This window comes from Microcaecilia unicolor, chromosome 11, assembly GCF_901765095.1.
Source record: "Microcaecilia unicolor chromosome 11, aMicUni1.1, whole genome shotgun sequence".
In the NCBI taxonomy this organism is placed as follows: Eukaryota; Metazoa; Chordata; class Amphibia; order Gymnophiona; family Siphonopidae; genus Microcaecilia; species Microcaecilia unicolor.
Genome location: NC_044041.1, coordinates 73,444,999 through 73,589,177, shown reverse-complemented (window position 1 = coordinate 73,589,177; position 144,179 = coordinate 73,444,999). Strand labels below are relative to the sequence as shown.

At 44.7% G+C, this 144,179-nt stretch overlaps 1 protein-coding gene across 1 annotated transcript; it reads right to left on the bottom strand.

Annotated features, from left to right (window-relative positions):
* Positions 1-76,814: 76,814 nt before the first annotated feature.
* CCDC124 (coiled-coil domain containing 124) lies at positions 76,815-129,405 on the bottom strand. The gene is made up of 5 exons (XM_030217478.1): positions 126,068-129,405; positions 120,929-121,106; positions 80,917-81,091; positions 80,489-80,603; positions 76,815-77,948 (listed from the first exon to the last, which is right to left on the bottom strand). Exons 2-5 carry the CDS (start codon positions 121,085-121,087, stop codon positions 77,744-77,746), a joined length of 654 nt encoding a protein of 217 aa, XP_030073338.1. The 5' UTR covers positions 121,088-121,106; positions 126,068-129,405; the 3' UTR covers positions 76,815-77,743.
* Between the last annotated feature and the right edge of the window lie 14,774 nt (positions 129,406-144,179).

Below are 144,179 nucleotides of genomic sequence, written 5' to 3'. Positions count from 1 at the left end.
TGTGCGTGCACATTTTATTATGTATTTGTGGGGTTGGGGGTGGTGGGATGTTTCCAGATTCTTAGTTTCATTTTCTGTGGTTGTTGTTGTTGTTTGTTTGTTTGTTTTAATTCTCTTCGGTTTCATTTCATTTTGGTTTTTCTGCACATCAAATTCTGTTGATTTTTTTTTTAAACACAATTAGACAAGTCTGTTTCATTCCTGATTTTATTTTCCCTAATTACTCCTGCCTCACTGCCTTTATCTCAGGCTCCCTTCCCACCAACGATCCTTTCTGCCTATCCCTGCCTTTCTTTAATTTTCATGTTTGGGAGGTTGTTCCAAGTATCAACCACTGTTTCCTGTGAAGAAATGGGAAATCCTTAAAAGTGATTTTTAATAATGTGATGCTAAAGTCTATCAGGTGTTTTGATAATAAGGTCAGAGAAATCAGTGTTATGTCTCCAAGAAGAAAGGCTAGAAGGTTCAGAAGAAATCAGCTTCATGGTGGGGTGCTTTGGGGATAGTGCTGTCCGGTAAAGGGTCAGTTTTACTTGGATTAATTCCATCAAACTGATGTCATTAAATCTATACAGACACATTTTCTCATTTCTGTAAAAATATTCATGGAAGCTCAGAGAGATGAAAGATAACAAGCATATGCAGCAGCCTCTGCACTGTAGCTATGTTGCTTAACTCCCTAAGCCAGAGAATGGGTTCTCTCTCTTCCACCCTCCCCGCCCTTTTCAAGCTTGGGCTAATAGGAGCCATCCTTCATAGGAAGCATCGGCACAAAATGAACTGTCGGCTGTATTAGGACATTAGGATACCAATGCCATTCATCATCGGGAAGAAGAAGGCTGTGAGGTAAGAGAGAGAAGCAGGGGAAGCACAAGGAGGCATAAGAGAAAGGGGTATGAGAAGAGAAAGGGATAGCAGATTGGGGAATGACAGTGAGATAAGAAAGAGGAAAGGTTGGGGAACAGGAATGACGGTGAGATAAGGAAGAGGAAGGACTGAGGGAGGAGGGAATTACACCGAGATAAGGACAAGGGTTGGAGATGGTGAATGACAATGAGATAAGGAGAAGAGGAAGGATTGAGGGAGGCGGAATAACAGTGAGATAAGGAAGGGGAAGGGTTGGGGATGAAGTATGACAGTGCGATAGAAGAGAAGAGGAAGGGTTGGGGAGGAGGAATGACAGTAAGATAAGATAAAGAAGGATTGAGGGAGGAGGGATGACAGTGAGATAAGTAACAGAAAGGATTGAGGGAGGGGGAATGACACTGAGATAAGGACAAGGGTTGGAGATGGTGAATGACAATGAGATAAGGAGAAGAGGAAGGATTGAGGGAGGTGGAATAACAGTGAGATAAGGAAGGGGAAGGGTTGGGGATGAAGTATGACAGTGCAATAGAAGAGAAGAGGAAGGGTTGGGGAGGAGGAATGACAGTAAGATAAGATAAGGAAGGATTGAGGGAGGAGGGATGACAGTGAGATAAGTAAGAGAAAGGATTGAGGGAGGGGGAATGACACTGAGATAAGGACAAGGGTTGGAGATGGTGAATGACAATGAGATAAGGAGAAGAAGAAGGATTGAGGGAGGTGGAATAACAGTGAGATAAGGAAGAGGAAGGGTTGGGGGTGAGGAATGACAGATAAGGAGAAGAAGAAGGGTTGAGGGAGGAAGATATGACAAATAAGAAGAAGAGGAAGGGTTAGGGATGAGGAATGAAGGTGACAAGAGGAGAACAGGAAAGGTTGTGGATGAGGAATTACAGTGAGATAAAGAAAAGAGGAAGGATTGGGGGGGAATAGGGAATTACAGTGAAATACAGAAAAGGAAGGATTGAGGGAGGAGGAATGACACTGAGATAAGGACAAGGGTTGGAGATGGCGAATGACAATGAGATAAGGAGAATTGAGGGAGGCGGAATAACAGTGAAATAAGGAAGAGGAAGTGTTGGGGGATGAGGAATGACTGATAAGGAGAAGAGGAAGGGTTGGGGTGAGGAATGACAGTGACAACAGGAGAACAGGAAAGGTTGTGGATGAGGAATTACAGTGAGATAAGGAAGAGGAAAATTTGGGGGAGGAGGAATGACAGTGAGATAAAGAAAAGAGGAAGTATTAGGGGTGAGGAATTACAGTGAAATACAGAAAAGGAAGGATTGAGGGAGGAAGAATGACTGAGATAAGGAAGAGGAAGGATTAGGGATGATGAATGATAGTGAGGTAAGGAAAATTGAAAGGGTTGGAGATGAGGAATGACAGTGATGAGCAGAAGAGGAAGGGTTGGAGATGGGGAATTAAGAAGGAAAAGAAAGGTGTGGGGAAGGAGAAATGACAGATAAAGAAAAGACGAAGGATTGGGGGGGATGAGGAGAGATGAGAAGAGGAAGGGTTAGGGGAGGAGGAATGGCAGTGAGATAAGGAAGAGGAAGGATTGGGGGAGAATGAATGACAGTGGCCTAAGTAAATGAGGAAAGGTTGGGGATAAGGAATCACATTACCTGTAGCTTTTTCCCCCTGCACCACAGCTCCCAAGCTGCTGGTATCAAAATACAGAGGACGGGTCAAAGAGGAACATTCGACCTTTAAATATTAGCAACAGGGAATAAAAGCAGACAGGAAAAGATGAGCTTAGTGCTCCTTGCAAAAGCTTTTATAATAATCCCCCATACCCCAGTTTTCCTCCTCCTTATATCTAATCAACCCCAGGAGCTGTGACTCTTGTGTGTTCTGTCTGCCTGTCTTGTGATGATGCTTTACAAAACCATAGATAATATCTGGCTGTTATTTAGCTGGCAGCAGTCAGCGTTTCTTTAAATGCTGACTGCCGCGGTCAGAATTTTTCCCCAGATATTCAATGCCAGGCCATGTCCAGCCACCCACATTGACTATCCAGGGCTAATTTGGCATGTCCTAGCCATTGGAGCTTATGTGGGCCCCGACTGATATTCAGCTTGGACCTGCATAAGACACGAGTGGGTCCTGGCTGAATATCGGCTGGTACCAGCAAAATATATGGGCCCCCTTCCGATGCCCCCCTTCTCCCCTAGAGATAACAGAAGACCCCTCTCCCTTTGGGTCCCCCCACTCCCATCTCCCAGAAATGCAAGCCCCCACCCCCCAATGTTATCAGGCGTACCTGCCTGTTTGCCTGGTGAGCAGGAGTAATGTCTACTCGTTCCTGCTCATTGCAGCAGCCTCTCAAAAATTGCTGCTGCGACCTCTAAGAAGGGGAGATCACATGGGGGAGGTCTGGATGTTCCAGGGGAGTTGTCAGGGAGGGGGCGAGGACCTGAAAGTTAACTGGGCACCGACCGATATTCAGACCAGTACCCGATTGACTTTATCACATAAAGCTAGGGCAGCCTTTTTTCCAGGGCTTTTTTTTGAGGGGGTAGTTGGGGGAACTGAGTACCGGCACCTTTTCCATTGTCTGCTAAAATTGACCGATGGACCCCACGTTTTAATGAAAGAGCTGAGGCTCTACACACCAATTCTGCCTTGTCATAGATTCTGTGACTGGTTGGAGGGTCCTGGCTATTGTGGGGTGGGTCCCTCAGTGATCACCCCACCCCTGAAGAGTAGCCTAGTATTTGAGCACTGGCACCCTTTTTTTGCTAGAAAAAACACACTGCCTTTTTTCTGTCCTAAATTTATGTGGTTTCTCAGCCGGTTAGAAGACAGAAAATCTCTGCTAACCGACTGGATTATCACATTGCCCTAACTCCACCCTAACTCTGTCCCCAGACCGAGTTAGGGCATGGGCAGTTAGCGATGATATTCAGCTTCAATGTCCGGTTAAGTGCCACTGAATTTCCCCGATTATTAGCCCTGGAGAGGTGATTTCGATGGAAAGGAGCCTCTCCTGGCCGTTTAAATCACTCTGAATATTGGGCCCTCTGAGAACAAATCAGAGATCTCAAACTCAACCTCACCACAGAAAAATGTGTTTAGGAGACTTTTGTCCCAGGGAGAGAAGGAAGGCCATATAGTCAGAGAGAAAATGATGTGGTGATCTCAGCATACCCTGGACATGACCACCGACCGTAGAAACAGATTAACTTTGCAGAAATGCTTTCACAGTGCAAAATCCAAAACTGGAAATAAAAGCGCTGTTTTATTAATGTTACAAAAGGTTACATTATCTCATTTGTTCTCACATCTTCATTAATATCTGTGCAGAAGCCTGAGGAGGCAGAGCACCTCCCTGATTGAGGACAGGGAAGACAGTACTTCTACTCATCCAAACACCCATCAGGGCAGGCAGGCTGGCTTCATAACTAAGATGCCAGTACATACCTCATGACCAGAATGGCCAGGTCACTCTCAGTGACTGAGCCAGAGATCATGCTAGCTAAATTTAGATTCTGCAAGTAGAAAGGGGGGGGGGGGAAGGGGGTTGCTTGTCTTTTATTGTTATTCCAGGCATGGAAATACATTTCAGTCTCTCACGAGGAGGTCTGGCAGCCAGCTGATAAGTGCATGTGTGTTCATTATAAGAAATAAAGAAAAAAGCTACTTGGCTTCTTAAATTATGTGGGAGGGAAGGAAGGAAGGACCAGGGAGGCTTATCAGCCCAGCATGAATCTAAGGCAGGCAAGAAGGAAAAAGAGGCAGAATCAGTTAGAGCCGGAGAGGGGAAGGGAGGTTGAAAAACCAGATCCAGTGACAACAAAACCAGAGCCAGGGCCAGGGCGACTGGTGTATGCTGACCTTTACCACTGGAGACTTCTCTCTTTGCTCCCTTAATATTCAGTGCATTCATTCTTGCTAGACAGCACATCCTGTACAGGGCATGGCAACAAATGATGGACTCAGCTGCCACTGAACAGCGCAAACTCAACAAAAGCTGCAAACAGTGGAAAATAATACAACTATCTAAGAGGATTCCTCAATACCAGAATGACAAGGGATGCTGCAGGGCAGGAGTAAGATGCATCAACAGAGTTGTGTGTGAGGGATCTCAATACTGGAATAGCAGAAGGGGTAGCAGGACAGAATCTAGATGCATTGGCAGAGTTATATGTGTGGAGGCTCAGTACTGGAATAGCAGGGAATGATGCAGGGTATGAGTGAGGTGCACTGGCAGAGCTGTGTGTGAGAGTTCTCTGTAGGGGGTGGCATGGGGCAGAATTGAGATGCATTGGCAGAGCTGGAGAGGGAGCTGCAGGATAGGAATGAGGTGCATTGGCAGAGCTCAAGTGGGTGAAACTGGAATAACCTTTAAGAGAGAGGAAGGAAGAGGAGGGGGATTGAGCGGGGCAGGGAATGATTGTAAGTGCTGGTCTACCGGAGCACAAGGTGACAAGGGGCAGGGCCACCGAGGGGGTGGGGGGGGGGGGGCAAAATTCTCCAGGCCTGGCGCTGGCAAGCTACTTCATGCCTACTTCTGGGTCTGTCTCTCTGTCCTGCTCCTGCTGCTACTGTCCAGGACTTGGATGATTGCATTAACGATAATGCAGTCATTCGGGTCCCGACTCTGGGCACACAGGAGCAGGAGAGGACGAAGGTAAGGTGTGGGTGGGGCCAGTGGTCTGAGTGTGGGGGCATCAGTCTGAGTGTGGGAGGTAGCCCAAGTGGGGGGCAGGTAGTGGAGGGGTGGCGTGGCAGCAGCCCAGTTGGGGGGGGGCGGCAGCAGCCCAGGTAGGGGGCGCACAGTGTTCCGGTCCTGCCCCAATCCTAGCTGGGTTTCTCAGTGGCCCAGACAATGGGCACTGCTGGGAGCCCCAAGCCAGGTCTGGTACTGGGAAGGATGAGATAGCAAGAGAGTGTGCAGACTGGAAGAGGAAATCCCTCCACATCCTATGCTGATCTCCTTCTTGCCATCAACCTGTGGTAAGCGCCCATCTCAAAATATCCCCCAGCCTCTCCTGTCTTACTTTTGCTGCTCTTGACCCTTCCAAGCCACCACTACTACCTTTAAAAACAAAATGGCGAATGAGGTTGCATAAAGGCCCCTTACTTTCAGAAGCAGGGAAGGGACAGATATCTTCATTCTGATAGAGATGGGGGGGGGGGGGTCGTCATTTGCACTCCCACCCAGGGTGCCACTTGACTTGCACCAAAACCAGCCCTGAAAACAAGTTCCAGGAAGAATGGGAAGCCAATGCTGAAGCTGGGTCTGCTGGACAGGGACACTGCTCTGGATGGGAGTAGTGAGACATCCCCACTCTTCATTAGCCTTGCTAGGCTTGCCAGCTGCCCTGTATTTGGCTGGTTTGTCCATTTTTCTTTAAAGTAAGTTAGTAGCTAACAGAACCTTTCAATTGACCAATGTATGTGACAATTTTCTGCCATCTGGAGGTCTCCAAAGCAGCAGAGCCCTTCCCTTGTGCCAGAGTAATGGTATAAATGTTGTCAGGTGTCCCAAGGAAGAAGGGGCTCCACTTAAGCTGCTGCTGGATCATCTGAGGTACTCCCCCCTACACCCCCCCCCCCCCCCCCCCCACTGCCCCATTTTTCATGTCACAATTGTCATTTGGGAGACCATGATCTGAACTCCAGTCATGGCCCCAATAACTATTTTCTTCTGCTAAAAGAAGAGTTGGTGTGAGTCATAATAGTGTATGTTGTAAAGGTGTACAGGCTGGGGACTGAGTCCAGCGTGTAAGGGAAAAGGAATGGGATTTGATGTACTGGTTTTCTTTGCTCACAATCAAAGTGGTTTATGTAGTATATACAGGTACTTACTTTGTACCTGGAACAATGGAGGGTTAAATAACTTGACCAGAATCAGAAGGAGCTGCAGTGGGAATTGAGCCCAGTTCCCCAGGTTGCTGTACTAACCTCTGCATGGGAGCACACAAACCTGTGCTCAGTTCCAAGCCTGCACCCCTTTAGAAATGACTGCTACCGCCATTAGCACCACTAATGGGCCCAGGTCTGTCCTCTGTTTTATTACGAAAAGGTCCACAGGAAGGAGGCTTGATTTAATATGCTGACTTGATTTGCCCATGGATCACAATACAATACAATCTACATCTCAAAAACATCACTTACAAGCAAGTCAAATAACAAACAAAAAAACCAAACCCCATACATACATACATAAAATAAACAGCAAATACAATAAAACAGGTTTTCTTTGTTGTTTCTTTGTTCACATTCTTCCTGCAATGAAAGAAATGTGTTTCCTCCCTCAAGTCCATGGGCAAAAGACTCCACATTTTTAGGCCCATATTACTGAGGGGCAGATGCTCAAAACTCTGGCACTGTATTGAACAGCGCCAGAGAAATACTGCCGGATCAGCACAGAATAATAACTCCCTAATGCTCAACACTAATTAGATGCAAATATAGGCACACTCATAACGTTGAGCATTAGGGAGTTCAGCAGGACAGTGTCTGGCGCATGCGCTGAAGAGTTCTGCATTAAGACAGCTCTTCAGCACATCCCCAGAATGCCAGGCGGGAGGGGGAAGGAGGAAGAAGAGGTGCTGGTTCTGAGCATTGAGGCAAGGCAGCAGCAGGAACTGGGGGGGGGCATAAGACTCACCTTGCGATGCACCTCAGTGGAGAGGAGGAAAGGCAGCAATAGTGCAGAATTCAGCTATCTGGTAAAATGCAACTTTTCCCCCTAGGAAGCCCCCAAAGCCTAATGTTTCTTGCAGTCATGGGAACATTGCTGTTATTTGGGTTTGTGTCCCTCCCTCTCCTGTGCTGTCCATCTTCCGCTGGTCTGCTGAAGGAAAAGCTCTGCAGCCATTTTTTCTATCTATCTCCATAGCACCGTTCCCAGCCCTGGCTCCCTACCCGCATGGTCTCCTGTGGTACAGCTTTGAGATTTGCTTGATCAGCCCAGTGTTAAGTTTTTCGGGGATCTCACCACAGCTTGGCAGAACCCTAATGCCAGCTCTGAGCTGGCGTAGAGCTTGCAGCAGAAAAAGCTCATTGTTTGGGGCACAGTCCGCTGTGTAGCAAATAAGCTCATGAGCATGCATTTGCATTAGCGCCAGACCAGCGCCCATGTTTATCGATGCAGAATGTACAAAGGCCTGGAGTACGGGAAGGAACAGCGCAATGAGCATGTTTGCGCTGCTCCTTCCCGTACTCCGGGCCTTTGTACATTCTGCATCTGTAAACATGGGCGCTAGTCTGGCGCTAACAGCCTCTAGCGCCTGCGTTTACTTTTGAGCATTATCAATGGCAGATAATGTTGGCAAGCCCAAGAGTCCCTGTTGGGAGAAAAAAGGTGAATGACCTGGTGTACATTTCTTCAAGCAAATACTCTGGTAGTCCCATACAGATATATTTATAAACCAGCCATAACACTTCAGAACAAATCCTGTGCACAAACAGTACATAAGAACATAAGAATAGCCATCAATGGTCCATCTAGCCCAGTATCCTGCTCCCAGCAGTGGTCAATCCCAGGTCACAAATACCTGGCAGAAACCCAATTAGTAGCAGAATTCCATGCTACCAATCCCAGGGCAAATGGTGGCTTCCTCCATGTTCACAAGTTATAGAGCATAGAATAGAAGAGCTCCTGTCACGTTTCTTTACTGTGCTGCAGTATTTTCCACAAGGTGCAATTTTTAAAAACTTCTCTATGAAAGGCCCTGATAAAGGAGTTACAGTGGTGTAACTTACTTGTGGGTGGGAGTTCTACTTCTTCTACTTCTACTTATCATTTCTAAAGTGCTACTAGACGTACGCAGCAGCACTGTACACTTGAACATGAAGAGACAGTCCCTGCTCGACAGAGCTTACAATCTAATTGGTTGTATAATGTAGGAACTGAAGGAAGTTAGAGGAGGGATGCTGATTTTTGGAGGAGAGGGGACAGGTGGCTGGTTTTTCTGATTTTTAAATTTGGCATCTGAGGACTAGATTTGGGCAAGTTCCTGGAAGCAAAGTCTCTATAAAAATTATGAGCTGGGTTAAAGGGAACATTGCAGGGTGGTTCCCAGTTCTGAGACTGACAGTGGGAGGGCTCCTGGGAGCGCAAGGCCCTGTGCAGCTGCTCCTGTCACTCCTGCCTAAGACCCGCCCTGCCTTGGGTTGACCAGAAGGCTGCCGAATGCAAGCTCTAACAATTCCCAGTGAGCCTCAGTGGTTCACATTCACGCAACCAATCTTTAGTTTTCGATTTTGGTTTCGGCTTTGGCTTTTGCCGAAACCAGGTGATATGTTTTAGCCGAAAGTGTTTAGTGCGTTTCGGTGGCAGTTTTGGTTTCAGTCGAAACTGAAAACATCAGTTTTGGTCAGCCTCTAAATAAGAGGAGTTCCATTAACTAATAGGGAGTCAGAGCTTGTGGTCAGTCTCTGTTTCTGTATACCCTCAGGAGGGGGTGGGGAGTGGGAAGGAGGACTCTTAGCAGAGTTAATAAGAGAAAGGAGCTGGCATAAAGTTATTCCATAACAGGGGTGTATCTGGACTCTGGCGGTAGGGGGGGCAGAGCCAGAGGGAGGAGGCACATTTTAGCCCCCCCCCCCGGCGCCACCGATCCCCCCCCGCCATTTCCGGACCCCCCCTCACCACCAATGACACTCTCCACCCCCTCCCGCCGCCGCCAACCCTCCCCCGCTGCTGTCACTTACCTTTGCTGGCGGGGGACCCCAACCCCCCGCCAGCCGAGGTCCTCTCTTCCATGCAGGCTGCAAGTTGCAATGCTTCCTGTTCTTCTGAGTCTGACGTCCTGCACGTACAACGCGCAGGACGTCAGACTGAGTTCCAAATTCTGAGTCTGACGTCCTGCACGTACAGAAGTGGAGAAGAACAGGAAGCGTTGCAACTTGCATCCTGCACGGAAGAGAGGACTTCGGCTGGCGGGGGCTTGGGGTCCCCCGCCAGCAAAGATCGGCGACGGGTTGGTGGCGGGCGTGCGGGAGGGAGGGGGAGGTGGAGAGGGTCGATGGTAGGGGGGTCCAGGGCGAAATCTGCGGGGGCCCAAGCCCCTGTGGCCCCACGCAGATATGCCCCTGTTCCATAATAACAGTGACAGCAAGGGCCGGTCTTAGGCAGGAGCGACAGGGGTGGTCGCACAGGGCCTCATGCTCCCAGGGTCCCTGCGGCGGCCTTAGCATCTCCCTCTCACTCCCTGTTTCAGCTATCATGCCATCTCCTGTTCTCAATCTAACCGCCTCGGTCAGCTCTCTCCTACTCCCTTTCGGCTCCCTCCACCGCTGCTTTCTTCAATCTAGGCCGCTGGCATCATCAATGAGGTAAGCACACTGCCTTCAGCGGCCAGGAAGCTTTCTCTCTGTTGCAATTTCCTGTCCCACATAGGCGGGACACTGCAACAAAGGGAGAGCTTCCGGGGCCGCTGAAGGCAGTGTGCCTTCCTCACTGATACTACCAGCAGCCTGGAAAATTGAAGAAGGCAGCAGTGCTGCAAGCTGGAACTAAGGGAGCAGGTAGGAGAGAACTGAAGGCGGTTAGACTGAGATGGCCGCTGAAGCCCATGTGGTTGTCTCCCTTTCCCTCTCCTCCACACATCCCTCATCCCCTTACCCAAACAAAGCAAACAAATCTATGAGCTGCTCTATCCATGTTGTCATTCTTTCTTGTTGGTATCATTTTTATTGGATCTCATTTATATTTTCAAATATGCCAGCTTGTGTAGCATACAGATGTACACAGAGGAAATATTGGTTTTATCTAATTAGTTCTAAATCATAATCATTGTGTCATTTGGAGGGGCTGCTTATAGGGACTCACTCTATTCTGATGTTTTCACCTAGTAAAGGACAACAAAACAGACATTATGATTATCAGGTGCTTAATAATCAGACTTATTATTTATAAGTACAGTTAAAAAAAATCATTAATTAGGTCGAGACCTGGGAGCATTTAACATCTTTTTTTCCTGTGCCTACATCAAAAGAAAAAGATGGTATGTGAAAACTTGCGCCTTTTGCTTTGTGGAATGCAGTGGTATATTATAAAAATGCACTTGCCTTTTTTTTTATTACAACTATTTCACAAAGAAGGTATTGAATAATGAGGGAAGGATTTCCTTCCTGCAGAACTGTCCAGAGTCAGTCTAAATGTGTCAACATTGTCTAGTTCAGTATTGTGCTTATGTGAATTAGTTTTTCTGTACAAGTTTTGCTTGATTTGTCTTTATTTGAGATAAAAAAAATTTTAAACACATCTTGTAAAAAAAGGGGTGGGGCTAGGTGGGGGCAGGGGGCCCTACCCAACTGGTCTGCATAAGGTCCCACAACTGCTAAGACTGGCCCTGGTGACAGCTCACCACAAGTCGACTGAAAAGGCTGCTCCAATCATTGCTTTTACTTCTGACTTTCTTTGAGTATCTCCAAGCAGAACCTTACTTTAGGATGGATATCTGTTGGCTTTGTGGACCCTTTCGCTGATTGGAGTTGTCCCTCCTCCAGACTAAGGTCTCCATTTGAATGGCTCATATTTTGCTCAATGTACTATTTCTTTTATGATTTATAAGACATCACGTCTGCTTTCTCTTTGACTACTTAATCTTGGGTTACCATATTTGCCCTAAGAAAAAAAGAGGACACATGCCCATCCCCCTGTTGCACCCCTGTCGCATCTCACCCTGCCCCCTGTCACACCCCACCCTGCCCCCTGCCACTTTGACCCCCCCCCCCAAAGAAAGCCAGATTCCCTCTCCTATGCAGATCCCCGCCCCAATTTTCCAGCCTCCCTCCACCCACATGACTCCATTCACTACCCCTCCCCTCCCCTCCTTTATCTTAATGTGGTGCCCTGGTGGTCTAGTGACCTCTTCAGGGCAGGAAAGAGCCCCCTCTTTCCTGAACAGCATGGCTGCAGACTGTCTTTCTTCTGGTGCCGTTTCAAAATGGATGCCGAGAATTCAAGCAGTGACCTTGCAAGATTTCTGCAGAAGCCCAGGACCTCAGGAAACTTGAGGTCATTCCAAAGTTTAGGACCAATGTACCTGAAGGCAGTGTCACAAGAGATATTGAGACGGAGAAAGGAGAGGAGGGAGGGTAAGGAGATTGCTGTTGGTGGAACAGAGACAGCGTAGCGGGGTGTAGGGAATGAGCAGATTATTGAGATAGACAGGGGCAAGAGGAGTTTGAGACTTATAGACCAGGAATAGGATTTTATATTTGATACAATTGGCAAATAGGCAACCAGTGTTCTGCATGGAGGAGAGGCATGATGTCGTCAAAACAGAGTGTATTGTGAAGGAGCTTGACAGCCGTGGATTGGACAAGTTGCACACCCTTGAGGGATTGAAGGGGTAAGCCAGTGTATAAGGAGTTACAGTAGTCAAGATGTGTTATGACAAGAGCCAAAAAGGGGGTGCAGAAGGGAAGCCGGGAGAAAGGGACAAACAAAGTGGATGCAATGTAATGCAAAGAATGAAGAGTGAAGAAAGTATCTATTTGGGGTTTATAAGCGAGACTGAAAATATTTTATTGTGTCCTTAAAAGGAAATGCTAAATGTCTGAAATGTGCTGAGAAGAAGAATGGGGAAGTGCACAGACTGTTATGCTTGAGGACTTTGTGTTTACTGTTTGGAAACTGCAGTGAGAATATACCTGCCAAATATCAGGCTGTGTTTGATGTTTGAAAACTGCAGAAGAGAATATACTTGCGAAAGATAAACCTGTGTTTGTTGTTTGGAAACTACATAAGAGAATATATCTGCCAAAGATAAAGCTGTGTTTGTTGTCTGGAAACTGCAGAGAGAATATATCTGCCAAAAGTGAAGCTGTATTTTGTTTTAGAACTATAATAAAGCTCCTTGGCGTATTTCTAAGAACGGTTCCATGTTACTTGTATCTGGGAGAGGTTGAGCCCTAGTGAAAGAAAGCTAAGTCGTGGCAGATTCCCCTTGCTCATGACAATATATAAGAAGAACATTTTCAGTCAGATCCTGTTTAAAATGCATCTGGCACAGGCAAAGGCAGATAGCTGGGAAAGGGTCCGAAGTGTGAGGAGGAGAGGGGAGGGTGGTGGGAACAAGGCCTGGTTCACAGCTCTATCGGAGGAAGTTAGGATTCTACCAAAAGGAGGGTAAAGTTCAAAGTCGTGGGAGATTACAAGGCTGTGGGCACTTTCCACAGTTTCTCTTTGAAAAGCCCGTGGTCCACAGCCAACATTAAAATAACATCACAGCAGAACAACTCTAAACCAAGGACACCAAAGCTTGGTCATGCTGCTTCGTTTGCTAGGAGGAGGATGACGACCTGCTTTCTGCTCCACATGCACAGTAGAAATGGAGTGGATTGTACCCTCCCCAGGGAGACAATGTTCTCTCTAGCAGACATGCACTCTCTGATCTAGAGTTAATAATTTTTCCCCTTCATGCAGCTTACAGACTGTTCCATTGGTGCCTTAAGGAAGGAAGTTGGTCCATCTAGCTATGCTTAAATGTTTCACCCTTGTCATATAAAATGCAGGGAGTGCTGCCTTTTTCAACATGTGTTGGGGAGCCCACTTCCATATGCTGACACCTGTTCCTTCAGCTGGCCTCCAGCCACTCCATGGCAAATGTAAAATACACCCAGAAAGTCAGGCAGCAAACACTGAGGAAAATCCCTGGAGCCAGGCCATTAGCAACAACATTGTATTTCTAGGTGTGGGAAAGTGGAAGCATTATAACCAAGCATAGCTGTGAATAATTTACTTGAAACTCCACCAAATACTGTACAATGACTTAGGAAACAGGGGGTGTTGTAGATTTGTACTCGGTGGAACTTGAAAACAAGGATTACCTTTTTATCATGAACACAGAAAGAGAAGGAGGGGGTCTGGGCTTAAAGCAGTGAGCTGAGAAACCAGGACTGAAATCCTACTTCACCCACCAACATTCATGTGACATTCTTCTATGTCACCCTCCCAGTAAACAAGACTGATCAGTGTGGGTGGGTGGACATAGTAAACATAGTAGATGATGGCAGAAAAAGACCTGCACGGTCCATCCAGTCTGCCCAAGAAGATAAATTCATATGTGCTACTTTTTTATTTGTACTGTCCTCTTCAGTGCACAGACCGTATAAGTGGCCAGCCCTATCCCCGCCTCCCAACCACCAACCCCGCCTCCCAACCACCAGCTCTGGCACAGACCCTATAAGTCTGCCCAGCACTATCCCGCCTCCCACTACCAGTCCCGCCTCCCACCACCAGCTCTGGTACAGACCATATAAGTCTGCCCAGCACTATCCCTGCCTCCCACCACAGACGTATAAGTCTGCCCAGCACTATCCCCGCCGCCCAACCACCAAGCCCCGGCACAGACCGTATAAGTCTGCCCAGCACTAGTCCCGCCTCCTAACCACCAGCCCCAGCACAGACCGTATAAGTCTGCCCAGCACTAGCCCCGCCTCCCAACCACCAGCTCTGCCACCCATTCTAGCTAAGCTCCTGAGGATCCCTTCCTTCTGCACAGGATTCCTTTATGTTTATCCCACACATGGACAATCATAAAATACACAACAATTAATACAAACAGACCCCTCCCCCTTCCCATGCTTCCCTATGACAGAGACAAGACCCCAACAGCCTTTCTTAAAACCAACCATGCAGAACTGAACCAACCCATCACCTTGACCATCCTTCGCACAGCTACAATCAGCCCAAGCTGGGGAACAGCCAGATCTTTAATTTTACTAAAAAGTCTTATAGTTAATCTCCATCCTGATATCTACTATGAATTTCATAGTTCAGGATCCGCCACAGAACAGGCCTACCTTTCAACCTAGATTTATACATCATCCTTTGTCATGGGGCCTCCTTGACCTAATCTCAGTATCTGCACTGACTGATACCAGCGAATAGCACAGGTTATCACAACTCAAGGTTCTGAACACCATCATGAAAAACCTTAAACTGAACACAAGCCTTCATGAGGAACCAATGAAAGTCCTGTAATTAGGGTATCACATTCTGTCTCTTTGTGAAGCTATAGACCAACCTGGTCACTATGGAGTACTTTTACAAGGTGCGCTGAAAAATGGCTTACGGTAGTGTAGGTGCGGGTTTTGAGCACGTGCCGATCCATTTTTCAGCGCGCCAGTAAAAAAGGCCTTTTTAAAATTTTTGCCAAAATGGACGTGCGGCAAAATTGGCGCACATCCATTTTGGGTCTGAGACCTTACTGCCAGCCATTGACCTAGCAGTAAAGTCTCACATGGAAACCGGGTGGTAATGACCTACATGCGCCAAATACCACTTGGTGAGCATCCGATATGTGTGGCTGAAAATAAAAAAAATTTCGGGCGCACGCCAAAAATAAAATTAGCGCAAGAGCCATGCGGTAACTCCATTTTGGTATGCGTTGGGCACGTGTAGACGCTACGCGGCTTAGTAAAAGGGCCTCTATATTTTGAACCATCGGCAGGTACTGAACACACTTCCCTGGCAATCCAGCTACAGTCTGTTACAATAATCAATATTCAGTAAGACATATGTCTGTAGTCTGTACGACTAATCTAAAAGAGTGCTGGTCCAAGAAATCTTATGAAGTTTTGGGAAATTCTTCCACAACACCGCTGAGACTCGGGAATTTAAATCAAACAAGCTGTCCATATTCACAAATTCCTCATCCAGTTTACCTCCAAACTCCTCATATCCTCAGTGATGGTACAACCTTATGGCATCCACACCACCGGTCCTAGAGCTATTCAAGATAAATCAGCTTTATCTAACCGTTGTCTCTTTGAGGCAGAGACTATTAAACCTGAATAGTACTAATGTTGTAAGCTGCCTTGAGCATACTTTGAAAAAGTGAGCTGAAAATGATTAACACCATAAGAGTTCCAGGCAAGGACACCTTTATATTAAAGATAATGATCTGGTTCCATCATACACTCTAGTTCGGTTCCACACATTTACCAGAGTCAGGGGATGGAGCACCGGCTAATTCTTAACCAGTCTACTATAAGCTCTTAGGAACAGGGAGCTCTCTTCAAGTCTCTGCCCCCATTCTGTGGAGGAGTAGCCTAGTGGTTAGTACAGTAGACTTTGATCCTGGGGAACCAAGTTCAATTCCCACTCTGCAGCTCCTTGTGACTCTGGGCAAGTCCTTAACCCTCCATTGCCCCTAGTATAAAATAAGTTCCTGAATATATGGTAAACCTGCTTTGAATGTAGTTGCAAAAACCTCAGAAAGGCAGTATATCAAGTCCATTTCCTTTCCCTTTCCCATTCTAACTTCTATAGGTCTGCTCCACTCATCATTCATAACTCTGTCAGCTTTCTCTCTTGGACTGCCCAGCTGTCCGCCATCTGGAAGGGCATTTCCCAAACATGCCTCAAAATAACTAATTTTTCCTCTACCAAAGGTTTGCTCAGAATAAATATGTTTCAGTGGGGCTCCTATTTCCAAGTCTGAGCACAGGTCCCGGAACATACCACAAAATGACTTTTGACAGTTGAATACTCTAATGTTATATAAAAGATGTAGACATTCTAAGACTCCTGGCTTTATTCTCTCCCTCTCCAAATCAAGCAGTGGAAGGCTTCTCTAATAACTCTTGGACATCTCTGAACTACAGACCTACATGGGCAATGCCCAGACTGGTGGGGATAGAATACGGATGTCAACTATTTGCTCAAAGTTACCACCAATAGAAAACACATTTTTTCATATGTAGTAACATTTTATCACATGGTGGATCGGTTAGGAATCAGATTTCTTTTCTGATTGCAAACGGGGATGAATAAGTCAGAAAAATAGGTTCAGACTTACCTGGAGCTCAGTCTCCCTGACTTGCCATGTATGGGTAGAAATAATGAAGGTCAAGAGGATCTGGGATCTGCCTGTCTGCCCTTTTCTGCCCCTCGAGTACCAGAATCTGCCCAGTAGCACATACAGAAAGCTCCAGATCTGAGCACCCTCGCTGCCAGGCTGCTGTTGCTGCTACTTTCTAGTCTTGGACTGGTTTGTTCGCATGCCAGTTCTCTTCCTCCCCCACCTGTTATAAAGGGCAGACTGGCCCCTTTACCTCTCCCTAGCCCTTGGTACAATTCAGAGAGAAGTTTTGTTTCTTAGTGAATGACATTCACAGGCTGAAAAGTTGCAGGGTATCTCTCGACTTTTTCTTGTATTTAGGAAGCGGCTGGGGGAAAGGCTCTTATTCCAGGGTGGTGAGGAACTTATTTTGAAGAGAGTTGTGCTTTGCCTTCCTCTTCATTGTTTTATTAATAGTCTTTTCCCTTTTCCCTTCCTCTTCTTTTCTGAATGCAAGCATATATACAATGCTGAGTTTCTGCCCACAGTCTGTTGTTCTAGGGGTCCTTACACAAAGGCATGCTGAAATATGGCTTGCAGTAGTGTAGGCGTGGGTTTTGGGCGCACGCCAATCCATTTTAGCACGCCTGTAAAAAAGGCCTTTTTAACATTTTTGTCAAAAATGGACGTGCGGCAAAATGAAAATTGCCGCATGTCCATTTTGGGTCTGAGACCTTACCACCAGCCATTGGCCTAGCGGTAAAGACTCATGCGGTAACCGGGCGGTAATGACCTAGGTGCACCAAATGCCACGTGGCACAGTCCATTAACGCACACCCAAAAATATTTTTCAAAGGTGCGTATGGGACGCGCACCATAAATTAAATTACCGCAAGAGCCATGCGGTAGTCAGGCGGTAACTCCATTTTGGCGCAAGTTGGGCGCGCTTAGACGCTTACCCGGCTTAGTGAAAGAATCCCCTAGTGTGCTGTACTATGTATAACAGGGCAGGGTTGTGTACAGGGTTGTGTGTAACAAAAAGGTAGGGATCTACACCACAAGAACAAAACCAAAAAAGAGGATCCAATGCAGACAATGTAGAACGGAGGAGCATGACTGAGAAGCAGGTCCTGCTCCTTAGAGTGCTCCTTTGAGTGAGCCTGTGTGAGCATACTAGTGGCTATTTTTTTATTAAGATATTTTCTAGTTTTATATGGATTTTTTAATGATAATTATGGTACTTTTGGCTAGTATTGTGGCTGGTTTTATCGGGAGGAGACGAGGACTTCAACAGTTTAACATAGGATTGACATACCATTCCGAGTCTACATTGGGCAGCATTTATAAATTATAGGTATTTGATAGCTTGTTCTGACTAGTTCACGCACAATATCGAAGCACAAATAGGGTGACGTCCATTACATCGCAATAAAGGGAATATCAAATCTAGACAGAAGGTATTATCTACATGTTGTGCATTCAGATATAAACCACTCTATCTATTCCTTGTGCGTATATCAATGTAAGATCAATCGGTATAAATCGCATATAATAAGGGATTTTATTATGAACATCGATTAGGATGTTTTATGTTGACAGAGACCTGGCTGTTATCTGAAAAAGATCCTTTAATAGGAGATATCTGTCCACCAGGATATAAGATTATGGTTACATGTAGAGAAAATAAAAGGGGCAGTGGTACTGCTCTAATATAGAAGGATTTTATAAATGTAAAATTACTGGATTCTCATATCTCGTCGGATTTTGAAATTGTAGCCTATCAAGTGGAGGCGACTTTTTGGTCAACTCCTTCACTTGTATATTATTTTATGTTGTACCCAGAAAATGGACCAAAATTCAAGATGCTTTTCATAATTGTATTTTTCGGAACACTCTTCACTCTAATTCCAATTTATTGGTCAGTGATGTAAATTTACATTTGGATAAAGTGGATATATTACCTAAGGTCTCAGATTTCCTTTCTTATCTTAAGGCTTTAAGGGGCCCTTTTACAAAGGAACGTTAGGCACTACGTGTGTGAAGCACATGCCAAAACAAGATTACCGCCAGGCTACCTTGCCCCCCTGGTGGTAATTTCAGATTTGGCGCACGCCCATATCACCTGGATGATTTATTATTTCCTCCCACGCATGTCATTTCCGGCAGTAATTGGCACTTGGCGAGTGCTGATCAGTCACCGCTGATCAGTGTAGCACGTGAGCCCTTACCGCTAGATCAATGGATGGCATTAAGGGCTCAGGCCAGTTTAGGAATGCACTGGTTTCAGTTATACCGCAGACCCTTTTCCTGCCCCATTAAAAAAAAAGCCCTTTTTGCAGACACGGTAAAAAGTGGCCTGGCGAGCGCCCAATACACACACCTACACTACCACAGGCCACTTTTTACCGTGGCTTAGTAAAAGGACCCCTAAATTCAGTGGCGTTCCTAGCGTCGACGACACCCGGGGCGGATCGCCGATGCGCCCCCCGGGTGCAGCACCCCCCCCCCCCGGCGAAATGGACCCCCCCCCCCCGGGTGCACGCCACTAGGGGGGGTGCCACGGCATGCGCCTGTCGGCTGCGAGTTTGAATCGCTACGCTAAATTCTCTCGTTCGCTGTAGCTCCCTCCCTCTGCCCCGGAACAGGAAGTAACCTGTTCCGGGGCAGAGGGAGGGAGCTGCAGCGACGAGAGAATTTAGCGTAGCAATCGAACTTGCAGCCGACAGGCGCGTGCCGCGGCACCCCCCAGCGGCGTGCACCTGGGGCGGACCGCCCCCACCGCTCCCCCTTGGTACGCCACTGCCTAAATTATAAAGAGCCCCTTTTACTAACTGTGGCAACAGAGAGCCTGCACTGGCATTGGCACGAGTTTACATGCACGCCGAGGCCCCCTTTTACCACAGCTGGTAAAAGGGAAGTCTCACTTTCCTACAGAAAATGTCCAGGTGGTAAGTAAAGCCATTTACCACCACATGGCCATTTCAGTGGGGGGCAGCCCTTACCGCCACCCATTGAGGTGGTGGTAAGGGCACCTGCATTAACCCGGTGGTAACCTGGCAGCGTGCAGTACTGCCCAATTAAAGCTGGGTACACTCCGGCGCTACAAAAATAAATACATTTTTGTAGCGCCGGAAATGATGGTGCGCTAGGGGTGGGAAGTACCACCGGGCTGCTGTGGTAGTCCGGCGTACTTCCTGTATAGTGAAGTGTTTAAATCCACCTCTACACGTATAAAGGGCCATCAGTTACATTTAATTGCTTCATTTAGCCGTGATGTTGGAAATAGTATACATTTTTTAGAAGGCCATTGAATGAAAATTCCATGGTCAGATCATTTTCTTTATCAATTTTCTGTGAATTGAAAGCAGTAAATAAGGAAAGAGAAGTGAATAAGGTTATCTTTTGTTTCTAGAGGAACCATAGACTGTACTGCGTTTTGGTCTAGTTTGATGAAAATGAGGCTATTTCAGAATCTTCAGAGTTTGTTAAAGACTGGTTGTAGATTAGTCAAGTATTTTAGATGAGTTAGGCCTTTAAGAATTAAGGAAAAATGATCACACTCTTCAGATAGATGGTTTGATTCAGAATTATTGGCCTTAGAGCGAAAATGTAGATCATTGGAAAGAGGATGGTGTAAACGGCCAGCCTTGGCCAATAAAGAGAAATGGAAACTTGCCTATAAAGAATATAAGAGTACCTTAAAATTAAAGAGAAAAAAGTATTATTCAAATTAATAAATGGTGAGTCAACGGATACTAAGATGCTTTTAAAAATTCTTTCCAATCTTACTAACATAGATAAACTTACATCATCAGTTGACGGTAAACCATCAGCCATTCAATTAGCAACTTACTTTAGCTCTAAAATTGCTACCACTGAAGTCTTTTTAGTCAGACTAATTTTGAATGGGACCTTTTAGACTAAACTTTTAATTTTATCCCGGTAGATAAAATCTGGAAAGATTTTACTAATATTTCTTGGCCTTTATTGAATACTCTATTTAAGAAATATGCTGCCTGTTATTGCAATTTAGATTCTTGTCGGCCTTATGTTATGCAAACAGCATCTGGAAATTTTATGCATTATTGTTGAATTGCCTGCAAACCTCATAGAGAATGGAATTTTTCCTTCCTATATGGGAATATTATTAGAACCTCTATTATGAAGAATACAAAAGAATCGAGCAAATTAATAACAAATTATAGGCCTATTGCCTCTATTCCTCTGATGCGTAAACTTTGGATTCTCACGATATTCTACATTCATCTCAGTCAGGCTTTAGGTCGAATCTTAGCACCGAGACCATTATTGCATCGTTGTTTAGACAAAATTCATAAGATTTTGGCAGAGGGCAAGAAGGTATTGGTGCTACAGTTCAACCTATCTAGCGCATTTGATTTGGTAGACCACAATATGTTAGTGCAGCAGACTGATCCTGGGGAACTGGGTTCGATTCCCACTGCAGCTCCTTGTGACTCTGGGCAAGTCACTAACCCTCCATTGCCCCAGGTACGAATAAGTACCTGTATATTACTATGTAAACCGCTTTGAATGTAGTTACAAAAACCACAGAAAGGCGGTATATCAAGCCCCATTCCCTTTCCCTTTTACATATTCTGGACAGTATAGGAATAACTGGCAATGTTCATAAATGGTTCTCAGGTTTTTTAAGTAGAGGAGTGTGGTAGCCGTGTTAGTCCACTCTTAAGGTATCAATAGAAATCAAACAAAATAAAACATGGAAAAGAAAATAAGGTTTTTTAAAGATTGCTTGACCATTTATGCCAAGTAAAATTGGTGTAAATACTGGCGTCTAAGTTAGACACGGAGCAGGTATATTCTATAATCCCGCCAGTAGATTTTCAGAATGCATACGGCCCATCCATTCCACACCCATGGCCATGTCCCCTTTCTGGCAGAGCGCTTTACAATTTATGCACACACTTTACAGAATATGCTTAGCAAGTTGTGTAAATTTAATAATGCCAATTAGTGTCAATAATTACTTGTTAAGTGGCATTATCAGCACTGATTGGCTTAAGTAATTAAATTGCATGTGCAATATTTGCATGAACAATTTTGGTTGCACTATATAGAATCTAGGGGATAGTGTCACCTTCTGTGCTTTACAGAGGTAGTCCTCCATGCTCATATGTAAGACTGAGAGGCTCTATGAGGTATATTTGCAGAGCTGCCAAGGGGGCCCAATCTTGAAAGGGAGATGTTAGCCACACACCCAACTCCACTCTACTCTGCCCAGTCATGCCCCCAGCTGTACTTAGCAAGCCCTCAAACCCACCCATTCCACTTACCTGACAGAGCTCATCTGTGGCAACAAGAAGCCACCTTCCCCATTGGACAGCAAGAGATGCCTTAATAAAATGTTGTCCCCTGCTGCATGGGACCCATCTCATGATAAGAGCTGTGAGATTATGCAGTCCTAGGAGACTGGTCCTGCAAGATCAGGAAATGACATTTATTTTTTTTTTGTTACATTTGTCCCCACGCCTTTCCCACTCATGGCAGGCTCAATGTGGCTTACATGGGGCAATGGAGGGGTTAAGTGACTTGCCCAGAGTCACAAGGAGCTGCTGTGCCGGAATCGAACTCAGTTCCTCAGCACCAAAGTCCATCACCCTAACCACTAGGCCACTCCTCCACATCTTATTAGCACATCTCCTGCTGCCAACAAAGGGGGAGCTGTACAGCAGGAGTGTGGGTGATGGCCCTCTCCCTGAATGCGGGAGATTTGGCAGGTCTGTATTTGCATAACAATTCCCAGGAATACCTGAAAAATCCTTTCCAGAATATCTGGAAGACTATCTGGGTTGGCATCATCCGACAGTGTCACCCATTGTATAGCTGATTATCCTGCTGGCTCTGAAGTCTCTATAGTAACAGATAAAGACCAGCATGGCCCATCCAGTCTGCCAAAAAAAGCAATCAGGATTATACCTGCAACTTCATATGGGTTACCCTTCCCCTCCCCTTTGTCTTTAGGGTTGTAACTGATGCCTGGTGAAGTCTACCTCCCTGTATGCTTCTGGGGTTTTTTTTTTTTTCTTTAAACTGTCAGAGTTACCAAGTTACCCAGTTCCACGTTGGAGATTTTTGTCTAATCCTGGTTTTGAACTTGCATCCCCCCAAAGCAGTGTGATCCTGCCCATTGAAATCAGTGCTGCGGGTCCCATAATGCACCAGGATGAGGTGGTCAGAAATCTTGGACTGTCTCAAAATCTGCAGCCTGGAACTGGGTAATTTGGCATCTCTAATCTGTGAAAGTTATTTAAGTTTTATTGTGAGTGCCGTGCCATGTAGAGAATCTCTGTGTTTTAACCCACACCTTTCTAACATTTCATCACTGTTTGTGACCCCACCACGACCTGTGGAAGAGCATTCCAGGCATTCACCAGTCTCTCTGCGAGAAAACTATTTCCTGATACTGCTTTTTAAGTTTCCTTCCTTGCAACTTCATTTCATGTCCTCTAGTTCTATAGTTTCTTCATTTTGGGATAAGGTTATTTTGTTCTTTCAAGAATTTACTTCTGAATACTTTCCTGGTTTGTTTTCATCCCTTCCAATACCAGACTTTTAAGAGCAAGAGACCCATATCTTTTGAGTTTTCCATCGTTTTCTGGAACATACTACAAAAAAATTCTGGAAAACTCAATTTGTACAGACAGTCCAATTGTGGCAATCTTTACCTCAAGATTTAGAAGCTTCACTTCTTACCACTCTTTTCAGAAAATTCTAAGGGGTCCTTTTACTAAGGTGCACTAACAGATTAGTGAATGCTAATGATTAGCTCTAAATGATAAGACGCCCATAGGAATACAATGGGTGCCTTATCATTAGCATGCACTAAATCCATTAGTACACCTTAGTAAAAGGACCCCTAAAACCTTAAGGTTCCTTTAGGGGTCCTTTACCAAACTGCAATAAAAGGGCCCTGCGCTAGTGGTGGGTGCTGTTTTTTTCCGGGCATTACAGCCCTTTTACTGCAGCAGGGTAAAAAAAAAAGGCTGAGAATAGTCATAGCCATGAGGTAAGATTGACCTTACCGCGTGGCCATGCGAGGGGCAGCACTTACCGACACCTACTGGCAGTAACCGGGTAGCACGTAGCACTGCCTGATTACTGCGGGGAAATGGCGGGGCTGGAACTGTTGCTAGCGCCCGTGTTGAGCCGCTGGTAGCTCCAGATTAGCATGCGGTAAACCCGCGTTGGGTTTACCGCTGCTTTGAAAAGGACCCTTTACTTATTCAGAAATTTTCTGTCCTATATTTTTTTCTCATAGTATTTTTTGTTACCCGCTTTGAACCATCTACGTTGGGAGCTGGCAGAATACAAAAGCCATATTACATTACATTACAAATGTCTGTATCATATCTTCCCTGTCTGTCTCTCCTCCAGGGTATACATATTCAAGTCTTCATGATTTATGATCCTGTCTAGTGTCTATTCCTTGACATCAAAGGAACTACCTATCTCCAAATACTCCCGTTACCGAGGAGACCAAAACAGGCTACTTCCTCCTTCCCTGATGCTGGGCTTTTCTTATCTTTAATTAATTATCTACTGTGCTGGGCTAAAGGGTCTCTATTGAGGAGGGAAGAGTAGAGATTTGGGAGGCTCATGCAGGGGAAGCAGGATAGGGAGAGGTAGCTCAGCCTTTTCTGCCTCCCTAGTTTGCTGGAGAGGGACGTTCTGGAAGGAAAATCCTTTTAAAATCTATACCTCTTCCTTACTGGGATTCTGCTCCCTGGTCAGATCCAGGAACACTGTGAAGCAAATGCTCTGGACCCTGCTGAACCTAGGAGAAGCATTTTAGAAAACTCTTTCTGCCTCTGGAGGTTTTTAGTCTACTCTGTGCACATTAATCTGTCTCTGACTAATCCACTGGGATCTGTTTCACAGTAGGGTGAAGATATCACACAAGCACTATGCCAGTGATACTCAGAATAGCTGGGAAGTGCAGCATGAGGGGACATGAATCGTTGTAGAGACAATTTCCAGAGGGACAGCAAAAACGGTAGAGGCTGCTGGCATCATTCAGACTAACCAATTTATTGAGGTGTAGCATTCAGATGCCATTTTAGCCTCTGAAAAATCTGCTCTTATCTAATGAACAGACACGAGGAATTCTTGCAATTTACTTTATTTTGGATGTTCTGAGAAATAGTTAAAAGTATTGCAAACATGAAAGGACACCATAGCTAGGTTGATCTGCAATACACATAGGTTTGATAGATAACACCTTTGTTGAAAGAGTTACATTGGTTGCCAATAAGAGCATGTATTCTGTTTAAATTATGTACCTCGGTTTTCCAGATTTTGTGTGGTTTAGCCACAAGTTATATGCAATCTTTGACAGCTCGTCCTTTTATAAATCAAAGTTTGTGGTTGATGGATTCTTCATATTTATATTTTCCATCTGTACAGGGTGTGTCTTCTAAGAATCTAAAGGTCCCTTTTACAAAGCTGCAGTAAACAGGCCCTGCGGTAGCATCTGCGCGTGAAGTTGCTGCATGCTGAGGCTCCTTTTACCACAGTGGTTTTTTTTCAAAAACAGGAAATGGCTGTACGCTAAGTACAAACCAGGGGCGTAGCTACGGGTGGGCCTGGGTGGGCCCAGGCCCACCCAATTTCAGCCCAGGCCCGCCCACCCAGCGTACACACAACTGCAGCAGCAGCCTAGCTGTCTAGCGTGACGGCAGAGAGAGACAGCACCCAACATGCGGCGCTCTGGCAGCTGATCTCAGGCTCCGTCCGATTCCGTCCTCAGGCCCCGCCCACCACCCAATGCGCGCGCACACACACCGCATGCAGCAGAGCCTAGCGCCCTAGCATACATCGCGGGCACCTGCGCTCAGGGCAGGCTCAGAAGACATCATCAGCCCACGCCCACCTACCTTCGGGCTTAGAGAGAGGCAGTGCATCGATGGCGTCGTTGTTGGTCGCACTGCATTCGCGGTAGCGGTATGACCTATCCCGGACGTGGCTGTGTGCGGCGGCGTGCCTCAGCCTCGCTTTCACTCGGCTCCATTCGCTCGACATGACATGGCATCTGAGGGAGGGCAGGGTAAGGCTAAAGCTGCACATGGCCACATGCACGTACGAAGGGTTCAGCCTGGCCCTGCCCTCCCTGGCCTGGAAACGTGGAAACAGAAGAAAGGTCTGGTTGAAGACGAGCGCCTGTCTCCCGCCCCCAGGTAAACTTACTGCCAAGCAGCAGCTGCCAGCCCAACCCAGCCTAGCCCAGCAGCAGGTAATAAAATGCTTTTTGGGTTTTTTTTGCATCTTATTTTTAACATTATCATGGTAATTTGTTTTTAAAATTAAGCTAGCTGGGGCCTGGTGGGCACTATTAAAATTTATTGTTGTGGAATTTCTGGGTGGGGTAAGCACTTCACTGCCTAGGGCAAAAAATGTATATATTTAATTATTAAAATATACCTTTTTTTGCCCCGCAGTGAAGAGCCCATCCCCACCCAGAAGCCCACCTATATATATATATATATATATATATATATATATATATATATATATATATATATTGTGCCCGCCCATATTAGCTCTGGGCCCAGCCAAAATGTCAGGTCTGGCTACGCCACTGGTACAAACTTGCCACGTGGCTATTTCCTGGGGTGCCTTTGGAAAGGGCTCTCGCACTAAGCTGGTGGTAACTGGGCTGTGCTTCCCAATTATCTGCGGGTATGCCCCTGGCAACACCAATACAAAAATATTTCCAGGTTGCGCTGGAAATGGTTTGCGGTGGGGGGGGGGGTCCAGGGCCAAATCTATGGGGGCCCAGGCCCCCGTGGCCCCACATAGCTACGCCCCTGGTATGCACATAGTTATAGAATATGTGCACATAAATCTACGCACTGGGATTCTTTACACCACGTTTTTATTGGTGTATATGGATGTGCATAGTTTTAGGCGCTGAGATACCAACTAAGCATATTCTATATACCATGCCTAAATCTAGGTGCCGCTTATAGAATACGCTTAATTGTCCCTGAATAATGCAACGCAGATAAACTCTTTAAAAATTCAAACTGAAGGGCTGTTGAGAAAGCAAACTGACTTGGAAGGACAAATAGGAAAAATTTCTCAACATCAAGCCTTAACTTCAGGGGACCGAATATTAATCCATAGGAAACTAGAGAACCTTGAAAATCAATCAAGAAACCTGAATGTAAGATTGCTAAATTTTCTGAAGTCTAAATTTGTCACTCCCAAGGATATGTTTGCAAAATTCTTGAAAGAGGTATTTAAATACCCAGAGCAATCTTTACCCCCACTACAAAAAATTCATTACCTGGAAATAAAAACTTCCCCACAACAGGATATTTCTAAAGTTAATTCACCTGAGAAGCTGGATTTAACTAATCTATTGGAGCAATCAATGGATAATACAGAGACTAGAGCAACCTTGATAGTAACATTTGTTTTCTTACAAGATAAAGAATCTTTAATGAGACTTTACTTTAAAAACATTCATCCGGATTTTAAAGGAAGCAAGGTCTCTATATTCCCAGATATTGCAAGATGGACGCAACAGAGGCGAAAGAAATTCCTGGACATGAAACAGGAATCTCTTGCTACTGGGGCGGTTTTCCAGCTACGATTTCCGTGTAAATGCATGTTGATATTCAAGAAGGAAAAATATATATTCTTTGAACCTGAACAATTGCGGTCCTTCCTTGATAAGAAGAAGAACCAGGCTTTAATCCAAACGTTGAATCCCGAGAATATTTAGGAACCGCTGCTAGTACTCCTTTAACCTACTTATTGTTATGCTAACTTCCTTTGGCTTATAAACCATCTTGAATCTCCCATCCTTGTTAGTGGACTATAATTCCATTTCTCAAGGCTAATATTATTGTAATAATGATTTTTATGTGTTTCATTTGGATGTTTGAAATGGATGTATCAATTCAAAGAGATGTATCTTTGTTTAAATTTGAAATTAATAAAGAGATTTAAATAAAAAAAAAAAAAGAATACGCTTAATTGGCCCTGATTTCTGCACTTGATTTTTTTTAGGTGCCGTATACAGAATCTCCCCCATTGCCTTTTCATATTCTGGTAGCTCATGAACTATAAATCCCCAAAATATCTCTGGTACTTTTCTAGTTCAGCAGAAAACACTACCCCAGTGTTGCTGCTAGTCCTCCTAGAGTCACACCTTGCCAGTTAGGCTTTCAGGATTACCACAGTGAATATGCATGAGATATATTTGGACATCTTGAAAACTAGCTTGGTGAGGTGTGTTTCCAGGACAAAGTTGGGAAACACTGAATTACCCCACCTATCATGCCCCCTGGAGTAGGAATGGGGGGGGGGGGGGGACAGCACTCTCCTCAAAATGTTGCAGGTGCTAATGCTGAATTGGTCCATCTTTCCCCACTGCCAGTATGGGTTCCTTACCGTTACCCTTATCGCTCCCCCACCCCCACATACACATAGAGTAAGCAAGCAAACTACACCTATGGTAAAAAGTAAAGTTCAATCAAGTGAAACAAGAGAATAAAAATGGAAGGGAATAGTGTGAAGAACACACGAACAGAATGGAGAAGAAGAATGTGAAGAACACATGGAGAGAAATGGAGAGGAAGAGTGTGAAGAACACACAGAGAAATGGAGAAGAGTGTGAAGAACACATGAAGAAAAATGGAGAGGAAGAGTGTGAAGAACACATGAAGAGAGTGTGAAGAACCCACAGAGAAATGGAGAGAAAGAGTGTGAAGAACACATGGAGAGAAAGTGTGAAGAACACATGGAGAAAAATGGAGAGAAAAAGTGTGAAGAACACATGGAGAGAAAGAGTGTGAAGAACACATGGAGAGAAAGTGTGAAGAACACATGGAGAGAAATGGAGAGAAAGAGTGTGAAGAACACATGGAGAAAAATGGAGAGAAAGAGTGTGAAGAACACATGGAGAGAAATGGAGAGAAAGAGTGTGAAGAACCCACAGAGAAATGGAGAGAAAGAGTGTGAAGAACACATGGACAGAAATGGAGAGAAAGTGCGAAGAACACACAGAGAAATTGAGAAGAGTGTGAAGAACACACAAAGAGAAATGGAATTGCCCAGCTCTTCCACTGCAATGTCTATAGAAAATGGAAACACCTCATTCGGAAGAGCTCATGGTTTAAAGCCTAGTACAAGATGAACATGGCTGAGGAGCCCCCACTAAGACCCCAGGACTCTCAAAAATAGAAGATTAGGAGATGACACTAACATGAGAGTTAATTATACATTAAGAAAAACAGGCTCCAAACTATTTTCTGGGGGCTTTATGACAGCATGCATGATTGCTTTTGCTGGAAAACGAATCTGTACTAGTTGAGCCCTAGAGGACTAAATGTATGTGCTGGCAATGGCCAGGCTCCTCCTACATTTATTTATTTATTTGTTTGTTGCATTTGTATCTCACATTTTCCCACCTATTTGCAGGCTCAATGTGGCTTACATAGTACCATGATGGCGATCGCCAATTCCAGTATGAAAATACAGAGTGGTACATTCACAGCTAACCCCTTCATTTATCATTTATATCTGTCTGGGGGGCCACAGTGTAGCCACTGAGTGGCCAATGTGAAGCAAGATGGTGATCCCAGTTTCAAGTGTGGCATTTCTGCTAGAGCCACCATTTTCTTTCACTGTAGCCATTAACTCTCTCATTCTAAAATTTCCCATACAAATTTACACACCTTGGGCACGCCATTTGCACATGAAAATTATAGCCATGGTAGCAGTGCATACATAAGTTAATTGCATGATTAGATGCAAATTGGCACTAACAAACCAATAATTGACCAAATTTGCAGTTAATTGGCACTAATTAGTAGTTAAAGGTGTGTAACTGCCTTTAGGTGTTATTCTGTAATGTTAGTGCCTAAGCGCCCCATTTACCAAGCTGCGGCAAAAGGGGGCTGGCGCTGGCATTGGTGCGTGTTTTACATGCACGCCAAGGCCACCTTTTACTGCAGCTTATAAAAAGAAGTCCCGCCTTCCTGCAGGAAATGGCCGTTTGTGGCAAGTAAGCACTTGCCGGAGCAGCCATTTCGAAGGGATCCCTTACCGCCACCCATTGAGGTGGCGGTAAGGACTCCCGCGTTAACCCAGCGGTAACCGGGCTGCCCGATTACCACCGGGTACACTCTGGCGCTACAAAAAAATACATTTTTGTAGCACCAGAAATGACGGTGCGCTAGGGGTGGGAAGTACCACTAGGCTGCTGCAGTAGCCCGGCGGTACTTCCTGTATAGGGCTTACCACCGCTTAGTGAAAGAAGCCCTAAATTCTACAGTCTGTAACTGTGAGAGGTGCATGGACATGAGAGGAGCATGAACAAGGCAGGGCCATGCCAAGCACTTGTGCACTGAGATTTTAGGCGTGAACATTTACGCCTCCCAAAGAGCTAGCTTAAGTTGCTTATGCCCAATGCTCTGTGTGTAAATGCAACTTATGCTAGTATTTCTATAATTTGTGCTTATCTTTAAGTGCCCAACTTTAGGTGACCTGTAGAGAATTACCTCTAAGGAGTAGGAGTCAATTACTAATTGTGAGTGTGTGCTAAAGCTATTACTTTGTGGAAAGGAATCAAATGGGCCCTACTGCAGACTGCCAGTAATGATATTAGTGCAACAACCCCCTAAATTCACTACCCTGGGGTAATGGAATCCATCTCTCTTTCATCTCTCTCTCTATCTATGAGAGAGAGTGAGAGAGAAAATGAATTGCCACAGGGTAGCAAATATAGGGGTCATTTACAATATATGAGAGAGAGAGAGAGCGAGAGAAGCTGGTTGTCATTTTTCTGCTGTTTGCTCTGTCACAGGGCAGTAAATGTAATAGAAATGCCCCAAGTATGTCACCATCCCAGGGAGAGATTGGGAACTAATGCATTTTAATATCAGTTTTGACATAGCATTTAACATCGACACCAGGTATTTCCTACCCTGCAGGGAATACAGCTGTCTTATGGCTCTAAGCACCAGTACCAATTCTGCTGTACGTATCTGTAGGTGTATGTTTTGTACCTCCATGGGTAATTATGGTGTGCATGCCTGTATTCTACTCTAGATGTATCAATGCCTGTGTATATGCTTCTATATATGTATGTGGGTGGGTGTGTGTGTGTGTGTGTCTATCTCACTCCCCCATGTGCCTCTCTCTCTCTCTATCTATATGTGTGTGTGTGTCTATCTCTGTCTCTTTTTATATATGTGTTTGTATGTCTCTCTCTTTCTCTCTCTCTCTCTATATGTGTTTGTGTGTGTGTGTCTAGCTTACTCCCCCATGTGTTTCCCCCCTCTGTGTACATATCTGTGAAGGTGGGGGGGGGGGGGGGTCTAGGCTTTTCTCGGTATTCTACTTTGTCCTTGCTAGCTGATGGATTTGAATCTGCAGAGCAACAGCACAGAGCAGAATGTACACAAGCTGGGAGGTGTGAAACACAGGTATCATCAGAAAATTAGCTAAAATTATATTTAAAAAACAGATGTATGACATAATCTACCACCTAGTATGTCAACACACTACAACAATACAATGTGCCACACACTGCTATCATGGTGCAACACACTGCACCAATTTATGCACCACTCACTGAAAGCACAGTGCAAAAATGTACTGCATAAACACACTGTACCATCCACTATAAACACACTGAATAAATACACTGTACCATGTACTGTAAACCACTGCATAAACATACTGTATCTACTGTAAGCACATTGCATAAATACACTATGCCATTCACTGTAAGCACACTGCACAAGCATATTGCCACTTTCTGTAAGCACAGTGCATAAACACACTGTGGCACTAACTGTATGCACACTGCATAAATACATGGTGCCACTCATTGTAACGACACTGCACCAAAGCACTGGCCACTATTATGCCACTCACTGTAAGCATACTGCATCAAGTATAATACCAATATGCTGTGCTCTCTCCCCTGTGCTAACATGGTGTGCAACCTGGAGTTTCTTTCCATGGTTTCCATTCTTGCCTGTGCTCACAGCACTGTTGATTTGTCAGGAATGCTTAAGGTGCTTTCTCTTGTTTACTAATGAATAGTTAATGTTAGCATGATAAGGACATAACACCAAGAGTTGCCCTACTAGGTCAGACCAAGGGTCCATCTAACCCAGGTTCCAACAATGCCAGTCCAGGTCACAAGTACCCGAAAGAGTCCCAAAAAGTGGCAAGATTCCATGCTACTCAATCCCAAGAATAAGCAGTGGCTTTCCCCTGGTCTATTTTAATAATGGTTTATGGACTTTTCCTCCAGGAATGTGTCTAAATCTTTTTAAACCCTAATACATTAACTGTATGTATGTATTATGTATTTATTTATTTACAACATTTATAGCACATACTATCTGACCAATCTAGGCGAGTTGCTGTATCAACATACATAATAAAATCAAACAAAACAAAACAAACCATAAAAAGAAACCAATTAAAACAATATAAAATCAAAGCATTAGAATCTCCACATAAATTTCAATTCAAATCTGAGCCACATTTCAGAGCAGTGCTTTCTCTGGCAATAAGTTCCAGATCTTAACTATACTTGAGTGAAAAATATTTTGTCCTATTTGTTTTAAAAGAGCTACTATGTAACTTCATGGAGTGTCCCCTAGTCTTTGTGCAAAAGTGGCATTATGAGACTCAAAGGTAAAGGGAGGAATATGAGGAGCTGATAAAGATACGGTGGAATTGCTTAACAAATATTTCTGTTCTGTGTTCACAGCTGAAGGGCTGGGAGAAGGACCACAGAAGACAAACACAAATAGGAATGGAGGTGTGGTAGTCCCAGAATGAACAATTTTCAGGGACTACAGAACTGTTTTTGTGAGCAGCTGGCCAATCTAAAGATGGACAAAGTGATATTTTTTTATTTTATTTTTATTACATTTGTACCCCGCGCTTTCCCACTCATGGCAGGCTTAATGTGGCTTACATGATAGGACCTGACAGCATACATCCAAGGGTACTGAAGGAACTTAAGAGAGTTCTGGTGGCTCCATTGGTTGACCTTTTCAATGCTTTTCTAGTCAGATGTGGTCCTGGAGGACTGGAGAAAAGCAGATGTGGACCATCTCCACAAAAGCGGAAGTAAGGAAGAGGTAGGGAACTACAAGCCGGTGAGTCTGACTTCTATGGTACGTAAATGAATAGAAACACTTTTATAACAGAGAACAGGAAAGTTTTTGGAATCCAATAGATTACAGGACTCGAGACAACATGGTTTCACTAGAGGCAGGCCTTGTCAAACAAATCTGATCAATTTCTTTGACTGGGTGACTAGAGAGTTGGATCGAGGGAGAGTGCTAGATGTGATGTATTTAGATTTTAGCAAAGCCTTTGACAGGGCTCAGTGTATGCGACTAATAAATAAATGAATGCCCTCAGTATGGGCCCTAAACTGACTGACTGGGTTAGGAACTGGTTGAGTGGAAGGCGATACAGAATAGTGGTAAATGAAGCTCACTCTGAGGAAAGGGATGTAACCAGTGGTGTTCTTGAGCTGGTTCTTTTTAACATTTTTGTAAGCGATTTTGCTAAAGGACAGTCTGGTAAGGTTTGCCTCTTTGCAAACGCTACCAAAATCTGCAACAGGGTAGACATCCCTGATGGTGTGGATAACATGAAGAAAGAAGCTTGAAGAATGATCTGGAATGTGGCAGCTAAGATTTAATGCTAAAAAATGCAGGGTCATGCATTTGGGTTGCAAAAACCTAAGAGAATGGTACAGTTTAGGGGGAGAAGAACTTTTGCGCATGAAAGAGAAGCATGACTTGGGTGTGATTGTATGTAATGATCTTAAGGTGGCCAAACAGGTAGAAAAGGTGAGAGCAGAAGCTAGAAGGATACTTGGGTGCATAGGGAGAGGAATAGCCAGTAGGAAAAAGGAGGTGATGATGCCCCTGTATAAGACTCTGATGAGATCTCATTTAGAATATTGTGTACAATTCTGAAGACTGCACCTTCAAAAAAATTAAATAAAATGGCGTTGGTCCAGAGGGTGGCTACTATATTGGTCAGTGATCTTCATCATAAAGCGTATGGGGACAGGCTTAAAATCTCAGTATGTATGGGGAGGTCACGTTGTGCCATGGGAGTGAGCAGTCGCTGAAAAGCGAAGCTCCCAAGCCTCCTGATAATCAAACTCACTAAACTTACTTAAAAACGACTCGTTTCGCACCAAAGATCTAGCTGGAACAGTGGGGGAAAGGCGCAGTAGCGTAATCAGCGATTACCGGACATAAATCGCACAGAATGGCGTCCAGACTGCAGAAGAAGGACAAAGACAAAAATAAGAGCGTGGAAGCCAAGATGGCGGACGAACCGCAACAGCAGTGCTCCTTGGTGTGCTCTACATGGACAGCGGAGATAACAGCAGAGGTAACCGCCGCAGTAGAGGCTGCACTAGATAAAAAATTGCAAGCACTGTATGACAGAGCAGAAGAAGCCCACGAAAGAATCAAAGGGGACTGTGTTCTAACCAAGGATCCAGACTGTTACAAAATGTTATTGGGGAGGGGGGTAAGCTGGGATACCTCTCTCTTGTAAAAGTGTACACTCAGTTTGAAAGGATGCTAGCAGAGAGGACAAAAGAAGAATAAAGGTAAAAATAGTATCATGGAATGTAGGGGGGATACACTCTCCAATTAAACGTTCCAAGGTCTTACAAACGTTGAACAGACATAAAGCGCACATAGCCTTGTTCCAGGAAACACACTTAAACACATTGGAACATAGTAAACTATGTCGGTGGTGGGTTAATGAGGTGGTAGACAGCCCAGCATTAAACAAAAAAGCAGGTGTGGTCATACTGATCCGCAAAGGATTACAATATGTGTTAAACCGTAGGGTCATAGACTCACAAGGTCGTTATATAATTCAGCACATCACACTTCATAATAAGCCACTTCTACTGGTTAATGTATATGCTCCAAACCAATACGATAAAACATTTGTCCGGACTCTTGTTGGACAGGTGCAAAGTTTTGGTCAACTCCAAATAATCATGGGAGGAGACTTTAATATGGTCTATGACCAACTGATGGACAGCACAGGCCCCTCACGAGTTAAACCAGTGAATTATAGTAAAGGAGTGCCATGGATCTGCTCGAATTTGGATTTGGTGGATTCCTGGAGACTGTTACATCCAGGAGAAAGGGATTACACTCATCTATCTAGGGCCCATGGGACACAATCTCGAATAGACTACTTGTTGACATCACAGAATAATGCAACACTTCTAACACAAGCGGAGATAGGCCCCACACAAGTGTCCAATCACGCCATGATTTGGGTTACATTAGAATGGGGGGTCACTACAGATAAACCGTATCAATGGCGGTTCCCGAGAAAACTTTATTATGATGCCACATTCCACTCCTTTATAAAAGATAAATGGAAGGACTATGCCGAGTTAAATAGGGACAGCTTTCAAACGGATCCCATACTTTTTTGGGAAGCGGCCAAAGCGGTAATGAGAGGGCATATCATCTCTTATTCTGCCCACAAAAAGAAAGTAGGAGAAGCTGAACTGTTAAGACTGGAAACAAAGGTACGAAAACTGAGACACGTTTACGGGCAGACACGTTCAATTAGCCACAAGAATTTATACATAATGGCACAAGTAGAATTAAATCATCTGATACACACCCGTACACAGCAGTCCCAGATATACTATAAATATCAGATGTATAAACATGCTAATAAACAGGGGAGATTGGTGCAGCAAGTGGGAGGTAGGCGATGGGTGGCACAAATACAAGACATACAGGGAGTGAGTCATCACACGAATAAAGAGATTGCTAAGGTTTTTGAAACCTTTTATACTCAACTATATGCTCCACCAGAAGATGAGGGATTAGAGGCGATGACATACTTAGAGGGCCAACAACTTCCACAACTATCGAGATGACAACAAGAAGTTCTGGAAGCAGATATCACAGAAGAAGAAGTTAGTTGGAATATACGGGCTAGTTCCCTATATAAAATGCCGGGAGTAGATGGGTATACAGCGGAGTGATACAAAATTTTAGTGGAAGACATTGCGCAATGTCTAGCTAAGGTGTTCAACTCGCATATCCTTAGAGGAGAATTGCCAAGCTCGTTGAGAACAGCGCAGATAATTGTGCTACTGAAACCAGGGAAGGATCCCAGCCGAGCAGAATCTTATAGGCCCATCTCCCTGATTTCTTTTGAAGCTAAATTATTGGCCAAGATTCTGGCCAACCGACTAGCCAGGTTTCTACCACAATTGATATTAGACCCGCAGGTGGGATTTGTCCGAGAGCGTTCAGTGGCAAAGAATCTAAGAAAAATACTACTAGCCCTGGAACAATTCAAATATATGGGGACCCCATCGCTCCTTATCAGTTTTGATGCACATAAAGCATTTGATAGGGTGAGGTGGGACTTCATGTTTGGAGTACTGGAGGCGTATGGAATTGGAGGATTCTTTAAGGAGGCCATAAAAACTTTATATAAGAACCCAGTAGCAGAGGTGTCCGTGAACGGAGTGATTTCCCACCAGTTTCCAATTACCAGAGGTACTAGACAGGGATGCCCCCTTTCACCTCTCCTGTTTGTACTGGCGTTAGACCCACTAATCCGGGATATCACGAACTTAGGAGATATACAGGGAGTTTGCTTGGGAACTGAACATTTCAAAATCTCTGCTTTTGCGGACGATCTATTAGTTATCCTCCAGACCCCAAAAGACTCATTATCAGCTCTATTGGAAATATTTAAAGAATATGGGGATTTCTCAGGGTTCTGCTTAAATTTAGATAAGTCGGAGGCTCAGCCTTTGGGGATGTCTGAAGAGGAATGGACGCGTCTATGTTGCCCCTTTAAAAGAGTGGACAGTTCATTTAAATACCTTGGCATACAATTACCGGGAGACCCGGCACAATTATACTACTTAAATATGGCTCACTTATTTGAGCAGACGAAACAGATATTAGGAAGGTGGGCTAATTTACCAATTTCATTATCAGGGAGGGTTTCTCTGTTCAATATGATACTGTTCCCAAAGTGGCTCTATTGTTTTCAGATTTTACCACTGTATCTGACTAACAGAGATTGGAAAAAATTGATGGGCCTCCTGTCCAAATATTTTTGGAATAAACGGTGTCCACAGATCAGGTGGCAAAACCTGTTAGACCCGTGGAGTCGAGGGGGATTTGGGGTCTTAGATTTAAATCGTTATAATAAAGCTTGCTTGTTGCGGCACATAGGAGACTGGTTGTTGGGAACCTCACATTATAACCCGAGGGTGGTAGAGGAAGAATGGGTACACCCGTTGAAACTCCAGTATGTACTGCAGGCAAAATTAAAAGTACTACCAGTACACTTACGGAGGAATATAGTGATCAGACCCCTTAGATTGGCATGGCGAGCTCTGAGCCAGCTCTGGGTGTTTGATGAACACCACAGTAGACTTCTACCTATAGTAGGGAATGGAGAATTTCTTCCGGGTATAGAAAGTCCGCGATTTAAACGCTGGCAGCAAAAAGGGCTTATCCTACTGCAGGATGTTGTGGAGGCCGATGGGCATGTCAAAAAACTGGACTCTTTGGGTCTTGGCGATGTAATGTGGATGGATCAATTTGCATACCAACAGATATCCCATTACGTTGCCAGCCTCCCAAACCAATCTCTTACTATTGATAAATTTAGCATGATAAAAAAACTTGTTTGATATGCCGACCGAGGAACCCATATCCATCTCCCTAATACAGAAACGGCTTATGCATAGTAATACACAAAGAACATATACACACTTAAGGGAGAAATGGACAGAGGACTTACAAAAAGAAATCACTGCACAAAGGCTACTGAGCAGCATGCGACACATCCCACAAAAAATAAGCAATGCAGATCTTAGAGAATGTCAGGGCAGAGTGTTGCTTCGAGCATATACCTCCACATTTAGACTGTATAAGATGGGAGGAGTGGACTCGCCAAAGTGCGGTAAATGTGGAGGGCCACAATGTACATACTTTCATGCCATGTGGGACTGTCCTAGGATAAAACAATTTTGGTTAAAGATAGGACAGTTTATGGCACGCCTACTGAACCAACAAATCCTACTGCGACCAGAGAATGTGTTATTAGGAGTGGAGACACTGAGGGGTGCTGGTGCTGTCCATCGGGACCTGCTGCTATATAAAGCGTTTTTAGTAGGGAAAAAATGCATTTTAACTAATTGGGTCCAGCGGGAGGCTCCTACGTATTGGCAATGGCGTAATAGACTACATGCGTTATTGTTAATGGAACTAAGAGAAGTGCAAGGGAATTTCAAGGGACAAAAACAATTCTATTTAATCTGGAAAGCTTACATACAAATTCTGGCACCACGTGCGCGCAGTGCTGTTCTTAATCAGCTAGGAGGGTTATAATGAAATAGAGGGTGCATCTCACTACAAACCGGTAACAGTCAATCCCTATAATGAAAGGCTTGACCTTTTTGGGGGGGAGGGAAGGGAGAAGGGAAATATGGGGGGTAAGGGAAGGGAGAGAGGGAAAAAAGGGGAAGGAGGAAGAGCAATGGTCAAGATTATTAATAGGTATTTACAGAGACGTTTAGGATTTGTTAAACTTATGCGAGGCCAGTCTTAGGTTCTGTTCATTCCCATTTGTGAAGATGATATGTTAGCATTATGTTGACAAAATTAGTTCGGATTGTTAGTATATAAAGAGAAGAGATGTTATTCTTGCAATAGATGAAGGATTAATATGTAATCTGGAAGAGAGGGGAGAAAATGAATAAGTGACACAAATTCAAAATTGTACTGTTTCAGAGAATGTTTAATAAAAATTGTTTTAAACTAAAATCTCAGTATGTATTCTTTGGAAGAAAGGCGGGAGGGGGAGATATGATAGAGAGGTTTAAATACCTATGCAGCATAAATGCACAGGAGGTGAGTCTCTTTCAACTGAAAGGAATCTCTGGAATGAGGGGGCATAGGATGAAGGTAAAAGGGAATGGACTCGGAAGTAACCTGAGGAAATACTTCTTCACAGAAAGGGTGGTGAATTTGTGGACTGGTCTCCTGGTGGAGGTGGTGGAGACGAAAACTGTATCTGAATTTGAGAAATCTTGGGACAAGTACCTAGGATCTTCAAGGAAGTGAGATGGCATGGGTGGGCAGACTAGATAGGCCATGTTGTCTTTATCTGCCTTCATTTTTCTCAGTTTCCACATTTTGAAAGAGTAAACATTTGATTCACGTTTACCTATGCCACTCCATTCTGGAAGTTTGTGGCATGCCGCTAGCCGCTGAGTCCAGGACTCCCTGAGCATGCTCAGTTCTTGCGCAAACTGAGCATGTGCGAGAAGCCCTGACGTTGGCAGCAGGAGGCACACCACATACTTCTGCATTACAGAAGCAGGGCAAGGAGGAGGGGAGTGGCTTGGACACTGCATTTCTTTGACTGGCAGGGCTTCAGCATCCCCACTAGCCATTTTAAGGAGGTGCTGCAGGTTTGGAGGGGGTCTGAGCTCAAAGTGAGGGGGGGGAACCAGGTTCCCAAGGTCTCCCCCATGGCCACTCTACTGCCATGGATGATTTTAATGACAAGTTATAGAGTACTACTAATACTAGATCTACAATTCATTTTTTTAGTTCTCTCAGCACTCTGGGATGCATACTCTGAAGTTCAGGTTATTTGCCGCTCTTTGACTTGTCATTACATCTTCCAGGTTCACTGAGATTTCTTTCAATTCCTTCATATCATAAATACCATTTCTGGCACAGGTAGTTCCCCTACATCTTCCTCAGTAAAGACCGAAGCAAATAATTCAGTCTCTATAGCCTTTTATTTCTTGATGCTCCAACAGTCGCACTGACTCCCGCACAGGCTTTCTGCTTTTAATGTTCCTGAAGTTTCTTCTATGAGTTTTTAACTCTGCAGCAAGCTTTTTTCAAATTCTATTTGCATCTAACTTGCCAGGGCCTATGCTGTTTCCTGTTTTCTTCACTTGAAACCTTTTCCCAGCTTTTGAAATATGTTCTTTTGTCTCAAATTGTCACCTCACCTTTTAACCATGCCAGTAATCATTTGGCCTTCCTTCCACTTTTTTTGATATGCGGAATACAGCAGGTCTGAGCTTCCAAGATGGTATTTTTAGACAAGGTCCATGTCTGATGTAAACTTCTAACCTTTGCAGCTGCTCCTTTGAGCTTTTTTAACCATTTTTCTCATTTGCCCTTTCAAAAGTTAAAAATGTTAATGTAGTAAATTTCCATAGTGTCTTCACTCCAGTTATTAACTCAAATTTGATCATCTTATGATCACTATCGCCAAGTTGCCCCAACACCATTACCTCTGGCATTAAGTCCTGCATTACAGTAAGGACTAGATCTAAAATAGCTCCTCTTGTCAGTTCCTGAACCAGCTGCTCCATGAAGCATCATTTAATTCATCTAGATAACAGATCTACTGCAGAAACAGTTAAAGCAATAGCAGAGGCCAAAGGAGCCACAGTTGACTCAGACACAGGGCTCTGTATTTAAAACACTCAATTTCTGCTAAAAAATCATATAGTATATTCTAAATGGTTCATGGTTCAAAACCATCAAAGTGGAGAACACCTTAGGCCAAATATTCAAAAGGATGTTTTTATGTTTAGAGCAGCCACTAAGGGCTAGAATCAGAAGAACATAAGAATAGCTATACTGGGTCTAGCCCAGTATCCTGTTTCCAGCAGTGGCCAATCCAGATCACAAGTACCTGGCAGAAACCCAATTAGTTGAAACAATGAAAAGGAGTGTCCTACATGAGCAAAAGTAGTGGAAACCATGTCAAACTACTAAAAAAAATCTTAAACATCAACAGGAAAAACTCTCTAAAGTAAATTTAGCTTGGAGGCATCATACAGCAATTATATTGGCTATGCGATCTCCTATAACCCAAAACTATTCCAGATCTGCAGCACTTCATACGTACTAATCATCTGCCTCCAATGCTATAATGTCTTTTTAATTATTTTATTATAAACAATCTTTGAAGCAATTTACAAATTCAAAATCAACAACCCCAGAATTTAACTGACACCAAACTGGCACAGCGCTGAAGGTAAGCAAAGCTCCTAATGCCCACTACAAAAAGAATTGCAGCTGAAGCATCAGTCAGCGACCTGGTCTGAAATCAACCCAGAAGTAGGTTCTGTAGATGCTATGCCCCTTACAGAATAGCGCTTAGGGGGAAGATTGACATGTATGTACATATATGACGTCATTTAAGTGTATTGCCGTTGAGGCGCTCCACAGCTGACTTCGCTATTTTTGTGTTCTAAGGAAGTCCTAAAGCCATATTTTCCTTGTTTTTTTATCGAGTGACAACCTAAAAAGATTTGTTTGACCCCTGATGCAGGCCGTGTCGGGTCGTCATTTTATTACTAATAAAGTTTTTTGGATTTCCTCCTCAACTCGTTCTCACTTTTTGTGTACATTGCTTTTGATGTGCGTGAGGATTCTCCTCCCCGCTTTTTGCTTCCCATCAATGTCAGCATTCTGTAAATTTGCATGCATAATGCACACAAAAAATGTAAGTGTCCCATTATAGAACTGTCGCCATAGTCGTCAGTGGAGGGTGCTCTCCACACAAATTCAGCACCACTGCCTATCTGCAGTGGAGAACTTGTGGAGAGCGCCCTCCACTGGGACACTTAGCACTGCCTATCTAGATAGGCAGTGCTAAGTATGCATAATGTATATAGGGCACTTGTCACGATTGTGGTCGTGACCCCTCTCAGACTCACCTTATTTCCGGCGGTCAGCTTCTGAGTTGGCTTCTGTCTGTTCTTCCTGAGTTAGTTTTGTCTCTGTCTCTGTCTCTGTGTGCTGGCTGCTTCCAGCATGGCTCTGATTACTCCACTATACTGCACCTGTGTGTGTTAAGCCTTTCTGTGCTTCAGTATGCTTTCTGCCTGTGTCTTGGTTTGTGTTCCTCTCGCCCTCTGGTGGCCAGAACCGGTGGCTGCCATAGACTTTCCTGACTTTCTAGTCCGGTCCAGATATTCCAGCTCTCCAGCCTTGGTTTGAAGTTTGGCAGCTAGCCTCACCCGTAGCTGCCTCGTGATTCCTGCAGCTGAGAGCTTCAGCTGCTGATGGGTTTATTACCACCTGGAAACCTTCTGAGTTTGCCTTTGCATCGTCTAAGGTCCCTGGTTTGTTGGTGCTTTGTGGCACTTCTGCCTAGTCTGATTTCTTGTCTGAGTTTCTTGTCCGGTTCTAGTTAGTCTGTGTGTAGTATAGCTTAGGTTCTTGCTTTCCCTAGTCTTGTGTCTGGTCTATGTTCCTTGTCTAGTGCCTGTCTGTCTGTGTTTCTGTCTTAGTGGCTGCTTGGCAGCTTTCAGTCCTGACTCTTGTCTGTCTGTGTTTTTCAGTGGCTGCTTGGAAGCTTTCAGTTCCTGTCCTTCCACTTGTCCATTTCCTGCCTTGTGTAGTATTGGATGTCTGTGAGTCCTTGCCCAGTTGCCTGCCTTGCTGCCCATGTATATTCCTTTCCCCTCTGACCCTCAGTTCCTGTTCAGCCTTGTTGGTATCCAGTTCCTGCCTTGTCCGGTAGGTCCTGCTGGCTGCCTGCACCCAGGGGCTCAACTCCTGGGGAACGGCGGTCAAGTGCAGGTGAAGTCTACCTGTTCCTGCTCTGCCTGTTCCAGCTTGTTTGCGTCTGCTGCAACTCCAGTCCAGGATTCCAGTCCTGTTCTGCCTTGTCTCTGGTTTGGGGGTGCTTTTGCCTGCCACTGCCGCTCCTCGGCAGTGGTCCAAGGGCTCACAAACCCAGTGTTTCCGTGAGAAGCCTGACAGCACTCAAATTTATCAGAGTAAAAAATGGTTACAATAAAAATTCTTTTATCACAGTATTATTTATTTTTGTTACATTTGTACCCCGTGCTTTCCCACTCATGGCAGGCTCAATGCAGCTTACATGGAGCAATGGAGGGTTAAGTGACTTGCCCAGAGTCACAAGGAGCTGCCTGTGCCTGAAGTGGGAATTGAACTCAGTTCCTCAGTTCCCCAGGACCAAAGTTCACCACCCTAACCACTAGGCCACTCCTCCACTCCTTACAGAACATTTAATTCTTATTTATATCAGTCCAAATTTCAGTATAAGGAAAATAAAATCTCTCTCTCTGTTTTTCCTTCGGAAGCTGTCAGACTACTGAAGCTTATTTATTTATTTGTTGCATTTGTATCCCATATTTCCCCACCTATTTGCAGGCTCAATGTGGCTTACATTATATCGTAATGGCGATCGCCATTTCCGGAATGAGAAATACAAAGTGGTATTGCATTGAAGTTCATAAGTGACAGAGTAAATTAAGCAGTCAAGTATACAGAATTCATTTCTGGACTGAGAATTTAAAGTGGTATGGTGTTAAAGTTCATTAGTGACAAAGTGAATGAAGCAGTCAAGTATAGAGATTTCGGTTATGTCCAGTTCTGGTATAGGTTTCAGTGTCTGGTATTTAGGATGGATCATTATGGTATGCCTTCTTTAACAGGTTTTTTTTTAGTGATTTTCGGAAGTTGGTTAGGTCGTGCATTGTTTTTATGGCGTTTGGTAGTGCATTCCATAGTTGCGTGCCTATGTAGGAGAAGCTGGATGCATATGTTGATTTATACTTTAGTTTTTTGTAGCTAGGGTAGTGGAGATTCAGGAATGTGTGTGCTGACCTTTTTGTGTTCCTGGTTGGTAGGTCAATGAGGTCTGACATGTAGACCGGGGTCTCGCTGTGAATGATTTTATGAATCAGGGTGCAGATTTTGAACGCAATACATTCTTTAATTGGGAGCCAGTGTAATTTTTCTCTTAGGGGTTTGGCGCTTTTGTATTTCGTTTTTCCAAATATGAGTCTGGCTGCTGTGTTTTGGGCAGTTTGGAGTTTCTTAATGATATGTTCTTTGCATCCAGCATAGATTGCATTGCAGTAATCTAGGTGGCTTAGCACCATTGATTGTACCAAGCTGCGGAATACTTCCTTTGGGAAAAAAGGTTTTACTCTTTTGAGTTTCCACATTGAATGGAACATTTTCTTTGTTGTGTTTTTCACATGGATTTCTAGTATGAGATTTTGGTCAATTGTAACTCCGAGAATTTTTAGGCTATCTGAGACAGGAAGGGTGTAGTCTGGGGTGTTTATAGTGGTGGGTTTATTCGTGTTATATTGTGATGAGAGGATGAGACATTGTGTTTTTTCTGCGTTGAGTTTTAATTGAAATGCATCCGCCCATGAATTCATGATATGGAGGCTTTGTTTGATTTCATTTGTGATTTCTGTTAACTCATGTTTGAACGGAATGTAGATCGTGACATCGTCTGCATAGATGTAAGGATTGAGGCCTTGGTTGGATAACAATTTGGCAAGAGGTGTCATCATTAGGTTGAAGAGGGTCGATGAAAGGGGTGATCCTTGGGGTACTCCACATTCTGGTTTCCATGGTGATGATGTATTCAAATATGATATCACTTGGTATGTTCCTGCGGTTAGGAAGCCTTTGATCCAGCTAAGTACGCTTCCTCCATTCCTGAAGTATTCTAGGATGTTTAATAGTATTTTATGGTTTACCATGTCGACCGTGCTGGACATGTCGAATTGTAGGAGAAGTACACTATTGCCAGTTGCAATTGCTTGTTTGAATTTGGTTAGGAGAGTGATTAGTACTGTTTCGGTGCTGTGGTTGGATCAAAATCCTGATTGTGATTCATGTAGTATTGAGAATTTGTTTAAGTAGTCGGTAAGCTGCTTGGTTACCATACTTTCCATTAGTTTGACTGCCAGAGGAATAGATGCTACCGGGCGATAGTAGGTTATGTCATTTGCTTTTTTCTTTGAATCTTTAGGTATTGGGGTAAGTAGTATGTCTCCTTTGTCCTTAGGGAAGAGTCCATGTTGTAACATATAGTTTAGGTGTGACGTGAGGTCTGCTATGAAGCGTTGAGGGGGGGGATTTTATTAGGTTGTTGGGAGATATGTCTAGTTTGCAGTGGGATTTGGCGAACCTGTTGATCGCTTGGGTGATGGTTTCATCGGTAAGTAGAGCCAAGTTTGTCCAGATTCGGTCTGCTGGATATTCATCAGGGATTGGATCCAGACAGTAAATGAATTTTTCATGGTCGGTGATATTAATTGGTAATGTGATTCGTAGCTTTATAATTTTCTCATTGAAGTATTTAGCAAGGTTGTCTGCTGATGGGGTGTCTGTGTTGGTTGTGGTAACTGGTGTGGTATCTTGTAGTTTGTTCACGAGTTGGAAAAGTTTATGCGTGTCTTTGTAGTCTGGTCCTATTTTGGTTTTGTAGTATGACCTTTTGGTTTGTCTTATTGCATATTTGTATTTTCTTTGCATTTGTTTCCATGCTCGTTCAAGCCTCCTTACTTGTGTTTTTAGTTTTTTCAATTCTTTGTTAAACCATGGTATCGAGTTGTGTCTTCGTGAGGTTCTTGTTTGTAGTGGTGCTATTTTGTCTAATATGCTTCTGCATCTGTTGTCCCAATCTAGAAGATAGTGTTTCGAGTCCGTTTTGTGCTTTCCATTCGTTCTTGTAGATCTGTTGCCAGAATGTTACAGGGTCAATTTGGTCTCTCATGGTGTAGGTTTTGCATTCTTGATTGTAGTATGAGCCCTTTTTTCGCCATTGTAGGGATAGGTTTAATTTGTGGTGGTCTGACCATGGTATGTCTGTCCATTTTGTATCTGATAGTATTAGGTTTATGTCTGAGGACAGTTTGCGTGTGATGAGGTCGAGTGTGTGTCCTTTGACATGGGTTGCTTGCATATTTGGCCATTTGAGGTCCCATAGTTGGAGGAAATCCTTGCATTCACGTGCATTGGTTGAGTTAGGGTCTTCTAGGTATAGGTTTATGTCCCCTATTACAAGTAGATTGGAGTTAGATACACAGGTATTCGATATGAAATCCATGAAGTGTGGTTGGCATTCATGCCAGTTACCTGGTGGTCTATAAAACAAGACAATGTTTAGGTGGTCAAGTAAGGTTATATGGTGGATTCTAACTGAGGCGATTTCAAGTTGGGGTGTTATGGACTCAGCTGTTGTTGTTACGGTGAAGTGGGATTTATGGATTAGTGCTATGCCTCCTCCTCTTTCTTCTTTCCTTGTCCAGTGAGTAATTTTGTAGCCTGGGGGGCATAGATCTAAAATTATGGGGTCCTTATGATCGTGGATCCAGGCTTCACTGATGAATAGTAGGTCGAGGTTGTCTGCCGTGATCCAGTCTGGTATTATTGTTTTGTTGACTACTCATCTGATGTTTATGTATCCCACTTGGTTTGGTAGGGGTCAGCTAGGTTCGAAGTTGTGTTGATTTTTTTTAATTGTCTATTCTCTTGTAGCGTGGATTTGTTGTGTCCTTTCTTTCCTTTGTATTGATTTTGTCTGCGTATAGTAGCTCTTCCATTGTTTTGGTTATTGTTATTTTGGTGAGATGTATTGTATCTGGGTAGTCTGTTGAGCTTGTGTATTGTGGGTATGTTGTTGGTATCTGTGAGAGGGGTGGTTAGTGTGTGGTGAATTAGGGATAGGGAGTAAATTATTAGGAGCAGTTTGGCGGTGTTCATTTTGTTGTTGGTTCACTTTGGGCTATTAGATGATCAGGTATGATGGTTGTGTTGTTGGTCCTTGTTCATAGGATGGTGTCTATGCAGTCTGGCTTTGATGCTCTATGGTAGTGGTGAGCGGGTTGATTGGTTCAAAATGACTGGTTTACTCACAGTTAGATGTGTGGTCCTAGAGCTGTAACAATGGTCGGGGGTAGTGGTCTCCAGAGCGATGGTTGTGGTCCATGATGGTCATACAGCTGGAGCAGGTAGGGGCAGCCCAGGGTGTTCAGAAGTGATGCTCCAGGCGCAGAGACTCTGTAATTCTGGGTTCTGTAGCTGTGGTTGGGATAGGGGATCATGCACGGTGTTGCTCCTTGGAAAGAAGAGTCTCTCCTCAGTCAGCAGCAGCAGGCAGCGGTAGAGGGCTTAAATCCAGTACGGGAAAGCTGCTCAAGCAGGAATTAGGTGTTTGACCGGTTGCATGAGATGTGCCCAGGCATTGGGCCATGTCTACACCTAGTCTATGGGGCTCCGGTCTCTTCCCGGGCTGGTCCCACTGCGATCAGTATTTGGGTACAGCTGGGTTTCACTTTTTGAGGTAATGCCTGTGACAATAACATTGCCAAAGCATGCCAGTTAGCTCCCATCAATATACAGGCATCAATATTCTGTACAATCTGGAATAGCCATTAGGTAGATTAGTCAGATGTTCGGAAATGATGCTCCTGGGCGTAGAGACACCGTGATTCTGGATGCTATTCCTCTGGTTTGAGGTAGGGGTCAAGGGAAACAGTAAAATTGCAGGTCGGGGCCAATTTCAATCAGATTGGAGTGGATCGGGTTGAACAGCGTCCAATGTACTTTCATCGGGGGAGATACGGGTTTTGCCTCCTCTCATTCCCAGCCTTGAGTTCAAGGCTTCTGTGCTCCCAATACCCCTCTTTGTTCAGGTGCTGCATACCACGTGTTTCTCTGGACCGGGGAGAGTGGGGTCGTTCGGTCAGCCGGCCTCAGGTGGCAGCGGGCATGATCTCCAAGTCAGCTCTGGGTGGCAGCGGGATTCACTGCTAAGCCGATACCTCTGATCCTAGCCCGAGAGTGTAGCGCTGCCACACGTTCAGATCTCCGCTTTCGCTGGTTCAGGTGTAGTGCGGACCTCAATTTTGTCCAATCACTTAATGCCTTATACTTTCTCTCTTACTTATTTGGTATTCTTCAACTCTGACCTCTAAGGTCACCTTCACATAATTCTGTTTCTTTGGTATTTTTCTCAGATATTCATCATTTGCCCTTTGTAACCTCTTTACCTATCACTCATACTGGTCCTTCACTGAAAATGGCTCTGTGTTAATTCAGAGTCTGTTTGAAGCAAACAGACACTTGTTAAAGTTTATGACCCATTACTAGGGCTAAGCAAGCCTGTATATGGTCTGTGAGAAAACCAAGACACAAGCTAGCTAATTGCCCTACTAGATCAAAAATAAAAGAATGTTATATATATACACAAAGCTGACTGATTTGAAAAAACAAACAGCTCTATACAATAATTAAAAAAAAAAAAAAAAAAGACCAAGCTTGCCAACATGGCAGAATACCAGGTCTCATGGGTCAGCCAAAAAATTTTTGTTTCATGTCATTTCCCCTTGTCTTTTCTGGGAATGTTAATTTCTATTGTTTTTGTTGGCCATTTTTTTCATCTGTGAGATGTTGTCAGTGCTGTATATTGCTACGTCAGGTAAGTAATCACTTTCTTTTATTTAATAAAGGCCCTGTTTACTAAACCGTGCTATAGGCGCACTAACTTTTTAGCGTATAGTAACACTAGACACAACCATATATTCCTATGGGTGTCTCTAGTGTTAGCATATGCTAACACATGCTGCGTTAAAAAAAGTTAGCACACCTACAGCACTGCTTAGTAAATAGGGCCCTATTTGTGTTGTGATTTTGTATACATTTGATTCTTGGAATAAATTTATGATTTTTTTTGATATTTTGATATGGAAGTGGGAGGGACAAATTATTTGAAACACAGTGAGGTCCCAGACTTGAAACAGCTGTGCACTGTATGAGGTCCTTTGACCTGTTTTGAATTTGTATGATGTCCTCCCTCTCTGTTTTACAAATATTATCTAAAATATTATTACAGATACCGTTCTTAGGTGCTTAGTTAAGTGTTTTGTTTTGTTTTTTTTGCTACCTTTACACCTTTCCCTGTGTTTGTTTGGTGTTCTTTTATGAGGGATATTTTTGATATCTTTTTCTGAATCAGTGTGCACTCCTTTCCTGATAGCATGTACATGAACGGTGTTTGACACATATGCGATGGCTAGGGGGTGGACTGACAGTGATGTGGGCCCTCGGGCAAAAGGGGTCATGGGCCCCCAACCACCTATCAAAAGTGATTAAGAAGTTAGGACACAGTGGACCCTTTACTGTTTGGGCCCTCAGGCACTGTGTATTGTCCCCTGGGATCAGCACCACACTATCAGGAAAAGAATGCTCACTATTTCAGAAAAAGTGCTTTCTTTTTCCAAACAGCGCACCTTCTTTCAAAAGAGTTCACACTATTATCAGCAAACATATATGAATTTTAATGTTTTTTTTCCTGCTGATTTCCAGGCTTTAGCAACATGGAATGACAATGGGATATGTTGTCGGCATTTCCCATGTCTCTGCAAATGATAGCTCAACCCTAGACACTTGCTCCTTGAACATCACTTCTAGGAGACAGGAAAACATGAAAGGGCTTTCTATGGCTTTTCTGTTCATGCCGAGTAAGGGCTTACTTGGATAGCTGCATGGGTCAATCTCAGGGACAAGAGTGGACAACACAATATTTTTAAAGGATGTTTAAAGGATTAACTCTCAGAGCTGTACTCTCTGCTGAGCTGGTCTCTTCAAAGTACTCATCCACTGTTTATAGACAAACATGGCTGAACCTGTCTAGTCTGAGCCAGCCCCTCTGTGCTGGGCTCCTGCAGGCTGGCAGGAAGGCAATGGTTTTATTCTGTTGCTGTTTTGTACAAACCTAGCCTTTGAGTTGCTATTTTTAGAGGTGTAAGACCCTAAGGGGCCAGTGGAATGACCTATACTATTGCTGTTGTGGGTAGGGGGAGTTGGGGAACTCCACAGCTATTGAAATGTCAGGCAGCTGTTTCCCATTTTCCACCCTGGGGCCAGCCAGCAATGCAGCCAGCCTGGAAATGAAGAAAGCTAGGCAGGGAAGGCAAGGAAATGCTTCAGTCTTTCAGTCACACACCTAAAGAAGGAAGCAAGTAAAGCTTCTGGACCTCAAGGCCTTTGGATTGTTCTTCTGGTGCCAAATATAAGGAATCCAAGAGGTGCTCAGAATGGAAGGTTAGATAAAACCTAAAATCAGCTTTAAATTGTAAAGCTCAAGCCAGAGAATCTTTGTTTAGTTTTCCTTTTTATGGGTTACTATGATTCAAGGAAGAAACAATGCATTGAACAGAAGATGCATGGTTAGATCCTAGAGCTTAAAGGTCTAGGCTGCAGTGGCATCTGTCCTCACTCACCTGCAGACCATCCAAGAGCATCCTCTGTGCTGTTCTAAGGGTATTTCTACCCAGTATTTCCACCCAGACCACTCTGGCTTAGCTTTGAGTGAATTTGTTAGTGACTGCATATTTTAAACAGTTTGCTAGACTTATTCTGTACCTGTCTAACCCTCTCTGCCATACAGTTTCTTGATAATCTGCTGAAATTTAGCAGCTCTTTGTTTTCTGTAGACACTTAATAGAAACACTTCTAAAACAGCAATATGTTACTAGAGGTAGATCTTGTCAGACTAATCTGAGAAATTGTTTTGACTGAATGACCAGAGAGTTGGATTGAGGGAGAGTGCTAGTACCTAGATTTTAGAAAACCCTTTGACACAGTTCTGCATAGATAACTTATAAATAAACTGAGTGCACTCAGTATGGGCCTAAAGTGATTGACTGGGTTAGATACTGGTTGAGTGGAAGGTGACAGAGGGCAGAGGTAAACAGAGTTCATTCTGAGGAAAGGGATCTCACCAATGGAGTGCCACAAGGATCGTTCTTGTTCTGGCTCTTTTTAACATTTTTGTAAGAGATAGTGTGGAAGGCCTGTCTGGTAAGGACTGCCTCTTTGTGGATAATACCAAAATCTGCAAAAGGTGTGGATAGTACAGGTGTCCAGTAAAGCTTGGTCCAGAATTTGGCAGCTAAGGATAAGGGGGGAAGTTATCAACATGGGCTACTGTTAAGATGTGTTATTTTACTGCTATCCCCATTTATTACTGACTAGGTCTAACTGCATAAAATGGGACCAGTGCTAAAATAGTATGCGCTAGTGGTAAAACAACATGTTTTAACTAGTGGCGTAACTACGTGGGGCCACGGGGGACTGGGCCCCCCTAGATTTGGCCCTGGACCCCCCTGCCGACGACCCTCTCGACCCCCCTGCCGCCACCAACCCGCCATCACCTACCTTTGCTGGCGGGGGACCCCAACCCCCGCCAGCCGAGGTCCTCTTCAGACTCACAGAAACAGAACGAAGCCTTGCGCTGGAAGAGGACCTCGGCTGGCGGGGGTTGGGTCCCCCACCAGCAAAGGTAGGCGACGGCGGCGGCGGGGGAGGGTTAGCGGCAGCGGGGGGGGGGGTCAAAGTTGGTGGTGGTGGCGCCGGGGGGGTCAGTGGCGCCGGGGGGGGGGGCTAAAATGTGTCCCCTCGCCTCGGGCTCTGGACCCCCCTCCCGCCAAAGTCTGGCTACGCCCCTGGTTTTAACATGCTTATTTAAGGGTTTTGGTTTGGTTTTTGTTTGCTACCTTTACATCTCTTTCCCTGTGTTTGTTTGGTGTTCTTTTATGAGGGATGGGGTTTTGATTTCCTCAATATTTTTGATATCCTTTTTGAAAAAGGACACACTGTTTCTGAATCAGTGTGTGCACTCCTTTCCTGATAGAATGCACATGGACAGCGTTTGCACATATGTGATGGCCCAGACTGATAATGATGTGGGCCATCGGGCAAAAAGGATCATGGGCCCCCAACAACCTATCAAAAGTGATTAAATTAGATAGACGTTAGGACACAGTGGACCCCTTACTGTTTGGGCCACTGTCCTATTGTCCCCTGGGATCAGTGCCACACTATCAGGAAAAGAATACACAGAGGGGCATAATCGAAGTTTTCATGAGGGTGTCCTCACAGGATGGCTCCTTGAAGGTGCGGGGAAACCTGTATTATTGAAACAAGATGGGCATCCATCTTTCATTTCGATAATACGGTCGGGGACGCCCAAATCTCAACATTTAGGTCGACCTTAGAGATGGTCGTCCCCGGTTTTTGGCAATAATGGAAACCGAGGACGCCCATTTCTTTTTTTTTTTTTGATTTATTTGTAATTTTAATGAATTTTACAAGATACACTTGTACAGAAAAGGAGTATTATCATACCATACAAGAAAATATTTTATAAAGAAAATCTATTAAATGATAATTACTGCTAAAGTCCACAATTATAGGCAAGGCACAATTCAAAAATTGGTTAACATAGGAAAAAATGAATAGAACATGTTCCCACTCCCATTTCAATAACAACCAAATCCAAACCCTTTGGTAGTGGGAGGAACCAGAATTCGTAGTGCACTGGTCCCCCTGACATGCCAGGACACCAACCAGGCACCCTAGGGGGCACTGCAGTGGACTTCACAAATTGCTCCCAGGTGCATAGCTCCCAAAACCCACTCCACACAATTGTAAACCACTACCATAGCCCTAAGGGGTGAAGGGGGGCACTTAGATGTGGGTACAGTGGGTTTCGGGTGGGTTTTGGAGGGCTCACATTTACCACCACAAGTTTAACAGGTAGGGGGGGATGGGCCTGGGTCCGCCTGGCTGAACTACACTGCACCCACTAAAACTGCTCCAGGGACCTGCATACTGCTGTCATGGAGCTGGGTATGACATTTGAGGCTGGCATAGAGGCTGAAAAAAACATTTTTTTAAGTTTTTTTTAGGGTGGCAGGGGGTTTGTGACCACTGGGGGAGTAAGGGGAGGTCATCTGGTCAGTTCGGGCACCTTTTTGAGGCTTGGTCGCAAGAAAAAATGGACCAAGTAAAGTCAGCCAAGTGTTTGTCAGGGACACCCTTCTTTTTTCCATTATCGGCCGAGGACGCCCATCTCTTAATGACGCCCCAGTCCCGCCTTCGCTACAGTGCCGACACGCCCCCGTGAACTTTGGTCATCCCCGTAACGGAAAGCAGTTGAGGGCGCCCAAAATCGCCTTTCAATTATGCCGATTTGGGCGACCTTAGGAGAAGGACGCCCATCTTCCAATTTGTGTCGGAAGATGGGCGCCCTTCTCTTTCGAAAATAAGCCTGACAGTGTTTCAGAAACAGTGCATCTTTTTTCTAAACAGCGCACCTTCTTTCATAAGTGTACACCAAGGGTTCGCAAACTTTTTCGGTTTGTGGCACCCCCACCCCACCCGGACACATAGGTCTCCGCAGCACCCCCCTGGCCACATGGATCTCTGCAGCACCCCCCCCCCCCCACACACACACACATGGGTCTTCCTTTCCCTGTGGCCCCCCTCCTCTCACACCAGCACACCACTGCCTTCCTTCCTGCAGCCCCCTCCTCTCACACCAGCACATCGCTACCTTCCTTCCTGCAGGTCCAGGATCGCTGCCGCTGCCTTCTCCTTCCCCCGCCCCCACTGCAATGTTTGCAGCTTACATTTTTGTGCCGTCCGCGATTCACACAGGCACTTCGGGTCCTTCCCAATCTGCTGTGTCCGGCCCTCTCTGATGCAACTTCCTGTTGCGAGGGTCGGACACGGCAGAGGGAAGTCCCCGCAGTGCCTGTCTGAATCATGGACGGCCTGAAAATGTAAGCTGCAAACACTACAGCAGCGGCGAGGGAAGAAGCAGGAAGCGTCAGATGCCGGACCTACAGGAAGAGAATGTAGGGAGTGATGTGCCGCAGCATCCGAGAGTTCACTGCGGTGCACCAGGGTGCCGCGGCCCAGTTTGGGAACCACTGGTGTACACTTATCAGCAAACGTACAACTATAAAAATAGCAGGTCCTTCACTGTTAAAATGTTACCAAACTTTCTGAGCAGTTCTCTGTAATTCCTCAGCTGACCTGGGAGTCGGCCATGCAGTCCAGCTGGTGAAAAAACGCATCACACTATTGACCAGGCTGTAGTGCATATGATTACTGCTCCCCCCCCCCCAAAAAAAAACAGCCTATGATAGCCACCCCAATAGTTTAAAAAAATTAGTGCCAATGGGGAGGGCCACATGAGAATGGACTAAAGATAGAACAAATAAAATTTCATAGAACATTAATATCTTGCCATAGAGGCCCCCCTCCTCTTGCTGTACTATGAAGGGGCAAACTCAAGCTAAGATTACATTTCATGGTATCAATGTTGCAGCTTTCTGCTCATGCAAATGGAATTCAGACACGGAGACTGTGGAACAGCTGGGTTTCGCAGAAGGGAAAACGCCTTGGGTTCATTTCTCAAAGGAAAGGTAAGTTCAGGAACAGTGAGTACACTGAGAAAGGATGGTGCAAATCTAGCACTTGGCAAAGGCAATGAAAAGTCCACAGCCAAATGGACAGTTACTTCTTCCTTAAGATGCAAAGAAGCAGAGGGAGAATGCTGTACCACAGCTGTCATAAAGGAGCAGGGACTGAGAGTTTGTTCAACACGTCCTATTACTTTTTCTGTAGTGCTATTAGGTGTACGCAGTTCTGTTCAAATATATAAAACTGCCACAGTCCCTCCTCCATGGTGCTTACAATCTAGTTCTGCCATGGAAGAGCATTCCTGCAACACAATCTGCCATCAAGAGGATCAACAGCAAATATAAATTTGTTACATTACCAAGTCTGGCAGAAAAGGTTAAAAGAAATGTTCACTGGGCTGCACTGACTGAGTGAAATCCCCTGAAGTAGGACAAGTCGCTTATTGTGTGAGGCTGAGTACAGCAAGCAGTAAGAGAAAATTCATTCCCTTACTGGTTTATTTGACCAGCAAGGAGACAGCCCCCCCCCCCCCCCCCAATTTTTTTTTTTGTTATTCCCTGACATGAATGGCCCTGCTCAACTCCCTCCCCCATCTTTCCCTTAATGTCATTCCTATTCCTGGTGCAGCACACTACTACATTAAAAAAATGTAATAATTTACATAAACAGATTTACTCAGGTCAGCAGCTGATGCCACAGAGTCATCAAACACTGCCATTGCCCACCTTTATATATGCCCAGCATGCTGGTGGGGGGTAACGTCTCACTATCATGTTTTTTTTTTAACCAATGTGAATTAAGAAAATATGACTCCTCCCCTTGGAAAGCCTGTGTCACAGGCACAACACACTCTCTAAGAGCATAACCCTTTGGCAATCTCGGTCTAGGGCTAGGTTGAATTCAACCAGAATGAGATCCTTTTTTTTTTTTTTTTTTTTTACTTAGCACCTTTTTTGTGGTACCATCTTCCAAATGACATTCGTATGGAAAACTTTTTTTTTTAAATGTTAAGTTCTACTAAAGACTCTTCTGTTTAAAGAGGCCTATAATGTGGACTTCGATATTGACAGCAATGGTGCACTAGCACCTCTGTGGAATAGTAACTTCTTTGCAACATGAATAAGCAATTTCAATGATTTCTGTCCATGTGTGTCTAGGTCTTTCCTATCAATATGACAGAGTTCCTAAAAAATTATATCTAGTTTTAGTTTATATTTCTTGTATATGTTTGCAAACCGCTTTGGTCATTCAAGTTGAGCGGTATATTAAATTTTTAATAAACATTCCTGATCGGTTTGTTCATTCTTTATCCATGCATCATGTCAGATTAACATACACAGGTTGTTAAAGCCACTAATCAGCACACGTCTCATCGGTAAGTGAAGGCAGCTGCAGGGTACCAGGTGTCAGTCCTTCTGTGTGGCTATTTTCACAGCAGTACAGATGATTCGACTGGCGAGAGGAATGGCGCATTTTCACCTATTTTACCTCACTGGCCAAACTTCTCTGAAACTAGGGCTCTACCAGGGGAAGGGGGTAGGTAATCCTGAAAAGGTCACTGCAGTTTAGGCACTGGAATGCTGCACCTTAAGTGCAAATTCTATAATCAGCAATTAAGTGCATAATTGCAGTTATAGAACACTAGCATGTCAGCATTTATACACAAACCATGTCACTGGTTGCTGCAAATGACCATGACTAAATGCTGGCGTTGTGCACATAATCTTAATGCATAAGGGCCTGGTGCTGGGCACAACCCCGAGCTGCTCATGCCCCTCCCACACACGCACTCCTTGCAGTTACACACTAGGCTTTTCTGCGCTAAATTTCTAGAATAACAACTAAGTGCAGTTACATGCGTAGAAGTGAACAGGCATTTAATGTTAAACTACCTGAGCACAGCTGACCTGCTTTTCACCCACCATGTGGAACGAGAACAAACGGTTATTGTTTTAATTTTTTATTCTATGTTTTTATTTTATGTTGTTTTTTTAGTTCTGCTGCTTGATTGCCTTTTCTGTTCTATCTTGACATTGATGTTCTCTTCTTATATTTTATATTGTAAACCACCTAGATCCAATCCTTTTGGAATTTTGGCAGGCTATCAAATACCTAATAAACATAACTGGCGATATTCCATAATGTGCACACAAGAGTATAGAATGAGAGGGAATGGGTATAAATTCCAGAGCCCACAGGCACTTGACTGGATCCTATGCTTAAGCATGGAATCTGGCTCTTTATTCTGCTTCAGTGGCTGAACATCATTCCACAGGTGTAGCACAGCTCCTCAGACAGTGGCACGAACAATGACTAAAGGAAATATTCCACCCCTGCTGCTAGTTCCACAGCAGAGCAAAATAAAGCCTAACAGAACTTTGTAGCACATAGGGGGTCCTTTTACTAAGCTGCAGTAAAAAGTGGCCTGTGCTAATATGGGCCATAGGGAATTTTTATTTTTTTTAATGGTCTGGGAAATGGGCGTGCACTAAAATTAAAACTAGCATGTGTCTATTTATGGCCTGAGCCCTTGCCGCCACCCATTGATCTAGCGGTAAGGGTTCACATGCTACACGTACAGTAACCATTTGGCACATGCCAACTGCCAATTACTGCCAAAAACACTGCACATGGTAGAAAATAAAAAAATAACTTCTACCGCTGGAATGAGTGCGCACCAAATTCAAAATTACTGCCAGGGGTGTGTGCTAGCCTGGCAGTAGTTTCAATTTGGCATGCATTGCACGCACGTGGCCCATACCGCAGCTTAGTAAAAGGGCCCCAGGGTGAGGCTTCCTGATCCCTCACACTTGAATTCTACAGTTCTCTAGATGTGACCTTTGTCCTGTTCCCTGAACCAGCCTGGGCATTGTTCCATCAATGAATTCCACTGCAGAAAATGCCCAGGAAGCTTATGAACACGTCAATGGCATTGAAGGTTATGCAATGATTGCTCTCTCTCAGCATAATCATCTCCGAGAGCATTTGATTCATTGCCAAAGGGTTAGAAGGAAAACTATGCCTCTTTGTGGATGACATGAAGTTTAGTAATAAAGTTGACACCCAGGAGGGTGTGGAAAGCATGAGACGTGATCTACAAAAATGAGAAGCTTGGGCTAATGCTTGGCAATTAAGCTTAAATGTGAAGACATGTATAGAGTGGTGCATTTGGAGTTTTGAAATCCAAAGGAGCTATATGCGATAGGAGGTGAGAGGCTGATGTGCACAGACCAGGAAAGAGATCTTGGGGTGATAGTGTGACAAGGTAGTGGCCAAAGCCAGAAGGATGCTCGGCTGCATAGAGAGAGGCATAACCAGCAGAAAGAAAGTATTAATGTCGCTGAACAGATCACTGGTCAGACCTCACTTGGGAGTACTGTATTCAGTACTCATCTGACCAAGGACATAAAAAGACTCAAAATGGTTCAGAGAAAACCAACCAGAATGATAAAAGGTCTCTGCCAGAAAGAGACTTGAATATACCCCGGAGTAAAGAAGGGACTGGGGATATCACACAGTCATGAAAATACTTGAAAGATATTATTAATGAACAAACCAAAACCTTTTTCAAAAGTGAGGAAGCTATAGCACTAGAAGGAATGAAATGAAGCTGCAAGGCAGTAAACTTAAGAGAAAGGCAAGGAAGTACTTTTCACACAAAGGTGGATGCTTGGAATGCTTGTCCATAGGAGGTAGGGACAAAAACAGAATTCAAAAAGGCATGGGATAGACACAGAAGATCCTTATTTTGGAAAAGGATGGAAAAAAAGTCACAAAGCATTTCTACTCACAGTAAAACTTAAATGACTTTCACATGTTAACAAAGGCATGGGGGGGGGGGGGGGGAACCTGCACAGAGTGACAATTACAAACCTGAAAAAAAGGGGAGGGGTCATCTGCAGAGAGAAACAGGTACAATCCTGGCCACCTTTCTGGGCAGATTGAATTGTGTCATATTGGTGTTTATCTGCCGTTGCTGTCTATGTTACGGGGGCTCACTTTCAAAGCACTTTTTAGACTTACAAAATTCCGTAAGTTACTTATGCAACTTTATAAGTCTGTCCTTTGAAAATACAAGATTTGCTTTGTAAATAGTTTTTCCACCTCTTCTGGGTCCCACAGGCAATTCCTGCTGGTGCAGGAAATGAACAATGGAAGGTAGAGAGAGGAGTCAAATGTCACAGCAGTCTCTTCACTTGCTGTTATAAAGTCAACACACTAATTAATTACCATGGACTTCATCCCTCCTGCTGTACACTGCAAGGCTCATTAAACCAGCTCCAACAACCTCAGTGGTGATTCCCATCACTCAACATGCCACTAAGAGAAAGTTGCAGACACTTTTCTGTTTTCTTTTTTTGTTTGGTGGGGGGGGGGGGGGGGGGGGGGGGGAAGGGGACTATTTCTTTGGAATAATCATTTTTACAGGTTTTGAAATAATAAGTATGAGAAACTTACAAAGGGGTACCAGGCAGAAAGACAGTGTGATACATATCTAGCCCTAATCACAGAAGCCAACCTTTCAAAACAGAATTACTCATCCTGAACATAGGAAAATGGTTTGCTCAATATTGGAGATGGTTAAGTGGTGAACTGGATTAGGAACTGGTTGACGGACAGACGCCAGAGGGAAAGGTGAGTAGTGGAGTGCCTCAAGGATCGGTGCTGGGGCCGATTCTGTTCAATATATTTGTGAGTGACATTGCCGAAGGGTTACAAGGTAAAGTTTGCCTATTTGCAGATGATACTAAGATCTGTAACAGAGTGGACACCCGTGAGGGAGTGGAAAACATGAAAAAGGATCTGAGGAAGCTAGAAGAATGGTCTAAGGTTTGGCAATTAAAATTCAATGCGAAGAAATGCAAAGTGATGCACTTAGGGAATAGAAATCCACGGGAGACGTATGTGTTAGGCGGTGAGAGTCTGATAGGCACGAACGGGGAGAGGGATCTTGGGGTGATAGTATCTGAGGATTTGAAGGCGACGAAACAGTGTGACAAGGCGGTGGCCATAGCTAGAAGGTTGTTAGGCTGTATAGAGAGAGGTGTGACCAGCAGAAGAAAGGGGGTGTTGATGCCCCTGTATAAGTCATTGGTGAGGCCCCACCTGGAGTATTGTGTTCAGTTTTGGACGCCGTATCTTGCTAAGGATGTAAAAAGAATTGAAGCGGTGCAAAGAAAAGCTACGAGAATGGTATGAGTTTTGCGTTACAAGACGTATAAGGAGAGACTTGCTGACCTAAACACGTATACTCTGGAGGAAAGGAGAAACAGGGGTGATATGATACAGACGTTCAAATATTTGAAAGGTATTAATCCGCAAACGAACCTTTTCCGGAGATGCGAAGGCGGTAGAACGAGAGGACATGAAATGAGATTGAAGGGGGGCAGACTCAAGAAAAATGTCAGGAAGTATTTTTTCACGGAGAGAGTAGTGGATGCTTGGAATGCCCTCCCGTGGGAGGTGGTGGAAAAGAAAACGGTAATGGAATTCAAACATGCATGGGATAAACATAAAGGAATCCTGTTCAGAAGGAATGGATCCTCAGGAGCTTAGCCGAGATTAGGTGGCAGAGCTGGTGGTGGGAGGCTGGTGCTTGGGAGGTGGGGACAGTGCTGGGCAGACTTATACGGTCTGTGCCAAAGCCGGTGGTGGGAAGCGGGACTGGTGGTTGGGAGGCGGGGATAGTGCTGGGCAGACTTATATGGTCTGTGCCAGAGCCGGTGGTGGGAGGCGGGGCTGGTGGTTGGGAGGCGGGGATAGTGCTGGGCAGACTTATACAGTCTGTGCCCTGAAGAGGACAGGTACAAATCAAGGTAGGGTATACACAAAAAGTAGCACATATGAGTTTATGTTGTTGGGCAGACTGGATGGACTGTGCAGGTCTTTTTCTGCCATCATCTACTATGTTACTATGTTAAGTGCCCACTGCACCTAAAGAGTTGCTAACTATGCCCCTAATGGCTGCATCTGTGCACAACAGCAAACCCTTGATGCATCTCTTAGTAAATTAAAGATGAGCTACAAGACGCAGCCATTGTCATGAGTTTCAAACTCTTTCACATCTAGCAGCCACAAGACTGTTGGTAAACAAGGCCTGACCCACCCAGCCCTTGTGACCTGGAATCAGGGGGCCACACATGGTTGGTTGGCAGGTAACCTCCAAGGAACATCCGAATGAGAAACCTCAGTGTAGAGCTCTGCGGATCCCAGACCAATATCTTACCAAAATAGGGGGATACACTTCCATGGTGCTGAAGCCCTCCGACTGACACCATTATTCTGATATCAAAGAATATTTGCAAAGACTGATAGAAATGGGTTTGCACCTTACAATAAAGCCAATGATTTCACAGACCTCTATCATCTCCCTTCTCAGTCCTTTCTTCTATAAGGAGGAACCGTTCCACTCTCTTTAGCATGCTGGATGCCCTTCTCTGTATCATTTCTAGTTTAGCCAGCAAGGACAAAAGCAGATCACAACGATGAGAAATAGTTGCAAATTTGGAGGCTTTATTGCATCAAAGGGTTTAAAAGTGCTCAACATAGTCTCATTTCACCTGGACAAGGCTGCGTCAGGGGCAAGGACTAGAAAGAAGAAAAGTACTTCCCTCTTGGAAAAACACAATATGACAATCAGCCAAGGATTCCCTCCATGGAGTCTCTGCTCATTTCTAGTTTCTTTTTTGAGATAGAGCAACCAGAACTGCACACAGATCAATACAAAAGTATTATAATACCGTATCGTACTCTCCATCTCTTTCCAAATAATTGCTAACATTCTGTTTCATTATTTACCACTGCCGAACATTGAGCTGATGTTTCAACATATTACCCCACAATGTCTTTAGGATCTTTTTTTCCTGGGTAATTGTTTATGCTCTCAGTCTGCCAAGTTCCTTCTACAGAACCTTAAAATCTGCTTGCGCTTTTTAAGTACTGTAATGTATTTTGTCATCTGTAAATTTGATCACTCCACTCATTGCTTCCTTTTCCAGGCCATTAATTAATAAGTTAAAGAGCACCAGTCCCTGAGGCACTCCACTATTCGCTTCTTCCATTGGAAAAACTGACCACTTAGTCTTATCAATGCACCGTTCTGACTCGAGGAAGGAGGTTTTGGTCTCCAAAAGATAGTCAAAACACATATTTAGTCCAATAAAAAGGTATCACCTTATTTTTATTTTATTAACACAGCTACCACATGACTTTATCTGATCCACAGAAAGACATCACCTACCCCATGACTTTTTACTTTCCTGAAGTCTCATGAGGGACTTTAAATTCCTTTGTAACTCTGGAATGAATAAAGGGTAATGGGATTTGATATACAGTGCACTTCTGATAAGCGAACACTCTGCTCATCTGCAACAGAAACTTACAGTCTCAAATTGTTCTCACTCATTCCAATGTTAACTTATTCCAGTTTGGCACACCAGCAATAAGTGCATACTCTGCTAAAGTGCAATGACTTGAAGCACATTTTGTTTACAACTTCACTCCTTTTAATTGCAATTTCCTTGTAAAGTCCTAATGCCGTGTGAGTTATCCATCCAACCTCATTGGCTCCTGGGTTTGTGGATGGCTGGAGCAATGGAAAGTAGGATAGAACATCAAGTTCAAGAAACAGCGTGGCAAAAAACAAGATGCAGATGAGATGGGTGCAGAGAGATGAGTAACAAAATGTTCTACTGGGTATCATGAAAGATTACCTACCTTATGACATGTTCAATGCCGATGAAACAGGTCTTTACTGGAGATCTATTCCAGATGGGAAGCTGGCATTTAAGCAGACTGAGGTGGCTGGAACAAAAGTGCCAAAGGAAAGACTAACAATGCTACTCTCATGCAACATGGATGGAATTGAAACATTGGAGCCACTGACAAATCAGGAAAAGTAAACAGCCATGTTGCTTCAAGAATGTTAAGACGACTTCTAGTGGCCTGTGAGGCAAACAAAAATGCTTGAATGAACTGAGAAATTTGGCTAAGGTGGTTGAAAAAATTTGATAACACAATGTGCAGGCAGAAGTGTGAAATTTTGATGCTATGCAACAACTGTGCCGGACACAGCACTGACACTAGACTATCAAATAAAGGTTGTGTTCCTAGCGCCCAACACAACTTCACTTATCCAACTAATGGATTAGGGTATCATAGCCAATTTCAAGAAGCATTAGAGTGCTGGTGCTGCACCATCTGATGGGGACAACGGACAATGATGAAATCATTGGCAAGAGAGTGGCCAAGTTGGCTTGCAAGATAAGCCTAGTAGACTCACTACACATGCATTAGCAGGCCTGGCATTGTGTTACCCAAAGTACAATTACCAACTGTTGAAAGAATGCTACGATGACGAGAATCTTGCATCCGCTGTGGATCTCCCAGTGGGAGTTACTCCAGAGGAGTTTGACTGCTACGTGCCTGTCAATGACGATCTGCGGATATAAACGATGAAGAGATTTGCTCAGAGTTGCAGTCTGTGGCTGAGGATGCTGGAGACACAGATGTTGGCAGTGAGCATGAAGCAAGATCTGCTGTGACATTTGATGCTGCATTACAAAGTTTGAACATTGTAAGAGCTTATCTAGAGGGTAACGGTTGCCAGAGTTATGAGAATCCACATACATGGAGAACTCAAAAGATCCCATGAATAAACACAGGCAAGGGAGAACAGTGGGAATAGAAACTAAGGTTTCCAGAGACAGAAACTAGAACACTCTTTAGGAAGACTGTTTATTGAAAATCAAAGTGACAACACAACGTTGTGTTTCGGCCAGAAGGCCTGCACCAGGAGTCTAAAAAAATAAATCAATTAAATAACACTCATATAACTTATAAACATATAGGAGTAAAAAATAATGATGTACAGTCATGGTGTAAAATATCATAAGTAATACCATATAATATGGTGTAAAGGAACAAATAAGTAATAACACATTAAAAAACATTTTGCAACACAAGTATGCAAATCACATATAGTAGAATAATGTACATTTAAATGTAATGCAAGCTATTGTGCTAATGTGAAAACAGTGTAGACTATAGTGAACATTAAAATGTAACCTGAGATGTAAAACCATTAAACATCTTTAAAAAACATTATGATAATGTGCAAGGTAAAATTATGTATCATACCTGATAATTTTCTTTCCATTAATCATAGCTGATCAATCCATAGACTGGTGGGTTGTGTCCATCTACCAGCAGGTGGAGATAGAGAGCAAACTTTTGCCTCCCTATATGTGGTCATGTGCTGCCGGAAACTCCTCAGTATGTCGATATCAAAGCTCCATCCGCAGGACTCAGCACTTAGAGAATTACACCCACAAAGGGACACTCTGCCCAGCTCACCACCGCCGAAACGGGGGAGGGGAATTAACCCAGCTCATCCCCACACAAGTGGGGGAGGGGAATCCGTCCAGCTCATCCCCGTGGAGCGGGGGAGGGACACCACACCCGCCGATGCGGGGGGATCTGGCTTATCCTGCAACCGCAACCGCGGGAGGAGCTGACTGACCCTAACACCGCCGAAGCGGGAGGGGTACAAAGCTGCCCTACAGCCGCACGAAGCGGGAGGGAGTGCCGGCAGAATTTAAGTCTCAATCCAGCCCCGTAAAACGGAGGGGGAGAGGAATGCAGCAGCTCACTGTAACACAAACTCGTCTCAACTCTTGAAGAATCCAATTGAAAAAACTTGAACACGAAGTCTTCCTGAAGTAACTGAAGACTAAACTTGAATCTGAAATGCAACCAGAATATAAACAGTACAGATATCTGGGAGGGGCTATGGATTGATCAGCTATGATTAATGGAAAGAAAATTATCAGGTATGATACATAATTTTACCTTCCATATCATCATGCTGATCAATCCATAGACTGGTGGGATGTACCGAAGCAGTACTCACCCAGGGCGGGACATTGAAATCCCTGACCTCAACACTGAAGCTCCAAACCGGGCCTCCGCCCGTGCCGCCACAGTCAAGCGGTAATGCCTGGAGAATGTATGGGCCGATGCCCAAGTTGCTGCCTTGCAAATCTCTTCCAAGGAGACGGAGCCGGCCTCTGCCATCGAGGCCGCCTGAGCTCTAGTGGAGTGAGCCTTCAGCTGGATAGGCGGCACCTTCCCCGCGGCCACATAAGCCGCTGCTATGGCTTCCTTGACCCATCTTGCCACTGTAGGCTTAGCAGCCTGCAGACCCTTACGAGGACCTGCAAACAGGACAAACAGATGATCCGATTTCCGGAAATCATTGGTCACTTCCAAGTATCTGATGATGACTCGTCTCACATCCAGATATTTAAGAGCAGAGTATTCCTCTGGGTAGTCCTCCCTACGAAAGGAAGGGAGACAGAGCTGCTGATTCACATGGAAGCGAGAAACAATCTTGGGCAGGAAGGAAGGCACTGTGCGAATAGTCACTCCTGCCTCAGTGAACTGCAGAAAAGGCTCTCGACATGAGAGTGCCTGGAGCTCGGAAACTCTTCTGGCTGAAGTGATAGCCACCAAAAAGACTGCTTTCAACATCAGGTCTTTCAGAGATGCCCTCGACAAGGGTTCAAAAGGCGGCTTCTGTAATGCTCTTAGCACCAGGTTGAGATTCCACGCAGGCACCACCGAGTGCAGAGGAGGGCGCAGGTGATTAACTCCCTTGAGAAAACGCACCACATCTGGCTGCGAAGCCAGGGAAGCACCCTTCAGGCGGCCCCTGAAGCAAGCCAGGGCCGCTACCTGGACTTTAAGGGAACTGAGCGACAGGCCTTTCTCCAGACCTTCTTGCAGGAATGCCAACACTGAAGAAATTGGAGCAGTGAATGGAGAAAATGAGCCTGCTTCACACCACGCTGCAAAGGTACGCCAAACCCTGGCGTAAGCAGTAGAAGTAGAGCGCTTCCTCGCTCTCAGCATAGTGGCGATGACCTTGTCTGAGAAGCCCTTCTTCCTCAGACGCTGCCGCTCAATAGCCAGGCCGTAAGACCAAAGGGGGAGGGATCCTCCATCACCACGGGACCCTGATGTAACAGACCCTGCTCCACTGGCAGCCGCAGAGGATCGTCGACTGAGAGCCTGATCAAGTCCGCATACCAGGGACGTCTGGGCCAATCCGGACCCACCAGGATTATCCGGCCCGGATGCTTTGCCACCCGGTCTAGCACCCTGCCCAACATGGGCCAGGGCGGGAACACATAGAGAAGCTCTTGTGTTGGCCACTGTTGGAGAAGAGCATCTACTCCCAGGGATCGAGGGTCCCGTCCTCTGCTGAAAAAGCGCGGCACTTGGCAATTGGCCGATGACGCCATCAGATCTAGGCTCGGTTGGCCCCAGTGCTTCGTGATGCCCAAGAACGCCTGAGCAGATAGCTGCCACTCTCCGGGCTCCAAGGTATGGCGACTGAGAAGTCCGCCTTGACATTCATAACTCCGGCAATGTGGGCCGCTGACAGCTGTTCCAGGTTCGCTTCCGCCCACTGGCATAGATTCATGGCCTCCTTGGCTAGAGGGGCGCTCTTGGTACCTCCCTGGCGGTTGACATAGGCCACAGCCGTGGTATTGTCCGACAGGACCCGTACTGGCTTCAACGCCAGTACCGGGATGAACTCCAAAAGCGCCAACCGAATGGCTCTGAGTTCCAGGAGGTTGATAGACCACTTTGCCTCTGCAGGAGACCAGAGCCCCTGCGCTGTCCTTCCCAAGCAGTGGGCTCCCCAGCCCGACAAAGAGGCGTCCGTCGTGACGACAATCCACTCCGGGGTCACCAGAGGCATTCCTGCAGACAACTTGTCTGTCTGCGTCCACCAGCTCAGCGCCTTGCGCACTGCTGGGTCCAAGGGAAGGCGCACAGCATAATCCTCCGACATCGGAGTCCAGCGCTGCAGCAGAGAGTGTTGTAGTGGTCTCATATGAGCCCTGGCCCAGGGCACTACTTCCATCGTGGCCGTCATAGAGCCCAACAGCTGCACATAGTCTCAAGCCCGAAGAGGAGAGGCTACTAGGAACTGGTCCACCTGAGCCTGAAGCTTGACAATCCGATTGTCTGGCAGGAACACTCTGCCCACTTGGGTGTCGAATCGAACTCCCAGATACTCCAGGGACTGAGTTGGGCGCAGCTGGCTTTTCTCCCAGTTGATGATCCACCCCAGGGAGCTCAAAAGAGCAACCACCCGGTTCACAGCTTTGCCGCACTCTGCATAAGAGGGGGCTCGGATCAACCAGTCATCCAGATAAGGATGGACTTGTACTCCTTCCTTCCTCAGGAAGGCCGCGATGACCACCATTACTTTGGAGAAGGTCCGCGGAGCAGTAGCCAACCCGAACGGGAGGGCTCTGAACTGGAAGTGTCGGCCCAGTACTGCAAAACGCAGAAAGCGTTGATGAGGAGGCCAGATGGGAATATGCAAGTACGCTTCCTTGATGTCCAAGGATGCCAGGTACTCCCCTGCCTTCACTGCCGCTATAACAGAGCAGAGAGTCTCCATGCGAAAGTGCCGAACTTTCAAGGCCCGATTGACCCCTTTGAGGTCGAGGATAGGCCGTACAGAACCTCCTTTCTTTGGTACCACAAAGTAAATGGAGTAACGTCCCTTGCCAAGCTGATTTTCTGGCACCGGAACGACCGCACCCAGGCGGATCAGATTTTCCAAGGTCTGCTGCACTGCCACAGCTTTGACCGGAGACTTGCAGGGAGAGAGTACAAACCCGTCTCTTAAGGGTCGGCAGAACTCTAGCTTGTAGCCGTCTCTGATGACTTCCAGCACCCAAGCGTCTGAAGTTATTGTGGTCCACTCGCCCAGAAACGAGGACAGCCGTCCTCCAATCTGCACTGGGGCGTGGACCAAGGCCCCGTCATTGGGTACGAGACCCTGGGGGAGGACCGGAGGGAGCACCTCCGGGACGGCGGTCTCTGCGAAAGGAATGCTGCTTGGGGGAGAAGTTCCTCTTGAAGGAAGAGGAGGCAGAAGAGCCCGACCTGCCCGGGCGGTACCGACGGGCTTCCTGAAACCGTCCTCTGGAGGTACCGGGGCGAGTACTAGCCCGAGCCCTGACCTCTGGTAACTTCTTGCCCTTATACGTGCCGAGATCGGTCACGATTTTGTCCAGCTCGACCCCAAAGAGCAGCTTGCCTTTAAAAGGCAATCTAGCCAGGCGGGATTTAGAGGCGTGGTCAGCAGACCAATGCTTCAGCCAAAGTCACCGCTGCGCAGAGATTGTCTGAGCCATGCCTTTAGCTGAGGCCCTCAAGACATCATACAGCAAGTCTGCCAAATAGGCCAAGCCCGATTCCAGGGCCGGCCAATCAGCCCTCAAGGAATGATCCGAGGGGGAAGCCCGCTGCACCATAGTCAGGCACGCCCTGGCCACATAGGAGCCGCAAACTTAAGGCAGCTGCCTCAAAGGACGACCTTAAGGCCGCCTCCAATCTTCTGTCTTGGGCGTCCTTTAGGGCCGTGCCACCTTCCACCGGCAACGCCGTTTTCTTAGTCACCGCAGTGATTAAAGAATCCACGGTAGGCCACAGATAGGCCTCACGTTCACTTTCAGGCAAAGGATAGAGGCGGGACATAGCCCTAGCCATTTTAAGGCTCGCTTCCGGGACATCCCATTGAGCCGAAATTAAGGTGTGCATGGCATCATGCACGTGGAAGGTTCTAGGCGGGCGCTTCGTCCCCAGCATAATGGCAGAGCCAACAGGGGCTGAGGGAGAGACATCCTCCGGACAGGAAATCTTCAAAATGCCCATGGCCTGCACTAACAGGTTGGGCAAATCCTCTGAGCTAAAGAGCCGCGCTGCAGAGGGGTCATCCGCGCCATCCGAGCGGGGATCCGTCTCCTCCAAGGAATCCGCAAAGGACCGTTGGGAGAACTCAGAAACGCTGCCCTCATCTACATCGGAGGAGACAAAGTCCTCCAAGGCCTGGGAATCAACCCGAGGGCGTTTACCTCCGGGGGCCTCAACCTCTTTACCAGACGAGGGAGCAGGGGCAGCGTTTTGCATAAGGAAGGCCTGATGCAGCAGCAAAACAAATTCGGGGGAGAAACCCCCCAGACTGTGCACTTCCGCAGCCTGGGCTACAGCCCTAGACGCACCCTCAACCGGCACTCGCAAGAGCGGGGGAGAGACATGCTGCGCATCCAAGATGGCGTCCGGCGCGACACTCCGCGAAGGAGCCGCGCGGGAAGAACGGCGCTTAACTTTAGCCACTTTTGTGCCGTCGCCCAAATTAAGGGCGTTCATGGCATTAATGTCTCCCACCTCAAGGGCGGCCCAAGAAGAAGCCGTCCGAGCCGCGTGGCCGGCCAAGATGGTGGAGGCGAGCAGCGGGGGATGGGCGTTTATGGCGGGAAAAACCGCCACACCGGAGGAAGGACCGGGACACTCATCGGTCACGAAACTGTCACCCAACAAGGGCGAATCAGACTTTAAGACCCCCGCATCCCCTCTAGAAGCGCACAAGCGATCCGGGGAGCGACTCTTTGCGCCCTCACCCTCTGACGCCATAGGCCACGTGGAGATCAATCGGGGAACCCCCTGCCCGCTATAAAAAGGTAAAAATTACCTGCTTTCCGCTCCGAGCTGTAACGACCTGGTGTCCCAGTAAGTAGCTGCAATAAACGTTTAAATAAACGTCGAAATAAACGCCTTTAAGGGCGTTCAAAATTTTTTTTTTTTTTTTTTTTAAACGGAGCCAGCGGGAGGGGGGAGAAAAGGAGGGACCTGGCGCCACCAGGTTTGCACTTGCTCAAGAAGAGCCCTCAACCCCAGGCACTCAACAAAACCTAAAAATTAGGCTTGGAGGCCTAGCCAGAGCTGCTGCTGTGTGTGACCACCACCTGCTGAGATAGAGAACATACTGAGGAGTTTCCGGCAGCACATGACCACATATAGGGAGGCAAAAGTTTGCTCTCTATCTCCACCTGCTGGTAGATGGACACAACCCACCAGTCTATGGATTGATCAGTATGATGATATGGAAAAGCTATGTCTTAGAATGACCATGAGAAAATAAACATCTAGTAGAAGAAGTAAGACCATACTGATTTGAATGGTGAGCATATGTGTTATATGACACAGAAAAATAAAATGTACATAGGGCTTTTACTAAGCTAAATGAGTGTGTCAGAGATGATACACTTAGGAGACACACAGGTTTGCCGTGATGGTCTAAAAAATAATAAATTAACCAGAGCACATTTTCCACATTGTACATTTTATTTTTCTGTGTCATAATGTACATTATTCTACTATATATGATTTGCATACTTCTGTTGCAAAATGTTTTTTAATGTTATTACTTATTTGTTCATTTACACCATATTATAATGGCATTACTTATGATATTTTTACACCATGACTGTACATCATTATTTTTTACTCCTGTACATTTATAAGTTACATGAGTGTTATTTTATTTATTTTTTTAGACTCCTGATGCAGGCCTTCTGGCCGAAACACATTGTGTTGAGTCACTTTGATTTTCAATAAACACTGTCTTCCTAAAGACTGTTCGTGTTTCTGTCTCTGGAAACCTTGGTCTCTATTCCCACTCTTCTCCCTTGCCAGAGTTATGAACATTATTATGATCTGCTGAACGTTGTCTACAACACAAATAGACAAAACAGTGTACCAAAAACAATTACAGATTTTATGTAACTTTTCAATGACACTAGTTTTGTGATTCAAAAATTTTATTTATGTTTTATTGATGTTTTTCAGAAAATGGGCAATGCCTCACAACGTTTTGCATTTGAAGGAAAATTGTTAACTGACCAAGAGCAGTAATAAATAAGTTAAACTACACTGGCTCAGTGTGATTTCTTAAATGATGGTGTGAAAATGGTAACTTCAGTTACGTGCACAACCCAGTTAACTGCAAGTAAAATTCCAATCTGGAGCCCTTGCACTTCACCACTTTTCTGTGGTATAACCAAAGCGCTTTATATTGATTATATGCAGATACTTTTCTCTGTCCCTAGTGGGCTCACAATCTAAGTTTTGTACCTGGGGCAATGGAGGGTGAAGAGACTTACCAAGAATCACAGGGAGCTGTGATGGGAATTGAACCCAGTTCCCCAGGGTCTCAGCCCACCGCATTACCCATTAGTCTATTCTTCCTAACAGGTCCTGGTGACTTGCCCCTATTTAGTTTGCTGTAGCAGCTCTTCCACATTCAATTTGTTTCAGGTTCCTGTGAATTGTCATCTACAAAGAATGGTTTTGGCTTGAGTTTTCCCACCAACATTTTCCAGCATAAAGACCAATGCAAATAAATTAGTTTTGTTTGTCAATTATGGTCTTAACCTTCACAAGTGACCCTTTTACCCATGGCTCATCTGAACACCCCACGTTTCTTCTTTTTAAAGTACTTGTTAAAAAAAAAAGGCAAAAATTAATACACTGTTTCAAGTTTCTCCTCAAATGTTTTCTTTGCCTATTTATTAATCTTTGTACAGTATCTTGATAACCTGTTACACAGCACCATGTAACCATGCTGACAGGAGCCATTCTTCCTTCAACCTCTTCTAAACTGTGGAACATAGTTAAGCTGGGTTTCTAATACAGTATTTTTAAAAAGTTCTCATATCTCATACAGACTTTTGACCCTTGTAACTTCTTTAGTTTCCTTCTAACTCATTTCCTCATTTATCATAGTCTTTATTTTTAAAGTTCTATGCTACTTCCATACTTTTATTATTCTCCCTCCCATCATTATGATCACTAGGACCAAGCACGTCCATCATCATCAGCCTCTGCATCATGATACGACAAAAAGTGTAACAATATCAGCGATGGACATCTTTAGCAGCATTTGAACTGAATACAAACAAGAGAAAGAGAGAGGCAACAATGACCAATGTGAAATGACAGTTGGATAAACAGCGCAGGGAGACAATAAAGTGATATGCACCAAGAGTCTGTGACTCAGACAGAAGCAGAAGCCAGTCACAGTTTACACACAACGAGCCAGTAGCACAGGGTGTCCTTGAAGTAACCTGAGCCCTTCAGGAAAATTCTCCAACTACTGGACTGCATCTGCTGCCCAAGGTCACTGAATATTTATGGACACTTGCCAAGCAGCTGTCAGAAGAGATAAGTGGATCCCCCCACAAGGGCAGCACCTGCAGAACATCTTCACCCAACCATGACATTCTTCTAAGAAACCGTCTGCAAAGGCAGCGAATGACAGTGGCCCAGGGAAGAACTCAGCCTCCATTCATCTTGGGGGTCAAGCTCATTAAGTCTCCCCTACCCAACATTGCAAAGGCAGCACAAAAAGAGACTGGAGCTACTTATAGAAATGCAGCATTGATGGGGACACACCAACTAAATAAAAGATGACAGGGGGATGGGATTTGATATACTACCTTTAAGTGGATACAATCAAAGTGGTTAACATGTTATATACAGGTACTTATGTACCTGGGGCAATGGCGAATAGAGAAGTAGACTACAGGAACTCCTGTGTGCTGAAGACAGAAAAATATCCATAATGCAGGAAAGATTTACTTGTGCTTCCTCACTTTTAGGAGCAAAACAAATGTAAAAACTGAGACTGACATCCAGCCATGAATCCAATATACGATACAATTCAAAAAATTCTTATATTCCGTCTATACCATATGACTCTATGCAGATTCCAGAAATCAAGAGACATCCTGTGGGATAAACATTAAGAGTAACATCAATCATCTGTTGATGCCAGATAAGGAGAACCCCGTTGAAAACATTCTTTTCAAACAAACTCTCCTAGGGTTTGGAAAGTGTAAAGATAAGGTATCACGTAAAGTATTAGACTTGCCACTCCTTGAGTAACCGATCCAATAGAATGTGTATTATGGGACATATCCATATAAAATCTTATAGAACATTGTACACAATTTAAATTGTATGTGAGCCTCTACTGGTAACTTACCATATTAAAAAATAGTTGGGGAGCCTCTTTCATGATTTAAGGAGGACAAACATCCAGTGCACTGAATGAGTACAAAGATTGCTCCAAACATGGACCAAGCCAGACTGCAAAACTGACCAAACCACAAACGGAAAATCTATTAAACAAGGTACAGACAGACATGGGAAGCAACTGCTTGCCCTAGGATTTGTAGTATGGAATGTTGCCACAATTTGGGTTTCTGCCAGGTACTTGTGACCTGGCTTGGCCACTGTTTGGAAAACAGGATACTGGGCTAGATGGACCATTGGTCTGACCCAATATGGCTACTCTTAGGAGAATAACAACATTTTTTAGAACATAAAACAACAAGTATTTCTCCAACTACTGGTTTCCTATAGTCTGTCCACAGTGACTGTCAGTGGACTTGCTGAGCGTACTGTTTGACATGTTGACCTGCCTAAGCAGGTTTTTGAACAGTGGGGTGCCACAGAGTTGTGGTACCTGGCACCCAAGGAAGCCATCAGTACTTTGTCAGGCTCCAAGCAGAAGCTGTGCCCTGCTGCCTTTACAGGAGAAACTGTCACCTATCTGGAACAAATTTTATAGCAAGCTGAAGAGGGAAATTCTCCCCTCCCCCAACTGGCATTCTTAAACAAACACTTGATCCTTCTGCAAAGTCCCTATTGCATGAGAGCTACACTATAGGAACACTCAGTCCTTCCACAAAGTCCCTGCGCTTACATGATGAAAACACTCAGTTTCATTAACCTCAGGCTAGAGGCATGGGTTTCATCCACATAAGCCTCTATTAATTTGACATGAAAGTCACTTACAAATATATGCTATAGGAACGCTCTACTTTTCTACAAACACATTACTGACATTTATTTATTTAAAAGCCATGGGACACATTGGCTTCAACAGCTGGTCCTGGTCTTATCCCTTTCAGGAGTACCCTAATCTAGGGTGGTAGATTCTGGAGGGCAGCAAAGAGCAGCCACACAAACTGCACCTACTTGCAGGAAGAAGGGCAAGAAAGTTGTAAATAGCCCATCTACCTAGGTAAATAAGAAATAGCCCTTCATTATATATATATATATATATATATATATATATATATATATATATATATTAGGGCTGTCCATTTAACGCGTTAATAACGCATTAAATGAATAACTCCCGTTAAAATTTTTAACACGCTAACGCTGTAAGCGCTCCCCCATTAGCCGGCACCTCTTCTTACCTCTCCCAGCATGGCACTCCAGTGGCTCCCTTCTTTCTCTGGGACTCACACTGCAGTGAAAACAGTGCTGCTTCTCATCTGGCCCACAGCGTCTTTCTGTAACAGGAAGTTCCGCCTCAGAACTTCCTGTTACAGAGAGACACTTTGGGCCAGATGCAGGGTTGCCAAATGGGCGGTTTTCCGCAACCCGCCACGGGAAACTTTTGCCCGCGGCGGGTTGCGGTTTTTTGGGCTTGTTTTTTTTTCGTGCGGGTTTTCGGCCGGCGGGGGGTGGGGCTAACGGCGACAGAGGCGGGGCGAGGTGACGTATTGGGCGGGGCGATGACGGCGGGGGTGATGACGGAAGGGGTGGGGTGTGTGCGGGTTTTGGGCTGTTTTGGGTGGGAATTTTTTTTTTTATATGGCAACACTGGCCAGATGAGAAACAGCACTGTTTTCAGCACAGCCGGAGCAGGGAGAAGGAACCGCAGAGAAGAGGGGGCCCACTGGAGTGCCATGCTGGGAGAGGTAAGAAGAGGTGCCGAAGACAGAAAGAAAGATGCAACCACAGTGGCGGGGGGGGGGGGGGGGGGCATGGAAGAAAGAGGAAGCAGATAAAAGACAGAAAGATGCGAACTACAGGGGGGGGAGCAGAGAAAGAGGAAAGAGAGATGTGGGGGGGGGGGCAGGGAAGGATGCTGGAAATAGGGGATGGAAGGTCAAAGATGGGAGGGGAGGAAAGAGAAGGGAAACTATGGTGATCATGAATGGAGGGAAGGGGAGGAGATGGTGCCCATGGAAGGGAGGGTAAGGGAGGGGATGAGATGGTGGCCATGGAGCAGAGGGGGCCCATTTGTGCCCTGCGACAAAAATTCCAATAGCAATTAATCATGTGGTTAATCTTTTAATCGGCCATACATACACTTTAGACCCTAAATAACAAGGCTCAATATAACACGGGATCACTTACAAGTTAAGTGCAGAGCAGGTACGTTCTATAACCCTGTGCCTAGTTTTCCAGAATGCCCATGACCCGACCACTCCACATAGCCACGCCCCCTTTTTGGAAGCACACATTAGAATTTACGCACACCGTTTTGATTATACACGTAGTGTGTAGTGCATGTAAATTCTAATTAATGCCAATTAGTGCTGATAATTAACATCCAATTATTAGCGCTGCTTAGCTTGTTAATTAAGTTATGCGCATTGTTATGGAATACGCTTCGATTTCCGCATGATATATAGAATCCAGGGGTATATGGGATCTGCTTTTCAAATCCAAATGTATGATCAGGACTATAGAAATTTAATCAAACAGGCTACGGGCTGGGGGGAGGGGTCAATGGAAGAAGCATAAGGCTGAAGGTTTGCCCAGGACACCCAATAATTCTGCATCAGCCCTGTTCCCTTTGCATGAAAGGGCATTTGAGTCACACTTTTCTAAAAAAGAAGAAGAAAAAAAAAAAACCAGGAGTACAAGCTCCTAAATAGGAGGGGAGTAAACCCAGTGGCTCAGCTGTCCATACTAAACCAGGGTCACCCTGTGATCTTAAGCTAGCAGTGACTGCCAGGGAGGCTACAGAGTAGCACCAGCCAGTCCAGCTTCAATGGACAACTGGGCTTGTGCTGATCTCACAAAGGAATAAATGGAGCCAACTATCATTCCAGATCCATGAGCAATTTTTTTTGGAGGGGGGGGGGGGAGAAGTTCTATCTTTTAAATACTCCTGGAAACACAAAAACCTGTCACTGTTCAGTAACTGGCATATATTACACTGAATTATTTCCCTCAGCAAAAGGTAACCTGCACAGAACTACACACATGCATCAGCAGCCAAACCTTTGCTCAGGATGACATGAACTACCATTTTAAAATAACTTTCACAAGGTAATGAAAGTCTAGAGAAACCCAAATTCCTTGCAGACTGCAATCCTGTTAGACAATCCAGAGCAACTGTACCGATTTCCAGCAAGCATGTATGCAAATCAGCATCTTTGGGTACTTCTCCCTTGGTCCAGCAACAGGTAAAAAATTAAAAATTCCAAATCTGTAAAACAGCTGATCTGCTGAATGGATCCAGTTAGTCACCAATCAAATCATCACTTGTCAAGGTTACGTTGAAGAATCTCACCAGTGTCGGAGATTACAAAACACCAAGACCTTTTAGAGGAGGCAGCAGGTACAAAATTAAGATGCACTGGGACTTATTCCACACAGCTCCTTTCCTATTCAAACCAGGGCACAGTACACACCTTTCCAAGCAACTCAAAAAAGATTCATGATCTGTCTTTCCCATAAAGGACTACTGCATCTCATTTGATGTAGGTCTTGCTCAAACTTGTCTTAATGGACTACAGCTAATTAAACATACAATCAGGGCTACAAGAAGTATGACTATATTCCACCAATTTCGGCCAAATGACACTGGCACCCAGTTCTTCAAAGGCTTAAGTTTAAAATAATCTGTTTGGCCCAGAACACATTTTACTCTTCGGGGGGGGGGGGGGGGGGGGCACTAAACCAAGGGCTTCTGAGCCAACCACAACATTCAGGTCTCTTTTAGAAAGGCCCTGAAAACGTTGCTTTACATGGAATGCTCTGGCTGAATATAACATTGCTCCTGGTTGTTTAATTTGGTGCTGACATACATCTGAATTATTATTTTATTCAATAGAGCAGTGGTTCGTGAACCTGATCCTGGAGGCCCCCCAGCCAGTCAGGATTTAAGGATATCCACCATGAATATTATGAAATAGATTTGCATGCAGTGCAGGTAGTGCATGCAAATCTCTCTCCTGAAAATTCATGGTTGGTATCCTGTAAACCTGACTGGCTGGGGTGCCGCCAGGACCAGGTTTTGGAATCACTGCAATAGTGTTTTCTGGTATAGCTTTATTTTGTTGGTCACTGTTTTACATATTATAAGTTGTTTTTGAATGTAGCTATATGTAATTGCATTTTATTGCAAGTCACTTTAATGCTTCGGTAGGAAGCAGTATAAGAAGCAAACAAACCAAATCATTCATTATAAACTCACATTTACTACAGACAGGACAGCCCAGTAAGCAGGAGAAGCCAGAGGAGTCTAGCACAATTCAACAGTCACTGTGTCCCCATATTCTGCCTGTGTTAGAAAGACACAAAATGGAGAATGAATCCATCTGGCCCAATGTGTGGCAGACCATCCTCTGCATACTGAGGACAAATACCCTCAGTACAGATCACTCCCTCACTTACTAGTGCAAGTCTGTGACCTGTACCATTTCTTTTCTTCTAAGCTCTTTATCATATCAGAAATATGTTTACATGACTTGAGCTGGAGCCTCTTAACATTCCACAGGTTGCAGAAGTCATTTGACTATTGACTAGAGGTAGGAAACTCCAGACCTTGAATGCTACAAGACAGTCCAGTCTCCAGGATTTCCACACTGATAATGATGCATAAGATGCATTTGCACAAAATGCAGACAGTGTGTACAGACGCAGCTCATGCATTTTCCATGTGGATATTTGAAAACCCAATCTGTTTGCTGAACCTGAGAATAGGAAGTGCCAACCCTTGCAATTGACCTTCAGACTTCTGCCTCCCATAACATATTACTACTTAAAACGCTTCTGATCATAAGTGACTGGAAATATATTTTAATGATTTTCCCTTAGTGTGATAAAACTAGTATTGAACCTGCCCAAAGCTAACTTTCACAGAAGTCATCCCCTCTCTGAGCTGTGTAAGCCACACCCCAACTTCCTAGGGTCTGTAATTAAAACTATTTCTCCTCCATCCTGAAATCCAAATACAACAAAAGAGTTGTGATGGCATTTTACAAATCGTCTCTCAAGTGTCCAACAGATACATGAAGCAGAATTGGTCAATGTGACTGTGGCATGGGAGGGGGGGGGGGGGGGGGGGAGGGGGGTAGTATTTGCCTTTCCAAGGATACCTGGAATAAAAAAAAACAAACAAAAGAAATTGGAAGACGTTGTGCTACTTTTAATAATTTTCTTCAATTCCACAATAAAACAGAATGATATTTCTCACATGGTCACGGACATGAAAGGGGAAAGGAAGCCTCTCACCAGTTGCAGATTAGGTTGCTTCACACATCTTCGGGGCAGGTAATTTAGAGAGAAGCTCTTCAGGTATGAGAGCATAGCTCTGCGTGACCGATGGGAAAACCGAAAGCAAGGTCAGCACTGAGCCAACTCACTGGGGCAGATGAGTTTTTCATATCTGGATGTGCCTAGGGTTGCAGGAGGTAGATCTTGCAAGTCCCTGCAGTGTAAAGCTTTGCTCTCTGCACCTCCAGTTTTGCTTGTCCAGCACAAGATGAGTTATGACACCACACTGCAGCCTACACCTCTCCCTGCATCTAGAATGGGTGTAATAGTGCTGAGGGAAAGGGGGTAGCCCTAGTGAGCAGGAAAGGAGGTGTGTTCTGCTGGTGTTGGTATATTTAAATACTGAAGGCTCAGTGTAGGCAGACAGGGCTGTCAATCCACAAGCACCACCAGGCAGTTAATTTTAAGGATCTCACCTAGCTGCACATTGTGTATGAATGTCCTCCACATTCATGAAGGATATTCTGAAAACCAGACCAATTTGCATCCCACAACGATTGCAATTTGACAGCCCTGATTGTAGTGCACGACCACCGATCAGGGCACCAATTACAGGTACAAGGGTTAAGATACATTATAAAACAAAAGGTCATTACCTTAAATTCATTGACAAAAGGAAAGTGAATGGACGTTTTTTTTTTTTTTTGCTCATTACATTTCTGAATGAGGAGCAGACAGGATCTTATCTGTTAAATGCAAAGTTCATTGCCCATACACCCCACATCACTGGTGGTTCTACTTCACGGCATTGTACGCCACATGCCTCTGATTCATAGGATTGTCAGGAGATTTCATCCATTCCTTTTTCAAGAGCTGCTTGAGCTGGGACAGTCGCATATTAGGGTTCTCCTGCTTCAGGCGTGGCATGGTCTGTTCCTCATACGCAGTGAAGGCAGCTTTCATCCGGCGCTCAGGGTGGCGGTCTAGCTCATCACCCGTGCTTTTACAGGGGAGAGGAGAGAAGAAAAGGAGGGAGGGAAAAACAAGATCAGAGCACTGCGGAGAGGGAGGTTCTCATGTGCAGGAGATGGGCTTTGTCCAGGCAGCTTTCAGATACAAAACTAAGCACCATACTTCTTAAGCAGGTAGCCCACCCATGAGATCCACTGACACAGCTCAAAAGGTTTAATCTCCTTGTAAAGGTTTAATCTCCTTGTAAGGAAGTCTATAGGACGCTACCACTTACCCACAGTGTCAGAGATACCGTAAACCCCCTAGCCCTGCCCAAAGGGGACGTGACATGGGAGGAGTGGAGCCAGGAGAGCATGACCCAGAAGTATAAATGGGTGGGTTAAAGGAGCCCAGAGAAAAGCAGCCATGGCCACTACAGAGAAACCGCAACCATTACATTCAGGTAGGCCAAGCTCAGCTTGGAGCCTTGAAGAGTTTGTGTTTTGACCTGGACGGCTGCAAGCCAGCCTTGTGTGCCTGCTAGAAACTGTGCTGGTAACTCTGGATCCAGGGACCAGAGATTAGTAAGAATTGTTTGAGGAAAAGATATTCATGCATGTTATGGCCCTGCAGGAGCAGTCCACTCAAAGACACTGCTGTGGTTACAGAATTAGCTTTGGATGTTGCTTTCTCCCCTCCTGTGAAAACAGGAACCCTTCCCGGATACCTTTAATAAAATATTATTTGTTTTCACCATAACTTGTGGAGTGTGTGTGGCTCGTCTTACCAGTACCACACTCCTACATCTTCGAGAATATTCCACAGAACAGGACAAAGCAAGTAAATTTACTTGTGCACAGAAGTTTGAGAACCAGAAAAGAATGGGAAATAAAAGAAAACAATACAGCCCAAAACAGGTCCCTAAATTATTCTGCTTCCTCCTGCTGCTCTAGGCTTCCCATATTATTAGACCTGGCCACTACTGGGCTATGGCACTATAAGCCTTCAGTCACAATAACATAGGAATTATACATTCACTAGTTAAAAAAACCCCGTTTCTGATGCAAATGAAACGGGGGCTAGCAAGGTTTTCTTCAGAGTGTGCATGTGGGAGTGTGTGTCCCTGCCCTCTGCCCTCTGCCCTCTCTCCCTCCCCTCTCCCCCCTCCCAGTCCAGTCCTTCAGTGTTGTTTCCTGCTGTTCTGTGTTTTTGTTACAGAGAGAGTGAGGGCATGTCTCTCCCCTCCCCCCTCTGAGTCCTTCACTGTTTCCTGGGATTTGGTGCTGTGCTGTTTTCCTTCACTCATGGGGAAACCGGATATCTCTGGTGCTTCACACTTCCGGCTGGAGGCTGCAGTGGTGCCTTTTATATATATAGATATTGAATGTGGTCAATGCAGTGACAGGCCTAGGTCAGAGGCCATGCACCACTGCTCCATCCAGAACCCTACAATCATAGTCCCTAAATCCAGCCACTATGTGCTGCTATTGTCTAATGACCAAGGCATTCATTTCAGAAGCTGCGAGCATTTCCTCAGCCAACCAGGGACCTTATGCATGGAAATGCACACCACGTCTTCTAGGCCAGAGCAGATAGAAGGGGAAGTCACTAAAAAGGTTAGTGTATGGCGTCCCGAGTCCCATTCCCCATTCGGTCCTCTGGCTGACAGCCCCACCCTCAAGCCTTAGTGCCTGGAGCCCCGAGTTCCATTCTCAGCTCAGTCCTCAAACTGTCTGGGGTGAGCAGTGCTGCTGAAAAATGAAGGGAGAGATAAGTACTGTTCTCACAGTGACAGCACATGGCTTATTTATATGCAGCTTCTCACTGTACAAAATCCCCTGACCCAGACCAGGAACATACTGTTCTCAAGCCTGCTATTTGCCGGAGCATATGAAACCCAAGCCAGGAAGACAATGGAGTGGCAGCAGCTACAACTTCTGTTTGTTCCACTCTGATGCTTTGGCAGTTAAGCTTTATAGACTGTGTGTGCAGGAGACTCAGAGTGGAGGAGTAGCCTAGTGGTTAGTGCAGTGGACTTTGATCCTGGGGAACTGAGTTTGATTCCCACTGCAGCTCCATGTGACTCTGGGCAAGTCACTTAACCCTCCATTGCCCCTGGTACAAAATAAGTACCAGAATATATGTAAACCACTTTGAATGTAGTTGCAAAAACCTCAGAAAGGTGGTATATCCAGGGCTTTTTTTTTGAGGGGGTACTTGGGGGGTACTGAGTACCGACACCTTTTCCATTGTCTGCTAAAATTGACCCATGGTCCCCAAGTTTTAATGAAAGATCTCAGGTTCTACACACAAATCCTGCTTTGTCATAGATTCTGTGACTGGTTCTAGGGGTCCTGGCTATTGTGGAGCGTGTCCCTCAGTAATCACCCCACCCTTGTAGGGTGGCCTGGCATTTGAGTACCGGCACCTTTTTCGCTGGAAAAAACATACTGGGTATATCAAGTACCATTTCCCGTTCCCTTTCTATCTGGTTGCAGCTTTTGTGACTCTGACTCAGTTTACTATACACCTGTGTGAAATAGTAGCCAATGGAACCTTTTATCAGATAGGAAGTGTCGGGGCCAGTACCTGAGGGCAGCTATGGCATCCTCAATGGTCCGAGCTTCCACCATCCCTTCTTCCAAGACCATACGGTTCACATTCTCTTCCAGAGGTGTTTCCAGGTGGCTCTTTGGCTTTGGTACTGGAATAGAAAGGAAAAGTATATTGTAAGACATTTGATAAAAATGGAGAATTTACAAGCCAGCAACCCATCAAGCTTGCTGCACATAGTGAAGCTTGCAATGCAACTAGACTTATCTGAATCAGGGCAGTAACTGGTGGAGGGTGGGAGAGTGACAAGTAGCTCCACTCCATATGGGAGAGGTTGAGTCGGTCCTGGTTTTATCCCCATGCATCTATAGGCTAAATGCTCCAGTTCCTCAGAAGCAGGCAGGAACCGGCTCAGCCTGTCCTTTATGACCTGGAACTTATTTGCAAGAAGTGATACAACAAACCTGTTTCTTCACTTTCTTCTTTCTGCAGTGTCTCCTCAATCTGAGCCCGGGTAAGCTTGCACGGAGCTGCTGCTTTATTTACTTTTCCCTTTATTTTTGAGTCCTCCTCTTCCAGGAGCCGCTGGACCTCCTTCTTCCGCTCCAGATGCTCCAGGCGCTTCTTCTCTCTCTCACCCTGCAAGGTAACATAGTAACATAGTAAATGACGGCAGATAAAGACCTGAACGGTCCATCCAATCTGCCCAACAAGATAAAAGAACACAGGAAGCATCAGAAGCCAACACACTACATTCTCCACCTTTTGGCCTTTCATATAAAGCAAGCACATTCAGCCCTCTTACATGTCCCAGTGTCACTTCCCAGGTCCACTCGGTTCAGCAGTTACTGTGGTTCCCTTAGGGCCATGCCTACAAGCAAGTCAGCTGATGTGCACTCACATTATCTTCTTTTTACACACAAGACAGCTTTCATGTGACATTTTACCAGCACGTTCCCTGCCTTAAGGGCATGAGACTTCCTGCTGAGAAGTCAGTCTAAAAGGTCTTTGCAGAGGCTTATGAACAATGAGTTGGAATCCAAACTCTCTCTCAAAGAGCAGGAGGGTGGGTCAATGTAGTGCTTGGTATCCTAGGAAAGACACAAGGATCCATTCAGACTCTGGCCATCTAGAACAGGGTGGACCTTCTCAGGAAGGGCTCAGAACACAAAATGCTCATTTCTTCTCAGAGTACTTAAACTGGCCAGATAAAGCCTGTGTGGACCACCACCCACAGGTATTAACAGCTCTTCAGCATCAAACAATTGTGAATGACTGCAGCAGATGACACTGAAAATGATGCATCTGTTTGAGTAACCATCTGCCACCCAGTGCTTCCATACTGAGACTAAAATATACTAGAGCCGCAGTCACACACTGGAGAGAACATGCTCTTTTCAGGATTCTGCTATATGGCTGGCATTGCTAAATGGACATTTACTAAAAAAACAGAAAAACAAAAGGGAGCAGAAAAAGCAAGAGACTTTTATGCTATTCTTACTGTAAATTACACGTCTCTCATGACTGCTTAAACCTTCACATCCCACCACCAGATGCCACCTCCTCGATGACATCTTCCCTCACTCCCTGCCTGCAATCTCGTCCAAAACAACGTTAAAATGTAGAAACACAGAAGATAGTCCAAATACGGCTTTCTTTACTACCCACCCTGCTACACGCTGGGGGACAGACAAGCAGACAGATAGACCTTCTCCAACAGGCACCATCACTTCAGTGAACTATGCAAAAAATATTCTTAGCTGAGAAACAATTCCTGGGCAGAGAAGAGTCTCTAAAGTCTAAACTGATTATGTTCATGTGAATGGAATATTTTAGTATGAACCTAAAGCTGCAGCTCCCCTAGCTGAGGGGAAGAGAGGTCACTATTGCTTTAACCTGATTCTCTCTCTCTCTTCCTCACCCCAGGAGAGATGAACTGGTAGTTCCGGTGTCTGCAGAGCATCCTTCAATCCCTTCTCAAAACCTAAATTTAAATCTAGTCTAAAATTCCTCTTCTCTCAGGCTTTTCTGGAGTTTTGATGGCTGTTCTTTCCGGTCAGTTGGGATTCTGGCCATCAGCTGTAGGCTTACTCTCCTGGCTTCTCTACATTTTTCATTTTATTCCATTTGGTTCTTGTACACTGCTCTGTTGTACTGCCTTTTGATTTAAAAAAAATCTAATTAATAAACACCACTAAATTAATAAACTAAACCTTTGGACAGGATCTGGGGGACTTTACAGCCAAATCAGGTTTTGGGGATATACACGCTGAATATGCATAAGAGAAATCTGAATGAGGCAGTGCATGCAAATTTCTCTCATGAATATTCATTGCAAGTTTCCTGAAATCAGGTTAGGGAAGCAGTGCTTTGAGTAAATGCAAGCTCTCTCTCTCCCTTTACGGTCGATCCACATATTTATGTTGTTCCTGGAGGTCTCTCTACATGTCACTTGTCTGCAAAATGTTATTCCAGTCTAATTGCCACACATTTCTGTGCCACCTCAAATGTCGATTACTGATATCACAAGCTTTCATACCTAGGATTGGTTTGTCTTTTTTTTTTTTGGGGGGGGGGGGGGGTCCAGAAGTTTCCTCCTGATCCAGCTCTATCAGAACCTCTGTGGCATAAATGTACAGGAGGCAGGCCTCTCTCAATTGAAAAGAAAGTTTGGAGCTAGGGGGCATAAGATGAAGGTGAAAGGGAAGAGTGTCACGAAACGCCTAGCATGAAATATATGTGAATGCACTACTTCCATTTTAGCAAATTTTTCACATGCATATTAATTGTGGGTACCCTGAAAACCTGACTGGCTAGATGTATACCGAGGGCTGCGATGAAAACCACTCCTTCACAGTATCCCCAGCCAGCCTGGGAACATAAGACCTAATCTGGTCCTGACACCAATTGTTAAGTACATAAGTACATAAGTAGTGCCATACTGGGAAAGACCAAAGGTCCATCTAGCCCAGCATCCTGTCACCGACAGTGGCCAATCCAGGTCAAGGGCACCTGGCACGCTCCCCAAACGTAAAAACATTCCAGACAAGTTATACCTAAAAATGCGGAATTTTTCCAAGTCCATTTAATAGCGGTCTATGGACTTGTCCTTTAGGAATCTATCTAACCCCTTTTTAAACTCCGTCAAGCTAACCGCCCGTACCACGTTCTCCGGCAACGAATTCCAGAGTCTAATTACACGTTGGGTGAAGAAAAATTTTCTCCGATTCGTTTTAAATTTACCACACTGTAGCTTCAACTCATGCCCTCTAGTCCTAGTATTTTTGGATAGCGTGAACAGTCGCTTCACATCCACCCGATCCATTCCACTCATTATTTTATACACTTCTATCATATCTCCCCTCAGCCGTCTCTTCTCCAAGCTGAAAGCCCTAGCCTTCTCAGCCTCTCTTCATAGGAAAGTCGTCCCATCCCCACTATCATTTTCGTCGCCCTTCGCTGTACCTTTTCCAATTCTACTATATCTTTTTTGAGATACGGAGACCAGTACTGAACACAATACTCCAGGTGCGGTCGCACCATGGAGCGATACAACGGCATTATAACATCCGCACACCTGGACTCCATACCCTTCCTAATAACACCCAACATTCTATTCGCTTTCCTAGCCGCAGCAGCACACTGAGCAGAAGGTTTCAGCGTATCATCGACGACGACACCCAGATCCCTTTCTTGATCCGTAACTCCTAACGCGGAACCTTGCAAGACGTAGCTATAATTCGGGTTCCTCTTACCCACATGCATCACTTTGCACTTGTCAACATTGAACTTCATCTGCCACTTGCACGCCCATTCTCCCAGTCTCGCAAGGTCCTCCTGTAATCGTTCACATTCCTCCTGCGACTTGACGACCCTGAATAATTTTGTGTCATCGGCGAATTTAATTACCTCACTAGTTATTCCCATCTCTAGGTCATTTATAAATACATTAAAAAGCAACGGACCCAGCACAGACCCCTGCGGGACCCCACTAACTACCCTCCTCCACTGAGAATACTGTTGTTGTTAAACCTTTCCATGTATGACCAAGCAAAAGCCACGTCAAGGAGAAATCTATCCTGGAATTAGACATTCCATGTCCTCTCTATACTGAAAGGAGGCAGAAATTTATATGTGCCTGTTTCAACTTTGTTAAAGTTGAACAGGTTTCCATTACTATTGGCTAAAACAGTGGCGTGCTCAGCCTGCTTGCCACCCAGAGCAGGTCAAAGCTGCGCCCCCCCCCCCCCGAAAGCGCATCACACCTCACCCCCAAGGTGCGTCCCACCCAGGGTTGCCAGCTGGGAAAAATTTTCCCAGCCCAAAACCAGCCGTAAACCCGCCCAAAAACCGCCCGCAGCCAGCCCCCGCGTCACCGAACCCCGCCCCCTGCGTCACTAGCCCCGCCCCCGTCACCCCCGACGTCAACCCCGCCCCTGAAAGGCTTCTATTGGACCAAATTGGACCAATAGAAACCCCTGAAAAGCTTCTATTGGACCAAATTGGACCAATAGAAGCCCCGGCAGCGGGAAAACCGGCCAATCGGCGGCCGCGAAAACCCACCCAATCCCGCACCGCGGCCGCTCGAAAACCCGCCCAAATCCCCGCAACCCACGCGATTCAAAATTTCCCCGCAGCCGTTCCCGAAAAGCCGCCCAATTCTGCGGCTTAACCGCAACCCTGCCGACAGTGGCCCCACCCCCTCTCTTAAGCACATCACCCTACCACATGTCAGAGGAGGCGGGGACCGGCGGAGCCCCAACCGCCCCGCCCTTGGTATGTTACTGTTGGCTAATTAAAACAAATCCTCTTATTCCCTTTCATTTGGTGACTGTGTAATTGTTGCAGCCTGTATATCTCAGCTCTCTGATAATGGATCTCTGTTGTTCTATACCATCAAAGTAACCAGGGCCTAACTAACAGCACCAGGGGGCTGATAGAGAAAGTAGTGCGGGCAGAAGTGCATGGTTAGCAAGACGTCTGCACACAGATTTATGGCCACATAATGCTGAGAAGTGTTTTGCACAGAGATAACAGTAAGGGAATTCACACACAGCACACTGGTGCACAGCGTATTAAAATAATTTGATACACCGCTTTTCTGTGGTATAACCAAAAGAGTTTACATATATTATATGCAGGTACTTTCTCTTTTCTTAATGGGCTGACAATCTAAAGTTTTGTATCTTGGGCAATGAAGGGTTAGGTAACTTGCCCAGAGTCAGAAAGAGCTGCAGTGGGAATGGAACCCAATTCCTCTAGTTCTCAGGGCACTGCACTGACCATTAGGCTATTCCACTCCCTTAACTATTCAGCCCTGATGCAGAGAAGTGAGCAGACACTTGAAGATGAGTACACTACTAGAAGCTGGACGCAAGCTCTGAGGAGGCACAGAAGGGTTAGTTCATTCTTCTGCAGTAGGGTTTCAGAGGATTTAATACCAGCTTTTTCTGTTTGCTGCAAGCATAACTGTACCCACAATTAAGACAAAACAGGAGGTGAAGGTTTTGCCCACAAGTCCAAGCAGAAGAAAAAAAGGAAACCTCGTTATCTGCACATGAACTAGAAATGTTGTCTTGCAAATATTGACACGGCAAAAAGTTTACATGCAAGAAATTTTCATGAGGCCGATATTTATAGGTATATAACATTCCAGCCCATGCAGAGATGTACGTGCAGACACTTTGCTTGGACAGTGCTAGCTGCTCTCAGCGTAGAACCTTATGCATGTGCATCCAATAGGCTTACCCCAATTAGCACACAAGTTCTGCACGCTTCAAATCTGCTTACTGCATTGACAAGCAAAACTCTCTCATTAAGCTGGCATTAAGCTGTGCGCTCAGCCACTGGCACACGGCTCTAATGTGTGGCTTTCTGTATTGGCCCCTCTGTCAGCAGCCATTGGAGCCAACTTTTCAAAATGACTGGGGCTGCTAAACCCAATAAAAAATTACCCCTCCGTGCTCAAGCACCCATAGAGATAGCTCCTATGTCAGCAGTGGATAACAGATCACAAGACAACCCTCTGGTAGTATGGGTGCAAACTGTCACCCACTTAACCTTTTCCCTCTGTAGACCAAGGGTAAAGCCAGCAAAAGGCATAAAACCATCAGATCATTAGCCCACACCACAAACTCTGATGCCTGAAAAGGTGCAATCCAGATGAATGCAGAATGAATAGAAGCGTGTTTTATAATGACAACAGACATGGGGACAGAGTAGGGGAGAACTGGGCGGGGCCACTACAAAAAAGCAAACACCACACTTCATATGGTGGCTTCCTAAGCAAATTTTACTAAAGCTTTTCCATTTGACACATTGCTCTAGCCAAGTGATTTATTTCTTCCCTGCTGTCACAGAGTGTCCTGCCAAAATATAAGAGAATCTCCCCCAACCCCTAGCACCCCTTCCTGCAGAACCAAGCAACAGTGATAGATTAGCAATCAATATTAGAAAACCAAGAAAATAAATCAGAACAAAGAGCACCTTGAGCTCTGGTCCCTGACATATCAGAGTGCACTGTACTACAATAAAGGAAAGCCCAAGACCCCTTAATCAGGTTACCTTATTTAAAAGCACAACCAGAGTAGGCTGGCAGCTTCACATTCTGCTCCATTAACTCACTAGGACTCATCCTCTGGGCACGACACTGCTCAAATTTATTAACATCCGATACCAAAGACGCTCTCTGCCCTATGTGGTTCAAAGGAGGTCATGGAATTCCTATTTCAAGGGCTGTACAACCATCCTCCAACCCCCCCCCCCCCCCACCCCGTCCCAAAATCTGTAAAGGTTTCTCAAAGAAGAAAATGCAAGTGTTCCGCTTCACTGTGCCAAGCACTGATTATTTCTAAACGAGCACTTTTCAATTTTTACAGGAGAAAGGAAGAATGAACTGATCACCATCACTGCTGCTGTAAAGGTTATGGACTTGAGGATAACTGGGACTGCATACACAGCTCAGATCATTTATTAAGTGAGCTGTTGCCAATCCAGCCTTTGAGCGGAAAATCTTTCCCCCCTGCAGGAACTCCACAAGTGTGCACCAAACCCCTAAATCAACAGAAGGACTGCATCACAGACTGCATCGGGGCAGGGGCCCCCATAGATTTGGCCCTGGCCCCCCCGTCACCAACCCCTTCGACCCCCCCTCCCGCCGCAGCCGTCAGGTACCTTTGCTGGCGGGGGGTCCTCAACCCCCGCCAGCCGGTCCTCCTCTGGCGCAGCTGCGTTGCTGATCTACAAGGGCAGGCTTCTGTTTCTGTGCAGGACGTCAGACTCACAGAAACAGAAGCCTGCCCTTGCAGATCAGCAACACAGCTGTGCCGAAGAGGAATTCGGCTAGAGGGGGTTGAGGACCCCCCGCCAGCAAAGGTACCCGACAGCGCCAGCAGAGGGTTGGCGGCGGGGGGGGGGGGGGGGGGAATCAAAGGGGGTGGTGGCGGCAGAGAGGTCAAAAACGGCGGGGGGGGGGGGGGGGGGTCGGCGGCACCAAGAGGAGCTAAAATGTGCCCCTCTCACCTCAGGCTCTGGACTTCCCTCCCGCCGAAGTCTGGCTACGCCCCTGGGTTGGGGTACCAGGAACCTTGCACTCCAGATGATAAAATACACAGAAGCAAATGATACTGTCCCGCAGGTATTCCCTGTCATTAAGCACAGGGGGTTTAGTGCTGCACTAGCACTTCCTATATACAAATTGTGTGTAAGGTCCTCCACATTCATGAAGGATATCCTGACCAATCTGCATCTCACAAAGACTGTAATTTGACAGCCCTGGGTGTAGTGTACAACCAGGATTAGGGCACCAGCTACAAGCTCAAGGGTTAAGATACGTTATAAAACGAAAGGTCATTACCTTAAATTCATTGGAAGTGGTTTCTTGTTTTGCTTGTTACATTTCTGAATGAGCAGCAGACAGGCTCTTTTATCTGTTAAGTGCAGAGTTTGTTGACCATACTTCCCCCTCACTGGTGCGCTGTATGTTACATGTATCCGATTCATAGGATTTTCAGGAGATTTCATCCGGTTCTTTTTCAGGAGCTACGACAATCGCATATTAAGGTTCTCCTGCTTCAGGTGTGGCAGGGTCATCTCCTCGTACACGGTGAAGGCAGCTTTCTTTTTGCTCGGAACTGCACATAGTGCCCCTCATACGCAAATAATTGGGCATGGATGGCAAACTAGGTCCTAATACCAGCATGGCAAACCAAATATTTTATTGCAAACTAAAGGAAACTTGAAAAAGAACTTGACACAGCCATGTTTCGGCAAACACTTTCATCAGGAATGTAGTGGTATCTACAAAACATATACCCCCTAACCCTGTAAGTCGCCAAAAATTGTGCACGCAAATTTGGGCGTGTGCACAATTTAATTGACTGAGCCAATTAGTGCCAATTGGCTTTAACAAGCAATTACTGATTAGAACTAAAGAGGAAATAGGTCAAATAGTGGGGGATAGTAATGTTGATTGGTATTCGTACTTACAAGGTGAGGGTTTATATATCGAGACTGATCAGGAACGGCTGCTCTAGAGAGATGTTTCCATTATTAGAAACCTTTTTTCTACCCCTGGGGAGTCAGTGGGTAACGGTCTCGGGGCTACATGGAGCAATAACAAAGACAATGTCACCTAAAAAATATGATGGGTTAGCGCAGAGGTGGACGAGCGAAATGGGAACGGCAATCAGAGAAGGAGATATCTTAGAATATATAAAAGAGATTAAGGATGACATCTATAGTGCGAGACATAGAGAGACCCAATATAGAATAATCACGAGAGCATATTTCACACCCAAACAGGCATTTTATGCGGGATGAATACCAGTGAGCAAACGCCCTAAATGTGAACATACAGAGACGTCGCTAGTACATATGCTATGGGAATGTGTGAGGCGGCTCTGGAATAGTATCCAACGATATTGTGAACATATACTGAACAAACAAGTCAACATGACATCTCAGGTATGTTTATTAGGATATAGAGGGAATAGGACTATGTTACGACATTCAGAACGTCAGTTTATGTATAAAGCCTGTATAATTGGGAAAGTGCATAATGCAATACTGGATACAGGCTGAAGCACCATCATTCTGGCATTGGCGAAATAGTCTACACATATTAGTAACGTAGGAGGCCAAAGATGATAGAGGAACTTCAAAGCGGAAAAAGGAGTTTTGGGCAGTCTGGGAGCCTTATATTCAATCACTTAGTAGTAGATCCCCCAGTTTAGTACTGAACACCATACAAATGTAAAATCAACAATGCAATAGTAGAGGAATGTGCATACGGGAGGGGAGTAGGGAAACAGGACTGTTGGAGAACTGCCTTAGATCAAGCGTATGATATAGGTAAAGAAGACGATATTTGAGATGAATGTGAAAGCACACTTAAAGAAGGAAGAGACTCTAAGGAAAAGGGGGGGAGGGAATGGGGAGAGGGAGAAAAATGTTTAAAAAGTTTGATGAAGACGTTATAAACTGTTAGTATGGAAGTCATATCAGCAAGAACTATCTGTAACATAAAATGCTGTCTTGATATGAAGTATCATCAGTAAAAATTATTAAACATAACAAGCAATTACTGGCGCTAATTGGAATCAATGTATGTGTGTGAATTTAGGCATGTGATCCCTGCCTAAATTTTACGCACATCCTGAAAGGGGGGGGGGAAGCAGAAATGGGAGGGGCATGGGCGGTTCAGGGTAGATCGTGGGTGCGGTTTTCAGTTACACACACCATTAAAGAATAAAATTTAGGCAAGGCATTTGCACAATGTTTTTATTGGTGCAAACGGACACACCTAACTTTACCCGTGACTCCAGGACTTAAGCGCTATTCTATAATTCGCACCTAACTTTAGCAGCGGCTTATAGAATAGCGCTTAAGCGTGTTTTTTTCTACATCAATTTTTAGGTGTAATTTACAGAATTTATGCCATAGCAGCCCTTTTACTAATTCAAGTTAGGCTGTTACCCCCTTCTATATAGCGCAGCTAGATATCTGCAGCAAAATCCAGGCGTATTCTATAACAATGTGCATAACGTGTATTGGCTTAAGCTAATTAGCTTAAGAGCACTTAACAAGCAATAATGAGAAATAATTGACAATAATTAGAATTTTATGTGCACAACTCGCTAAGCGCCTCCTGTAGCACAGTATGTCTAACTTCTAATGCGCGGGGGGCAAAAAGGGACATGGTTATGGCCGTTCTGTGGGCATATTGAAATTTACGCAAGTAGTTATAGAATGTTTTTGTTGGTGTAAATGGAGTCGCTTAGTTTTAGACGCTGGGATATCAACTAAACCTATTCTATATACCACTCCTAAATCTAAGTGCCGCTTAAAGAATATGCTTAGTCGGCAATATTTTCCACATGGATTTTTTAGTCGCCATATATAGAATGTACCCCTTAGAGTGCAAATTAAAGCGTGGTAACTCAATGGCTAGCATGCACTAATTCACATATTAAGGATAGTAACTAGGCGGGGCACGGGAAAGAATGGCTGTGAAGAGTATACTGCAGCTGGTTAGATCACGATATATGCTATGCAGTAACAGCTGTACAGTTAAAACGGATCCACTTAGCACCTCCTAAATAGGGACTGTCTTGTACACACCACTGTACACTAAACATGTATATCTAGTAGCGCTATAGAAATAAGCAGGCGTAATAAGTGCATTTGTGCTAATTGCAACCAGGGTACCACATGCAAATGGACATTTTAATGAGGGACCTGCAACGGACATAGTTGCCACGTTAAATCTGCCCTTACCTCACTTTAATTTACTGTGTTAAGGAATCTAAGGCATTTTAGTAAAAGAGCCCCATAAAGAAACTGAAAGAATTAAATGACTACAAATCAATAAAAATGAATATATTGATAAACACACAAAAAAGCCATACTGGTGACAATGGAAAGCAATGCTGTATAAAACCAACCATGAATGTGTAATAGAAAACAATGGACTGACTAAAATTAACATCAAGATACATGAAATATCAAAGCATAAAAACCTGCGACATACCATGCTTATATTCTGAAGGAACATACAAGAACTTTATCTTATACAAAAAAAAAACTAAGGAAAAACTCATACATGAACTACTCCAAGGGAACTATTTATTTATTTTATTTATGGCATTTATATCCCACATTATTCCCACCCACCAGCAGGCTCAATGTGGCGTACAATAGTATATTAAATAACAATATTACAAAATACAGTAATTAGAGTCGTAATAGGGAAAGAGGAACAGCAGGAGGGAGCAGGAGAGAGGGGAAGGTGACAATTTGTCGCTGTGGCAGCCGTGGTTCAGAAGGATGAGGCACCAGGAGGACTCACGGCATATGCTCTACCGAAAAGAAAGGTCTTGAGCCGCTTCTTAAAGGTCGGATGATCAGTGGTGAATTTAACCACTTGGGGCAGCCCATTCCAGAATTGAGTGCTAAGATAAGAAAAAGAGGAAGCATACACAGTCTTATACTTTAGGCCACTGAAAGCTGGATAGTGGAGATTGAGATACGAGCGAGCTGACTTGCAGGAGTTCCTGGGTGGCAAGTTAATGAGAGTGTCCATGTAAGCAGGAGTATCTCCATAGATAATTTTGTGCACCAATGCGCAGATCTTGAAAACGATAAGGTCCTTCACAGGAAGCCATTGCAGCCTCTCACGTAGTGGGCTTGAACTTTCAAATCTCGATTTACCGAAGATGAGTCGAGCTGCCGTGGTCTGAGCAGTTCGCAGTTTTTTTAGTAACATGGATGTGCATCCCCCATAGATACTGTTGCAGTAATCGAGACGACTTATAACTAGGGACTGAACTAGGCTGCGGAAAACCTCTCTAGGGAAATAAGGCTGGATATGCTTAAGCTTCCAAAGGGAGTTCACATGCTGCTCCAGTGTCAAAGATCTATCAATTATGACTCCCAAGATTTTTAGGGACTGAAATTGGCAGGACGAGCTCAGGAGTGATTAGTGTAGGAGGCCTAAGTTTGTTAAAGCGAGAGGAGAGGATCAAGCAATGTGGTTTCTCGGCGTTGATTTGAATCGAAACAAGTTGACCCAGTCAAGCATGGTGCTAAAGCCTTGTCGGATCTTACTAGTTATTGCATTTGGGTCTCTCTCAAAAGGGATGAAGATAGTGATGTCATCTGCATAGATAAATGGGTTTAGTCCCAGTTTGGAAAGAGCCGCTGCCAAGGGAATCAACATCAAGCTGAAGAGGGTTGGTGATAGTGGGGAACCCTGTGGCACTCCACAGTCTGCTTTCCAATGAGTTGATAAGGTACAGTTGGCATGTACTTGGTAAGTTCTTGATGTAAGAAAGCCACTCAGCCAGGCCAGTACGTTTCCACAGGCACCGAAATAATCTAGGAGCCGCAGCAGGATGCCATGGTGCACCATGTCGAAGGCACTAGACATGTCAAACTGTAAGAGCAAAATACTTTTCCCTACTGATATTTCCCTCTTGAAGTTGGACAGGAGAGTGACGAGGACAGTCTCAGTACTGTGCAGCGGCCGGAAACCAGACTGCGAGGAATGCAGAATATTGAACTTGTCCAGCTGCTCACTTAGTTGTTTATTCACAAAGATCTCCATGAGTTTCACGAAAAGGGGGATGGAAGCTATTGGCCGGTAGTTGGACAGATAACTACTCTTTTTCTTGGTATCTTTGGGAACTGGGGTTAGTAAGATGTTACCATAATTTACAGGGAACTTGCCATTGCTTAGCATATAGTTGAGGTGCTGCGTCAGGTCATCCAGGAAACAGGCAGGGGCGCATTGGAGTAAATAATTGGGGCACACGTCCAGCCTGCAATACTTCCTAACAAATCTACGGAGCTCAAGCTTGACAGAATCTACAGATAGAGGTGAAAAGCTGGAGAACAGACGGTCTACTGGTTGCTCAGCAGGCCCCGGATCCAAGCCACTAATAAAATCACTGATGCTGGGATTGTTCAACGGAAGGGAGCTCTGTAGCTTGATGATTTTGTCTTGGAAACATTTGGCTAAATCTGCGGCTGGAGGAGTGCCTTCACCTGCTGTGGTAAGCACAGTGGTATCCATTAATTTGTGTACAAAAAAGAAGAGCTTTTTGGCATCTTTGTAATCCGGGCCAATCTTGGTTTTGAAGTAATTTTTTTTCGCCTGCCTAATGGCATAATTATACTGTCTGTGAGACTGTTTCCATGCAGTAAGATGTTGAGTATCCTGGTGCTTTCTCCATGCCCTTTCGAGACTTCTGGTTTTGAGAGTTCTAAGGTCATCATTAAACCACGGAGGAGCGAGTTTCCTTTTTGTTGAGCACACTTTGAGTGGAGCAATGGCATCTAAGGTATTTCTACAACGGTTGTCCCAATTAAGGAAGAAGCTATCCGAGTCGACCGGGTCTGGCCAGGCAGACTCATAAACAGACTGCCAGAATGCCGCTGGGTCGATATGCCCTCTTGTCGTGTATGACGTAAGGGGATGTGCACGCTGTGGTCCTTTTATTTGCCACGAAATTGAACAATTGAGCTTGAAGTGATCAGACCAAGGGACAGCTGACCACAGGGCTTTGGTGATGCACAATCTAGCGTGATTTACCGATTTGAGGGAGAGGAGGTCTAAGGTGTGTCCTTTTGAACGGGTAGCCTGAGTATTCCAGTAGGTAAAGTCCCAAGAGCTGAGGAAGTCTAAACAGTCACGCATGTCTGCTGAGGAATAGTGTACAAGGTGCAGATTGATGTCTCCCAGGACAAGTACGTTGGGACTGGACAGGTATGCATTTGAAATAAAATTTGCAAAAATAGGCTGTGCTCTGCTCCAGTTGCTGGGTGGCCGGTATAGTAGGATACAAGTCAGGTGACCAAACAAGGTTTTGTTATGGATTCTTACTGAGGCAATCTCAAGTTGCTGTGTAATGGAGTCAGCAATGGGTTCTATGAACGACAGATGAGCGCAATACCACCACCCCTCCTCCCAGGACGGGGCCAGTGCACAAGCTTATAGCCTGTGGGGCATAAATCAAGCAGGATGGGATCAGTTTGGTGTTGGGCCCAAGTTTCTGTAATGAAGACCAGGTCAAGGCGTTCCAGCGTGATCCAATCAGTAAGGATTGAGGCTTTTTTGATTACGGATCTAGCATTTACATAGCCCACGAGGGCAGAGCGAGAGGAAGGTCATCGGGACTGAAATTGGGGAATGCGTAAAAGTTGATGAGAGACCCTCACTAATCATTCAACAATGTATTTAAAAAATAATTAATGGTGGTCCTTCTTATTTATCTTTTAAGCACATCATATACAGTGGTAATGTTTCCTAATGATCTTTTTGCTTCACCAAGACATATCTAGACCAACACATCAGCGTTTTTCTTACTCTTCAAGCCTACATAGCTGGCTGCTTTTATGTAGATGATTTATAACACAATACTGCACCTTTCCAGGTTAATAATAATGTTTTAGTTCTAGGCATAAAGTTCTTTTGTCATTTACACAGAGTTTGCTCAAATAGTTTTAGTAAGGCCTTTGACACGGTTCCGCACAGGCAGTTGATTAATAATCTGAGTGCCCTCAGTATGGGACCTAAAGTAACTGACTGGGTTAGAAACTGGTTAAATGGGAGGAAACAGAGGGTAGTGGTAAATGGAGCTTGCAATGAGGAAAAGGATGTTATCAGTGGTGTACCGTAGGGATCGGTCCTTGGGCCGGTTCTTTTTAACATCTTTGTGAGTGATATTGCAGAAGGACTTTCTGGTAAGGTTTTGTGGATGATACCAAACTCTGTAATAGGCTGGACACACCAGAGGGTGTGGATGACATGAGGAAAGATCTGGCAAAACTTGAAGAATGGTCCAAAAATTGGCAGCTAAAATTTAATGCTAAGAAATGCAAGGTCATGCACTTGGGTTACAAGAATCCAAGGGCACGGTACCATAATAGAGAGTGAAGTGCTTCTATGTACGAAAGAAGAGTGGGACTTGGGGGTGATTGTGTCTGATGACCATAAGGTGGCCAAACAGGTAGAAAAGGCAATGGTCAAAACCAGAAGGATGCTTGGGTGCATAAGGGGAGGGATGACCAGCAGGGGAAAAAAAAAAAAAAAAGAGTCTATAGTGCCCCTGTGTAAGTCTCTGGTGAGGCCCTATTTAGAGTACTGCATGCAATTTTGGATACCGCACTTATGGAAAGATATAAACAGAATGGAGTTGGTCCAGAGGGTTGCTACAAAATTGGTAAGCGGTCTCGTTCATAAAACATATGGGGACAGGCTTATGAACCTCAACGTGCATATGCTGGAAGAGAGGCAAAAGACAGGGGATATGATAGAGCATTTAAATACCTCAGTGGCATCAATGTACAGGAGGTGACCCTTTTTCAAATGAAGGAAAACCCTGGAATGAGAGGGCATAGAAAGAAGTTGAAAGGAAATACGCTTGGGAGGAATCTAAGACAACACTCCTTCACGGAAAGGGTTGTGGATGCGTGGAATGGCCTCCTGGTGTAGGTAGTGAAAATGAAGACTGTCAGAATTTAAGGAAGCGTGGGCCAGACATGTGGGATCCCTTAGGAAAAGAAGGAGTTAGTGGTTACTGAGGAAGGGCAGACTGAATATGCCATATGGCCCTTATCTGCCGTCATGTTTCTAAAGCTTTTTGTGACTTTTTAGTGTGTATAAATTTATTACTCACGTGTCATTTATAGTGGTGTCCCTGAATTGGAGACATATTGGTAAGCATTTAGTACTTTTGTCATGTCTTCATATTCCTCTCAGCAGGGTTTTACACTTATAGTTTTTTCCACATTGTTGAATGATATGTGAGTATAGTTAGGCCACCATTTTCTATTATATATTCATTGTTCTTTTATACAACCTTGCTTTCCATTCTCACCTATTTTTATTTCTGATTTTATCACATTACATTTCTAGACCGCCTGACCAATAACGCTCAAGGCTGTTTACAATGAAATATAAAGCAAAAAAAAAAAAAAAAAAAAAGACAAACCTCAGGAATTATACCAACTGAATTAAAAGGAGAATTCCAAAAACATAACTATTCAAATTTTCCTTTTTTTAAAGTAAACGAGTTAAAAATATAAGGAGCCAGAGACATGATTAACTGCTTAAATAAGCCAAATCATTTTATCCCCTTGGGAAGAGTAGCAAAAGGATAATAATAATAAGATCTTCTATTTCTCCTAAAATCTTTAAACTCCACTTGCTCTATTAAGTAACTCAGTCTCCAGTTAAAATTTTAGCTAAAATACATACAAATTTAAATAAAATTCTAGCTTCTATCAGCAACCAATGCAATTGTACATAGAAAGGGGCATTTTCAATATGTCTAAATTCGACTTTGGACATTTTGCTGAAAATGTCCAAAAATCAAGTGGTGAAAATGATCATTTTCAAAGTCGAAAGACGTCTACCTTTTTTCTTTGAAACTGACCATTTCCTAGATGGTGTTGTGCTTAATATGTCTATCTTTTTGGACCATTAAAAAAAAAAAAAAAAAGTCCAAGTGAAAAATGTACAAAATCAAGCCTTTGGGACATACAAGGAGCCAGCTTTCCTAGTAAACTGGCCACACAGGCATCCCAGAAGAGCAGTGGGGCACCATATGAGGCACTGCAGTGGACTTCAAAACCTACAAAAAAAAACTACTGTACCCAACTATACACCACTACAATAGCCCTTAGGTTGCAGGTGTCACCTATATATTGGTACACTAGGTTTTTGTTTTATTTGGGGGGGGGGCTGATTTTCTGCCATAAGTGTAATAGGATTATGGGCCTGGGTCACTTTCTCTACAGTGCAATGCACCGAGCACTAGGCTATTCCAGGAACCTGCTTGCTGCTCTAATAGAAGTGGCCATAACATCCGAAGCTGTCACAGAGGCTGGTATGCGCTCTTTCATTTACATCTTTGAGGGGTAGGAGGGGGTCAGTGATCAAGAAGAAGTAAGAGGGTATCATTCTTTTATTCCTGCAGTGGTCATCTGAATATTTACGGCACTTTGTGGCTTATTTGTTAATAAAACAGGTCTAGACCAAAATGTCCAACTTATAGTCCTGGATGTTTTTGCTTTGTTCCATTATGGCAGAAAAACGTTCAAGTGTTGGACATTTTTATATTATTATTAGCATTTGTATAGCGCTACCAGACACCTGATACAAAGAGACAGTCCCTGCTCAAAAGAGCTTACAATCTAAGTAATACAGACAAACAAGACAGTTAACGGGTGAGGGAAGTAATGGGTGAGAAGGGAGGAAGGGACAAGGGGAGGGCAATTGTGGCTAGGAGCTAAAAGCAGCAGTTTCTGTCATAATGTTAGGAACGCCCAGATCCCATTAACACAACCTGGATATGCCCCCTTTGCAATTTGAATGCACTTCTGATGAACTTCATAGAAAAAGTCTAAAAATTGGTTTTGAAAATACCAATTTGGACGTTTTTGTGAGAAAAACGTCCAAATGCAAATTTATGCGACTTTTTGGACGTTTTTCTCTTTTGAAAATGAGCCCCAGAACCCTGTAATATGATCAAGTTTTTTGTAAAGAAAAAACTAATTTCACTGCTGTATTTTGTATGGCATATATTCATTTTTCTATTGATCTGTAAATCAATTACATCATAGTTACAAGTGTTAGAAAATATCTGCACCAGATTGATTTCCGGAGTAGGTACGTTCGAAAAAGGCCTCATCCTTAATAAGGGGTCTGCACTGGCTGCCTGTGGAGCAGCGTATTAAATTCAAAAATCGCTACTCTGATTTTTAAATCATTAAGGGCTCCTTTTACAAAGTGGTGCTACCGATTACTGTGTGTTGAATGCAAAGAAGCCCAGGGGAATTGAATGGGCTTCTTCACATTCAGCGCAAGCCAATTGGTAGCACCGCTTTGTAAAAGGAGCCCTATGACCAAACAGTTTTATTCAGATGCTGAATTCTTCTTGTCCTACAACGAGAAGATGCACGATTACAACAGTGACAATAGGACATCCTATGATTAAAAACATACATTCTAAATCATGGATAGAATATTCTTTTTCTTTTCAAAGTGCAAAAATTAAGAATCAAATTCCTTTACATATTCGACAAATCCATTCCTATTTTCTCTTCTGTAAAGCCCTGAAGACTTATCTGTTCTCCACTTAGGTAAAAAAATGAACTGCTTATAATTAACAATCTAGGACGTTTTTGAAGACTGTTTCTCTTCTTACTGTAGAAGTTCTTTGGATTGTGCTCTGCCTTGAATCCAGTGCTGAAATAGGTGCAATATAAAGCCCAGAATTGAATACAATTTAATTTTATCAATTCTAGGTTTGCATGCTTTTCCGATATCATTACACCCCTGATGCTGAAATGTAGCCATGACACATTGTTTGTCAAGGTTTTATCTAGTCTACAATAAAATATTTGGTTTTTCCCCTCCGAAGGGACACCACCTTGTAGGGGTGGAGGGGCTTCCGTGTTTCAATGACTCAGAGGGCTATGCTGAAGGGTTACCCATATCAGACAGGCCTCTGAGGAGAAACCAGACAGAGTGTCCCAAACTGGAGGATCCAAGATGGTGTTGAGGGAGGACGTACGTTAGTTGAGTTCCCGTTTTACACCAGAATACCTGAAGAAGTAGGCGCGCTCCCCAGAGAATGGGGAAGAGAAAAGGCAAAGCCGTGGTGTTGTCCTCCTCGAACACGGCTGGGGTTCTCACCACTTCTCAGCCTACTTTGGAGAGATTCGGGGTCGTAACGTCGGGGATATCGGTTCCTGCTTCGGGGAACAGCAAGGCTTTATCGCTAAATCTCAGTGGACAGGGAGTGACTTTGAGTCCCCCTGCTGGCACGACCCCTCCAAGACCCGGAAACAGTAACACTTCGCTATGGAGGTCGACAGTGGAAAACGCCCGAAGTGGGTTAGGATTTTCTTTTTTTTTTTAATTTGTAAAGTTTATTGAGAGCAAAATATCACAACTGCGTTAAATCTTGTCATAACATTACATTTCACGTAATAGTGTAACAATGCTCATCTACATTTTTAACAATTTTCCCCCCGTCCCTCTACCACCCTCCTCCCTCTCCCCTCAACCCCCCCACCCTCCTTTAATCCTCAGGATGTCATACCGTTTTCTTCTTTCCCTTTATCTCTCAGTATTTCCTGCACCCGTACCCATTCTTTTGCCTCAGAGTTGTATCTCCCTATTCTTTTATCTGTTAATTTGTCCAGTTCTATGAGTGCTCTCAACTTAAACTTCCAATCGTTATTTGTGGGCCCCAGATTGCTTTTCCAATGGCGTGCTATAACCGTTTTTGCTGCTGCTAGCCCCATCCGTTTAACTCTTTGTTGCCATTTTTGCCCTCTATGATTTCCCCATCCAAGTAAGCACCATTTAGATTCATGTGGGAAGGGAATTTCCAAAACTATTGATAGTTCTTTCACTATCTCTTTCCAATATTCTTGTATCTGGGTACATTCCCACCATATATGATAAAATGTACCCTTCCCTTTCCCGCATCGCCAACATTCCGCAGAGGCCCCAGGGTACATTTTATTAATTTTGTCTGGTGTATAGTACCATCTGCTCAATATTTTATAAGCATTTTCTTTGATCAAAACACAAATTGATGTTTTCTTAACTTCTATACACACCCTCCTCCATTCGGCCTCGCTTAAAGTCTGACCCATGTCTTGTTCCCATGCTTCCATAAAAGCATGTTTTCTAAAATTTTGGCCCCGGAGGTGTCCATATATCTTAGAAATTCCCTTGCCTGTCACATCTATCTCTCCCCACAAGTTTTCGAATTTTTCATGGTCTGCTGGTGAGTGTTTTGTCCATTTCTCTGATACAATGAAGTGTTTAACTTGCAGATATGCATATTTATCTGTCTCTTGTAAATCATATTTCTCTTGGAGATCCCCAAATGTCCTTATGTGACCTCCATCCAGAAAATCACGAAATCTGATTAAACCTTTCTGAAACCATGTGGAGAAGACCCCCGATTCTTTCCCCGCCGGGAATCCCTCCTCCTGCGTAATCCACGCATACGAGGATCTCTGCTGTCTCCCCCGTAGTTTGGTTTTTAGGGTTCCCCAGAGAGTCAATAGATGTGTTATAAACGGGTTTAATGTCATTTTCCCATAATTCTGTTCTGGGATGGAGGCCCATAGGAGACCCTCCAGGTATCCCTCTCTGACAAACACTTGCTCTAATGTGATTATGTGTGACAAGTCTACCTTACACCATTCTGCTATTTGTGTGATTTGTCCTGCCCAGTAATACCATTGCATGTTTGGCATTTCTCTCCCCCCCTCCTGTACTCTTCCCCACATTATCTTCTTTGATAACCTAGCCGGTTTCCGACCCCAAGCAAATTTCCCTAGTTCTGATTGTAATCTTGTCAGCTCCCTATTCGGTACTAATATGGGTAGTGTTTGAAACAGAAAGAGAAGTCTCGGTAGTATATTCATTTTTATTACTGCTATCCGCCCCCACCACGACAACCACCCTGACCCCCATCTGTTCAAATCCCTCCTCACTGAACTAAGCAGGGGTTCATAATTCCAGGCATATAGATTCTTTAAATCTTTGGGAATTTTTATTCCTAGGTACCGGAATCCCAATTCCGTTATTTTAAAATTGCACCTTTCCTTCAAATAAGTGTATTCAGCCTCTGTTGTAATGCCCATTATTTCGGATTTATCGTAATTTACTTTAAATCCTGCTTGCCTCCCGTAAGTTTCAAGTTCTTTAATTATGATAGGTAATGTGTGTATCGGTTGGCCCACATAGAATAGAATGTCGTCTGCGAATAATGCGATTTTATGTTCCTTTCCTCCCAGTCTAACTCCCCTCACCGCACTCAAGGTTCGAATTCTCTGTGCCAGGGGTTCAATGGATAACGCAAACAACAGGGGTGAAAGCGGGCACCCCTGGCGTGTCCCCCTCTGAATGTGAAAAGCTTCGGAGTATCCCCCATTTATCTTTAATCTTGCAATCGGTGATGAATATAACCCTTTTATCCATTCTATAAACGGTATTCCCATGCCCATTGCCCTCATTACCTCCCATAGATATTCCCACTCCACTCTATCAAACGCTTTCTCGGCGTCTATTGCCAACAGCGTCAACGAATCTCCTCTTCTCTGCGCCCCCCATATAATATTCAATGTACGTCTAATATTATCGGCAACCTTTCTATTTAGTATAAATCTGGATTGATCTGTGTGTATAAGTTGTGGCATTATACGGGCTAGACGATCAGCCATAACCTTTGCAAGAATTTTAACATCTATATTTAATAATGATATAGGTCTATATGATCCGCAACATGTTGGGTCCCTTCCCGGATTTGGTAATACCGTAATACCCGCTATCTTCATACTGCTAGGGAGCCCAATTCCTCCAAAATTCGCATTTCCAACCCTCACCAATAATGGGGCTAAGTCCCTTCCAAATATTTTATAAAATTTCCCGGTGTACCCATCTAAGCCCGGTGCTTTCCCTCCTTTTAGCCCCTTGATCACCTCTAATACTTCTTGCAACGTTATGGCCTTCTCCAGTTCCAATTTCTGGGCCTCCGTTACTTTGTGAAGTCCTAAATCTCTTAATTGTCTTTGTATGTCCTCTTTGGAAGCTTTTTCCCCTGCCTCGTATAATTTAGAATAGTATTTCACAAAGGCTTTCCTAATATCCTTATCTTGGTATACCAGTCTATCTCCCTGTGTTTTTAGTTTGGTTATTAAACTCCTTGTCTGTTTTTGTCTTAAACTGCGTGCCAACATGGTTCCAGCTTTATTACTGAATTCAAAAAATTTTTTGTTGCATCAGGATCCTATGAAATTCCATCTTACTCATCTGTATTTTTTGGAGTTCCCCTCTACATTGTACTAATTCCCTGAGGGTTTTTGCATCTCTATCTAGTTGATGCTGCGTTTCTAATTGGGTTAATTTTTTCCTAATTGACAATTCTGTTTCTTCTCTTTTTCTTTTCTTGTATGTGCCCTTTGCTATCAGATGCCCTCGAATCACCGCCTTCAGTGCATCCCACAATATACCCTCTGACACTTCTCCCTTATCGTTAATTTGGAGGTAGTCTATTATTATATTATGTATATCTTGACAGTCTTTTCCATCTGCTATCAGAGATTCGTTTAGCCTCCATACCCTTTCCTTTCTCTCTCTCTATTTTTCCCACCAAGACCCATACTGGTGCGTGGTCTGATGTATGTATACTTTCTATGGCTGAGTCTTTCATGTCCCCCCATATTGATCTACTCCCCCAAATCGCATCTATCCGTGAGTATGATTTTTGGGCGTGTGAATAAAAAGAAAATGTTTTTTGACCGGGGTGTTGTATCCTCCATATATCGACCAAGTCTAAATCCTTCATTAATTTGAGAAATTTCCCCCTGTGTGCTCGTGCTCCCCTTTCTCTCCCCTGGGAGTGGTCCAATCTAGAGGCAGTCATGTTGTAGTCCCCTCCCATAATTATCTGTCCCCTGACAAATTTACTTAGGCCTAAGCCTAATTTTGTAAAGAATGTTCCCTGCCCCTCATTTGGTGCGTATACGTTGATGAAGGTAATTAAGTGGTTTCCTATCCTCCCTTTAATTGCTAAGCTTCTCCCATCCTCTCCTTTGTATATATCTTCTTGTACAAATCTTAAATGTTCATTAATGTATATCGCCAACCCACCCGTCTTCCCTCCTTTGGGATTTGCCAACCTGGTTCCCTGCCCCAGTGTCTTATAGCTGATCAAATGTTCATCTCGTCTTTGGATATGAGTTTCCTGTAGCATTATCACATCCCACTTCAATCTTTTTAGTTCTTTAAGAACTATGCTTCTTTTCCAGGGATTATTCAAACCGTTAACGTTCCAAGATCCTACCTTTATCCCCCTCCCCCCACCCTCCCCCTCTGTTCCCCTCCCCCCCAGTGGGCTCCTGATTTTGGCCCTGGACTCTTCCGGCCAGTGCTACCCTGGAGGTAGTGCATCTGCGCCAGATAGCTGCCCCCATACATTTACATCCTCTTTACCTTCCCCCTCCCCCATTTACATCTCCATATATACCCTCACCAAGCATCATTTGTCATTTAACCCACCATATAACTCTTATGTATCATACTACCACAGTTTCATTTAGCAATCCTCTGGTTAACATTTCAGTCTTTTCCTCTCAGTTCTGCCTCTAGGCTGGCTTTTTCGGGGATCTGTTTTTCTTCTCTCCTCCGATTTTCCTCCAGCCTTGTTTTTCCGGGGTCTGCTGTCTTTGTTGTTGCCTTTGTGTTCCTTCCTTATCCTGTGGAATGTCCGTGCAACCCATGTCTCTCAAGTTTTTCCAGGCTCCTTCCACCGTCTGAATTCGTCTCGACTTGGCTCCCACCGTTACCAGGATTCCTCTTGGGTATAACCACCTGTACCGCAATCCTGCTTTTTGTAAATAAGCTGTAATGTCTTTAAATTCTCTCCGTTTGCAGGGTTTTTTTGGCCAAGTCTTGGAATATTTGTATTTTATTGTTTTCTCAGGTTCTCTCTCCCATGGCACGTGCTTTGCGCCACACAGCTTCCTTGGTATTATAATCATGAAAGCAGGCTACTATGTCTCGAGGCCCCTCAGCTCTCTGCGGCCCTAGAGTCCGATGTGCTCTATCAATTCTATGTTTGGCTGGGTTTGTTGGGTCTTCGCTTTTGCTGTCCAGGTCTAGGATGAAGGCACAGATTGCTTGTATTACTTTTGACGCATCTTTATGCGACTCATCTTCTGGTATACCTTTGAAACGAAGATTGCATCGCCTAGACCTGTTTTCCAGGACATCTAGTTGCATTTCCAATGCTTCTCTGCTTTGGTTCTCTTTTTGTAGAGCTTGCTGCAACTCCTTTACCTCCTCCTCCATTCCATCCACTCTCTCCTCCGTTTCTGCAACTCGTTTCCCCATGTCTCTCAGTTCCTCCCGCAGCTCTCCTATTGCCGCTTGTATTCCTTTTCTGGTATTCACCATTTCCGCTTTAAGTTCCTGAAACCAGCGTGAAACATCTAGTTTATCCATCTCTGGATTTTCTTCCGTCAATTCTTCGTGCTCTGGGTCCGATTCAGAAACTCTGTCCGCCATTTTGAAACTTCGCGAAGCTACTCTTGCGCCCGCGCTTTTCCCCGTTCCGGGGTTCTCTGCGGAGTATTTAAATTTGGCGAGTTTTTTCCTAGCTGCCATTGCTTCTGGCGTTTAGATTTCTGCTTGGTGAGGTTTTTCGCCGCGTTTTCGGGGTGGTAGGTACTGCTTTTTAGTCTGGCTATAGCAGAGCTCGTTCTTTAGGCAGCCATTCAGCAGCGCTGACGTCACTTCCTCCCCTGGGGGGGGGTTAGGATTTTCACCCGACCCGAGGAGGTCCTGGCGCAGCATCGACTCCACATAATAAACCAACTGGGGGATTGGAGAGTGAGCTCTTCCCCCCGAAGATATCTGGAGCGGTTTCTGTGGAGAAATTGGATCTGGTGAAGCCAATAATGTCACAATGGACGTACTATGGGAAGTGCTGCAGAGTGTGAATAACTCTCTTCTTCAGATGTTTAAAATTTTTCAGGAATAAGCATGTAAGTTAAAGAATTTATATTAATACTTATCTAACAAAGTGGAAGTCCAAGATATAAAAATAGAGTGACTACGGAAATGGTTTCTCTACGAAAATCAGTTAATTTGGTAATGAAGGACAGGCATGTTTCTTGTAAAAATTGGAATTTCTGGAGAACCAATTAAGGAAAAATAACTTGAGAATGATACATTTTCCTATAACATAGTAACATAGTAGATGACGGCAGAAAAAGACCTGCACGGTCCATCCAGTCTGCCCAACAAGATAAACTCATATGTGCTACTTTTTGTGTATACCTTACCTTGATTTGTATCTGTCATTTTCAGGGCACAGACCATATAAGTCTGCCCAGCACTATCCCTGCCTCCCAACCACCGGCTCTGGCACAGACCGTATAAGTCTGCCCAGCACAATCCCCGCCTCCCAACCAGCCCCCACTCCCACCACCGGCTCTGCCACCCAATCTTGGCTAAGCTTCTGAGGATCCGGGGGAGCGCCGCCTCCTTCTCACTGGCGCTGCGCTGCTGCCGGACAGAGGTAGATTTGGACAAGGAAAAGGAGGGAGGGGGATCTGGGGAGAAGAGGACGAGGTGAGCATGGTGCGGCGGGGCGCCCCCCCAGAGGATGGCGCCCTCCTGCCATGCTTACCTCGCTTACCGTGTTGGCACGGCCCTGGACTGGACATCATCACGCATGGGTTGTCGTCCGCGATGGCTCAGGAGCTCTGGAGGTCAAAACAAAAACTTTTGAAAATTCTACAAGCGACGTGGCGCGCACAGGGGCAACGCACTGTGCATGCGCGAGTGACTTCCCACCGGCGACGCCGGCGCGCTTCCCTCATTTCTCTTTTTTCCGCTTCGCAAAGGAGGAGTTTTTTTCGCTGCTCCTCGTGATTTTCGGCCCAGGAGAATTTTGTCGAGTTTATCGCGCTCCGTCTTTTTCTTCAAACATTTTTAAAAAAAAAGTTTCCTTTATTTTTTCTTAGTTTTCTCATCTTTTTAAGGTTCGAGGGAAGCAGCACCGAGAATCCAGGCAATGGCTGCCGAGAGACCACTTCGAGCTGGGAGCAGCGAGGCATTGAGTGGGTCTCCACCTGTCTCGAGGCCTACTGCTGTGCAGGCGCACCGGCCCCGAGGAGGCGTGAGGATTCCGCGCCCTACTCATCGGTACCGAGGAGTGTCGATGACAGGCGTCGAGCGAAGGCTAAGAAGCATCACCATCGATCTCCTTACCATGGTATCATGGGATAAACATAAAGGAATCCTGTTCTGAGGGAATGGATCCTCAGAAGCTTAGCCAAGATTGGGTGGCAGAGCCGGTGGTGGGAGTGGGGGCTGGTTGGGAGGCGGGGATTGTGCTGGGCAGACTTATACGGTCTGTGCCAGAGCCGGTGGTACATCCTATATATCAGCTACTGAACTGTTGAAGAAATATTTCTCTGACACTAGTATAAAAGGCCCGTTTCGGTAGGCAATGAAACGGGCGCTAGCAAGGTAATTCCCCCTCCCTGCAGCGTCCTTCCTGTCTCCCCTGCCCCCCCTGCAGCCACCCATCTGGTCTCAGACCCCCTCCCCACCAACCCTCCTCTGCCCCTGCAGCCACGCATGTGCAGCGGCCCTCCTCTCTCCCCTGCCCCCCCTGCAGCCACCCATGTCCAGCAACCCTCCTCTCCCCCTGCAGCTACCCATGTCCAGCGACCCACCTCTCTCCCCTGCCCCCCCCTGCAGCCACCCATGTTCAGTGACCCTCCTCTCCCCCTGCCCCCCCCCCCGCAGCATCCCTTTTGTCTCCCCTGCCCTCCCCTGCAGCCACCCATCTGGTCTCAGGATCCCCTCCCCACCTCCCTCTTCCCTGCCCCCCTGCAGCCATCCATGTCCAGCGACCCTCCCCTCCCCCCCTCCAGCCACCCATGTCCAGCGACCCTCCCCTCCCCCCTCAGTGCATCACCCAAACCCCTATCCCCCCCCCAGCGCATCACCCAAGCCCCTACCCCCCCTCGGGCATATCAACCCCCTCGCCACCCGCAGCCGCCAATATTAACGCTGTCCGGCTGCTGCTGCGTCTCCTGTTGAGCAGCAGTGGCCAGTACAAAAAGAAAAAAGCCAAAAAAAAGATTTTAAACCTGAAACACGGCTCCGTAGACAGCCATCTGGCATTGGCTGTCATCTCTGCAGCCGCTCCTCCTCTCCCCTCTGACGTCGCTGTGCTCCTCCGGGGTCTTCCTACAGGGGCAGTGACGTGGAGGGGAGAGGAGAAGCGGCTGCAGTGACGACAGCCAATGCCAGATGGCTGTCTACGGAGCCGCGTTTCAGGTTAAAAATCTTTTTTTGGCTTTTTTCTTTTGTACCGGCCGCTGCTGCTCCACAGGAGAAGCAGCAGCGGCCGGACAGCATTAGTATTGGCGGCTACGGGTGGCGAGGGAGTTGATGTGCCCGAGAGGGGGGTAGGGGCTTTGGTGATGCGCCGGGGGGGGGGGGGGGGGGTCTTGGGTGATGCATCGAGGGGGGGGGGCACTGAGAGCTGATTGGTAGGCAGGGGGAGGAGTAGGGAATTACTCCTCCCCCTGCCTGGCTCACGGTTTTGCAGGGCAGGGGCTTGGGTGTTGCGCCGAGGGGGGGCACTGACAGCTGTTTCCCAGGCAGGGGGAGGAGTAGGGAAACACGCTCCCTGTGTTTCCCTACTCCTCCCCTTGCCTTGGAATCAGCTGTCAGTGACATCACTGACGTCAGTGCATTCTAAACTGCCTAGCAGACCACCTCCGAGGGAGCCACGGTACCAGGCACATTAGAACGTTGGAGGTGAGAATTATTATATAGGATTTTGCAAATACCTTCTGATAGCCACCCTCTGGTGTCTAAAGTGATTTATATTTCTCTTAAAATTTTCTTTATCAGAGAAAAGAGATGTGAATTTAACTGACATTTTGGAAAATTCAGAAATTACAGATAGAGTTATATTATTAGTCACTTTCGCCTTTGATTTAGATAGGAAAAATGTTCTGAAATTGTATTTCCGACAATAGTTTTTTGGGTTCAAAGATGAATATATTTCCTGACATATCAAGGGAATTGCAGACTAGGAGGTGTGAATTCTTGGCTTTTAAGCCAGGAATCATTCCCTAGGTGGGACCTTCCTAGTGCGATTCCCTTATTACTTATTTGATGAACCTAAGAAATTACAAGTTTGTGGAGTTGAAAGAACAGATGAAGAACCCTCTGCAGCAACTTCCTTTAGTTACCACTGTACCGGCTGCAATTACCGATTAACCTTCCTCCCTCAGAAAATGTGAATTGTAAGATTAACCATTTTGAGTTTTTCTTATTTTCTTTGAGATTGTTTTCCTGATCTTGGATCTCCCAATTGTGGACAATTATATAATATATATTGATGAGAGAAAATGTTTTCTTTTTCCTTTATATTAATTTCTGTTTTTCCTTACATTTATGTGATAAATGTGAATGTAATTAAGTAAAATGATAAATAAAATAATAATAAAATAAAATATTTGGTTTTTGCCATACTGGTATTTTGACTTTCTTAGGGCCTGGTTTTCCACCCAGGTCCAATTCTTTGGTTACCTCTGATGTTTTCTCTGCCTCTTGCTGTTTCTTCTAGCACTGCCTGAAACATTTGTATTTGTAAATTGCCTTTCTGTGGTGCAACCAAACCAGTTTACCTATTATATACAGGTACTTTCTCTGTCCCTAGTGGGATCACAATCTAAGGTTTTGTACCTGGGGGCAATGAAGGGTTAAATGACTTGCCCAGAGTCACAAGGAGCAGCAGTGGGAACTGAACCCAGTTCACCAGGTTCTTAGCCCACTGCACTAACCAACAGGCTACTCCCCCACTTCTGAAAACACGAAGACTAAGCTTTTGCGGCCATATGCAAGAGAGGCTTCTCACTGGTAATTTAAAGCACATCTGACCAGAAGTCATATAACAAGAACTGAAGGAACTAGAGGCAACAACGGATGCCTCTATGAGATCTTACCACCATCTAGTGGAGAAACTCTCCTCCTGACATCACATCAGCCGAAGGGAGTTCAGTAGGCATATATTAGCAGTGTGGTAGTAATTAAAAAACAAAAACAAAAAAAACCCACTTTTGGTTTATTGTGATAATTAATAAAGGAATTTTTGAAACAGTATATAGTTGTTTATAGTAGTGTGTATGTTATACATAATACAGCTATAGTGGAATTGAGTTACCCTGTATGTGTAATGGTTTATTCAATGGGATAATACTCTTCAGAAATCATGTTCTCTGCAGCAATTCTGATGTTGCTGCTGCTGGGTATGGACTGCTATTTCTGTTATTAATTGCATTGTTTGGGGAACTTATCTTTTACTGTATAAACTGCTTCAGGTCTGACTGGATAGAAGTGGCTGATAAAGAGGGAGAGGAAGTGATGTCACCGTTGACTATGGCTGCTTGAACAAAGAGCTCTGCACCATCCACAGAAAATCAGCAGTCTACCAGTTCATCCGAGTAATCGGTGTACTCTGTTTTGGTGGTGATACTTACTAATGCTGCTGTGGGGTCGGGACAGCAGTGCCGTGATCCCGAGTGGTAAATCTGCAAGATTTTGCATTCCAACAGCGGGTCTCAGTCTGAGGAGGATCATGGAACTCTCAAGTTCCTTGGTCATGCGGCCTCCTCTCCTTCCACATCACCTTCGCAATCAGCTGAACCCGCAAACCGGATGAAGCTGTTCGTACTTGTCTTCAAGAAATAAAAATCAGATTTACAGGTTGTTCGGGCCAAACTTGCAGCTCTGGGAGCAGACTTGCGAGGCGAGATTGCTGATCTCGGCAAACATGTCATGGAAGCGGAAAAGGGCTTAAAGGAGCATGCAGCAGCAATCTCCGGTACTGACACAGTTGTAGGAGCATAAACATACTACTCGGTATCTCCTCCATAAAACTGAGGATTTAGAGAACTGGAGCCGCCACTTCAACTTGCGTTTTCGGGGAGTGCCAGAAGGCCCAGAGTATAAGGACTGGAAAAAGGTCATACAGCAAATGGCAGGCACTATCCTCTCAGTGAGATCTGATTCAGTTGAACCAGCTAGCATTGCCCTTGACAGAGTCCACTGGGCATTGGAAAATCAGAGGCAAAATTGCTCCAATGATATTATTGCCTGTTTTAAGGATTTTAAATTTAAGGAAGCACTTTTGGTTAAAGCACCATTTGAATGGCAGGATCTTTCTACAACCACAATGAAGCGTAGGGGCGAGTTGAGGCCCCTTACTCAACACCTACATAAGGAGGGCATCAGATATAAGTGGCAGCACCCGTTCGCCTAAGTATTTTATAAGGATGGAAAGCTACACCAGGTGTGTTCTTTGGAGGATACACAAGATCTACTTCCTCATACATCAGAGACTATCTCCCCTTTCGTCTTTGTTTTTTTTTTTTTACCATTTATTTTATTATTTTCATGTATAAACATATCAAAACAGAGAATAATTTTAATACAACCATATTGCTTGACACCTTGCCTGGTCTGTTTCCCATTTCTAATTCCACTCATTCAATTTCTCAGAGCCCCTCACACCCTTTCCCTTCCTCTCCTCCCCCCCCCCGCTCAATCTACTCATTCGTGCCTAACATTTACTGTCTCTTAGTGTCTCGGGAGGACAACCACTGTTCATAAAGCTTCCAAGTCTTTTGATGTGGTATTAAATGTCCATTCCGTAATGCTGTGAGTTTGGACATACGGCAAATGTAGTCTAATTTTTGCAGGACTTTATGAAGGCCCGGCAGTGATGGTTGTTTCCAAGCCGCTGCTAATACCAGCTTGCCTGCCACAAACAGTTGTCCAGCAAACTGATGTATTGGATTTGGAACTCCTTCGGGTTTAAAATGTAGCAAACAGTAATCCATCTTCATTGGGTAGGTTATCCCAGTGACCTCAGTCAGAAATTTCAAAAGCATTGTCCAGTATGTCTGAGCGTGTGTGCAGGCCCACCAGATGTGGAACATGTCCCCTATTCCATCGCACTGTCGCCAGCATGTAGCTGAGCATCCTCTAAACATCTTTGCAATGCGATGCGGGGTATAGTACCAGCAGTATAATATCTTATGTCCATTCTCAATCATAGAGCTAGAAATCGAGACCTTAAGCAGAGATTTAAATGCTAATTTCCATTGTTGAAAAGTATATGTTTCCTTCAAGGCTTCATTCCATATAGCTAAATAATGTTCTACGGGGTTGGAGTATAGAAGCAATGCTTCATAGAGTCTTGATATGCTCCCCTTACCTCCCCCTCTCATCATACACATTTCTATCTTAGTTTCTGATAAGTTAAGCTCATCTCTTGCCCTTCGCTTTATAAAGTCCTGTACTTGGTAATATTGGAAAGCCTGTAAGGAGGATAAACCATGTTCCCTGCAGAGCTCTTCAAACGCTATTGTCGTATTCTCTTCCCACATTTGGCCCAACGTACACAGACCCATATCTTCCCAGCCACAGTAGGCCGTGGTATGCCTTCCTGGTGTAAAGTGTGGAGCAAATCTAAGGTACATGTGCCGAAAAAACTTACGTCCTGGAAAAAACTGTTCTCGCACCCCACTCCAGGTGTGCAAGGGCCACTGCATCAGCGGTGGACATCCCTTGATGAGTTCATCCAATTCCTGTTTAGCTAGCCATGGGATAGCCCTAAGCGGGAAGGGGCCCACCCAGCCCTGCTCCATCCTGACACTCAATTTTTCTGTGTCTGTGAACCAAGCCGCTATTGTTCTAAGATGTGCCGCCTGGTAATATAGGGCGATAGAGGGGACCCCCATCCCTCCCTGCTGCCTTGGTTGGTACATAACTTCTCTTCTAACTCGCGGTGGTCTTTTTTTCCAGATAAAGGAGAAGATGTCCCTCTGGAGGCCTCGTAAGAAGCTATCTGGGATGGAAATTGGTAATGCCATAAAAAGATACAGTATCCTTGGGAGTACTACCATTTTTACTGCACTTATCCTCCCAACCCAGGACAACTGTAGACCCCCCCATCTTTGCAAGTCTTGCAGCAAACGCTTCGCTATCTCGGGGAAATTAACCTGGTATAACTCCTTGATGTCTCTGGGAATATTAACCCCCAGGTATCGAATGTATCGCGATGCCCATCGGAACGGAGTTGCCTGCTGTAGACGGGATTTTTGTTCAATGGGAATATTTATGTCAAGCACTTCAGATTTGTCTAGATTAATCTTAAACCCCGAGACTTTTCCGTATGCATTTAGCATCTCTAGTATTTTCGGAAAGGAGGTCTCCGGATCTTTTAGCATCAGCAAGACGTCATCTGCGAAGAGAAGCGTCCGCGTTTCGATTCTACCCAGTCGTGGCCCCTTTACTTCTGGATGTGCCCTAAGCCTAACCGCCAACGGCTCCATTACAATGGCAAAAAGCAGGGGGGACATTGCACATCCCTGCCTTGTTCCTCTATATAAATTGAAGGGCTCTGTCATTCTGCCATTTATTCTAATGGAGGCCTGAGGGGTTTTATAGATTAGACGAAGCCAGTGGAGGAAACGCCCAGTGAATCCCATTTGATCTAGCACTCCAAACAAGAAGGACCAGCTCACTCTGTCAAACGCCTTTTCGGCATCTAGTGACAGAATGCATAATGGAGACCGCGTGTCCTGTGCATGGTATACCAAATGTAGTGCTCTACGTATGTTATCGAATGTCTGTCTCCCATGCACGAAGCCTGCCTGATCCTCATGAACTAGAAAGGGTAAATGTTTTTGCAGTCGTGTTGCCAAAATCTTTGTGAAGATCTTATAGTCTATCCCTAACAGTGAGATAGGCCTATAAGATCCACAGAGCTGTGGGTCCTTCCCTGGCTTGTGGATGACCGTAATATTAGCCAAATTCCAGGTTGGGGGGAGCCCCGGACTGTCCTCTAGAGAATTAAACACTTGCAATAGCAATGGGGCCAGAAGCTTCCCAAATGTTTTATAGAATTTGCCAGTGAAGCCATCGGGTCCCGGAGCCTTACCTGCCGGGAGCTCCTTAATAGCGTGAATAACCTCTTCCATTTCAATGGGGTGCGCTAGCATCTGAGTGGCACTAGATGTCAGTCTGGGAAGCTCTAACCCCTCTAAGTAATCTGTTATCTCTATGTGATCTGTCTCCTCGCCTCTGGTGTATAACTTCTCATAAAAGTCTTTGAATGCTAACTCTATATAATCAGAGTCTGTGTGGGTGTCCCCTCCCTCATCCCTTAGGCTCGCAATTATGTTGCGGTTCGCTTGCTGTTTTAGCCTATAGGCCAGCAGACGGCTAGCCTTATTGCCAAATTCGTAGTGAGTCTGTTGAGCCTTCTGCAGACTCTCGGAGATATCCGCTAGCTCCAAATCACAGATTTGATCCCGCAGCCGGCGAGCTCTATCTAAGCTCGCCTGCTTCTGTTCCGATCCACCACTATGAAGCCTGGCTTCTTCCTGTTCTAGTTGTTTCCGGAGAGTCGCCTCTTTTAACATCCGCTGTTTCCTAGTGTGTGCCTTCAGCGCTATGAGGTGACCCCGCATGACTGCTTTAAATCCCTCCCAGACTATTATCGGTGAAACTGCCCCATTATCATTGAATTGGATATATTCTTTAATATTGGTTTCGATGCTAACTAGATTAGCCGGATCCTGCAAAAGAGCATCATCCAGACGCCAGCTTTTCTGTCTCCCTCGCGTATTGGGTAATGTCAGCTGCATCAGAACCGGAGAGTGGTCTGACCAGGTTCTAGGTAAAATCTGCTGTGTCCCTGCCAATCCTGCTATCGCTGCTTCTCCTAGCCAGTAGTCAATCCTGGAGGATGACTTGTGTACTGCAGAGTAGTAGGTATAGCTACGCTGTCTTGGGTGTACTTGCCGCCACAGATCTATTAGGTGCCAATGATTCACAAATTCGTGCAATTTTGCTCTATCTCTTCGGCCATATTGTATGCTACTCGAGGAGTTGTCTAGATGAGCCTGCATGGTAAGGTTAAAATCCCCCCCCACCAATAGGGAGCCCTCTACATGTTTCTGGAGCAGTTGGTCTAACTCTGAGAAAAAACCTTCTTGCTGTGCATTCGGCCCATATACGTTTACTATAGTAAAGATCTGTCCTAACAGCGACAACACTACCAGGAGGTATCTTCCCCCCTTGTCTCTGGCCACTTTAAGTATGTTCCAGGGTTTATCACCCACAAATGCCATCATTACCCCTTTACTCTTTGTGTTGTCGCTATTGGACGCAAAATATATATGGGGATATTTCTTATGGTAGCACAAATATTCATGTCTGGATAGTAAGTGGGTCTCCTGCACTAGGACCACATCTGCTCGCAAACGGAGCATTTCTCTAAACAAGAGTTGTCGCTTTCTCGGGATATTCAACCCTCTGGCATTAATCAGTAGTAGGTTAATATCTGCCATGAGATGTCATAATAAGTTGCTCTATTGCCTGCTAATCTCTGAGTCATTATGCTTCTTTGCCTATTTCCCATTGGTTTCCTCTGATGAGCCCTCCCCTTAGCATCCTGATAGGCCTCTTTCTTGTCCCTATCCCAGGGTTCCCCTCCCTCCCCCCTCCCCCCTCCCCTCATTAGAAAGCTGCCCCTGTATATCACTAAGGGCATTCTAGAAGGAAGTGTAAGCTGTTCAGTCCATATTTCCGCGGAGGCTCCTGCATCTTTGAATAAAGCCTTGTCTCTTTGCAATTTTAACCTTTCTATAAAATTAAGTGACAACAGAACAACATAACAGGTGTTTGCATAGTATTAACAAAACAAAATACATCACCCAATCACTTCCTAAGGTCCAACTTTTTTTTTTTTTTTTTTTGCAGCATTGCCACTGAGCGCACGTTCAATCAACTTCTGTCTTTTTGCTGATTCAACAGTTGCTCCTTAACCGAGGCTTCCCAGTGAAGTGCTTCTCATTCAGGTCACTTTTGTTGCCGACTGTTGGCGTTTTAGGCGTCGCTGACCATTGCCTACTCGTTGCCATTTAGGCGGTATCACCCGGGTTGGGCCTCTCTTTGCTGCTGTCGTCGGGGTTGATGTCTCCATCTCGACTTCCTCTGGTAGCACTTCTTTCGCCTCTGCAAGTGTTCTTATGTGCTGCATTTTGCCCTCTTTATAAAATACTAGCGCAAATGGATGCCTCCACTTGTACCGGATCCCCAGTTCTTGAAGTCTTCTAGTGACTGGTTTGAGTTCCGCTCTGCGCTTCAATGTAGTGGCTGCCAGATCTTGATACACTTCAACTGTGTATGTATCCCACTTAAAATTTGGGGTCTGTCGTGCCGCTTTTGCCACCTGCTCCTTCATCTTAAAGTCTCTAAAGCACACTATTATGTCCTTAGGCAGATTGGCTCGTGGAGAGCTGAATGCCCGGTGAGCTCTCTCAATGAGGATCGCGGTTGGTTCTATTGCTGTACCTCCAGCTGTTAGCAGATCACTCGTCAGCCTCTGTATAGTATCCTCACAGTCAATGTAGGCAGGGGACTCCGGCAGGCCACGAAACCGCAAATTGCATCTGCGACTACGGTTCTCCAGATCCTCTAACTTGTCGAGGACCTGCTGATGGGCTAGCTGGCTTTCCGTGGTTCGCTGATCTAAGGTCTCGAGTGCGTCTGACTGGGCATCAAGCCGATTTTCTGCCTCCTCCAGGCGAGAACCTAGCTCTCTTATTTCACCTTTGAGATCTGCCCCCATAGTCACCAGCTCACTTCGCATTGCCTTCAGGTCTGCCCGAATCCCCTGCAGCCATTTCTGCCACTCCGGACCCATTTCCTCCTCGGGCTCCTCCTGGTCTTTATTGGTGTGTGTTTCCCCTGAGGGTGCTGATTCTACAAGTTCCGCTGCCGCGATCGCCCGTTCCGGGCGGTTCAATGTTGCGGCCGCCATTTTGTTTTCTCCGCGCGCCAACGATGTAAATGCGAAGCGGGAGAAATTCACTCTCTCCGTCTCAGTCTGCATCGGGAGTTTAATCCCGCTGTGTTGCGCTCTCCTCTGCTCGCGTTTTGCTATAATTTCGCCGCTTGAAACAGGCTTTTTAGCTTGTAGATCTCCGCGGGTTATACGGAGCTCAGCTAGCATGCAGCCATGCCGTTTCGTGACGTCACTTCCTCCCCCTTTCGTCTTTGTTATCGCATGGGCGTGAGAATTCCAAATGCCCGAAATGGCAAAGAATGTCACAAGGAAGGGGCCACTTTCAACAGCAGCTATCAGAAAAGGCTTTGCTCCCTCAGCATAAAAAGACCTGAAGCAAGAGCGCTCTCACTCCATTGTTACTGAAGCGTTCTTACTGTTTTTTCCTGGTTCCCCACCAAACCGAATAATATTTGTTTCGGATGGACCATGGGGCTCAGCAGATAATAATATTCAAGTGGTGTACGGCTTCTTCTCCCTGTTTTGAGTCATGCCACCTATTGTTGACTTGTCATGCCTATAAGGTTTTGGGGTTTTTTGGGAGGAGGGTTGGGTTGTTATTGGGAAGCAGTGGTGTTCATTCCTATTAGAATGCTTTGTTTAGTTTATGATACCTGGGCAGGTTTGTGTGGGTAGAGGTTTCTAATTCTGAACGTTTAATTTTTGTCCTTTTGTAAGACTGCTTAGTCCGATATATTTTAGAAGTGTCTAATTTAACCTGTGTTACTTTAAATGTAAGAGGTTTGAATATCCCAGTCAAAAAAATGACATGTTTAAAGAGCTGATATGATTGAAAGTAGACACTCTTCATCCAGAAGACCCATTTAAAAGGCTGCAATGAGCATTTGGTGGCTCATAGGAAGTACCCCAAAGTCTTTTTTGCTTCTAATTGTTCGAAGAAGATGACTTGGGGGGGGGGGGGGGGGGTCTTGATAGTGCTCTCAGCAACTTATCCATGGCAGATTAAAAAAAAAAAAAAAAAAAGTGTCTCCGGATAATGATCACTGCTATTTGATGGTTAAATTGTTGTGTGTGTGTGTGGGGGGGGGGGGGGGGGTGGGTGCGTATTATAGCTAATCTAGCTGGGTTATATCAGGCTAATTTTCTCACACCCTCCCCCCCCAAGCTTAAGGAATTAATGGCTGAATCAGATCACTGGGAGGGCCTCACTGTTTCCTGGATAGGGCGGATTCAGCAGTTAAAATTTCTCTATTTATTTATGGCTCTCCCTCTTCCCCAATGTTTTTTTTAATCAACTAAACCCACAAAGTTTTTGCATATATTTGGAGGAGGTGCCCTCCTAGGGTGGGTCGGGCAATGTTATTTCAACCAAAACTTAGAGGAGTTTTGAACTGTATTTTAAAGCAGCACAATTGCAAATTGTGGCAGATTGGCTGCAGGGAAGTTTAAAGAAATGGCCTCGTTGGCAACAGGCATAGGTTGGCTCCAGTCCCTTATGGGCGGTCCCCTGGCTCCCGAAGAAAGATCTCCTACAAATAATTAGGGTGACTCCATTAGGAGTTAGTTATCCCCTACATATTTGGTGTCGGATACATGGGAAGTTTTTTCCCCAGAGAGGAGGTATCACTAACAGATGTGCAATTTGGTCCACAGCTTAGAGACCCAGTTTATAAACGATGGGCTTGCATACCCTTGGACAGAGGTGGGAGGAGGGCGAATTACAGACTTTCAGGATGAATATGGGGTAGTGTCAATAATGATGTTCCAGCATCGTCAGATTCGAGATTATATCCAGCATAAAGCTCAGGGACAGCTAAGTCTCAAAGAAACATTATTAGATAAGGCGTTGGGGGGGGGGGGGGGGGGGGGTGGAGTAAGGGTAGTATTACTCATTTATATTTATACTACTCCCCTATAGGGTTATGTTTCTAAATGGGAACAGGACCTGGGTGAGTTTTATACCATGGAGAAATGAGAAAAGAGTTTTCAATGCTTGTTCAAGGTTTCTATTGCTAACAATTTGGTTGAGAATGGTTTCAAGATATTTTACCGATGGTATTATACCCCAGTAAGATTTCAAAAGATGTTCCCCATGGCCTCGATGACCTGTTGGAGGAATTCCGGGGATTGAAAGCACCTGTTTTCATGGCTGGTGGACCTGCTATTTGGTTCAACCTTATTGGACTTCTGTTTTGGACACTTTGAAAAGTATACTGAATAAGCTGTATCCATAAGAGAAGAATGTTGCTTTCTTCATTTTAAACCTTCGGAAATCAAGGTTGAGCACTATTTACCACAGGTGCAAACAGTGGTTATTTTCCCACGTGAACAATGATAAACACTACACCCGCGGTAAATCGAATGCTTATCTTTCTACCGTTGTTTTACTGTGCAATCACGCTAACACCATCCTTCCTCCTGAACTCCCTGAGTGTAGTCCCCTACATTCCCATTCATGCAGGTGGAGGAGTCACTAGTACCCAAGCCTGAGTGGAGAAGGAGGTGGAAGTAGGAAGAGAAGGAAGAGGCCAGGTTCAGCACAGCAGCACTGGCTTCCTCGCCTGTCTTTGCGTCTGGGACTGGGTGCTACTAGCCTGCTTGCTTAATTGAGGTGATTGTCCTGGAAAAAGGCCTAAAACAGTGCAAGCAGCTGGTTGCGCGAGCCATCCAGGAGTGTGAGTGGTGACTGTTACTCTGCAGCGCACGCCCTTTTCCTTAGGGAGACAGAGTGGCAGCCAGTGATCACAGGATGCATAGATCTTTAATTTTACAAAGGTCTTTTTCAAGGTAAGAATATACAGCAGTTGGTTTAATCTACTTATGGCTGTATTTTTTCTAGGCATTACTTTAGGCAATGGAATAGTGCATGGTTTTACTTCCTGATTGTTTTATTCCAATATCCAGACGGGCCAGATAGCTTTATTTCAGTATCGCTGTCAGGTCTTTCAAGTTTGATTGCGAATATTCTTACTATTATGTATAACTCTCCACAGTATTGGAAGTCCACCCTTTCATTCTAATAGGAAATGTATTCTTTCAGCACATATTATGCGGTGGTGTTAACATTAAACACCCTGCATACTCTCGGTAGGTTTCATTTTAGTTCTCCTTTGTGACAATTTTTATCGCTCAGTTACATTGTACTTTTGTAAGCACCTTTAATTATCTGAGTGCCATACTTTCTATTTTAAGGATCAGGAGTCGTCCCCCCCCCCCCCCCCCCGACAGCATCGCTATCATTCCTCACACACCATAATTTAGTTTTATAATTCATATGCCCCTTTGGCACTGTTTCATAAGATTGCATATCAGAAGTAATCTGTTTACAGTGTTGCAGTGTTTGGAAAGAGTCATTGGATGTAAATAAAATCCTGTATGTTTTTCACAATCTATCCAAGAATTGCGGTGCTTTTTCTAAATGCCGCAGAGTCTTTACATTCATGACTTTCCACGTGGTGTATGAACGGAGCAAGATAGTTTTTGTTAACTATTTGAAGTATGTCTTTATTGGCAAAGTATCCACACTGTTTATTACATATGAATATATGTTTATTACATATGAATATATGCTTCAAATTTGCTGAATACAGGGGTGTTTCTTGTAAGTGGGGCAGGGAGGGAGTGTAGGGGAGGGGATGTTGTAAAGGGGAGGATGGAGGGAATATGGGGAATGTATCTTTTATTTTTGCTTTATAAATGACAGTTAAGAATATTGTTTGTTCATTTTTATACTGTAATAAAAAGATTTAAATATAAAATCAACGTTTTGAGTGGATGGAGACAAATTTTGTTCCCAAATCATACTCTATTGGCAACCTTATGAAACCTTGAGAGCTGTATCTCATCCAGCATGTTCATAAGGAGATTTTTTATGTAACAATCTGTTGGGAATTATGGGAATGTTCTGTTCTATAGAGTATATCTGTAACCTTTTCTTGCATGTCAATGAAACCTTTTTTGGAAGAAAGAAAAAAAAAAAACAGAAGTGGCTGATAAGCCAAAACCAATTACTGAGTAACTGTGGGGAAGGAAACAAAGATGATGATAATATATCAAAGAAATATCTAAAGTACATGACAGAACAGAGAACATATTAAAATTAAATGCGTATACGAGTAGGGTCCCAAGGCGTGGCTGCAATGTTGTACCACAACAAACTGAGGCTTCAGTTTCCTATCTGAGAGGCCCAAACACTAGAAAGGGAAAGGGGGGGCAGTTGCCCAGCCCTGCTGGTGCAAAAGCAGCACAGAAGGTTTAACCCTTTAGTGTCCAATGTTCCCATCAATCTGTTCCCATATGGCTTATTACGGGAACACTGGACACTAAAGGGTTTTAAACCCAAAGAAAAATGGTCCATCCAGTCCTCAGTGGAGGAGAAAGAGGGGTACATAAAAATTAGGAAATATGCAGAAGACGACTAATTGAAATCTGTATTAAGAACAAGATATTAATAATACTAAAAATAGTGACCGTCAATGCAAACTGTTCCCATCATTTATTTGTTACATTTGTAGCCCACATTTTCCCACCTATTTGCAGGTTCAATGTGGCTTATATAGTACCGTAAAAGCATTCGCCAATTCTGGTATGAACAAATACAGTAAATGTTGTGGTAGAATAAGGTTCGTGTGTACAGTCACATTAGGGAATTGTAGAGAGGAAGAGTTATTATATGTCCATTACGAGCTTTGGTTTCGTTGTGTTGCAGGGTACAGGCATTTAAGTTGGGTCGGTATGGTATGCCTTTTTCAACAGGTTAGTTTTTAATGATTTCTGGAAGTTTAGGTGATCTTAAGTTGTTTTCACGGCTTTTGATAATGCGTTCCATAGTTGTGTGCTTATGTAGGAAAAGCTGGATGCATAGGTTGATTTGTATTTGAGTCCTTTTAAGCTAGGGTAGTGGAGATTTAGGTATGTTCGTGTTGATGCTGTTGTGTTTCTGGTTGGTGTATTAAACATGCCCAGAAACTGTGTCCACACAACTGTGCCATGGTTAATGCTGTTCAGATTTAATTCCCTTCGTCCCCCTTACCTTTCTGTGCTCTTTTCTTGCAACATGCTTATCATCATCCTTCCAGAAGGCATCTTCCAGCTCCTGCTGCCGCTTGGCCTCAGCCACAGCTTTGGCCTCTGCCTTCCGTGCCCGGGCAGCAGCAGACTTTGTATTCTCCCCCTGGAACTTCTTGGGCATCCCTCAGGGTGTGCTGCAGCTGCAAGACATTAGGTCAACAGTTGTAATGAGAAGATAAAGCCTACAATCCCAGTTATGCTAGCTAAGGACAGGAGGCCCTCAGGCCTCAACAGACCTAACCTAAGCCCAAGCACCAGGCTGTCTCACAGCTGAGACTTTGGGAAGGTTATGGCAATTTATGCCTCTGTTTTAGGGCTGCAATGACCACTCACAGCTGAGGATCTCTGTCTGCTCAGCCTGAGAACGACAAAGGGCTCACAATGGAACTACACACCATATAAACCTTCCAAGGCCAGAAAACTGCAATAGAAATGCACCCAGAATTCAAGTGACAAATGCTGAAGATTCAGAAAATGGAGGAAATTGTAATGATTTCTTTTGTATTTTTCAGAGGCCCTGCAGATAACATCAAATTCATGCTTTTCTCACAATTAAACCACACTATGGTAGAACATAATAGCCATACTGGGTCAGACCCAACGGTCCATGCAGCCCAGTATCCTGCTTCCAACAGTGGCCAATCCAGGTATCTCTAAGAATAAAGCTACCTTGCTGGGGCCATGAGAGAAACAAGCATTACCTCGAACTCTGCTCATTTAAAACAACCGTTAACTCTGAGAACAGGGTACTGTGTTCCTGTCTCCAGGGACACAACATACCAGTGTTATATAATAAAGGGCAAGGCGTTTCCATCCTCTATTGTAGAACAATCCAGTGTGCTAGGATTGCCAACCAGCTTGCAATTTGCCCGACAGTTTGATCCAGTCTTGGGTTTACCCCTCTGTACGCAGGGACTCATAGTTCTGATTTTCTACATGCACTGTATTCTGTAAGAAAAGCAAGTCCCTGAATACAATGGGGTAAACTTTAGACCAATCGAGAGTCAGTGCCAACCCTACTCAAGGGGTTACATTTAAAATACTCCATTTGGTCCACAAGTCATATAGGGACAGTAGTACTCAAGTGTCTGCAGCATGACATGCTCCCTATTTGGCACCAAGACAAAATTTGTGAAATACTCAGTTCCCCACCCTTATCTGGCAGAAACTAGAACAGCAAAAATGATGGAGCATGATGGAATTTCTCTCATACGAGTAAAGGCTTAAAAAGTTAGAGCTCTTCAGCTTGGAGAACAGACGGTTGAGGGGGAATATGACAGAGGTCAACAAATTTCTGAGTGGAGTAGGAGGATCTGAATCAATTGCTTATTCTTTCAAAAAGTACAAAGATGAGGGAGACACTCCATGAGTTACATGGTAATACCTTTAAAACAAATAGGAGAAAATATTTTTTTTACTCAATGGGTTATTAGGCCTGTAATAAAGGCTGACAGGGGTCTATCCCATGAGCTCAGTGACAGTGCTATCAACTAGGTTCAGTTCCTGCTGCCTCGTATCTTCTGATCCTCGAATAGACCAAGGTTAGGGGTGCTAAAGAGAAAGCATGTGCACATAATCACAGTTATAGTGCAACAATGACACCTAGAGGCCAGGCTTAGGGTCTGTGCAAGCCAGCCAAGGACTGTAGCCAAAATGACTGGACTAAAGTAAGCTGACAGGGGATTTAAGACAAAGAAAAAAATTCTGGAATAGTTCTAAAAATCAAAGCTCCTGGTGTCCTAATACCAGTTGAACCGAAAATTCTGTGGATTAGGATTAAGAGTACTGTCAAGTAAAAAAAAAAAAAGAAAGAAAGCAAGCAGAAATGGCTCAAACTTCTGTACTGTGGGAGACTCCTGACCTCTAGGAACCAACAAGGACACAGGTCATGATCCTATTACAATTTTTATGTACTAAACACATCAGTGCCGGTTAAATTGCAAGCATTACATTTACACCTCAGATCTCTCAGCTTCTCCCTTCCTAGCTTACGTAACACAATGCAAGGTGTGTTCGAACTGATTTAGGGAATTTTTTCAGCCTCTATATACATCAGCAATTCCTGGAAATATATTCTAGCAACCAAAAATGTACATAGTCTAATCAAGCCTTCAATGACATTCAGGGTCTTGAGGATAAAAAGCTCCATCATTTAAGCATTAGACAGAAGGGGATGAAAATTTAAGGAATGGAGACTAACCAAAAGTGCTTTAGTCTGTTTTGGCCGAAACTGCCTGAAAACTTTTGGCCAAAACCAGCTGCAACTCATCACCTGTTTTGAAACTCTCAAGTCTGGTTGAGTGAATATGGTCCAGTGAGGACTGCTGGGGATTGTCAGAGCTTGCATTCTGCATACCTCTGCTAAAACCCTAACGAAAGACTGTATTTTTACCTCCAAGCAAAACAGCCTTCACACTCATGGACCGCAAATACTGAAAACAAATTAAAAGCTATGGTGATGTTAACACTGGCTGACTCTGCGCCATGCTCGGAGTGACACCTGATGTCATAACTCCACAGAGAGGCTAATTCCTAAGGAGCTTATCATCCCAAATTTAAAGACAAATTCCTGCTAAAATTTTGTATCAAAAGCATTTATTTGGAACACTATATTTACCAAGATCATAACTGCATTACTTGCAATTGCACTACAAAAAAAAAGGGGGGGGGGGTACAAACAGTAACCCACCCCACCCAGACTACCTCACAATCCCTGGTAGTCTAGTGGTGTAGTCAGGGCAGGAATGATACTCCAGTCACGGCAGTCATCTTGAGAGCAGAATCGGAATGGGGTAGGAGTAACTGGGGATCGCTCACACTCCAAATGCACTCAAAGGCCATCGAGATTGTAAGGTAAGCACAGGGAAAGCCAATGGGTATGGGTGGGGGGGAAGAGGGAGAGACAAACAGGATAAAGCACACATTTTTAGCTTCTACTAAAAATACATGGTCATTTTTGTACAAAAATTAAAATAACCTTCTGGCCAAAACCGGGCAGAAAAAGGATTCTGGGTAATTCTATTAAGGAAAGCAAAGAAGGAAAAGTAGGTTAAGCACAGCGAGAGAATAAGTGACCAGATGAGCTCCTGGAAGATTACATGACAAGAGTAATACAACATCTGTAATTTATCAGGCCTTTGTACTGTCTTCTCTTACTGCTTTTCCATAATAGACTTGTTCGCCACCCTTGTGACAGGCTTTGGATCCAGACCACATTCTCTAAAGCAGAAAAGCCAAAAGAGGCCAAGACCATTGGCCGTCAGACCACAAACTGTATCAATTCGATTACTGCTAAAAGACATTTTAAAGTAGCCTAGAGGAATTGGCCACAAGTCCCTTGTAGGCCTTGCTGGTGGAACCTAAACCCTGTTCTATAACTTTTTATCTTTATAGTCTGAGAGCATCAAACTTGCTCATGTAGTAAACAGAAAGGATGCCAGTGCAGCCTAGTACACTCAGCTCCTGGGGGATGGCGGGGGTCAGATATGTGTGTGATATCACTGGGCCCTCTTTTACCTAATTCTCAGCTGCCCCCCCCCCCCCCCAATATGCTGTTATTTCATGTGCTGTCCCGTTGTATTTTGCACGATCTAGATCAGGACACATTTGTTAGCTAGTTTGGTTACCAGTGCTTTGTAAATCTTCCTCCTTACTCTACTTGTCGCAGCTGGCAACGGCACCCAAGTCAAATAATCACCCTTGGATCAAACAGCAACAAAGACAGCAAGATATTTGACTGTGAATCAAGGATCTGGAACATCACTGAGTGGATAACATTGGTGCAGTTACTCCTTGCACCGTGGGCGTGGGGTTGTTAAAACTCTTCAGCTTGGAAAACCTAATGCATTATATGACCTAGATAGATAGTGAATGGCATGGTGGGTCACTGCTTGACTTCAGATGAAGTAACTCCTTGGTATTGTGAGGTGGCGATAAGGACTATTTGATTCATGGCTCAGGTGCCCTCCAAAATTGTGTGGTTTGTTGATTTAATAAAAGCTGCGACCTATGATTCCTCCAATCCTGAGTATAACTGGTTTATTGTATATGCTATAGTATGTGTATTGAGTCAAGTGGCACGGATGTGTGCATCCTGCCTAAAGGCATTTTAACTTAGAGAAATTGGCCACAGGTCTCTGGTAGGCCTTGATGGTGGCACCTAAACCCTATTCTATAACTTTTTTATCTTTATAATCTGAGAGCATCAAACTGTGCTCATGTAGCAAACGGCATGGATACTAGTACTGCTTGGAAGTCGAAGGCATACCCTCAGTTCCTGGTGGATAGAGGGGGGTCAGATATGTCTGGACACCCTCTGCCAGACTGCACACAAAAGAAACAAGTCCTCAAAGTCCAGACAGCACTCAGGAAAACAGCGAAGATGACTCAGAAATGAATGGACGATGCTTCATAAGAGTTTATGTGTTTAATATACAACAACCAAGACACGACACAGCTGTGTTTCGGCCAATGAGGGCTACCTCAGGAGCCTCCTGGATTGTTGGCAGTAAAATTCTCACGGATTAGACTGTATTATCCAATTAATGTCTGCCACCAAAGGGAAAAACAAAACAAAGCGTGTTATGCGCCCACCCACACAATTTCTTCCGTATGTCACAGTCGCTTTTCAAAACCAAACAGCAATAGCCTTTGGCAGCAGACATTACTTTAATTGGATAAGTCTAATCTTTTACTGCCAACACTCCAGGAGACTCCTGAGGCAGGCCTCACTGGCCGAAACACAGCTGTCTCAGTCTTGGTTGTTGTATATAATAAACTCATAGACTCTTTGAAGTATCGTCTATTCATTTCTGAGTCATCTTCGCTGTTTTCCAGAGTGCACACGCTGCTAAGTCCAGGTGCATGCTGGACACTGTAGTGCTAACACGAAACGGGAGACGCTAAAACCACAATGAACCAAGAAGGCTAATACTGCACGAATTATTAGCAGCTTAGACGCTGTTGAGCAGCCTCCAGTTTCCCAATACATATACATCAGTCACAGATCCCGGCCTTTATCCTTATCATTAGAATTACAGATAACCAGGTCCAGGGCGAGCTACTACCACCGCCAATACCAACCCAACCATCCCCCTCCTACCTCCTGCCCGGCGGCCGCCGCCAGCTCCAATGTCGCGCTGCTGATGACCTCACTGAGGCCTCGCTCTTTGCGCACAACCTCTCTTCTTTACGTAGGATGTAAAACGACGAGCCGGGCGGGCGGGTTGGCCGAGATAGGGAGGGACGCCCCGCACAAATATGGCGCCAGCTTCCTGAGCAATTTGACGGGCCCCGCACAGGAAGTTCAATTTTCTTGGAAACAGAGGACCCGAGGCCAGCATGGAGGGGGCCCCCAGCAGCAAGAGACATAAGGAGCTGGAGAACGCGGCTCTGCAGAGCAGCCTGAGCTCGGACGCTCTGGCGGAGGGTTCGGGCCTGACCCTGACCGATCACCTTAACAAGCGGCTCCTTCTGTCCTTCCAGGAGAAGCTCAACCAGGCCCAGGGCGACTTTCTGAACCGCATCCAGCAGCTGCAGAGCCAGCAAGAACCGCACGAAGAGGAAGACTCCAATAGGGTGCAGGAGGACTGGTGAGAAGAGTCTTGCACTCTGAATAAGGGCGTGGGAGAAAGAGAGCCCAACACTCTTCCCCCATCCTGTAGTCCACCACTTCCCGAACTTTTAGCCAAGATGCCACCATTTTAACACTTAAAAATCCACGTGACCCCAGATGAAGAAGAAGATTAAACCAAAATAGTGGATCTCCATGCCCTTCCCCTTACTCATCCACTTCTTTCTCAAAATCTCACTCTCCAACTCACGAAGACAGCAGTAGTAGGAGCAATACTAACAGCAGTCATCACAGGGCATTGCATGTCAGTCTGCATTCACATACGCTGATGTATGGGTTTCCAGTCTAACAAGAAGCCCACATAGGAGGAGGGGGCAGACCTGATTCAACAGGCCCCATACTGTTACAACTGGGAATACATTTACATAGTAGGATGAGAAGGAGGAGGAACAGCCCTGTTTCTGTGAGGCCATCCGCTAATGATGTGATTTGATTTGAGGTCCTAGGAATAGTACCCATTTGGAGAATTGCCCCCAGAGAAATCATATAGGTGTCAGTCAGTCCCAAGCAATTACTCTGTGAATCACCTGGAGAGAGAGAAGATCCTCAAGTACAAAGAAAATGGGGAGACATTTTTGTATCTTTCTGCCACATTGATTTAGGTATCATAGGTTTGATCAAAAAGAATTTCCAAGCACACCTGGATAGGCAGCCTATACATGTTACATCTTACAAACTCCAGAGGGAAGCTTTCTTTGGTGTGGCATAAGTTCTATAGTGAGCATTAACAGTAAATTTGAGAGACTGAGCTCATACCCCACATGCCATGGCTTAAAAGTGAGGTTCATTCCTGTCATGTTATGCACAAACCTAACCCATTTGGAGAAGTTGCCCTGAAAGAAGAACTCAGATGCAAGAGGAGTGGTGAAGAGAGCCCAGGCCTTAAACAAGATGGCAGGTGAGGAGAGGGCTCTACAACTCAGCCCACCCTGTGGGACACCAACAGGATGCCAGAGTGGTGGAAAGAAACCATGCAACCCCACTCACTGTATGAGAGAGGAAGTCTCCACTCCAACAGGATGTCAGAGGAGTGGTAGAATGATCCCTACATTCCTCCCCAAATATCATACTCAGCATACCCGGTTTAGGATTGAGGTTTACAATTGTCCTGCTATGTGCAAAATTAACTCTTTTGGAGACATTATTCTTGAGAGGAGTACAGTACTTAGTAAGGAAGGGAAGGGAGTGCATCCTTCATGCTGTCAGGGGAGAATGCAAACGATGTAGGATGGTTAATGGGGGCTCACAAGGAGCTAATCCCAGCGAGACACCTGGCTGCTTCAGGAAGAGAGATACAGTCTGGAAGACATGCAAAAGGCTGTTTAGATTTTGCAGAACTGAATATGTGTATTAGAATGGGATAAAATCTTACACAACATAGGACAAAACCCAGCTTACCAATATCTGACAAGTGGACATTCCATCAGCATGCAGGAGAACCTGTGAAGCTAGTCATACAGAATTGCCAAACCTGTCAAACCTCATTGATAGGGACCAACAGGAAGCATGTGAGAAAAAAAAATAGAGAAGCAATATGACAATATCAAACAGTATTACATGCAAAGCAGGAAGTAATAAAAATAAACGGTCTCCAATAGGGTCACTTGAGAGTAGGCATAAATTGATCTGAAAACAAACTCATTTATTGAGACCAGGAAGTGGGAAAAAACAACCTTGATGAGTCAATAATAAACTTCATGTATCATTCAATGACTGGTGAAAAATGCAGAAGGATAGCACCAGTCAGCCTCCTATACTAACTAGCATAGTAGTGCAGGTGACATTCTGAGGTATATTGGAATTAGCTTTGAATGGAAGGTGTAAATCACAATTTATCTCATAACAAGGAGTGACTCCCATCAGGCCATGGGAGGATTCCCTGGAATGTGGACATACCAGCTGACATACTAGAGTGAAACTCCAGCGGGGAGCGAAAGGGCTGAACCTTCATATCCAGCTTCAGCAAACCTTCACTTTCATAGGTGGAGGAAAGAGGAGCAAAGTTGATGTAACTAGGGATGGTTACAAAAAGCAAACCACCTTAGTCAGACTGAAGTGGATTATAGAGCATTTGTTAACCAGTGACCAACTCAGTGCACATGTTTGTAAAACCTGAGATACGAACAGATTATCAAACTTTCCAGGGAAAGGAGAAAGGAACATATTTTTAAGAAACCTGGAGCCAAAAAGTGCATTTTCCCCATTATTCTTCCTAGGGTAACTTCATGCCTAGAGTGATCAGTGAAGTACAATGACCACAGAGCACTGTGAGGCCACATATCTGTAGACACATTTCTTGACATACAGCAGAGCATGCAACACCCTGGAGACCAAGAAATTTATTCTCTCAAAATCATCTGTTGCAGCAGAATTAAAGTTTAGCAGTATGATACATTCTCATTAAAGAACACTTCTTAAGCTTTCTGATCCAGTTCCTCTGTAGAATCACTTGAATGTTGCAGAAAGAAACCAAAATGGTGTTTGTAATGAGTAACTTGAGCAGCTCTGAGCAGTATTGCAGCTTGGTAGTGTGTAAGATGTGTACTACCTCAAGGACTCTGTGACTTTTACTGGTGTAGAAGCAACTTCTTGAATGCTGTAAATGAGATTCTTAGTAATAAGATGCTGTATAACGTGTATCTTGAGAATCTGAGGGCCTCTTCTCCAACCTATGCAAGGCATGTTAATGTAGCGTCTGAGAGTGTGAGTGTGCATTAGTTTTAAAATAAACTGAAAAAAAAATCACAACGATTTTTTTTGTAGCATGCATTATTTACAAATTGCAAGCATGAAAAACAAAACCTATTAAAATGGAAAAAATAAAGTTGTGAATGAAACAAAAACTGCCAGGGGAAAAAAAAAACCTCAATGGAAAATGTCCAGAGTGCAAATACCTAACTGAAGGAGTCTTTTACAAAGGCGCAGTAGAGTTTTTAGCATGTGCTAAATTCTAGAGAGGCCTGAAGGAATATATGGGCGTCTCTAGTGTTTAGCTCAGGCTTATTTTTAGCACATGCTAAAAACGCTAGGTGCCTTTCTAAAAGGACCTCCAAGGGATCGCTGTATGTATTTCTGAAGCATTCAGAAACATCACTATGGATCAGATTCTATAAATGATGCTGAAAATTTGGCATCAAAATACGGCACTCAACGCTATTCTATAAAGGGTGCTCCGAGATGAGCAATCTTTACAGAATAGCATTGAGCGACAAATTCAGCACTCATCTTTGAGCGTGAGGACTTACACCAGCTGAAACTTGGTGTAAATCTTGGCGTGCAACTTGGGTGTGGAACCCCGCTATTCTGTAACACTTCATACATCTTTTATGAATGCCCCTGTCCCACCCACATCCCTCCCGTGGCCATACCCCTTTTCAGTTGTGTGCGATCCAGTTTAGGTGCCCATTGTTTCAGAATAGCGCATAGCCAGATTGGTGCATAAATCATAATTAGTGCCAATTAAGTGCTTGTTAACTCCAGTAATTAAATCATTGGATCCCATCAACTATTTTGGGCGCTGATCTGAAATCTGTGCCCAATTTTGGGCGACCTTTATAGAATCCGGGGGTATGTTCTCACTTTAACCATTCTTAAGGTAATTAACCATAAATCAATTGGAAACAAGGTGTTGCTAAAGGTCTGGCACTTTGCCTTCAGTTTGAAAGTCTGAAATGACTGATGTGAGCTACTTTGCATAGGTTATTGTGTCTAAATTATCAAAGGCTTTTTATCCTGTTCTATGTTTCTGGGACATTTCCTTGAATAGCTGATCTTGTGTTCTTATAGGGCGCTGACAATGTACACAGTGCAGTAAATGATTACAATAAATAAGGCTCCATTGGGTGAGAGGGAAGTCCCTTCCCTGTAGGGCTTACGGTGCTAGAAGTATCATGACCTGTTTTGTGAAGGTATCTTATGCAGTTATCACTCCTGTAAGCATGCAGACTAAACCTGAAAAACAAATATTCCAGCTGTGTGCGCATGGCAGGTCCAGATAAGGTCTGATAATGAGTCCTGACTAGAAGATGCTTGTCTGCTACCATGGCACCCCTGTGACTTTTGCAGGTACCTTGATCATTCCTTCCGCGTGCCTCTTCCCCATTTTAACATGTGCTGTAGCTGAACCTATTGCCTGCAAAGAATCAGTAGCAGAAGGAAAGCAGTGTATGCCCTGTGTTTCAGTTGCTCTGTGACAAAGGAATGTCTGCTTTGTGGGGCAGACATCTGGGGTGGAGAGACAGTACCCCTATACTGTAAAATGGGTATGTTTCCTACTGTATGGTGGATGGACTGTACAGGAAGATCGCTTATCTGTGTTTCTTCCTTCCCCGAAGCCTGCTTGACAGCATGTTTGTTTATTTATTTATTAGGATTTATTTGTCGTCTTTTTGAAGACATTTACTCAAGGCAGTGTACAGCAAGAATAAGTCAAATGCAGTCAATAATACAATTTAAAAAATAATACAAGGTATGGCATAGTATGCTATATTACAATGTGAATACAATACACAATAAAAAATTTAATAGCAGAGGGTGTAAGCAAAGATGGAACATATAGATGGATAAAACAGAGTAAAAGGATTGTGAAAATAAGGGTACTAATTTAGAGAAAGTTGCATACAAAATCAGAAAGGTGCTTGAACGTAATCTCAGGGTAAGAGTGGATAAACATGTCCTGCTATAGTATGTGCAGCCAGTATCACTCCTTGTGTGTGTGTGACTAGCAAGTTAGTTACTTCTTCCATTAAAGGCCTGGATGAAGAACCAAGCTTTCACCTGCTTCCTGAAGTAGAGATAGTCTTGTGTTGAGCGAAGCCTTTCATAGAGTGACTTACAGAGTGGGGGGCTACTCCAGAGAAGGCTCGCCAGTGGGTATCACATTGTGTGATGTCCTTTGGAGAGGGTGTGGTTAGGGATACTCCTTGGGAGGGAGATCCGGTTCTTCAAGTGCTCTGTGCCATTTCCTTTAAGGGCACCTTAAAATTTTGCCCCTCTAATTTTAGTTTCTTCCTGTAGTTTTTGACTTTTGTCCTTCGAGATCAAGATTTTCTCTGGCATCACAAGCACTGGTGTGTGGGGACTTTGCCAGCTGCCTCTGCTCATTTTGGGGGGTGATTTTGTAAAAACTTTTCTGCATGTAAAGCATGTTTTAGACATGAAAAATAGCTGCACACACATTACTGCACCTGCCTGGGAGCAGCTGTAAATCTGTTCCAGAGAATTTGTGCATTATTAGGGATGATTCTGGGAGCCTAGTTTATAAAGGATTCATAGCATGGGGGGGGGGGATTTTTGTAGGCACCCAGTTCTAAAATTACTCACTTTTTTGTACAAAATGTGCACAATCTGTCAAACTGGAAACATTTGGATGGTATTCTCAGGAATTCCTATTGTGAAATTAATTTAGCCTTACTGGGTCAGACCTATGGTCCATCTAGCCCAGTATCCTGTTTCCTGCAGTGGCCAATCCAGGCAGAAACCCAAACAGTAGCAATATTCCATGCTACTAATCCTAAGGCATGCAATGGCTTCCCCCATGTCTGTCTCAATAGCAGACTATGGACTTTTCCTCCAGGAACATGTCCAAACCTTTTAAAAACCCAAATAGGCTAACCGCTGTTACCACATCCTCTGGCAATGAGTTCCAGACCATGGGAGGCATTCTCGGTGCTAATTGGCAGCAGCAGCAGCAAAAACTCACAGTAACAACTTTTTCAGGTAATCCATGGAACTGACAGATAATGAATCATTTGTGTGAAAAAATATTGAGTGAAAAAATATTTCCTCCTATTTGTTAAGTATTTCCATGTAACTTCATTGAGTGTCCCTTAATCTTTGTACTTTTTGAAACAGTGAAAAACTGATTCACTTTTACCGTAGACCTCAATCATATCACCCCTCAGCTGTCTCTTTTCCAAGCTGAAGTGCCCTAACCTCTTTAGCCTTCCCTTATATGAGAGGAGTTCCATCTCCTTTATCATTTTGGTCACTTCTTTGAACCTTTTCTAATTCTGCTATATCTTTTTTTTTTTTTGTTACATTTGTACCCCGCGCTTTCCCACTCATGGCAGGCTCAATGCGGCAGGCAATGGAGGGTTAAGTGACTTGCCCAAAGTCACAAGGAGCTGCCTGTGCCGGGAATCGAACTCAGTTCCAGTGACCAGAATTGAACGCAATACTCAAAGTGAGGTCACACCATGGAGCGATACAGAGGCATTATATATTCTTAGTCTTATTTACCATCCCTTTCCTAATAAGTCCTATCATCCTGTTTGTTTTTTTGGCTGCTGTCACACACTGGGCAAAAGATTTCAGTGCATTGTCTTTTTCTTGAGTACTGACTCCTAAGGTGGACCCCAACATCAGGTAACTATGATTCGGATTATTCTTCTCAATGTGCATCACTTTGCATTTGTCCACATTAAATTTCATCTGCCATTTGTATGCCCAATCTTCCAACTTCCTAAGGTCTTCCTGCAATTTTTCACAGTCCACATGTTCTGTCACCTGCAAACTTAATCAGCTCACTTGTTCCAATTTCCAGATCATTTAAATAGCACCGGTCCCAGTACAGATTGATCCCTATGGCACACCATTATTTACTCTTCTCCATTGAAAAAAATAGCTATTTAACCTTACCCTCTGTTTTCTGTCCAATAACCAATTCCTAATCCACAACAGAACATTGCCTCCTATCCCATGACTCTTTAATTTTCTCAGGAGTCTCATGAGGAACTTTGTCAAAAGCTTTCTGAAAATCTAGATATACTACATCAATCAGCTCACCTTTATCCACGTTTATTCGTGCCTTCAAAGAAATGAAGCAAATTGGTGAGGGAAGACTTCCCTTGGCTAAATCCATGCTGACTCTGTCTTATTAAAACATGTTTGTCTATGTGTGCCGTAATTTTATTCTTTATAATAGTTTCCACTATTTTGCCTGGCACTGAAGTCAGGCTTACCATTCTGTAATTTCTTGGATCACCCCTGGAACCCTTTTTAAAAATTGGCGTTATATTGGCCACCCTTCAGTCTTCAGGTACTACTGATGATTTTAATGACAGGTTACAGATCACAAACAGCAGATCAGAAATTTCATGTTTGAGTTCTTTCAGTACCCTAGGGTGCATGCCATCTGGTCCAGGTGATTTGCTACTGTTTGTCAATTTGGCTCAGTATGTTTTTCAGGTGCACTGAGATTTCTTTCAGTTCCTCTGTGTTGTCACTTTTGTACATTTCTGGTACAGGTAGATCTCTTATTTATTTATTTTAGCATTTATAACCTGCCTATTAACTAGGCGGGCAACAAAATACATGCATAAAGCATTAAACATACCATCGTACAAAATTTCTAAAAGACACCCCCCACACACATATTCTTCTTAAAAACAAAAACCTTTTGCAACTTCTTCACACAGCTGTTCCATTAACGAAGGATTATTCGTAAAGACCAAAGCAAAGAATTAATTCAGTCTCTCAACTATGGCCTTTTCCTCCCTGAGTTCCGCTTTTGCTCTTTCATTATCTGTCAGTTCCATGGATTACCTGAAAAAGTTGTTACTGTGAGTTTTTGCTGCTGCTGCTGCTGCTGCTGCCAATTAGCACCGAGAATGCCTCCCATGGTAGAAAATAGAAAATTATTTTCTATCACAGAAAACAGCGCATGCCAACTTCAGAATTACCGCTGGGCGCCTATGCTATCCTGGTGGTAGTGTCAATTTGGCGTGTGCTTACAACACGTTAGCCCTACTGTGGCTTAGTAAAAGGGCCCCTAAATCTCTCTTAACATCAGCTTCTGGGCAGCCTGGAGCCTGATCGAATAGACCAAACTGTACTGAAGAGAGGTATTTTGCATTCTTGAGTTGGGACAGTGCCTGTGTTTCTGAGGCTGCTGTAAGAACGCATTAATAAACAAGAAATTGTGGACCTGGATTTGGGTGTTTTCTGTTATTTCTCGGTTTCCCAGCTGCTCCCTGTCCCAGAGTAGCAGCATCAGATGCATGAATCCAGGGGAGTATGAAGACTTCTATCATACATGTACTGTGTTTTCCTGTCACTTCCAACAAACAATCAGCAGAATGTTGTCATGTTATCTTTTGGTCTAAATACCCTTCATATTGCACCTTGGTAAGTTATGCAAGGACAAGGGCTGAGTGTTCTTGTGATGTGAAGCACCAGGGACTTTGTTGAAGTACTGAGTATTACTGTGGTACTTGTAGGACTGAGATGCTGCTGAATTATCAGGGAGGTAGCAGAAAGTGCTTTGACATGCTGCAGTAATTTGCAGGTGTATGTCCACGTTTTCCATAGAGCAGAAGCTAATTTCAGCTTCACTCCCCTAACATTAACATCAGCCCAATGGGCTTAATTTAAGGATGAGTTTAGCTATTAAGGGTGTGTCCTGGGGGTAGAGCAAATAAGTAAGAGAAATGGCAGGTAATTAAGATAAATTGATAATAGTGAACGGCAGGAGCATGTCCAAGACAGGCCTGGCTGATATCAAGTAGTCAAACCTGACAATGGGGCTAATTTTTAAAGCACTTAGACTTACAAAGTTCCATAGGTTACTGTGGAACTTTTAAGTCTAAGTGCTTTGAAAATACGCCTCAGTGTCTCTTGGTGAAAGCACCATGCCTCTCTAGGGACCTTTGCTGTCTGACCAATGGAAGTGTCTGGCCTCTAAAACCAAAGGGCACCGCTAAGATCTTGGTTCAAGTGTTCACATAGTTCTCCACTGCTTTGATAACATTATCAGGCTTACTTTCGAAAGAGAAGGGTGCCCATTTTCCGACACAAATCGGGAAAGCCGATTTTGGGTGTCCTCAACTGCTTCCCGTCGCAGGGATGATCAAAGTTCACGGGGGCGTGTCGGCAGCATAGCGAAGGCGGGACTGGGGCGTGCTTAAGAGATGGGCATCCTTGGTTGATAATGGAAAAAAGAAGGGTGTCCCTGATGAGCACTTGGCCGACTTGGTCCATTTTTTCTTACTACTACTACTACTACTATTTAGCATTTCTATAGCGCTACAAGGCATACGCAGCGCTGCACAAACATAGAAGAAAGACAGTCCCTGCTCAAAGAGCTTACAATCTAATAGACAAAAAATAAAGTAAGCAAATGAAATCAATTAATGTGAACGGGAAGGAAGAGAGGAGGGTAGGTGGAGGCGAGTGGTTACAAGTGGTTACAAGTCAAAAGCAATGTTAAAGAGGTGGGCTTTCAGTCTAGATTGAAAAGGTGGCCAAGGATGGGGCAAGACGTAGGGGCTCAGGAAGTTTATTCCAGGCGTAGGGTGCAGCGAAACAGAAGGCGCGAAATCTGGAGTTGGCAGTAGTAGAGAAGGGAACAGATAAGAAGGATTTATCCATGGAGCGGAGTGCACGGGAAGGGGTGTAGGGAAGGACGAGTGTGGAGAGATACTGGGGAGCAGCAGAGTGAGTACATTTATAGGTTAGTAGAAGTTTGAACAGGATGCGAAAACGGATAGGGAGCCAGTGAAGGGTCTTGGGACAAAGCCTCAAAAAGGTGCCTGAACTGACTAGATGACCACCGGAGGGAATTGGGGTTGACCTCCCCTTACTCCCCCAGTGCTCACCAACCCCCTCCCACCCTAAAAAAAAAACTTAAAAAAAATTTCTTGCCAGCCTCAAATGTCATACCCAGCTCCATGACAGAAGTATGCAGGTCCATGGAGCAGTTTTAATGGGTGCAGTGCACTTCAGCCAGGGGGACCCAGGCCCATCCCCCCCCCCTACCTGTTACACTTGTGGTGATAAATGTGAGCCCTTCAAAACCCACCACAAACCCACTGTACCCACATGTAGGTGCCCCCCTTCACCCCTTAGGGCTATGGTAATGGTGTACAGTTGTAGGGAGTGGGTTTTTGGGGGCTCAGCACACAAGGTAAGGGAGCTATACACCTGGGAGCAATTTGTGAAGTCCACTGCAGTGCCCCCTAGGGTGCCCGGTTGGTGTCCTGGCATGTCAGGGGGACCAGAGCACTACGAATGCTGGCTCCTCCCACGACCAAATGGCTTGGATTTGGTCGTTTCTGAGATGGGCGTCCTCGGTTTCCATTATCGCTGAAAACCGGGGATGACCATCTCTACGGACAACCTAAGGTCGACCTAAATGTTGAGATTTGGGTGTTCCCGACTGTATTATCGAAACGAAAGATGGATGCCCATCTTGTTTTGATAATACGGGTTTCCCCGCCCCTTCACGGAGCCGTCCTGCGAGGACAGCTCCAGGAAAACTTGGGTGCCCTGTTCGATTATGCCCCTCCACGTGACCCACAAGCAAAGTTAGGGTCTGATTCATCAGCTTCTATGCTTAGAGAAAAGAGCCTCAATCAACCTGATCCTAGAATGAGGAGGAATAAACTGTTCACTGCAAGAAGTCTACTTGGAAATCTGCTCTTGTGTTTCAAGAGCCATTCACAATATTTTTTTACCCCATTTCCTTCCTCCTGAAAGTTCCTGGTACACCTTATATCTCAACAGGTGTCTGACCATGTGCATACCATCTCTGTATACCTGTGGATCTGAACCCTAGTACTTAGGACACACCGACCTAGTCAGTTTATTTACAGAATATCTATGATGAATATGCATGAGAGAAGCTTTGCATACAATGAAGGCACTGAATGTAAATTTGTCTGATGTATATTCATTATAGATATCCTGAAACCCAGACTCAGTGGATTGAGAATCTTCTCTATTCCTTAGCCCCTCACTGTACAGAAGACAGGGTGACAGCAGCAGGAGAGATGCAATTGTGTGACAGTCTCTGAATTTGGTGCAGTGATATCCAAGATGCAAGACAGATATCCATTAGGCACGGTTTTAATTTTTTTTTTTACGTTCAAAATGTCTATTGGTATTTTATAAAAAAATATACATAACAAATATGAGCATAGAGAGAAAAGTAGACTAAGTTGACTATCCAGCTTATTTTCGAAAGAGAAAGACGCCCATATTTCGACCCAAATCGGGAGATGGGCGCCTTTCTCTCATGGGTGCCCAAATCGGTATAATTGAAAGCCAATTTTGGGCGACTCCAACTGCAGTCTGTCGCTGGAACAAACAAAGTTGATGGGGACGTGTCGGAGGTGTGGTGAAGGCGGGACTGGGGAGTGTTTATCGGCCGAGGAGAGATGGGTGCGCTCGGCCGATAATTGAAAAAAGAAGGGTGGCAGTAGCGAGAATTTGGGCCGCTTTTTTTGGACCCTTTTTTTTTCATGAACAAGTCCCCAAAAAGTGCCCCAACTGCCCAGATGAGCACCGGAGGGAATCGGGGATGACTTCCCCTGACTCCCCCATTGGTCACTAACCCCCCTCCCACCAAAAAAAAAGAACTTTAAAAACGTTTTTTTTTCCAGCCTGTATGCCAGCCTCAAATGTCATACCCAGCTCCATCACAGCAGTATGCAGGTCCCTGGAGCAGTTGTTAGTGGGTGCAGTGGACTTCAGGCAGGTGGACCCAGGCCCATCCCTCCCTACCTGTTACATTTGTGCTGGTAAATGGGAGCCCTCCAAACCGCCCCCAAAACCCACTGTACCCACATCTAGGTGCCCCCCCTTCACCCATAAGTGCTATGGTAATGGTGTAGAGTTGTGGGGAGTGGGTTTTGGGGGGGATTTGGGGGATTCAGCACCCAAGGTAAGGGAGCTATGGACTTGGGAGGTATTAAAATGTTTTTTTTACTGTTTACAAGTGCCCCCTAGGGTGCCCGGTTGGTGTCCTGGCATGTGAGGGGGACCAGTGCACTATGAATCCTGGCCCCTCCCATGACTAAATGCCTTGGAGTTGTTTGTTTTTGAGCTGGGCGGATTCGGTTTCCATTATCGCTGAAAACCGATACCGCCCAGCTCAAATCTGCCCAAATCCGATGCATTTGCCCGGCACCAACCGTATTATTGAAACAAAAGATAGACGCCAATCTTTTTCGAAAATACGGTCTGTTCTGCCCCTTCACGGACCCGTCCTCGGAGATAGTCACCCATGGAGATGGGCGTCCATATTCGATTGTGCCCCTCCACGAGGCATATTTTCAAAGCACTTAGACTTACAAAGTTTCATAGAGGGGCATTTTCGAAAGAAACCTCTAAGTTGCGATTTGGACGGCTTTGTAGAGGAGTGTGGTAGCCGTGTTAGTCCACTCTTAAGGTTATCAATAGAAATCAAACAAAATAAAACATGGAAAAGAAAATAAGATGATACCTTTTTTATTGGACATAACTTAATACATTTCTTGATTAGCTTTCGAAGGTTGCCCTTCTTCGTCAGATCGGAAATAAGCAAATGTGCTAGCTGACAGTGTATATAAGTGAAAACATTCAAGCATTACTATGACAGTCTGACAGGGTGGGAGTATGGGGGTGGGTCGGAGGTATGCATGGGGACATCAAAGCATATCATTGATATTCTAACAGGATGGGTGTGGATAGGTGAGGGGTGGGGTGATGGCTTTGTAAAATGTCTAAATCCGAGGGGCGGGGAAAACTGTAGTTTCGAAACAAGATGGACGTCCATCTTTCGTTTCAAAAATACCGTTAGAGATGACCAAATCGAAGGAAGTCCTTGGATTTGGATGTCTTTGACTTTCGGCGATTTTCGAAACCAAAGACGTCCAAGTCAAAAACGTCCAATTGCAAGCCATTTGGACGTGGGAAGAGCCAGCATTCGTAGTGCACTGGTCTCCCTCACATGCCAGGACACCAACTGGGCACCCTAGGGGGCACTGCAGTGGACTTCATAAAACGCTCCCAGGAACATAGCTCCCTTACCTTGTGTGCTGAGCCCCCCAACCCCCCCAAAACCCACTACCTCCAACTGTACCCCCTATATGTGGATACAGTGGGTTTGTGGTAGGTTTTGGAGAGCTCGCTGTTTTCTCCACAAATGTAACAGGTAGGGGGGTATGGGCCTGGGTCCACCTGTCTGACGTGCACTGCAATACCCAGTAAAACTGCTCCTGGGACCTTCATGCGCTGTCATGGACCTAGTATGACATCTGAGGCTGGCACGAAATATTTTTAAACATGTTTTTTGAGGGTGGGAAGGGGTTAGTGACCACTGGGGGAGTAACGGGAGGTCATCCCCGATTCCCTCCGGTGGTCATCTGGTCATTTTGGGTACCTTTTTGTGGCTTATTCATAAAAAAAACATGTCTGGGTGAAAACATCCAAGTGTTCATCATGGATGTCCTTGCTTTTTTAGATTATGGTTCAAAGACGTCCAAGTGTTAGGCACGTCCAAGTCCCGCCTTCGCTACACCTCCGACACACACCCTTGAAATTTGGATGTCCTTGCGACGGACTGCAGTTGGAGATGTCTAAAATCGGGTTTCAATTATACCGATTTGGACGTCTCTGGGAGATGGACGTCCATATTCCAATTTATGTCGAAAGATGGGCGTCCTTATCTTTCGAAAATGAGCCTGATAGTAACCTATGGAACTTTGTAAGTCTAAGTGCTTTGAAAATGAGCCTCTATATAGCCCTGTGTAGCCAATATAGCACAATATTATCAAGAAAACATCATTAAGCAGAATATTATTAAAATTATAGAAAAAAGTCACAATTTGGCTGTGAGCAAAATCGATCTAATGGTTCCCAAACCTTAGTAAAATGACCAATCTGATTAGATTTCTCAGCTAAACAAGCCTGATATTTATAGATGAGACGTACAGAGTTCCACCAACAATTAAAAGAAACCATTTTCTTGTCCTTCCATTTGCATAGTACAGTTTTTAAAGCAATAGGCAGTTTTAATTTGTTTCAAGTGAAAAAGAATAAACATGAAGTTGAAGTTATTTATGTTCATGCCTTGCTTTGAAATAAATGGAATATCCTATATAATAAAACACACCTCCAACATTCTGAAGCTGACTGCATGGCTGAGGCATTCCTGCTCTCTGTATCCATCTCCTGAATTGACATCACGTACATCCGGGTTCGTCACAAGCAGAAGTGACCAACCACACGAGGTTTCTCGGCTTCAGAATGTTGGAGGTGCATTCTATTAAATAGGATTGGTCAGTTCCTTGAAGCACAGCCAGAGCTCAGCGTCCTGCACAGTAACGCTCAGACACCAGAGAGAGGGGAGGGAGGCTGACACCAGAGAGGGGGGGAAGGTATCTCTGTCACACACACACTCTCTCACACACTCTCTCAGTCAATGTCTTTCTCACTCTCAAACACTGTCTCTCACACACTCTATGTCTCACACTGTATCACATTCACTCTCTATGTGTCACACAGTCACTCACACACTCTCTTGGTCTCATACACTCAGTCTCACAGAGAGTCTGTGTCTCACACACACTCTCTCTCTCTCGCACACACTGTATCTGTTTGAAACACACTCTCTCTCACACTGTGTCTCACATACGCACTTGCACACACTCTCATTTTCAAAAACACACACTCTCTCTCTCACACAGACACACTCGCACCCAGACTCACTCTCTCTCTCACACACACACACTCTTGCACATTCACTCTCTCTCTCTCACACAGTCACTCTCACAAGCACTCTCTCAAACATACACTGGCGCCCGTTTCATTTGTGTCAGAAATGGGCCTTTTTTACTAGTGAATACATAATATACAATTCAAATGCAGATTGATACCAATGCACTACCAAAAGCTGTGAAAACAACGTATGACCATCTTAACTTCTGGAAATCACTGAAGACCCACCTGTTTGAAAAACCATACCCCACCAACCCAACTTAAGTGCCTAAAACCCCTGCAACACAACATAACCAAACCTCGTATATATCTCTCCTTCTCGACTATTCCCAATTGTGTCTGTAACTATGAAACTACTATACTATAACATCAATCTGTATTTGTTTCTCTACTGGAGTTAGCGAACACCTTCACGGTGCTATGTAAGCCACATTGAGCCTGCAAATAGGTGGGAAAATGTGAGATACAAATGTAATAAATAAATATAGGTCTTCTAAACTGCTGTTTTTCCCCAATGGGATTCAGCGTGGTGTACAACATCAGAAAGTGGTCAAACATAAGAATAACAAAAGAGCAGAAAAACGGAAACAAGCTGCCAAATCAAATATTGGAGCACTCAAATAAGAAAGTTTTCAACATTTTTTGAAATTTTAAGTAACTATGCTCAATATGTATAGTGGAAAACATGAAAAAGTATATTAAATAGCCTTTAAAAAAATGGTATTCTAAAAACAGGGGGACATAAAATTAATTGATCACACAGATGGGGAGAGTGTCCAAAGAAAGATTTTGAAATCATATCTATAAGCAGTTGGGACGTAGATCCATGGATAACGTGAAACAATATACAGGCTGCCTTAAACCGAATAAGCTCCTGAACATGTAGCCAGTGCAACTTGAGTATATAGCTGGAAACACTTACAAATGTGTGAACTATGAAAATCACGTGAACTGCAGTATTTTGAATTAGCCTAAGTTTCATCAGGTATCTTGAATTCAATCCCAAGTAGGGGCTATTGCAATAATCCAGATGCGGAAGTATCAGCATTGTGCAAATGCATCCAGATAGAAAAAAGATTGTGTTAAGTGCAATTGCCTGAACTTGAATATTGTTTTCCTCCAAAGCTGATCAACCTGGGGCCCATAAGCCATATATGAAATGCCACTGAGAGTGGGGTCCACAGAAATCAATGCAACTGTCACAAACTGGGAAGGGTGAGCCCTTGGGCTGCTGCCGAATTGGTACTGCCTAACTAACCCAGAGGCTAGGTAGGCCCTGACTGATGGCAGGTGAGTTGTGCCCAGGCTAGGACCAGGGTGGCCAGGAGAGTTGGGCGTACAGTAACAGAGGCCACAGAAGGTAAACTGGTCCAAATACCAACAATGATATTGGAGAGGGTCAAGAAAGTCCAAGCAATCCTGGAGGTCAGGGCAGGCAGGGGAGTAAAGGAGACAAGTCGAGGTAAAAGCCAACAAGTCAGTCCAAAGAAGGGAGCAGGAAAAAAGGCAGACTGGGGGGGGGGGGGGGGTGGATATACAGGAACCAAGGCAGAGAACCTGGAGAGACATACAGGAACAAAGGCAGAGGGTGGTTCTTAGAATAACCTTTTGGGGCTGCATGAGGCAGGAGCTCTAGAACAGAGCTCAGCAGGGAGCAGGCAAGAACTCGGGAACTGGGCAAGGTAGGAACAGACAGACAGGCTTAGGAACAGGGCAAGGCAGAAACAAACAGGGACTCAGGAACAGCAAATAGGATCAGGAACAGTGGTGTGCTGGAGCAGGCTCTCACAGGCTCGCAAGAGCCGGTTGTTAAGAATTTTGGGAGCCGGTTGTTAAAGTAGGGCCCTCTATGGCTACTTTAACAACTGGCTCCCAAAATGTGGGCTTGGGCCCCCTGCTGAATTATCTTTTACTTTGCTGGTGGGGATACTGAGCCCTGCCAGCCAAGTAAATAGACTACTGCTGCTCCTCGCTCCTTGTTTCCAGCATGCTGCTCAGAGCAAGACGTTGGGAGTGGTGGCAGTCCATTTATTGGCTGCCAGCAAAGGTATGCCTAGCATGCCTGCACAAAGGGAGGGAGGAGAGAGAGGCAAGTGTTGCTCCCCCCCCCCCCCCCCGACCACCCTGGCCTTTCCAACTGCAGAGCTGTCTACGTCCGAAGAAAGAGCCTGTTGTTAAAAATTTACCAGCACACCCCCCCAAGTGAAGCAACACACACCAAGTAAAACTAGGAGGCCTGTTGTAAGGGCACTGGTTGAGAGTCAGGAGCTTCCTTATACACCATGTCATCAGCCAGCACCCCCCCCCCTGCAGGGCTATAAAAGGAAGTTGAACAGATTATTCTGGCATAGAATGCTGCTGGAAATCACAGAGAGCAGGTGAGGGGCGTGACAGCAACCCTACCAGGGAGGCATTGTTTGAGACTGCCTGGGTTACATATTTACTTACAGCAGGGGCTTTGCTTCCAGGCTTGGTGGGCTATAAACTGGTCTGGTTTTCAGTATACCCACAGGAACCATTACCAATAATTGAAAACCGGGTCCTGGGAAGGCCCACAGTGATTAAGCATTGCCTTTTCCTGTATGTTTCTGTCATGTCCCCTACCTCAACGCAAGCGGCATCCTTGGGGGTCCAGTTGACATGCACACTTGACTGGCACAGCCCTGAGCCATGTATGTGTAGTTCTTCTCTGGCTCCAGGCTAGAGACTTGCACAGGAACGGGAATTGTGGGAATCCCGCGGAACCCACGGGATTCCCGCTGGGACGGAAGCAGTTCTGTGGGGATCTCGTGAGGATGGAAGCAGTTCCTGCGGGGCTCCCATGGGGATGGAAGCAGTTCTTGCAGGGTTCACGTGGAAGTGTATGCTGCACTTGCACCAGCCTCTCACCTACCGAGTACCAACTTCTTTGAGTTCTGTCTCCTCCTCCTCCTTGCTTTAACAGCACAGATGCGGAAAGTCTCCATTAAGGAGGTGGTAGAGATACAAATGGTGATGAAATTAAAAAAGGTATGGGATAAACATAGAAGATCTCTAAATAGAAAATACAAGCTATACAAAAAACTAAACTTAAATGGCTGCATGTGTGTGGATGTGTCGAGTG

Coding starts and splice junctions, on each gene's coding strand:
- CCDC124 (XM_030217478.1), bottom strand. CDS start 121,087: ATGCCCAAGAAGTTCCAGGGGGAGAATACAAAGTCTGCTGCTGCCCGG. Junction 81,092..120,928: donor CAAGAAAAGAGCACAGAAAG/GTAAGGGGGACG, acceptor GTTACCTTGCAG/GGTGAGAGAGAGAAGAAGCG. Junction 77,949..80,488: donor GATGCCATAGCTGCCCTCAG/GTACTGGCCCCG, acceptor CCCCTGTAAAAG/CACGGGTGATGAGCTAGACC.